The 135519-nt window shown below is 39.8% G+C and overlaps 8 protein-coding genes across 10 annotated transcripts; 3 read left to right on the top strand and 5 right to left on the bottom strand.

The window, feature by feature from the left end:
- The first annotated feature begins 8386 nt into the window (after window positions 1–8386).
- Window positions 8387–15085, top strand: crhbp (corticotropin releasing hormone binding protein). Its single transcript, XM_030065386.1, has 8 exons — window positions 8387–8391; window positions 10033–10212; window positions 10326–10419; window positions 10842–10999; window positions 11733–11940; window positions 12640–12785; window positions 14050–14167; window positions 14290–15085. The coding sequence occupies exons 2-8, from the start codon at window positions 10132–10134 to the stop codon at window positions 14442–14444; spliced, it is 960 nt and encodes a 319-aa protein (XP_029921246.1). The 5' UTR covers window positions 8387–8391; window positions 10033–10131; the 3' UTR covers window positions 14445–15085.
- A 6826-nt stretch (window positions 15086–21911) lies between these two features.
- On the bottom strand, window positions 21912–29864 carry s100z (S100 calcium binding protein Z). Its single transcript, XM_030065451.1, has 5 exons — window positions 29825–29864; window positions 26070–26104; window positions 25738–25870; window positions 24930–25108; window positions 21912–22362 (listed from the first exon to the last, which is right to left on the bottom strand). The coding sequence occupies exons 3-5, from the start codon at window positions 25757–25759 to the stop codon at window positions 22207–22209; spliced, it is 357 nt and encodes a 118-aa protein (XP_029921311.1). The 5' UTR covers window positions 25760–25870; window positions 26070–26104; window positions 29825–29864; the 3' UTR covers window positions 21912–22206.
- A 3164-nt stretch (window positions 29865–33028) lies between these two features.
- On the top strand, window positions 33029–33931 carry ch25hl2 (cholesterol 25-hydroxylase like 2). The gene has a single exon (XM_030065703.1). It carries the CDS (start codon window positions 33032–33034, stop codon window positions 33929–33931), a length of 900 nt encoding a protein of 299 aa, XP_029921563.1. The 5' UTR covers window positions 33029–33031.
- A 4393-nt stretch (window positions 33932–38324) lies between these two features.
- Window positions 38325–40793, bottom strand: LOC115369534 (proteinase-activated receptor 2-like). The gene is made up of 2 exons (XM_030066167.1): window positions 40602–40793; window positions 38325–40242 (listed from the first exon to the last, which is right to left on the bottom strand). Exons 1-2 carry the CDS (start codon window positions 40672–40674, stop codon window positions 39113–39115), a joined length of 1203 nt encoding a protein of 400 aa, XP_029922027.1. The 5' UTR covers window positions 40675–40793; the 3' UTR covers window positions 38325–39112.
- A 2472-nt stretch (window positions 40794–43265) lies between these two features.
- On the bottom strand, window positions 43266–45498 carry f2rl1.1 (coagulation factor II (thrombin) receptor-like 1, tandem duplicate 1). Its single transcript, XM_030064599.1, has 2 exons — window positions 45371–45498; window positions 43266–44914 (listed from the first exon to the last, which is right to left on the bottom strand). The coding sequence occupies exons 1-2, from the start codon at window positions 45441–45443 to the stop codon at window positions 43854–43856; spliced, it is 1134 nt and encodes a 377-aa protein (XP_029920459.1). The 5' UTR covers window positions 45444–45498; the 3' UTR covers window positions 43266–43853.
- Window positions 45499–47967: 2469 nt separating this feature from the next.
- Window positions 47968–51587, bottom strand: LOC115369474 (proteinase-activated receptor 1-like). The gene is made up of 2 exons (XM_030066091.1): window positions 51298–51587; window positions 47968–50230 (listed from the first exon to the last, which is right to left on the bottom strand). Exons 1-2 carry the CDS (start codon window positions 51362–51364, stop codon window positions 48963–48965), a joined length of 1335 nt encoding a protein of 444 aa, XP_029921951.1. The 5' UTR covers window positions 51365–51587; the 3' UTR covers window positions 47968–48962.
- A 10843-nt stretch (window positions 51588–62430) lies between these two features.
- LOC115368515 (proteinase-activated receptor 3) lies at window positions 62431–66820 on the top strand. Of its 2 annotated transcripts, none has more exons than XM_030064636.1 (2): window positions 62431–62567; window positions 64742–66820. In XM_030064636.1, the coding sequence occupies exons 1-2, from the start codon at window positions 62501–62503 to the stop codon at window positions 65821–65823; spliced, it is 1149 nt and encodes a 382-aa protein (XP_029920496.1). In that variant the 5' UTR covers window positions 62431–62500; the 3' UTR covers window positions 65824–66820. The 2 variants fall into 2 exon arrangements, with proteins under 2 accessions (XP_029920496.1, XP_029920495.1); XM_030064635.1 differs by having other exon boundaries at window positions 64739–66820.
- Window positions 66821–70489: 3669 nt separating this feature from the next.
- Window positions 70490–100398, bottom strand: LOC115369009 (synaptic vesicle glycoprotein 2C). Of its 2 annotated transcripts, XM_030065502.1 has the most exons (12): window positions 99792–100398; window positions 88986–89166; window positions 85139–85290; window positions 80352–80485; window positions 78342–78431; window positions 78146–78256; window positions 77928–78016; window positions 75868–76032; window positions 74740–74873; window positions 71900–72103; window positions 71541–71700; window positions 70490–70673 (listed from the first exon to the last, which is right to left on the bottom strand). In XM_030065502.1, the coding sequence occupies exons 1-12, from the start codon at window positions 100396–100398 to the stop codon at window positions 70490–70492; spliced, it is 2211 nt and encodes a 736-aa protein (XP_029921362.1). The 2 variants fall into 2 exon arrangements, with proteins under 2 accessions (XP_029921362.1, XP_029921363.1); XM_030065503.1 differs by lacking the exon at window positions 71900–72103.
- Window positions 100399–135519: the final 35121 nt, after the last annotated feature.

Below are 135519 nucleotides of genomic sequence, written 5' to 3'. Positions count from 1 at the left end.
AAGTCATTTTGAAAAGATGAAGGTTGGCCCAGCACTGAAAGTATTCAGTTGAGCAACAAGTGCTGGGCTGAAATACATGGTGCAGCAAGAAAACTGCCCTCTGTCCTACATGACCACAGCATGGTTCCTGGAGCAAATTGATAAATGGTTTGATCTCATGTCATCTCGGCATCCAGTTACAGCCTTGAGCAGGCTCAAGATTGAGGAATACCAGAAGGCCAACACCTTCCTCCAAGAAATTGGCCATTTGTTCCATGGCATGAAGATTGGTACAAAGGGATGGTGGAAGCCTGTTCAGTCAGGAGTGATAATGGCAACAACATCAATTCTGGCCATACAGGAGGAGATGCTGGTGAGAGGACACAGGTTTGTATTAACATCAAGATTCACACAAGACTGCCTTGAAAATACATTCAGCTGAGTGAGATCAAAAAATCCTGTGCCAACTCCAGTGGAAACATCAGGCATCTCCAGAACACCTGAAAATGTTTCAGGACAAAGCCAGCATCATTGCCCCTCCACCTACATAAACCCAGCCACCCTCAGCAATCCCCCACTGGTCACCACCCAACCAACAACACCAATCATCTGTCTACCTACCAGCACCCAACCCACATCACCCCTCCCTCTCCATTCACAACCCAGCCAGCCTGATGGTCCACCTACACACCCAACAACCACTGCTCCTCCACCTCCCACAATACTGCCACGCTAAAAAATCCTCCATCAACCTGCATGCAAAAAAACTATCACTGCTCCACCAACTACCAGCCCCTGCTACAACACTGCTCCTCCCCAGCCAACATCACTCTTCAGTTCTCCTGATGTGCAGCATGCAGCATCAATGCAGTATGATTATTTAATTAATAATAAAATACATATTCATGACAGTTATATACACTAATACACTCCAGTTCAACAGCTCTGCCACAAATTTCATTGTAAAACATATATTTGGCATTTATTATACCTGATCTACCTTACTATGTTTTCAGACTCACTGTGGTCCACTCCATACTCCTGGCCTGCAGCATCACTGATGCTCCACAACAAAGTGCTCCTTCTGTAAGTTTCAAAATATATTCAAGATAATTTCACCTGTTAGGGACATTTGTTTAGTATGATTGATAGAAAAACTTTGCTTTCATTCTTGTGAAGTGTCATCACTGCTTCTTGACCACACAGCACCTAGTGTAGGTAACTGCTATCATCTGCACTATTCCACAAAATAGCTCAGTAATTATGTAAAATGAACTGTGCTATTATTGGCCTGTATAGTGTTAAATGTGTGCAACACGGTGGTAATAAGACACATTATGACACACACACACACACACACACACACACACAATGTGGTAATGTTGAATGCACAAATCAATAAAATAAGGAGGAAGAGACATCATTTAATCCTCTGTGGTTGTATTTAAAGTTTTTGAACATACACTGTTGTCACTGGTGTAAGTTCTGGGGTGACTACAGCAGCTCAGGTTCCTCCAAAATGAATCTCATCAATAATCCTTGTGTATTCCCTTGGAATATCAAAGGATCTTCCCTCTCAAGGCAGCATGGAACTGTACTTACATGTGAGCTAATGATGCTCTCCAAAATTCCTACCTTTATTATGGTTGTTTCATAGTTTATCAGTACCTCTCTGTACATTCCATATGGCATTATGGCAGGAAACAATTTGAGTATACTATCAACATGCACCTCGATATGCACCTTGCTGCCTTTATAACCAAAACCCTGAGCGGGCCAGCAGAGGGCATGACGAGTATGGGAGTTAATGTTCGCTCAGCCTTAGCTCTGGGCAGTTTTTAGATTCTGCCAACAGTTTTCCTTTTCTGTATCGTGATCAGACAGTCAGTGTTGACTGAAAAGAGGGGAAAATCTAACAAAACTAGGAATGGGTGAGAAAACACAGTACAGTGACTCACACATTTTCTTGTGTGAAGCAACAGTGGCCTCCTACTGGGTTCACATTAGAGTCATGTAGTGATGAGATGCAGCGAATTTAAAGGGAGAGGAAGCTGTCTCTTTTGCACTATATGGGAAGAGTGTCACTCATTGCACAGCTATGGGTCCAAAAGATCACTCTTTTTGTATGATGCAACCATGAAAATCCAAAGGAAACCGGCATATTGAATTCAGATTTAAATGAATTAATAAAACGGAGAAACAGGAGATAAGAAAGAAAATTTGCCTCTGTTCTGACATGGCAATCTCAGCACCAGTTCTTTGTGTTGCATTTATTAGATAAATGCACAAAACATGTAAAGGGTACTGTTGCAAACAGTAGAGAGAGATGCTGAATCTGCTCTCATCCTTTTTACCAGGAAGCTGGATTTCCAGTCTATTCTGCACAACTTGCAAGAATGTGTAGCTTACCCTGTTATGACATAAGCAGGCTTTTGTTTCCCTAAATCTGAATTATGCATGGCTGAATCCGTCTCACACACACTAACACATACACACGCCCCCACACACAGGCAGCACACATAATGAAGGGTGGCTTTGGTTATAGTTTCATTCTTGTGCAGGAAGGAGGCTTTCACACTTGTGTGTGTGTGTGTCTGAGGTTGTCATACACCTTTTACTTATGTCCCAAAGGGAGCCATTAATTATATTAAAATGTGTACAGGGTGGCAGAAAGGATAAAAAGAAAGGATAAAAAAGGCAGAGGGAACGAGGTGATGCAGTGCAAATAGAGAAGATGTATAGTTGAAGGTGTGAAAGGAATCGGCAACACCATGGCATGTGGATGGCATAGGACAGCTTGTCCTGATGAATGTCCTACAGTGTCAAGATAGTAGATAACATCCTATGCTTCTCTTATTTATCCGAGTGTCTTGTGTGCTGAAGTGGAATACATGTCTGCTTTTCATAGAGAAAGGAGATATACATCAGTGATGTTGCAGAGGCTGCCTAGGGCCACAAAATATGGGGAGCAGTTTGTGATAGTTGTATGCTTTAGGGTTGGTGCATGATAAGCCAATTGTATGGCAAACAGTTAAGGATAATATGACTTGTTTGAGGTCATTTGACCTCACAGTGTGAGGTCATTACTTTATTCCATTTAACCCCTACAGCTTTAGTAAACTAAGAAGGGATTCACGGCCCTTAAAATAATTATTTTATGTGGTAGGTGAAATTATTAATTACCATAATAATGGTTTGTTTCATTTTTCTTTATTTTTTTCCTCTAAATAGCACTAGACAAAGCTACCCATTGTTTTCCACTGGTTGTTTTAAAGCCAGGAAACTGTGTTTATGGTCACCACCATGTTATTATTTATTATTTATTTTTGAGCCAGAGTTGCCAGAAGGAGGCAAAGACTATAGTAAAGGAGGAAAGGGTGATGCCTACAGTTTAAATACCAGTCCAGACTATTGTAAAAGTAGACTCCCCCAAAAAACTGGACAGCAGAATCCTTTGAGGGTTTTTTAGTACAGTCAGTAGCAGAGCGGGTCATATTTGCCATAAGGCTGCAAAACCAACATACAGTATGAGTACAAATGAGTCTCAAAAGACAACACTGCTTATTATCACAGTAATTACACAACAGAAGTATATTCACTATTAGCCATGCCATAAGTAAATTAGCAATCACTGCACAACCTGAAGCATTTCTTTCATATCCTCATTTCTGTCATATCCTTTTAATGGCTAAATCCTTTTAATTATTTAAAAAATGCGCAAAGGTTGCACATTCAAATATGTAACATTAGCTACTGAGTTTGGCTGTGGTCCCATTGCTTAGAGGTAGACAGGTTTTGCGTTGTTCTGGACCCAGCCACTAGATGGCAGTAGAGGAACTATCTCTGCTGCCACGTCCACATTGGCTTCAAAACCCATCTTAGCTCTGCTCCAGATCATTAGCTACAGTGACTGGCCTGTTCTGTTTTCTACACTACTGCTCTGTAAGAGACAATATAAAATGACATTGATGAATTGTTTGCACTTTAGTGACTAACCTTAATAAACTTCCTCATCAAAGAAAAGATACTTATTTGAGTCATGGAAGACTTCTCCCCATACTGGCAATCATCTCCATTTTCAAAGTTTTGTTTAAAAAGCAAATTTTAATGTGACACACATGACCACTTTGCTTGACTTTGCTCATTAGGGATCAATTATGACTGATTCTTTACAGTCTTCACAGCAACCAAACATCGCAAATTGGCTTGAAAACTAAAGCACTTCTCTGGCGCCAAAAATTATACCAACTGGATCAGATGGTGGTGCTACAGCAACAGACAGGTTTGTGTCCATAAGTCCTGAACAGAAAATGCTAGCAACAGAATTATTATTATTATTATTATTATTATTATTATTTTTTTTTTTTTTTTTTTTTTTTTTTTTTTTACTGGATTCCACATACATCTAGCCATACGGACCAGGCTGACAGTGAGCCTGGGAAGCTTTCCTGCTATTTCACATTTTGCATTTTGTCCAAAATAGTCTTTGCATCTTCTCCTACAAATTTGGCTAAATCAACACCAAATCTGGCACACTAACCAATCAAACGTCCCCAAAACATTTGTCTGAAATCCATAGAATATTATGTGATTTTTTTTCCCTCACAATTTTAATTGTGTTTATTATAAGTTTAAGCTGCTCAGCTAACATGCCAGAATTACATTTGGCCAGTAGGGGATGCTGTAGTAACCCATAATAGACATAGACAGTTGTTTCATGCGTTGCACAGTCACTGTGTGCAACAAATATTCGATTCCAGTTTGAAATATTTCTTAATAGCATAGTGATTGATTGTGATTGATTATTTATATGTACAGTGATGTTTCAGGTTCTGTTATGTGGAAATATCATGACATTGACTGGGATGTAACCATTACTCAGATGGCTACAGCTGAACTTAGGTGTTTTTTTCCAATAGGAGTTCTGTACATTTCAACCATGATTGGACTTGTATTCCCCTGCAAAGTGCTTTCATGAGCAATTAATCCAGTGTGCTGCTGAATCGCCAGAGAGCTGTGTCGATGTGTGTGAGCTTCACTGGAGACAGCTACAGCTGCTGGCTTGTCACTCTACCACAACACACAGCATGATCAAAGAAAACAGTGAAACCGTAAAGAAAGACTAACGAGATCCCACCAACAGGTGATTCCAGCCTAACAATATGCCTGATCCTCTAACACAGTGTTCCCCAACCCAGTCCTCAAGGGCCGCCTGTCCTGCAGGTTTTTGTTTCAGCTCTGCTCTTTCACACCTGATCCATTTAAGGGCTTCATGCTGATTGGTTGAAGCAGATCTACCTGAACAGGGCGTGCAGGAAGATGCGTGAGCCTTATTTGGGTCAGGTGTGCAAGAGCTGAAACCAAAACCTGCAGGACAGGCAAATTTATCTTCATTATAACAACCTCAGGAGCCCAGCAGGCCCTGAACTGCTTTGAATTCAGTGTGGTGTGCTGTTAGTAGATATGAAGACGCCTTACAGAGACAACACCAATATTTTGTTTGATTGAGAGGCACAATTCTTCCCAAGCATTCAAACTCTGGCATACAGATATTACATAAGAAAGCTGTACACCCCTGTTTAATGTATGCACATATATGAAAAATAAGACATTGAAAAATTAAAATTTGGACATACCTAAATTTATGTAGTGGTTCAAGACATTTTTCAAATCTAGTAATCCACAAGTGGAACTGGTGTGGAACATTTGTAAAGGTACAACTTTAAATAAATTCATATGTGTAAGCAGTCTTTCCCCATGTTTCCCATGCAGTCCAATTTATATGTGAAAACTGTCAGCAGTATGCATAAGTCCCTGCACTTGTTTATATTCTGTTTTATTGATCTATGATTTTATATATTTTTTTGTTGCCTATTGATTAATATGTATTCTAATTTTACACTGCTAAATTCTGCTATTTTCATTTGCACACTCATTTTCCCCACATGGTACAATAAAGTCACACATGTCTAATACAGATTATGCAACAAATTCCTAGCGTTATAGATATTTAGCAAAGTAGAGCTGACACAATTCTGATTTTATTGTCAACAACCACCATATGGTCTTTTAATAATATTTCATCTAATTCCTTCTGGTGGCAGCAGGGTATGCAGGGTCACTTCAGTTTTTGTGCATATACAGTATAAACTCTACTGCATAAATGTGTCTGAGCAAAAACACAAACACACACAAAAAAAAAAACAATGGCATAATCAGCTAAATTTTTCACAGTCTACGACTCAGTATAAAAATGTAAAAGCTTTATTGTCCAAACATCTATAAAAAAAAAAAAAAAATGACACAAATTCCCAAAGACAACAGAGAAACCCATTGCATGCAAATATAAATTCTGAACATGCTGCCTCTCAGGATCTTGTGCCAAAGCCTGTGACTGAGATGCTGTGACTTGACTGTGAGATTGCCTTGTGTCTGCTCCCCCTGACACTGACGAACAGCCCTCACATTCAGGAGAAATAACATGTTAATGAAATGAAAACTTATCTCTTTCGTAAATATCCAGTCCCCCAACTGTTTCCCCGTTCTTAGCCAGGAGAATATTGCATTTTTTATCACACAGTCAACTGTCAAAACTTAGCGATAATCTAATGCCATCACAACTGATACTCAGATGAATACAGAGTGTGCGAGGGCTGGTTTGTTTGAATCACACTGAGCTCACCTGTAGGCTCCGTTAACACCTCTGATAAAATGTGAACTTCAAAACCAGGGTGATAAATATGCCCCAGAGGCCTGAAAAGACATATTTTCCTTCCAGGAGGTTTGGATGGAGGAGAGGAGCTTACTATTTCCTACTTTTGCCTGTGAATACCACTTTTAAATCAGAATTTAGAGTCAATTCAGTTGCACATATACGATTGATAAAACAAGAGAAAGTGACGGGCCAAAAAGAAACACAAACTGTGCAGGTGACACTATGTAACCCTAATGGGTGTTATAAAAATTAAACACTAATAAGATTTTGGTTCATTTTGAAACTGAAGTGTACAGCAGCAATAACCCATATTTATTTGAATCTGTGGAACACGCCAGAATCTCAAATGTAGCGTATTCATTTTGTCTGCTTATTTCCTATCAGCATGTTGGTGCTACTTTGTCACTGACAACATCTATTCATCTGTCAGAAAGATCCATGCACTATAATACGGTCCTAATAATTTTGTATAATTTATTCAGAGCCTGTGTGTGTGTGTGTGTGTGTGTGTGTGTGTGTGTGTGTGTGTGTGTGTGGATGCTGTATTGCTGACTTTGAGACGGTCCAGCCTCGTTGAGAGAAGGGCAGACAGGGAATGTCTTGCAGCACATGTTGGAACACTGTTATTCTGGAGAGAGGACAAGGCAAACAGACACCATCCATATGAAATTTTACAAAAGTAAGAATGCTCCAGGCACCTAACCTTTCACTGTGGGAGACATGAGTCAGGAATAATGCCATCAGGTGGAGGGTAGGCACAGGTCATGATGGGAGTCCTCCTGCTGCCTTAGTTGATTTCTCGGTATTGTCTGTTGCCTTGCATTTTTCCAAGTATTTGACTTGAAAATGTGATTTTAATGCCATACCAACATTCATTCAACATCATTTTATTTTTAGATAAAGTAGACTCACACTAATACAAAATGGAATAAATCTGTACTGCACTACCGTCTGAAGCTTATGGCATTATTCTAGGATTGACAAACACCGGTAAAAATCAGAGTCTTCAAACTTTCTTCATATCAGTATTTCATCAACGGAATAAACACATAGTATAAGGTGGGTGTTTCAACCAAAAATTTAGTTTTGAAAATCGAAAATCTTGAAAATTGAAATCTGGAGTTCCGGTGTGTGGGTTTACTTTGCTTCACCCAGCATCTGCCCTGATGTTTATGGACCAACTAAAAAAAAACGTTCAAAATCACTGGTACAGTCCTTTATAAAGTGTCCACCATACTGTTCAGATTCAAGATTCTCAGAATTAGAATTGCACTCAGAGATTAGATCCTAGATTCAATCGTAGATTGAATTAGGATCTAATTCTGAGTGCAAGTGTCAGGTTTCATTCTTCCAATGCTGCTTTTATCAAAATAATTTTTCTTGATTTTTAGGCATGTTGGACCAGAGTAGAGGTCCTGCATTACAATGAAGAACCTCGCTGTAGATTATAATATCAAACTGTTATTTTGACATTGTCTTAGTATTTTTACTTTTTAGCACTGGGGTATGTGGCTTATCATGAAAAGACAAAAAAAAAAAAAAAAAAAAAAAAACGACGTTTTGAACTGCTCTCCTCTATCTGTGAGGAGTACACCAAAGACCAGTTTCTGTTGTTTGATTGATGTGACCTTTTTATCAGCCTGAGGCACCTGAGGAGCTCAGGGGCTAAGCCCAGACACATGCCAGACGTGTGCTATGTGTCCTTGACTGCCAATAAACTTTAGAAATCAAACTTTTAAAGAGTAACTAAACCCCAGGGTTTTGGCTGTGCCTTTTTCTTGAGGCATTCAAAAAATGCTTCAAGAAAAAAAGTGAAAAAAGTGTCAACATGGTCAGGGAAGGGAGGGAGCCTAAGACATGCTCAGTCATTCCCCCCTGCCCCCTCCTGCAGCCATCGCCACCCCACACATCTACACTGATACACTTTGGTCTATGGTTGGTGACGAAAGCTACCACCATACACGTCACCTGCCACCAGATCAGCCAGTACCAAAATAGCCGGGTTTCAACAACTACAAAATGTGGAATTCAGATACTTTCCACTAAAATGTCAGTATTTGGATCTGAATCCATCAGTAACAACACTGAATATCCATAAACCCATTTTATTCTGTTGACTCGGTTGCTGGACTATCTCTCAAAAACTAGATAGTGTTTGTTTGGTGTGTCACCAGGTTTGGCTGGGGTATTGTCATCTCCCCAGGCAAACCAGGCTAAAGGGGTGAATACTGCAAGGATTGACATGATCACATCAAACAAGGCCTGTGTCAAAGCACCCTAACTCTTTGTGCAAAATGAATGCTGTATGTCTACCAATTACCCTGTAGTCTCCAGTGGAGTACAGCACATACGGGACGGCTCCTCTGCTGTGTATACTGATGCAAAAGGGAGGATGAGATAGGCTAATATGCTGGGAGACAGAGGGGCTGGCTGCATTCAAATTGAAATAATAAAACAACAGCTACATTACAGCACTCTTTATTGTTGACTGAGGGAGGGGAAGCGGTTAAATTATTGCTCTCCCTCTGGTATTAACATTAAACTGCAGATGGTCTATTCACCTGGTCTGCATTTAAAGCAGTGGAATGCCACAGTAGTCACAACAAATGCAGTCACAATGTGATTACTTTGGAAACATATGTTAGTCCCTCTGTGGGGTGAGCTCTGTCAATTATTTTTAGAAACCCTATGAAACAAAAATATATGGCAATATAAGGGCAAATATAGTGCAATTATATACATTTCCATTTAAAGGAAAGTAGGGCTTATATTTTTCAGAATACTGCAATATATGCACGGACCATGCATGGCTATATATTGATACATATCAAAAATATATATTGCAATTAAGACAAAAACTACTCTACATTTTTTCATGTAATAGTTTAATTGAATCACTCATTCCATTCATTTCTCTTTCATGAGTTAACAAGAGTTTAGATTAAACTGAGCTTATATTCATGAACAGGGATATGTTCGTTCATATATGGAAAATTCTGAAAATGCACAGTTTTACTTGGTTGTAAAATCTCTCTCATATTGGTGTAACAATGCAACAGAACATCAAAGTGTAGGCCTACAAACATAATGTACAGGAGTTTTCCAGCACCTGGGTCAAATTACGCATTATGCATGCAGGTTATAGTTTATGACATGATGTGTGTTTGCCTTTCTCTGTCCCTGTCTCTCTGCTCCTCTTCAACTTGATTGTGACAAGCGGCTTGTCCTCCCCTGCTCTCGTCACAGCCACGCAATTGGTTGGGAGAGGCGGGGGGTGGGGGGTACGATGCCTGACGGCGACCATATCAATTGGTCCTTAGAGGAATTCTTGTTAATAGAGCCAACTGGTGTTGTCCTGTCAAAGCAGCGCTGCTCGGAAATCAGCCTCACACACTTTTCCTTCGCTCAGGTGCGACAGGCAGACAGAGAGGCGCGGTATGGAGCGCACTTTCCGCCAGCAGCTCTTCTTTCTTGTGTTGTGTCTGTCTGTGCTCAAGGGAGACTCCAGGTACATCGAGGTAAGCCTCAGGACATACATTTCTGTTAATTGTACTTTTTTTTAACTTAACAGATTGTGCACAGAGAAAAGGTCAAGCATGTGTCAAACTTTGTGAAACTATCTTCTACACAGGACAACGAGATTAGCAGAGAAGACTTGTATTCATTCCTCAACTCGGAGCTCAAGAGAGGATTACCAGAGGAATTAATTTATCACCGACCACTACGTAAGATGTAAAATCAATGCTTATTGGATATCATTCTTCCCCCAAAATTGAAAAAAAAATCTCATGTTCGCATGGGTGATTCCCAGAAATTTGAGCTTTGATAGGTTGTGTGTGTGTGTGTTTGTGTGCACGCGCGCGCGCGCGTGTGTGTGTGAGAGAGAGAGAGAGAGAGAGAGAGAGAGAGAGAGTGAGAAAGCAAAAGAGACAGAGCGAGTATGTGCGTCTGTGTGTGTGTGAAATGGATAAAATTAAGGCTGGTTGATGCTTGGTTCAAAGAGGATGATGGGAGGAGACTTAATAATTAATCCTTAATGACACTTTTAACCAAATCCTCAGCCATTTTTAAACAACTGTTTTTGAGTAGAATATGCTGGACTTGTTGGACTGCTCCCTCACTCTCACTCTTCCTTTCCATCTCTCAGGCTGCCTGGACATGATTGCTGTGGAGGGTCAGTTCACCTTTACAGCAGAGCGGCCTCAACTCAACTGTGCTGCTTTCTTCATAGCCGAGCCTGATGAAGTGATCAGTGTGGATTTTGGCAGTGTTGACATAGACTGCCAGGGAGGGGACTTCATCAAGGTAACCCGCCCTCTCCCCAAAACCCTGACATCATGTGTCCTACCAAACAGCCGCCAAGCAGAGTCTAGCATCTGAATTTGGACTCTAATCTTACCTGGTATCTGCTCTGGTAGCTCATATACCAAAGTCAGATTCAAAACATTGCTTTGCTAATGTCATCATCATGTCAGACACATGGTATGTTGTCAGTAATGTTTCCCTCAATAATCCCCATTTAATCCCATCCTCAAGTGCTGATTAAAGTAAACTGCTATTTAGTTGTATTTGGCTAATTAATTCTATGCACATTAAGTAGGTAATGTCAAGAGTGGTAAAGTGGGAGTTTATCAGGTTTTGTATGGTGCAGCCTGTGTTTGTTATCTTGCAGCCTATCATTGGGGTCAGTTCACTTGCTTGACTAAGCTCAGAAACACTTCCTGATTAGGCAAAAAGCTCCTTTAGAATAGCAAGGCTATTGTCTATGTAACCTGCTTACTGTAGGTAACCTGTCCTTGATGCACTTATCGATGATGTAATGTCCTACAGGTTTGCTCTGTAAGTGCCTCAGTGGCTCTTTCACAGATCATTCATTTAAAAAATCCTCTCAGTAATTAAAAAGTAATTCTACATGAAATTAATTTGATAGTATGATTCATTTTGGAGACCACAATAGATATAGTTGCAGACAGCATTTCTTAGAAACCCATGCAAATCAGTGTTTGAGTGAATCACCCTGCCACTGTGTCCCGTGAAGGTGTTTGATGGCTGGGTGATGAAAGGAGAGAAGTTCCCCAGCTCTCAGGATCACCCTCTGCCTGTGTATGAGCGCTATGTGGACTACTGCAGCTCAGGATCATTAAGAGCCGTACGCTCCTCCCAGAACGTGGCCATGGTCTTCTTCCGCATTCACAACGCCGGCAGTAGTTTCACTCTTACTATGAAGAAACTCATCAACCCCTTCCGTAAGTCGATTGTCACAGCCATTTAAAAAATACCTGAGCTTTCGCCCTGGTCTATGCATCTGTTTCTATACCGTTTGATATTGACTGATTTGATTTGTACATTGATTAATATATATGCTGCTTTGGGGATAAAGGATAATACATGCTTTCTAGTTTTGTGTTCTTGTCGACGTTGCATGCACTATATAGACTTATGTCTATGGGAAAGATTTTAAAAATTAAATCTTGTATCAGTGGGCTGCACTGGACCTACATTCTGCTGTTTTCTCTGCTATACCTATCCAACGAGTATCAGTCTGCATAATTACCTTCACTTATGCTTACATGATACCAGATTTGAATTCTATTGTCAGCTATTAATTTGTTTTAGTCATGTTTGTGATTGCAATGTTAACAGTCACGTATTTGGTTTCACAAGCCTGTTAAAATGAACTTAAACCAAATGACAACTTGAAGAATCGAGAGTTGGTAAATAAACATATACCAGCTTTTTTAAGCTGGTATATGTTCAAAAGGCAGAGCTGCTTGACATAAATACATTTGACATCTTTGTTTGCCAGCTCATGTGCTTTGACACTCATTTGTGCATGGTACATGTGTGTCTGTAGTTGTTTGTGTGTGTGCGTTAAAGCTACTTGGATTTGGGAATCCAACAGGGAAAACAGGAAAACTCTTCTATAACATATCTTCTCTCTTTAGCTTGTAATATCATCTCCCAGACACCAGAGGGCAGTTTCACAATGGTGATCCCCCAGCAACACAGGAACTGCAGCTTCTCTATAATATACCCTGTGGAGATCCAGATATCAGAGTTCAGCCTGGGACACCGCAGCAGCTTTCCCAAGGTGAGCACAAACATCACTCAGTGTGAAATGCAGAGCACAAAGATTGCTCATCATTAACCTGCTTGTGGACCCTGAGTCTCTGGGTCCTTTTGCTTCTTCTCCTCCCTGTGGAAACATTTTAACCTTTTTGTTAAGAGGGTTGATACCAAATTTTAGATTGGCCTAGAGGGCCTTAGAATGCAATCCTAATAAATAATTTAAAAGGGTTATTGTCCCCAGAAATGACCACACATGACTTCTACTTCATGTAAAGCAGAGTATCCTCCTGCATTAGTGGGTGTAAATCGAAATTTCAACCAATAAAACCTTTACAGTTTTTTAAACATCTTCTCTTGTCCATCTGTCCATTCAAATAAAATTGTGTCTTGTCTGAAATCCTATTGGTTTGCACTTGCAAATGATCCTTCCCTCGATTATGTCCCATCCAAACATCCTGTTTCAACAGGAATTACGTCAATCAGGAGTCCATTTCATGGGGTCATTAAAGGAATCACCTTTCTTCCAGACTTTGGATAGAGTTGTGTCAAAGCAAATCCTGAAAAATACTAGTTTTGAAAAATCTCAGGTTACAAAAAGTTTCCTGATGAATGCAGATTCAAGTTGGATGTCTATCATTGTAATTGATAAACTCAAGAATGAGGTTGGTATATCTGAGCCTGTCCAACTGAATGGTTTCAATCTCTGTTCTTTACTACAATATTTAAATTTTGTTAATTATGTCTGGTGTGCCTCAGGGCCCGTTCTTTGTGCCAGTTCTGTTCTAATCATTTGTGTGTTTGGTACTCCTTGATTATATTATTTGTCTGCACAGCAACTTCTTTCACTGTTATGCTGACAATACTCAGCTATATCTCAGTTAAACCACACTATCCGGAAATTACTTCACTTCAGATGGAACTCAATTCCAGTGTCTTTGATCAGCATGCTCAACAGGAGGTTCAACCAACTGACAATCCAGAAATAACTGCGACTTACACAATCAGTGTCAACTATAACATGTTGATTGGCGCATGTCTATGTTTTTATTAATTGCTTTATCTGCTTTTATTCTCGTACTGTGTGAATTTTGCAAGTTTATGGGTGCTTCACAAAGACATTGCTACTTGTTGTATTGTTAATCAACCTACTGGTATCACTAATTTATATGGAGCAATTATTGTAAATAGTAAGCTGCATGCAGACCCACTGTCCAAATATTGTGTGCTGTGAGTGATACTAGATATTTTTTGTATGTGATGATAAACTCGCCTATTTATCTCCACAGAGGACTATGCCTGGTTGCACAGGATCAGGAGATTTTGTGGAGGTGCTGGGAGGAAATGGCCTTGATACATCCAAAATGCTCCCTGTTGCAGACTTCTGCTACTCCTTCACTGGCCCTTGTGAGTACGCAGATCTCTTCCTTCTTTCCACATGATAGAAATTTTGGTTGAGCTAAAGTCCAGTTCTACTTAAAGAATGCTAACCAATGCCAAATGTCTGTACCCTCTCCCCGAACCTGCAGCCAATATGAAGATAGGCTGTGATAACACGGTGGTGAGGATGATATCCAGTGGGAAGTTTGTCAACCGAGTGTCTTTCAGCTACCAGTCACTGGACCCACAGGAACTTCAGAGGCTCAAACAGAACAGTGTGGAAGATTTCTGTTTTAATGACTGATCCCAACAGGATCATAATTTGCCAAATGTATCATTTGACTGCAAAGAGAAAAGCTTAAATGGTTTTTATTTTATTAAAAAATACAGGTATATCTTGCACCAAAATGTTTAGCTGTCAAGTTAGTCCCTGTATTAAAAAGCTTAGACAGTTTATTTATCAGATAAAATATCTAAGTCCAAAGACATAAACAGATAGCCATGCCACTAGAAATGTTTCACTCAAAAATTCACTCTGAGCTTTTAATTAAGAAATTAATGGATTAATTTATTCATTTTACTTGAACCTTCTTTAATTTATTATATTGTGGCAAGCTTGATGAAGTGCTGTTGTTTACTTTACTGTTTCGTGTCCAGTAGAGTTTGTGTATTAATTAAGATAAGATTCAAGAAATTGTCATACAAATGAGGTTTATGGTAAAAAAATTCTTTAAAGGGGATGGTGCTAAAATGAATGTTACCCTCTATTTATTTTGTTAAATGATACATATGGATCTGCTGCATCATTTCCTGCCACATGTTACATAGAAAGCAATAGGCAAAGTATTCGGTATACTACATCAAAGCATTAATTGCATCAATGCATATTTATTTGTATAAAATGTTTTTTTGTAATAAAATTGAACTGCATGACAAAGCACTCAATTGCGGATTTGTTCTCTTTTACATTTTGTCATGTTTCACAGATTATGTGACCCCAGATATACCTGTGGAGAAACTTACACCACAAAGATGTATAACACAAAATAGCCACTGACAATCACATACACTTAGATCATTTTAAATTAAGGGAAAAAAACAACATAAAGTGTCTTAATAAGGTGTTGGGGCTCCATGAGCTGCCAGAACAGCTTCAGTGCTCTTTAATATAGAAGTCTCTGAAAGTCCAACAGACTCCTCCAAAAGATACTGCACATAGAGAGGGATATCTACACGTAATAGCAGGGCTGCAGTGCATAAAGTCATCATTACAAAGACAAATGCACATTTGAGAGCTGAGTGGCTCTGGTCTACAGAGATGTGGAACAAAGTGGGCAAGTCCACCAGGAGAACGCTGCAGGCCTGAATGCTGGACCCCTGCAGTGAGCGAGCCCGCTGCCTCTGTTACACTGTGGGGGACATTTTCCACTGGTCCTCTTAGAGGGAAGCCTCACTGCAAATCAACACAAAGTTTTTCTGAGTGATCACTTTCATGCTGTGACGTAACATTTCTATCCTGACTGGGACTGGTCTCCTCCAGGATGACAACACCTCCATCCACAGGACAGGAGGGCTCACTGAATGGTTTAATGAGGATGAAAATGATGTAAATCATTTGCTATGGGCATCTCAGTCACCAGGTCTCAACACAGCTGAACACCAATGGGAGAATTTGGACTGACATGTTAGACCGTGCTTCCACCTCCATCAACAAAACATCTAATGAGGGAATATCCTTTGGAAGAATGGAGCTCCATCCCTACAGTAGAGTTTCAGATCTATAACCAGGAGCACCGAAGCTGTTCTGATGGCTTGTGGTGGTCAAGCACCTTACTAAGCCACTGATGCTTTTTCCTTTAATTTGTCATTAATTTAACGGGGTAAACTTGATTTAGAGGTAAACTACCTTTAGGGTTAAGTTAAGGTTAAGGTTAGGGTTAGGCAAGTAGTGGTTTGAGGTTGAGGTTAGGATGAGTCTGCAGGAAATGAATGGAAGTCAGTGTAATGTCTGAAGTGATAGAAACATGACCGTGTGTGTGTGTGTGTGTGTGTAAAGGGGAAAATCATAACTGAGAGAGAGAGAGAGAGAGAGAGAGAGAGAGAGAGAGAGAGAGAGAGAGAGAGAGAGAGAGAGAGAGAGAGAGAGACACCAATTGGCAGTATCTCTGAAAATTATGGTTTAAATGATACTGTCCAGCCTGTGGTCCAGTGATATAAGATCTGCAGGTGTATTATCACTGTCAGACACCTGTTCATGAAGTATCTGATAAAGACCTAGGTTTTTCCAAGAAGGAAGGGTTGTGTGCTTGTAAATGTGTGTGTGCATTCGTGTTCATCACTGTACCCTGGTTCCTGTAGTCCTCCATTGGTTTTTCACTCATTCAAGATAGCATGGCACAGGTGAAGGAGGGGGTTGATGATAAAGGGTAACTGTCCATCTAAATGGACAGTTAGATATTCAGTTAGATATTTTTTCAGCGTCACTGAAGCTGAAAACATCTCTGAGAAAAAAGTTGTGTATATTGTGAAACAGTTTCAGAAGTGTTGCTTTAGAGGGCTTGACAGGTTGATGATGGTTTTATTGAGCCAGACTGAGGCGTAGGCCATTACCCTGCAGATTAGGAACTCAATCAAGCCTGACATTTATATCTGGCCTTTCTGGAAAGAAAATGATCAATAATCTGTCAATCACTCAGCAGGGGATTAGGGCAGACAAGTTCTATCACATACACACAGTATTTTAAAGTTTAGTCTTACTAAAAAAAAAAAAAAAAATACACATCCTCATATTCGTGATGTGCATATTAATTGTCAGTAGGATAGAGTGGAGGGGAAAATGTTAGCTGCATTTCACTAACTGAAAAGGTGGAGGACCATTATCTACACATTTTAGAATGGAAATTGTAATATGCCTGCCAGGAATATGCAAGACTTCTGCACACTGTTTTCATCTCACTGACATCTTTAATAAATCTTCATGACGATCTTACAAACAGATATGTCAAATTATTTAAATATCCACTCTGGTAGTGCTGTTCAGATATCACTAATTAAGTCAAGTACTCTGTAATTTTCTTATGGCAATCACCTTGAACACAAATGTATTGGCAGATTATTTCCATGATTATTTTCCATAGATTAATTCCATGATTTTAATGTGATATCTGACATTTTTATTGGTTTAACTCTAACTAGAATAATTCATTACTACAGTGAGAGGTAAGCATAATAGACATAACAGAATAATCTCTCAGTATATACTGTCATTGGGTTAGTCTGCATGTTATTTGTAAAACTCATTGAGATTTGCATGTATTAGAAGACCAAGTTCAGGAGGAAAAAGAGTGCAGCACTGTACTGACGTTAAAATCTACAAAACTCCACCATGACTTTTCCGTTGACTGACCCTCATCAGACAAACAGAAATAGAAGAGTAAGGACCTTTTGTAAAGAATAAGAGTCCAGCGGGAGGGCTTAAGCATTAGGTTGTGGCATTAGGTGTCATTAAGATAAACATCAGCCACAAAGACTTTATGAAGAAAAGGTGCAATATATGATATGATCACTGATTAACTGGTTGGTTTTCGAAGGTCAAGGTCAAAATGTTTTCAGTTGAGATCTCTGGATTTGAGTCATTTAATTATCATGAATCTACATCTGGCCAGTAAATCTTTCACTTAAAAACTGCATATGTGTTGTGGTATTATTTATCAGGAGCTTAGAAATTGTTTTACACACTGATTTGTCCTTTGTATGAATGGAAAATCTTGCTAGTGAGTCATGTCTGCTCCCTTCCTTTGCCTCCTCAACCCCATCACCCCAGAGAGAGAGTATATCCCCTTCTCCTTGACGCGTTAGCCCGCCCTCCTACTCTCATCCTCACTCCTCTTTCTTCACTGCAGCACACAAATCATCATGAAAGTCACAGAGTATGGTATGAATCACAGGGAGGGTGGTATAAGTAATGCAAAGCCCATCCAAACCTGTTTGTTCCAGTGTGAAAGACAGATTAGGCTGGGCTTTGCCAAACAGCACTACGCAACGGAGAGCAGGGCTGCACAGTGGCATTTTTCACCAGTGTCTTGTCGTCATCCCCGAGAGGATGACCAAACTGCTTTCTTGGGTAAATCAAGCTGCTCTGGAACATCTGTCCCTTCACGTGTAGCATGTAATAGGATCATCGTCCATCTGTTACTGTACAGAGCTAAAGGTGTTCCTGTATATATTGCCACAAGCAGGAAAGGGTGTGCTGTCTGAATTTGTGTATCTGCTATGATTAGCAGGTGTGATCATAAGTTTGAATGACAGCACTGTTCAGAAGGGATGCTTTTTTGAAAGTAACATTCATTCATTAGCAACCATTTATTGCATCCCTTTTAAATAATGTTTACCATAAATCTCCTAAAGTAAAGTAAAACAAGAGTACTTCACTGTACACATGCTGTACATGTACAAGTTAGAGTAAATTCACACCTAAAATGTAAGGTCGCCGACTTTGAAAAAAAAATATGGCTTTCAAAATTTGGCGTTCATCAGTGCTTGGCATTTCTTTCTTTCTTTTCTTTTTTTTTTGCTGTCTGCATCTATGATTTTCATAGCTTCCTATAGGATGTTGTGCTATCTATCTGGCACTGTGCGTTGTTATAGGCTGGGAGTGACACACCCACTGCCCAAAGGTTAACACCAAGAAGAGTCCCAAACTCAGCAAACCAAGAAAATCCAGGCAGAGGGCAGGGTCTCTGCAGATTCACACACTAACACACACTTCTAGTGGCTCATAAGTAATGATTGAGAATGATTATTTTTGGATGAGTCTATACATTTTATTTTAGGAAAGTTATACTCATTCTGTCTTAATGAACTCTTGATGGGATACACTGCGACAGTGTAACCCCCACGGTTTGACTGTTTTGTAGCTTTGCCACCTGTCATGTGGACGCAGTGTAAGAGTCAACAGGTGAGGTGTAGCGCATGGGAGTCTGTGGCCTAGTGTCACTGCAGTGTAAAAAAGCTGACTCATAATAACCCAGGTAATTGTCATGTCATGTCTCTCTGTCTCTCTCCCTGTTGAAAACCCTCAAAAGTCATGGAGCGATGTTGGTAGTGCCTGTAGTAAATTTAGTGTTAAATTTTTGGTATCATTGTCTTACCTTTTTATGTGAACCATAGCAGACACACTCATACACCCATTTGTGCTGGAGTATGAGCTATAGCCCATAAAATTGATTTCTTAAAGTGGATACACACACACTCACGCGCAGGTCACTCCTAATGAGGAGTTATGACAGAGACAGTGACGCACAAGGTGACGAAAGGAGAGTGGACAGCATGTGGGAGATAAGGCCTCGGGCCACATTTTAAAGACATTCTTTGCAGGTAGCTGGCTCCATTTGGATGAGTGCCACCTGACGTGAGGAGATGTCCTGTGTGCAAATTAAGACTTTAGTGTGCCAAAATTAAACACACAGAAATGTTACTTCTTGTTTGTAAAAATGTACATTACAGCCTCCCTTGCATTTCTCTTCACTTTGTCCTTCCTATTTTCCCTCCTCTGTATCATTCTCTCTACTTACTCTGTATTGTTTTTCATTTTCTGATACAGTTTGTGTCTCTGCTCACTTAATCATTTAATTATTTGCAGAATTCATAACCTTTCCCACAATCTCTCCTTTCTCCTCTCTTCTCTCTGTATCCTCCTACACTGTTTCTCTCATCCATTTCATCCCATTCGCCTTCTCTCCATCTATCAGGTGTCAAAGAAGTGCACCAACCTCATTTTTTCCAGTTTGTCACATTTGCCTGTTTTTTTCTGTCTTCCTCATCTTCAGAGGTTCCCCATCGACTCCGGAGAGTCTGATGCCTTGTTTTGCCGTCCAGCTCTCATCCATCACCCCAGCCCACTGTAACTTGGTGTGTACGTGCGTGTACATTTCATGCACGAGAATCTTTGGATAATGCAACATTTTTTACGCAACCAAAATGTCTTAAAAATCCACTTCTAAATTTTTTATGTGGTGGTATTACAATTATGTCCTACAGAGATATATGCCTGTGCTATTTCTGTAATTTCATAACACTCAGAGGGCAAGATAGTAATTCATAGGAAACTGTATCAGGGAGAATCACAACAGACAATTCAATGTTTAAGTTGTCAGCTAGAAAAAGTGTCCTCTGCAAAAATCTACCAAGGGCAATGTTTAGTCAAAGAAGATAAGGAGAGTATTGTTCAAATATTTTGAATAGTGTGTATATGATGATGGTAGGGGGGGCTGACAAATGTAGGGATAAAAAGTTAATATCTGCATTTAAAATCTATAAAATGCTTCTAAATTGATTGATTGATTGCAACCTTTTCAAAACTGGGAAAAAGGCATAATTATTGCATTGCATCTTCCCACAGGAGAGATGATGATTGCTCAGTTATGGCCAATCACACACAAATTGCATTGTGGCAGCGGCAGTGAGGATATGTGCAGGCACCATCTGCGAAGGATTCACGTAAAGCATCACATTTTACAAAGAATTTTTTTTCCCCCTGTAATTTTCCACGTCACAGCTGATAGTATATTTGGCAATCATTTTACGGTTCCCAGTCTGGCATTCTGAATAGAGGACATAGAGAGTAAACTGTAAGAAAATACAGTCGACGGTTCTGTCCTCTCAAGGTGAAAATATCACCATTTCTGCTGGAGGGGAAGACATGTGTCATTGTGATTGGCAGGTGTTGCTGGACCCAGGTGGTCTGTGCGCATTGGGATCACCATGCGTCATCAAGAAATGATACACACTCAGCTCCCAAAAGCACAACCTCTCTTCTTGAGAGAGATCCAGAATGAGTGGAATGAAATGAATGAAAACTAGAAGAGAAAATACATGAAACTACACAAGTAACAGACTTGCAAGCCTGTTGTATCTCTCACACACACACACACAATCACACATACACACACACACACACGCGTGCGTACTGCGTACGCACACATGCACACCAATATGTGGGCTAAAACAAATCCAACACCTGTGTTACATTTACTCAAGGTCTTAAGTTGTTTTATTTATTTTTCTAAATACATCATCATAGTCCCAGACAATGCTGGAAGTCATATTCTGGTGATCACACTTTTAAAATCATTTGTGAAAAACAAACAGACATAAAAACCAACAACAACAACAACAACAACAAAAATTTACCAAATTTTCTGGTATAACATACAACATATAATAACTTTTAACATATCCACACATTATGAAAATGTTACAGACATTATACTAAAATCACTGAAACAGGATCAATTTCACTTGCCTATGGATTTTTCTACTACTCTGAGACAATTGTGCTAACATAAGGAAAAAGAAGTGTGTCCTTAGGGAACAGAGACAATCTGGCAGCAGGACTGACAAGGGACCAACATGTTTCCCACTAATAGCATCAATGGCATGTGACCCTGACTAAAAGCGGCAAATATAACATGTTTCACTTTTGACATTTGAAATGTACCAGAAGGGACAGTCGCACCAAGGACATCTCACAAAAATGACATATGGTGACAGATGTTTTTTTTTTTTTTTTTTTAAACATGACATTGTATAACATTGAAAAATCTTCTCTTTTTTTGGTGGGGAAATACCACTCCATTTCAGCAATGTTGCTCCTGAGCCATCAGACAATTTGGACAGAAATAGTGAACATATTCAAAAACGAATGCAAGTGATTTGATTTGACTTCATTATGGAGCTCGGCTTCATACACAATGAAAAACATGTATGACAACACCCCACTTTTTTCTGGGACATCAGTCTAATATAAATATCTCCACTGTGAAGATCATGTGTGGGCTGGATATTCATGAGGCATCACATCATATCATAATCTTTATTCTGCAGTTGCTACCATTAGGGGAGAGTGTCCGTGTTCATAAATACTAAATAGGCTAATGTACACCATGGGAAAAGCAAACACAAATTCTTAAATTGTTGGGAATTCCCCCACTAATAATGAGTTTTTATTGAATGGCATTTTTAGCTTTTAAAAAGATAAGTCATTAACTCAGCGGAGGCTTTCTAGTCTACTTGTTCTTCCTCTGCTGCTCTTGGAAGAAATCATTACAGGCAACAGTCAGCGCAGCTACCAGCACCACAAACTCATTGAAATCCACCTCGTTGTCTTTGTTTGAGTCCAGGTCATTCATGATTTTCTCCACCAGCATCGGGTCCTTCTGAGACTGAATGAAAAATTGGAAAAGAGAGGAAAATCAATCCAACAAGCAAAATCAGCTTGTGAGACAAAATGCAGAAGTTTGAATTACTCATCTGTGTAATTGTTAAGTTGACTTGCCCAGTGCAATTTTATTGACCGTTTATCGCTCTGCTTGAGCAATTACAAGTACTTGAAAAACCTATTAGACACAAGTCAGCATACAGAAATGTCAGTCTGTCCTAGGATGAGGAACATCTGGGGAGACACCACACGCCTGTCATTTGATTGTTATTGAAGCTTAATATTGACTCCTGCACCGCCTAAGGCGCAGTCAAAACCTGCCATCCAGTGTCCACTGGAGACCCGAGTGACGCTGCTGTTGAGCCATGAGCCACAGTTGATAACATAATCCCTTTATTGCATCTCTCATTGCTCCAGGTTTGAGAAACAAGACATCTTTTTCCCTTTCAAGCCCTCTCACCTCCAAGGCAATAATGATATTTGCGTTGTGGCAACAGAGCAAACTGAGACACGATGACATAGAGGGCAACTTCTGAAGTCTGTGACTGATATTTGAACATGAAGTCACAAAACTATCCTAAGTTTGGCCATAATTCACTTCAACAGAGTAACAGTCAAGCCAACCACCGGAACAAATGATTATCTCAAGCGAAATGATAATCTAATCCAGATAAGTTCAGTGTTAATGTATATAACTTGTCATTGAAAAAAAAAAAAATACATGAGAACATGTCATTAGCGATTCCTTTCCCTGAACACCAGCTTTATATTTTTATCCAGTACATGTAACCACATCTCAAGGAACTGTCAGAATGAAAACTGATCAAATACAACTAAACAAGTGAATCATGACTGTTCAAATAAAATAAAATAAAATAAAATAATAAAAAATACTGTTCATAGCCCCACCATTTTTTTAAAATTATTTTTTAAAAACATTTTTTTTTTTTATATATTTTGAATATGTCAGCCTTTTCCAGTATAGCCCTACTTCACATTTAAACATTTAAACATACTGACACCCAGGAGCTGCCCACTGTAAACCAAGGTTATTATAGTAAACTAAAACGAAAAAATAAGACACAACTACTACTACTACTACTACTGCTGCTAATAATAAGAAGAAGAATAAGAATAAGAATAAGAATGATAATAATGCTGTAAAACTAAAACAGAAATAAAATGCCATGGTCCTGTTTGTAAATACTTTGAGTTAAATGGTCTGAAGGCAGATTACTGCATTAAAACCAAACACACCTAAACTAAAGCCAAACAAGACCAACAAATATTAAAAATGAGATTAAAAGTAAAATGTAACGACAAATCTGGACTGCTCGCAGCCGCTGAGCAGCTACAGTGGAGCAGGTGGAGGCTAATTGCTGCACACAGAGACATCTCAACACTTGTTGTTAAAGGAGGCGAGAGCATTACTCAGTACCTGTCCTCACCTGTCTGGGGATTCAAACTGGCGACCGTCCAGTCATGCTTCTCTAACCTTTACACCGCTGCCATCTCCACTTGGGATGATTTCCCAAACAAAACACCATACATGCCAAAATGAGTTTGAAACTGTTAGGAAGTGATTTAAAAATACCTAAGTTTTACGTTAGGGGAAACTGATACTGAGTGATACTCTCACTGGGAACAGCCACTTCTCAGAGGTGACCATTGCCCATGGGGATGTGATGACATCACAAGGGTGTCTATATTTGGAGGCGATATGGGCCAGTGATGATGATGTGCGATCACCTGAGGCTTCCATCCACATGAGGGAGGACAAGTGAAAGGGAAAAAAAATGAAGGCATCAGAGGCTTATCTTTTAGGCTTCGCTTGATGTCTAGGTCTAAATCATTTGAACACACAGACCTATCTAAACATGCTGCTATCGCAACGACACAGAGGCCAGTGGCTGTTTGAAATAGCTTCATCCATCTCTTTTTCTCCACCCTACACTATATATTCCCAGACTGTTGTGATGTGAGAGCGACCAGCAGTTACACAGGGCTGCACTCAATGAGAAAGCAGTTTCCTACAGCGGGATCAAAAGCAGTCTTGACCGTTTAACTCGTTTGAAAACATGGTTGTCTAATTTGATTTTGAAATGAGGCAATAGCAAGACATCACCCTCGGCACTGAAGCCCTTAACAAGCAAATCAGTGTAATCACTGTTGCACATGATAGATCAACTGTGGAGACAATTTGAGATGAAAAGGTCACACTCCAGTACGACCAAAGCATTCCTCGTAATCAGCATGTAATGATGGTCACATGTCTGTTTCTAGTCAAGCCAACAGATTCATGCCACGTTTAACCACCCAGGATATATTCTTATCACAGCTGTTTAGCTTAGTTCACTTATAACAGCTCCAGAAGCTGAAGACTGAAAAACACAATTGTGACACAACTGGGAGGCAAAGGAGAGAAGCCAGTATTGACTTCTGAGTCTAACAAAAACCTCATTTGGCAAGATCACCAAAGCATCAAGGTACTCCACCAACAGTTGCTCTCTATGCCTTAAATTTTAGCGCAATTATAATGAGCAAAAAAAGCTGTAGAAGTGTCTGCTTTACCGTAAGGAAGTCGGTGAGCTCACTGTTGAGGAGTTGCTTTAACTCGCCCTTGTTGAGTTTGTATTTGTCTCCATCATGCCCAGAGTAGTTGTAGAAAACTGTTATCAGTGCATCCATGGCACCCTCGAGCTGGCTGGGCATGCTGACTGAAGGATGGAAAAAATCTGTCTCACAGGGATCTGAAAAAGTGTTGCATAATTTAGAGTGAGAAGGACACAAAAATAAATAAATCACATTTGATAAAATGTGGCTGAATGACAGGATTTAAGTAACACATTTGCACATGTTTGTGGAGCAAATCATATTTTCAGCTGTAGGTATTTATTCTGTTCAGCTCTAATTGGCTACTCTGTGGCTAAATCAATTAAATGATACAACTGAAATAATGCACTCACAATTTCAAAAATATTTAAACCACAAGTTACAAATGATAACAATTCATCTACCATGAACCATGAGACAGAAAATACTACTGATGCAGTTTTTACATTGATGCTTCGTCTTCAATCAATTTGCACGCTCCTTATGTTTCATAATTGACTATATTACCAATCTGTAACAACACAATTATCTGCCTATAATCCTTAGAGCAAACAGCCACAATGGAAGAGGTGTCTTACCTGGTTAGAGTCCGGTACAAATGAGATCAGAGACACTGCAGCACAGCTTGTTTATTAGGAAATAAGAAGTTAAGAGGGCCATCTCCTATCTTTGTAGCGATAATTAATTCCACAGGTGAGACGCCCATGGTAACAGTCTTCCTTTCCAGATTTTAATCAATGCTGCTGTGTGAAAAACAAACATGTACCTGTGTAACCCTGGAGCCCCATGTGTATTCATCAGATTCAAACTCCAAGCCATGCATGTGCCCCCGTCACACAGCATCACTCACGTCCCAGATGTGGTTTCACCTTGCTGCAATGCTTTATCCTGAAACGTGCCTAAATGCAGGAGAACACTGCATAATGTCATGTCAAAGGAAGACGATGCAACGAATCTTTGTATTAAAATGCAGCAGGCGCATTCTGTTCATCTGTTCCATAATAAACAAATAATAAACCATTTTCAGATGCTTCCATTGTTGTGCATGGGCCAAGAAAACTCTATATATTACTGATTACATTATTCTGTATCACTTACATGTTCCCAGAAACTTCACATGAGGGACTGTGTTTCTGCAATTAAAATGGACATAGAACACTTAGTTTTTTTTTTTGTTTTTTTTTTTTGGAAATTATGGCACCCACTTAATTAATCATTTTCACCCAGCAAATACTACTTTTTCATATTTCACATTAAATAAGTGGGCACTGCAAAGATGTCTTAATCAATACAATAGAGATTTTAGTAATCAACCTTATAGGCCAAAAGCCATGATCAATTTTAAGAAGCAACATTCTGACTATGATATTTGCAATGTACATGTCTCTCATTAATAAAACCTTCCCTAAATAAAACACTAAATGATTTTATATACAAAAGCCAATGTACAGCTATGCTACAACAACAACGTTCCCGCTTATTTAATTATAATCATCCTGAAATTGCGTGCTCAAGCTTCTGCCCTCATGCCTTTATCAGCACAAATAACCGTCAGTGATTGTTGAGATGTTCAATATTTCAGGCTGTTGTTAGGGGAAATTAGCACTGACATTACAATAAAAGACAATTAACAGAAGTGACGACAGCAGAGGCCTATTACGAGAAACATCCATAGTGCACTTGATGAGGAGGGACTGTGATCTCTCTGCTATCTTTGTTCAAAAGTGTAAACGAAACATTGCATTGACTTGCAAAACACATCCTGCCTTTTAACTCATACATGGCTAACCCAAGGTGATTCAACATGGGCTGAGGGCAAACACTGCCGGTGCTGACAGCGTGGCTGTCTTCACCTATCCTCAGCACTCCAACCAGCAACTCTGTCTGGATCTACACCTCCTCGAGCAGACCTGCTTGTCTACACCAATGACAGCTGTGTTTTCTGACTATGCTGAAATGATCCTAAAAAAGAAGCTCAGAGGTATGGAAATTAAAGCAAACATCACTGACACCGCAATTAAAATGACAACAATATTCTGCAACTTCAGAACTGGTTGACCTTCCTTGGTCTATCTAACTCCTTCATTGACTAAAACTGCATTAATTGCATTTAACAAAACCAAAGTAAGTAAATCAATTTAACGGCTACAGCAAGGCACTTGGGACAGACATTACACATTGACTGGTATACATATGAAAATACAACTGACAACCATAAGACACATGGGAATGAATGAAAAAATGCAGAGATACAGCTGATTAATTAAGTAATTAATAATTAATCATTCAATAATTAATGGTATGTGCAGGAAAGGGACGTTAGAGTGCCGTGTCCTGCTCTTCAAGGGAATAGCCTAAGCACAAGACAGCACAGTTGTTCTATTTCTTTAACATTAACATCTCTTCACACACATATCTCAGTGCAAACACACACACACACACACACACACACAAAACATCAAAGGGGCTTTCATTGTATGAGACAATAGCACCTAAATGATGCCCTAGCAACAGCTAATCCAATCCACTTTCCTTACCTCTCAATAATAAACATTAATTTGACACCCGATATTGATAACTGTGAATGTGTTAAAAAAAAAAAAAAAATGCCACTCCTGCCTTTGCATGATATGAAAATAAACTGCAGTGTTCATTCCGAATTGGGTACCTTCCTATCATACCAGTTATTCAAATTAAAATCCAAATAAAATAGATATGATTTTAGATATTGCACAAAATCAATGACTGCAAACTGTGCAACTGCATGCGTTTGCTTATTGATGCAAACATATTCTTTGTTGTGTTTGTTTCTCCTTGTGCAATTTTTCATGTGTCATGTCGTACAATTTTTAGGGTTTATCGTCACCATGAATTTCATTGCTGCAGTCATTTGTCATTTTGATCCCACCAGTCCTAGTCTTCTCGTTTTATTTCTCCAGTGGATTTGAGTCATAAGTGACAGGGGAGCATGATATTTTATTTAGCTCTCGGCCCCTAAAGACAACACCTGAGGGAAGGTGATTATCAGGTGTGTCTGCAACTTTTCCTTTGCCGCCACTGAGAAAATAATTTTCCATTTATTAAGGTGATGAAATAGTTTCCTTCACAGCTGCTGATACCAAATGTTGTGTAAGAAGGAGACCCGTCAGTAACTCCCCCTCAAACCCGAACATACACACACACGCGCATCGCACGTCAAACCCCAGGTGAGATGGTTTAAAATGACTGCATTACCACAGAATCCACAACCCAGTGAAATAAAGATATATTTCAGGGTTCAACATTTTCAGTAACCTCTGTCAGGTTTCTGGATCATCAGGGAAACTGAATTCACATTTGCAGGGTTCAGCATCCAAAGATACGATTACATCTGTGTTGTATTGTGTCCATTGTATCCAGTATTGAGAAAAGGAAAAAAAGAAATTGCCACTCAGAAAATTATTTATATTATAATAGTATCTCATTAATATCTAATTAAATCAAACAAGTAAAAAACAGAATTTCACCAGTGATGAAAAACTGCTTGCTTGTGATGATTATAGTTAGTGCCTTTATCTCCATGATACATGTCTACCCTCTAGAGGTTGAAACACAGTAGTGAATCCTCTCAGGCAGAAATAGGGTTAAAGACTGGCTTTAGAAATGCTTTGAAATGCAGTTATTGCTACTATTAATTTGTTAGAATGGGCACAAGTAGCCTGAAGCAAAAGGCAATTCTCTATTGTAATTTCCTTTGTATTTTAGTTCTGACAATCTATTTCTGCGTGTTAGGTGTGCAAGCTTTTGTTAAATTGGGTTGAGAAGGCAGGATACACCGCTACTGTCTCCAACCAAAAACTTCTTGCCATATTAGCTGTTTTACATCTCAATCTGTGTATTTTTTTTCCACTGGATATGTTACTCAAACTGAACCTACACATTGTTATCATCTTATTTGATGACACTGAACTTCAACTTCATCACTGAAATTTTACGTTTTTGCAAACCAAGAATACCATGAAACATCACGTTTTCAAGTTTTGTGATGTGGTGTAAAGTGAGCGGGTGTGGTGGTCGGTGGCACAAGCAACACGACTTTGCTTCTGCAGACTGAGGATCAAAAGTTTTCTTTGTTTGTTTTTTGGTTTTTTGCTCGCAGCATTAGCTATATTAGCCAGTAATTAATTGAACAACACATTTTGTCCGAATACCTTAACACTTGCAGTGTGAATCTGGCGTAACAGATTCAGTTTGACTCTAGAATCACTACATGATTATTCATTTAAGAACTATTTATTTTTTGGGCCGTTTCAGCAGAACTTTTTCACAGCAGCCATTCTGACATGAAATAGCAGGTAAACACAGGTGTTGCTAATGACATTCATTAAGGTTCTGCTCCATTGAGGTCAGAGCCAGAGTCCTGCTGGTGTGCGTGTTGGCTCACTGGAAAGACACTTAAACAGAACAGAACCTTAATTAATGTCACCACCTGTGTTTACTCTGCAGATGCCTGTCAGAGCGGCGGCTGTGAAAAAGGTCCATGTGATTCAAGTTTTTAAACCACAATTTGAATTGATCATTCTCTTCAGTACTTTCGGCTAAAACTATATAGCCATTAAATAAGCAAGGAATATTGCAAGACTACTTTGTTCTTTTGAAATGAGAAAACAATAGTACAATAGTATTACTTGAACAATTATTTTAAGGGGAAATCTCATTCACAAAAAGTTGCAGCTGATAGTATTCTAGTTTTGTGCTCCTGTAGGATTTTTATTTTCAGCAGAAAATATAATTCTATTTAACAGAAGCTATTTGGTTTGCGGATCTATCTGTTCAACACCCCAAACACTTCAACAACAGGACAGATATTGCACCTCTTAATGGTCAGAATGGTCCACTTATCCGAGATCGGCCCAGGACCTGGAATAGGACCACACCAAGTTGAAGCTGTCTACCAGAGCGCTGTCGCACCGATCAGGATAGGACCTAACTGCTGTGTGCGGTGTTACACCTGAATATTCTTAATCTGAATGAACTGGCTGCCTCCGCCCCAGGTTCTTATGCCACATTGAAGGTATTTGCTGTTGAAATGCATTGCAGACCTCAAGTCAAAGGAACTGAACAGGAAAAAAACTACTCACTCCCTCCACCTAGTCTCTTCACATTAAGCTTCATCCTCATCCTGAATGTCCCCCCTTTTGAGATCATGTGGGGAGTGTCAAAAATCTAGGCTCAGTTTTCAAAGACAGACTGATGGAAGATTGCATGTCAAGCTTTGCTCTAGCAAACATTTAAGCAAAGTCCACAAACAGGCCAGCTGGCTCAGGCCCACATCATTCAGATAAGCAATCAAACAGATGAGTTCTGCAGGAATTGCAATAAAAATCTGCTGTTTCTAGGACTTTTTCAAGTATCTTATTTTGACTCCCTGCCTCAGCGAGTTGGTCCATCACTGAGAAGCAAAACAATGTTCAGCAAGCAGCCCATCAGCTCTGAAGAGCGTCTGGCAAAATGTCTGCCAGTAAATCTGTGAAAATGTTGCATGTTTATATGTAATATTGCATCATATTGCATGCATTACTCTCAACTGGAAAATAAACATATGGCTGATATAGGGTACATTATATACACACCAAGCATTTACAATACTCCTCTGCTTATTATTTTTTGTTATTGTTTGTTATTGATTTATTTGATTTCATTCTTTTTATTTCTTCTTTTTTTCCCTTTTTTGAACACCAGAAGAAAAAACTGTATGTTGTATTGTTGTATGTTGTCTGCAGGCACTTTGTCTTAGCTCTTCCCCATCCAAGGAAATTCTGACCATTTTTTTTTAACTGTTAGTTACTCTGGTTGTTTTATCAGACCTGCATCTGTTTAACCTTCCTAGTTGGATCCATATACAGATCTGTTTACAGATAGATTCATTATTTTACATAGTGGTAAGAGAATTAGAGAAGCAAGCGCTTTTAAACTTCCTTTAAGTTTTTTGTTTTAAAACTTCATTTCAGGTGTGTTGACTCCAGGGTTTCATGCAGTTACAGTCTAATTATAATCTGAGCCACAGAGACATGCTCAGACCTGTGTAAGTGGCATCATTCCGGAGATTATAACATCTCTCACCCTCTATTCCTTGTAACTCACATTTACAAAATATGTTTTGAACGTGATCAATTTATGAAAATGGTATATAAAACTAAAAAGGTCAAATGTGGCATATTGTTTGAATAGCTAAATGATTCAATTTCATCCAATAAAAGTTTACGTGTTGGTGTGCGCACTGGTTATTAAATCTTATGAAACTTATCGTCAGAGAGGATACTGACTGCTGTTTTAGCCATAGCTGTCATTTCATTTATTCAATTCTGAGGGGTGAAATAGGAACCCCTCGCTGTCGCCATCTCCTGCCCACAACCCACTTGAATGCCCTGTGGGCTGACTTGTGCAATAGTTTTTTCTTTATTTTTATTATGTTATACATCGCACTTTAGATTAATACTGACGACATCAAAACTATGAGGGAACGCATATGGGATTATGTAGAAAACAAAAATGTGTTAAACAAACCAGAATATGTTTTAATAATAAAAATGAAGAAAAACCATTGAATGAAAAGGTGTGTCCAAAATTTTAAATAGTACTGTAAATCATGAATCAAAAAAGTCTAATGTAACAGCTCTACTTCTCTGAAGATAGTCAAGGATCTTTTATTTAGGCATCCTCACATCAAATAAAACCTTTTGATTTCTAAGAGCTGAAGGCACGTGTGATATGTGTGAGACACATTGAAAGCCATATTCATTGCAGCATTCTAAGGGACAAACAGGGGGCAGCAGAAAACAGCTGATTTCAATATTTTGGACGTGCTTCCTCAAAACAAGATCAGGCACCTGTGCAGTCAGCCTCTCCCCATGTATGTGATAAATTTACATGTGGTTTGATTCAGCCAGTTCTGAATCAAAACCTAAGCTCGCAACTGAGCTCTGACTCTTTCTATCAAAAGCTTAAACCCTCCAATGTGACAAATGTCTAATAAAATAACTAAAACTTTTATGTATATATTACTTTCATTTGTTACAGAGATTAATTTCTGGTGCCTCGGAGAAAGCCATGCCTACATGGTGTTTATTCTGATGGTATTTACAAAAAGGGATTAATATTTAAAGTGACTCAGTGACTAACAGCATATGATAACCCATAAAAAAAACCCTCCCTTGTGAGTAGAATTATTAAAATCACACCATAGAAACAAGAGCTGCGATGGCTGCTCTGCTTTTTCAGTTTTCAACAATGAAACATTGTCATGCTTATGCAAACAAACTGAGCAATAAGCCAACTACAACCCAGAGCTTTTGAATCCATGTCTCCCCTAACAGTTTTTCTATGATTGATTACTCTTTTGGGCCCCTGGTGTGTCTGTGTGTGTGTGTGTGTGTGTGTGTGTGTGTGTGTGTGTGTGTGTGTGTGTGTGAGAGAGAGAGAGAGAGAGAGAGAGGGACGGAGGGAGGGAGAGAGAGAGAGAGAGAGAGAGAGAGAGAGAGAGAGAGAGAGAAATTAGAATAATTAAACAAATCTGATGCATCTAAAGTTAGCCTTAATATCTCTAATCATCATTTTGGGGTTAATAATGGAATAAACACACACACACACTCACATACACACACACATGCACACACAAATGCATGCACACACACACACGCACACACAAACACACTACCCCTTTATGTTTTTGTGATAAAGTCAAATTCACAAGTAACGGAAGCTCTCTCTCCATGATTTGGGTCAAAAATGAGAGCTGTTGTGGTGCAGCTCCTGACTCCTGGCTGCCGTCCTTGTGCCCATGAAAAAGGCCCTTTACAGAGCGCCTTCTTTTAAAACACGGAGGGTGGGGGTGGAGGTGGGGCTTCAACATACATAAGAGGCTAAGACGAACTGCCAGTCCAATTTGGCACGCCATCACCAGACAATTTGCTTTTGCTCAACGTATACGAGCTAGCCAAAGGGATCTTGCCATTCATTTAGCTTGTTAGACAGTAATCTTGGTCCAACCTTCCTTGGAAAGAGATTCTGCATCATCAGAAATGAGCTCAGGCAGGTTACTCAGCACCGAGGCTTTATCCTGGATGTCGGATGTGGGCAACATGACTGTAAGTCTGTCTGAGGGCTTGGTCCTGCAGCCTGCCTGGGACTACCTCCACCAGAACCACCACGACCTCCTGAGGAGCCCTCTCTTCCCCGTGGTCCTCTCCGTCTGCACCTACTTCTTCCTGGTGGCGGTTTACACCGTGCTGGACCTGCTGGCTCCCACCTGGCCCTGCATCAACCGCTACAAGCTGCATCCGGACAGACCCGTCACCTGGTCGAACATCTGGACTACCTTGGGGGTCACCGTGTACAACCACCTGCTTTACATCTTTCCTGCTGCGGTAGCCCAGTGGCTGTGGAGGCCTCCCACCCCGCTGCCCCGTGAAGCACCCTCTCTCTGGGGCTTCTTCCTGGGCATCCTGGGCTGCACGGTGGTCTTTGACTTCCAGTATTACCTGTGGCACCTGTTGCACCACCGGGTTCCCTGGTTGTACCGGACCTTCCACGCCGTGCACCACCAGTACAACCAACCCTTCAGCCTGGTCACCCAGTACCTGTCTGGCTGGGAGCTTTTCAGTGTGGGATTCTGGGCCACAGTGGACCCCATTCTGCTTCAGTGCCACTGCCTCACTACATGGGGCTTCATGGTCTTCAACATCTATGTTTCCACTGAAGACCACTGTGGCTATGACTTCCCATGGTCCATGCATCATCTGGTTCCCTTTGGACTATGGGGTGGTGCGCCCAAGCACGACGCGCACCATCAGCGTCCTGGTACCAACTTTGCCCCGTTCTTCTCTCACTGGGACTGGCTAGGGGGCACACACATTGTGCCAACTCCCTCAAGCCACGCTGCCACTGCAGAGCCAGAGGATATGAAAGGGAGGAAAGACTAAAAGCACCGGAATTTGCCACTGCCTTTCCCACATACTACCCCTTTCTACCTCTCCTCCGTCCAGTGCCCAGCTGATCTCTCTGCTCTCATTTCTACAGAACACTTTTCTGTCCCATGTCTTCTTCTCTTGCCCTCTCTGTCTGTTTTTGATGTGATTATACTGACCTTCCCAATTTTGATGTTTTCTTTTGCTTCTTAATAGAGCACGCCTATGCTTCACACTTAAGTGGTTGATTATCAGTCTAACCTTTTTTGGTAGTGTCTGGTAAGTCATGAATAATTATATTTCAGGTCTCCTTCACATACAATGATAGTATAGATTCTGCTTTTCTATTTACTTCCTCAGTTTGATGTGGGTTTATTTGGTCTCGATGGCAATCTCAGGTCAGGTCGCTGTATTTGTGAAGGATACTGTCTATGCTATTTAAACACAAACAAAAACAAAAACCACAAAAAAAGAAACAAAAAAGAAAAAGAAAAAAAGGAGAGGAAGCAATTCCACCTACTTGTTTAAGGAATACCAATTCCTACAATAAGTCAATTTGAGTATTTTAAATATTCTAGGTCATTAAAACCATCAATGAGCATTTGTTTGTCTGTCAACCTGATCACACGCACGTACGCATACATTGTGTCTCTCGCTCTCCCTCTAGCACCCTCTCTCTTTTTCTCACACACATGAATGGCAGTCTTTTAGCTGCATCCTAGTATGATGCGTGGAGGCAATACTAATTTATCATCCTCTCTTTCAAACAAAATGCTCCTATTGGCAGAGGTCTCAAACTCACAAAACAGAATACTTTTGTTTGGACATAGCCTACAACAGCAGTGAACATATACATTTATAACTTCCTCTCCTTGGCATATCTGAGCTCTCTTACCAGCAGTTTTAAGCAAACTTTCCAGTCAATCATCAGGTGGCCTTTTTGAGTCAGTATAATGTGCCATGGGAATGAGATTCCCATGACTGTGTTACAATATTCAGTGAGTCAATACTTGACCTTTGTTTGCAGAGACTCTTGAGTTGCTCACCTACACATAAGTGCTTACACTTCAACATATTAACCAGCAGAGGTCGCTATAAATATAATAGTTTTTGATCCAAGCTTGAATCAGAAAACAGAACAACTCCATCTCAACTAAAAGCAAATGAAGAACAGTCTCTGATAAGGTTGTTTCTGTGGCTTAGCTGCACCTGTCGTGTTGACCGAAACCACAGAGTATTTTTTATCATGACATTTCCAGCATGACAGAAACACAGCCACTTCTCCTTTACTGCACGAGCAGTTCAATGAAATTACAGAGGAAATGTAGTGTATTGCAGAATTGGACCGTGTTCACAGATGTTGTTTAACTCTTATTGGAAAGGCAGCTCTCTGTGGCTCACCTTCCTTTGTTATTACTCACTAGGAAACGATACTGACAGAACTGGTTTGGCATGTTATTGCTTGGAGAGGAAGCTGACTGTTGAAACAAGCCAACACTGTTCAGAGTCCTGGTGCATACCTGTCTCTTTATACGTTATATGTGCATTGCAGAATAGGAGTCTTCAGCATAAATAAAATAAAGTTGAATCACAACTCTGATAGTGTCATCAATCTATTCTGTGTACGTATTATCACCCTTTTAGTTTGAGTCTCATTACTGACATATGATTAAGCACTAGTTATAACATGAGATACACCTTATGTGGCTCTTGTTTAGTTTTCCCACCTATTATTTTTTTCATTAATTCATACGTGTACATACGTTTATCCTGTGGTTATTATAACCTCTAGGAATGTCACACACATAGACATTGCTGAAACTGTGAAATATTTCCAGGACCATAACAAACACTTTCCATAAAAGGAAACCCTCTTGACTATGTAGGCTAGCTTAGGGCATCTGTATCATTTGTGAATTTCCACGTCATTATGTGGACAGTGATACCATAAAAGGGTAATTTTATGAAATGGTGACATGGTGAACAGTGCTACTGCTATAGAAAAGTAATATGTTTCACAGACATGTCACAGCATTATTTTTCTCCTGTAGTACTCAACCTTTTTTCACTGCTGTGCATGTACCACAAAATTAAGCTTTACCTGCAGTAGCGAAACTGAGGATCACGATCGTCTGGTGCCACAGCCCTGAGCCAAACGTACGAAATGCAAATGAATTTCATTCGTTATGACTGCCTGTGACACAAGATACTTGCCGATTTATAGTCTGGCCAAAGTGCCTGAGAACTTGTAACTGTCTGACCTTCATGGTAATACGATAGCTCAGGGACGTACTATGTTGTCATACTCTGAAGTAAAGGAAATCCACACTGTGAAGGTTTCCTACACTCCCCTTCATAACACAAGTTCACAGTTACCTTGAATGCATCATGAGAAAACAGCTGAAACAAGCAGGCAAACCTGACCGGATTTTCTGTTTCTTCATATCCTCTGTCAAATCTTATCCACACTTTCCAGGCATGTGCATGAAAATGACAACGTGCCATGATAACATTTGGACAAAGCACAACAACAGGAACGATGAAATATTTATTAAACTATGTGATACATTAACCCTCCTGTTACTGTAAAATTTACTAACTTTTTTTTTATCAGTTGGGATCAGTTTGACCAAAACAATAAATAAAACAATAAAACACCTGGAAATTATTTTAATAAAAATTGTTACGCAAGTTCATATGTCAGGTATTTTATATGTCGTGTTGACTGTCTAAATAGCTGTCTAAATGACCTTATCCACTCACCCTCCCTTATATATCAAAGTTCTTGTGGGAATCATGTTTTGCTCCCCCAAATGTCTTATGAATTGTCAGTGCTTTTTGCACCACTAGATTGTTGCACTAAAGCAGAAGGAAGTTTTTTGATGATTATAAATGGCATGTGATAGATCCTCAGTGTCACGCAAAACAACAACACATAGCTAAAACAGCCTGGGGTCACCTGTAACACACACCTATAGGTGCCAAATGTTTCCAGGACATTTAAAACAGATCATCAGAGGTGTTAAATGTTGAAGTGGGTCAAATTGAGCCAAAATTAATTTAGTTGTGACACAGTTCTTCTAAGACTGACATCCAAAGTGTTGGTAGTTTCTCCATTCTTCGCATAACAACCCTGCCTTCCACGGCTCATATAGTCAAGATCATGATGATGACTGTGTGTTTATTCGTATATGCTTGCATGTACTTGTCCTGTACAGGTTTGTGTGTCACTGTGCTCATCTTGATATGAACATGCTCCCCTCACCACATGGGCTTCTGATCCGTGTTGTGAGACTAAACTCACCAGAGGGGCTGAAAACAAGGCCTGGGAGTGGTTCTAATGTGTGAAAAGAAGGTATATACTGCTCACAGGGCGCTGACAATAGGTTAGATGAGACTCCACAACAATCATTCACTTCTCAAAGAGCCTCGAGCACTGCCTCAACCAGTCATTTAGCAGGAAACTATCACCACAAACATCTGTGTGTGTGTGTGTGTATAGACAGGGGAGTGGGGTGATGGTTGGGGTGGGGGAGGTAATGCTGATCCCTTTACCTACTCCTTATCTTGAGATAAAAGCCCACATCCATTCATTCTAGTTCACAATGCCCCCTAATCTATATTTATTGTCTTTTAGAAAACAGGCTAGGTTTTGTAGAAAAAAGGTCTTCGGGTAAGTCTTCATTTTCATTTGAAAACACAGATTTGGTTTTAACTAAGCTACAAACTGAATGTTGGCTCCAAATTCAGGAATGGGGCTGCATTCACAACTATCAAAACAGACTGAGAATCTCAGCTTAAAAAAAAAAAAAAAAAAAAAATGTCTGACTCAGCCATGTGTTGAAAGTGGGTTTGGTTGGAATTGTCATTGTCCTCCTAGGTTATTTTTACATAATGGTAAACCTGTGGCCTGACACTGAAACTGCGGGGGCAAGAACCAAAACGCAACAACAGTAATCCAGGAATAGCCCGTTTACATGCCTCTGTGTGACTCTAACTCGATTCTATCTGTGAGGATCAGCATGTCACTGGGAACACCAACATGCCCCATCATGCATTTAAACATTCTTGAAGCTCAACCACCATAACCCCCTTTCTGGGACAAGAAATCAGTACGGAGGTTTTCGCCAGGAAATGATGTGAAGAATACTACAACCCCTCACCCATTTACACTTGTTTTGATACTAAAAGCTCTGATCTTGAAGCTTTCTTGCACTCAAAATCACCAGCACACATTCCATGAATTCCTAACAACTTGTATTTCCACAAGACATAACAAACAGCCCATGACGGTGAATCTCGTCTCAGTCTTCAGCGACGTGATGAAATTGAGAGATGACTCACCCCCCAACACTGGCATCTTGATTAGGTTGCGCAAGAGTAAAAAAGTCTCAAAGAATCTACAAGCTGTTGTTTTATCATTTATTTACGACATAGTGTAACAAACAAACATATTTTGACGACACTCAAAAGTTGCACAAAATTAAATCGACACAATGGCACATGAGGTTTAAAAAGATTAAATAAAATTGTAGCTTACATGCTACACTTGTAAATGGGCAAGGAAAACAGGGAAGAAAGAAAAGGAAGTTTTTTTTTTTTGTTTTTATGCCAATTTGGCCAAGGCCACATTGTTGCATTACGTTTTGTTTTGCTGTCAGAACACCCTGCAACTTCCTTCCACTGAATACACAAATTAATTTGCCCATTTCAATAAAGTTATGTTTTTGGCTTTCACTAGTCTTTGGTTATTTAAAAAAAATGCCACACACGACGATAGATACCATAACTGCGCAGCTGTGGGTCTTCACGGACCTAAAACTTTTTTTTTTGTTCATATAAAAATCAATTATAACGTATCCTTGTCTTTCACATTTCAACTTTATACAACTGTTGATGACATTAAAAAAAAAAAAAATACACATTTCAAAGATTGTCTTGTTGTCACCCCAGCTCAGTCATTTTCAACGTTAAATATTCTAAAAATATTGTCCGAGCACACATTTTGCTTCTTGCAGAGCTGGGATGATGGCTCGTCTTAGGTGGTTATCTGATGCTTTGCAGATACCAAAGCATTATAATTATGCTGTCATTGTTTATTCCTTCCCGGTGCTGCAGAGGTGTGCACAACATGACATTTGCAGTGCACCAGAGCACAAGCACAGGCACTTTGAGTCTTTTCTCTTCTCCCCTTGACTAGCACGTGCTGCTCTCTGTATTCCCTGTGTCTGACATGTAGGACTTGCTCTTCTTGGAGTACTTCATGGAGCTGAACGAGACCCTCATCCTTTCCACAGTCCGGCTGCTCCTGCACAGCAGAGTATTCTTCACATGGTTTCTAAAGTCCTCTGACACAAAGTAGTAGATGAAGGGGTCCAGGCAGCTGTTAAGGCTGGCCAGGCACAACGTGGTGATATAGAAGGCATAGTAATTATTGTGCCTCCCGTACCGGAGCAGGGAGTAGTGCACCACCAGCATTATATTGCTGGGGATGAAACACACCAGAAATGTCACCAGCACAGTCACGATCAACACTATAGCTTTCTGCCGGTTCTTTGCTGCTGTGCTGTCCACCATGCTGTTCCCAAGGGTGCGCAGTAAAAGGATGTAGGCCACAACAATCACTATACACGGGACAAGGAACACAAACACAGCGGTGAGGATGAAGTAGTAGTAGAGCAGCTGGACATCGGTGAATACATCTTCATGAACATCCTGGGCAGGAGCAAGCAGATTTTTTTCTTTGACCGTTTGGTTGACAGCGTTGACATCATGGCAGGTGATAATGTTGAGGTCTTTGATGGTAGCAGTGTGGTTATAGAGATACAGAGGGGTAGCGGTGAGCCAGATGAAAGCCCAGATGGATACGGAGATAATAACAGCCACTTTGTTGTTCTTCCTCTGCTGGGATAGAGGGTGGGCCACAACCCAGTACCTCTGCACACTGAGGCAGGTGATGAAGAGGACGGAGCAATACATGTTCCCGTAGAAGAAGCTCACCAGGACTTTGCACAGCCCCTCTCCATAGATCCAGTTGTTGCCATTAAAATGGTATGCAATCTTGAGAGGGGTCCAGATGACAAACAGCAGGTCAGACAGAGCCAGGTTGGCCATGTAGATGGATGCGGGGTGCTTTTTCTTGGTCCTGAAGAGGAACACCCAGATCGCCATGGCGTTGGTGGGCAGCCCCAGGACAAATACAATGATGTAGATGACTGGGAGGAAGACTGTGGTCAAACTGCTCTTCAGTGCATCAGCCGTGGCCTTGTCCACAACAACCTTATCTGAATCAGGGTCCTTATATCCAATAAACCCACGTCCTTTCCCTTGAACAAACAAAAACAATTTATTATAGCATTTCTACAATCCAACCAAATAATTAGTTCAAAGTAACCAGTAAGGTAAAGTTCGGTGTTTAAAGAGATTGCATGATGTCTCATTTACAAGGCTATCAAATTTCACCCTTTATTCCTGGTTTGTCGGCATTGTAGTGTTGCCCAACCGCGTCTCAGGCGCTGAAATATTTATCTTAACTCAGCAAAATATCAGCTTTAATCCACCAAACATTTAACATTCTGACTTATGCCCCGAAATGCTGATAATTTCTGATTATCCTGTCACCTAGGTGCATTTAACCTCAATATCTCTATTTAAACAATAAGATCAGCCGCACTTCCGACCTTACCTGGAATGGCATTTGAGGTATTAATCCAGTAGAGTATCAGCAGAAGCAATCCCTGTAATCGTGTTAAGGCCATGACTATTAACTTTGTGAACTCAAGTCACTGATTGACTAAGGTTTCGACTGGGCTTTTTCTTTATATGTTGGACAAATTCGTCCTTAGTGAAGACACACCCTGAAACTACCTGTCTGCGTGTTACGTCAAACCTGTCACGCCTTCCGCTGTACAAGGAGAATGATGTGTTCATGGCACATGGGAAGAGAAAAAAATCACAGCAGTACGTAAAGTCACGTAAGCTAATGTTACAGGTCTCCAAGGCTATATCAAAAGGCAGCTAAAGCCATTAAACGGTTAATTTGACAAAATGCGCTCAGTTTTTTGACAGGTCGTTTTTTTTTTTTTAAGCATGCGAGCTGAGAGTAGTTTTCAATCTGGATTTACTTATGTTTAATGGTCACCATTACCCAGGATTTCCGTAGTATTATTATCTCCTCCTCATCAGATAACTCAGTGGCCACTTTATTATTATTAGCTCTAACTGCACAGTCTAATGCAACCCAATACAACTGTTCTGCCATAAAGTTTACTTTTATGATGTCTGTATCGCTCAGGTTTTCTTTTGGCATTGAGCTCATAGTTCGCGGTGCTGTTGTTCTGGACTGCATTTTATTGAGAGGTGTTTCTACTATTCTGTCCTCCTCGTGAATATAAATAGGGAGGACAAAAACATAATTTACACATTCTCTACAGTGTCAGCCAAAACTAGACATTATAAACTTTCTTAAAAGTTGGAGTTTATGGCAGAGCTGTTGCATAAGAGTGTGTGCACATATCGGAGCTTTCAGGAAAATATCAGGTTTCCAGTTGGAAGTACGAGCCGGATATTCAGCGCTAAAACAGACGCTGGTGTTTACGGTACCTGAACGCAGCACAAAAGGGTCGCGTCTCGATGGTAACCCTAGATTTGCAAAATACTCGCGGGATTTTACACCATTACCCTGACCTTAACCCTAACGCGAGAATTTTGCTAAACTAGGGTTACCATGTTGACACGACCGCATAAAATCTCGTCTCTCGAGTAAAGGCTATTAATAAATATGTTTCTACAGGAATTTTTAGCGTGTGTATGCGTGTGTATTGCACTCTGCAACTATAAAATGAAAGAAAAGCACACGAATAGGCTGTAAAGTAGACTGGATGTGAAATTCGTAAAGAGACACAGTCAGACCAATAAATAAATATTGAACCATCACCATATTACAAGTTAAGCAAAACACTGTACACTCGAGGGCAAATTTGGGAAAGGGAATGGATTGGACTAGTTGTTATGAGTAAACATGAGAAAAAGTGCTGTATATGTTAAAAAAAAAAAAATCAAATTCTAATCTAAATATATATTATTTAGGGTGTAGTCTATGTATGGTCTATGTATGCTAAAATCTAAAAAAAAAAAAAAAATATTCAGACCGGAGGAAAATGGGACAAAATATAATTGTACAGCATACGTAACAATGTGTGAGGGCTAAGGAAGCAGATATGTGAATTGATCAAGTGCAGTATACATAAACATAATGCACATGACACACAATTGTTTAAAAAAGAATCACTTCATATAATTATACTAATACTACTTAAAATACTAATCAAAAGTTTTCCAAACCAGAGCTGGCTGTTGTCTTGAGGCCCTGAACAGGATTGTGTTTAGGGCCCCAAAACACTCCAACCATAACCATCAAATTATTCCCACTGTTGACAATAATGTTTCAACTATGTGGCCCTTCTTCAGTTTGTAGCCTTAAACAATGGCATGCAGTGTTTACAACAGCTCTCCTCCAGTCACACAGTGCTTTGCCAAGGAGAAAAAAAAATGAAGGCAGATATAATCCTCCACAAAAGGAGTAGAGGCAATGTAGGAAAAATATGGCGAGGCAAGTGCTGTACAGGATGTTAAACACAATTAAGACGAGGTCAATACATAAAAGTAAGTCTATAAAAATGAATTTTTAACCACCATAAGCTCTTTGGACCCTGGTGGCACAGCCTGATTGTGATCTTGTGTTTAAGCACGGGGTCTCAGGTTGTGATACAGAGCTTGGTGCCAGATTTACCCATGCTTTGATGTGATAGGCAAAACCTTAAAATAATTTGAGTGTAAAAATTAAAGTGATGTAATCTTATCTTTCTGTTGCAGAGGGAGCTTTTCCAGCTGTTAGTGAAAGTTGAAAACAAGACCGAGGCGACAATGCAGAATTGCAGCATTTTGGGCAACAATACAGAAAAAGCATGGGTGACTGTGCCGTATCCACAAAGTATCACTTGATAAACAGAAGTTGAACATTTGATAAATTATCCTGTGTAAAAGTTTTGATGAACACACACACACACACACACACACACACACACGCCATGCATCTCCTCAGGGCTCAGTGATTCCTCTTCCTTCCTAAGAGTGAATCTTCTTATCGTTACATCACGGTATTTGTTATTCTTGGATTGAGGAAGCGACATTTCTGAAATCACACTGGCTGGGTCCAAGGTACAAGTACATGGTAAGGAATGCCTATACTAAAAATAAAGAATTTACCCTTTCCCATTAACAGGATAAAGGCAAAGACAAAGCATCAAATGTCAATAAGAATTCAGTATAAGGAACAACCCAACAAAGTTTTGGACATATACTTTTATTGAAAAGTTAAAATAAAATCAAAAGGAGTGCCAAAAATATATATGCACAAAATATATACATAGCAAAATAATTAAATATATGGCTTATGTGACTAAAAAAAAATCAGTGCATGTTTTGCTTCATGAACACTGTGTACTGTCTCTACTTTTGGGACCGTCATGAAGTCTTATGGCACGTCATTGGCTCCAACAACAAAACAAAACAAACTAAAAAAAAACAAAAATGTAAAAACAAAAATAAAATTCCTTAGATCTAAATTCAAACAAGCTAAAAGACTTGGACACACTTCAAGTGAGCTGTGCCAGCAATATCAGTCACTAAAATCAATTAAAAGTTATCTGAAGCAGAAGATTGCATCAAACGTAATGTAAAAAACACCCACTTTAATCACTCAATTCCCGTATTTATATCTTGAATAAAAAGCTTGATATATATTTACACCCCAAAAAGGAGGTTATTGCCACACACAGACTAACCCTGAGATGGAGGAACTCCAAGTATAATAAATAAGTACTTGAGTAAGGGGTCAAACAATTTCACCTCTCAAATCCAACAGTGCACCAGCCTGCTAGCAGCTACTGCTCTGTGTATTCCCTGAGTCAGACGTATAGGTGCTGCTCTTCTTCGAGTACTTCAGAGCGCTGAAGGACACCCTCATCCTCTGCACTGTCCTCTCGCTCCTGCAGATCAGCGTGTTCTTCACATGCTCCCTGAACTCCTCCGAGATGAAGTAGTAGACAAACGGGTCCACGCAGCTGTTGAGACTGGCCAAGCACAGCGTGGTGATGTAGAAGCCGTACCAGTTGTTCTCCGCTCCATGCAACAGGAGGATGTAGTGCGCCACCAACATGATGTTACTGGGCGTGAAGCACAGCAAAAACATGACCAGGACGGTGATGATCAAAACTATGGCCTTGCGTCGCTTTTTGGCAATAGTGTCGTCCACCATGGAGTTCCGCAGAGATTTGAGCATGAGGACGTAAGACACAATGCATACGATGGTGGGCAAGACGAATCCCAGCATGGCCATGGTCAGGAAATAGCCAGCTGCTATTTTCTTTTGGCTGGGCTTTGTCACATCATGGCAGGTGACGATGTTGAGGTTTCTTACCTTCACTGTTTGGTCGTACAAGTAGAGAGGCGTCGTGATAAGCCAGACCACTGCCCAGATCGCAACAGACACACCGATGGCTACCCATTTGTCCCGTCTCTGCCTGGACAACGGATAAACTACGCCCCAGTAACGCTGAACACTTATGCAGGCAATAAAGGCGACTGAGCAGTACATGTTGCCATAAAAAAAAGCAACCAGGACTTCACACAGCCCCTCTCCGTAGATCCAGTTGTTGCCGTTGAGGTGGTAGGCGATCTTGAGGGGGGTCCAGATGACAAACAGCAGGTCAGACAGAGCCAGGTTGACCATGAAGATGGATGCCGGATGCTTTGTCTTGGTCCTGAAGAGGAACACCCAGATCGCCATGGCGTTGGTGGGCAGCCCCACGATAAACACGATGATATAGATTATGGGGAGAAAGACGGTCGTGAGGCGACTTTCCAAGATCATCTTGGATGTCGGGCTGAGCCACACCTGCCCATCCTGTGTCTCTGTGCCACTGAGTCCTCTTTCATCTTTGTGGTGGGACAGAAGTATGAAAAGCAGAAATATGTTAGTTTTCCTGTCAGTGACTCACTGTGATTTGCTAGAATGTGAAAGTTAAGAGTGAGTACAGTCAGCACCTATTATTCCTTTGACCTGTGTCCACTCTGACTTGTTTGCTGTAGCTTAGCCTATATGTTTAAATGTGGACTTGATTTATTGGCTGCATGAAGGCTGATCCATTATCTATGAAGCCTATTGTTTTTTGTTTTTTGTTTTTGTTTTTTAAATAAGAATGAATTCTGCCAGATTTTATTTAGAACCACAATCAGGGTCAAAGGCAATAAAAACAAATGTACAACTTATGAATCATCGAATAGGTCTATTGTGCGACCTTATGTATTAAGTACAACTCAAGTAAGGATAATATATTCTTTGTCCAAAACACACGATCAGCAGTGGAAAGAGCAGACAGGAGCAAGCCTTACCTTTCTGACACAGACACGTCTTTAAGCAAGACACAAGCAGCAACAGGCAGGTCCAGCGTACCATCCAGATCATACTAGAGCTCCGAGTTTCAAAAAATGGAGTTGACGCAACGGGTGTGGTTGCAACTACTACCCGTCTCTCCCGGACAGGTGGTTTTGATACCTGCGTGATGTCACTGGTGTCGGTGCTGCGCATGTGCGAGTGTCAGAAGAGCTAGAACACAAGCGAGATGTCTCACTCGTGAACTGCATTCGTCGCCAAGTCTGGAAAACAAAACAAAACAAAACAACAACGCCGTGCTGAATGGACGAAGAACTACAGGCTAAAACCGAAACCCGTGGCCAGTGACCCTGACCGCGTTTTGAATGAAATACTAAAATAATAAATTCATTCTTTCATTACTGAGATTAATTAACCTAACAATGAGTGACATCCGACATATTTATACGCAATGCACAAAATGCGTATACTTTTTTTTTTTTTTTACATCTAGGATTAATGCACATATTTCTACATAATACACATCCTTTTTTTTTTTTTTTTTTTTTTTTTCAAATTTCTAAAGCACGTATTTTTCTATTTCTTATTCCTTTTGTCTATTTCTTTTAATTTCACTTTTTCTTATATTCTTTTCTTGATAATTTGAGCAGCTGCCACTGACCCAGTTTGCACTCTGAGATCAGTAAAGTATTTCTGATTATGATTCTGGTCTGGAGCCAAGGAATCATAATACATTAAATACAGATGTATATATGTTTCTCTCTTTTCATGTTGATTGGTATGTTTTGTGTGGCCTGCTATTGTTCATGCGCAATGTCTGGATGACCTGCTGCTGGAACACAAGAATTTCCCAAGTTGGAATCAAAAAAGTAAATTTATCTGTCTATCCTAATAATTATGTCAACCGGAACCTGGGGGAAATATTTCTGCAACATCCCTTACCATCAAATTTCTCTGTCATCACAACATCTTATAGCAAGAGTCAGATTGACTATTGCATTTTATTTTCTAATTTGATCATATGTGGTGGTCAGGAACAAAAATAATCACATGGCAAGATAGCCTTGTCTTTTTGGCTCCCTGTGATGTCATGTGACCATGAAAAAGAATGAAATTCTTCAAGTAAGAGGAGGAAGAGACTTTGATTTTATTACAACAGCATAAAAAACCTGGCTCTATCATGGAGACTTTTTTTTTTTTTTTTTTTTTTTTTTACTGCTGATGGCTTATGTGGCCCAACATGGCTGCTGGATGAATCCCAGTGAGTGGGAAATAAAATTCGGGGGGCTCCACTTCTTTGGGTTCAATTCAGTCAGAGAAGTCAATCAGTGTTTTCAAATCAGACGTGGCTTTGTCGTGCCACCATCAGGCTGGAGAGTTGAGTCGGTGCAGTGAGGGTGAGGAGCTCGTGCTGCTTGAGGAGTCCTGTAGGACGTTCTCCTCCTCCTTCTCCTGCTGCTGCTGTCTGAGCCAGGCCACATCGTTCTCCAGTGGGACAATGGTCTGCTCCATCTCAGGGTTTTTTACTGAGCAGAGACACCCAGCTGTGGAGAGAAGGCACACAGAAATCCTCAGTCTGTTTCAAATTCCTTACAGAGCAGACACACCAAGCTGTTCATATATAAATATATCATATATATAGTCTTTGCTGCAACAACAATATCTTATTCTTTGCTGCTACAATGACCCACTTTTCCCAGTTTTAAGCTCAACTTATCTTACATTATCTTTCATTTCAGTCCTTGCCATCATGTTGGACAACCTTCACATAAAAATAACTTGTGTAAAAGCTGCATCCAGTGTTGGGTTGTAAAGTTACCTTAGTGTGATACGAGTCCACATGGCGGGGTAATGTCTTCATTAGTTGTTATGTGATCCCCTGGACTGATAATCCAAAATACCATAACTGTTTGTCTCCATTTGTTTTCATAGCAGATTAGTTTTCAGCCTTCAGTGCATGCCAGTTTAACAAATTGGCATCCTGTGCTTCTGGGTATACAGATATATTGTGTGCATCCACTTGCACAGGTTGTGTTTAGTTGCTGTTTAAACATAAATGTTATACTCAAAATTAAATATTTAGAAAGAATAATGTGGTTTAAAAGCTCATGTTACATGCCCGTGAAAGACATCTGAATGCCTTCAGATTCTTTCGCAAGCATTTAGCCCTTTGAAACCTGAGTAAATTCACTTTGATTTCTGCCAGAAACATGGGGAAAAGGTGGTTGAGACAATCAGCAAGAAGTTACAAAGAAAAAAAAAATACAAAAAACAGAAAATCAGAAAATTAGCACAAAAAATCCAGACTACTATGTATACTTATTGTAAATATATATTCAAAATTATACTACAAGAAAATTTCATAAAAGTACCACAAAACTGCCCATCATATTGTTGAAAAAAAATAAATAAATAAAGTGACTTGATTTGATATTTTGGAGGTAATTTATGATTTTTGTTGGTTTGTTTTTGTACTTTTGTGTGGTAATTTCATTGGAAGTTGTCTTGCTATCTAAATTTTATGGTGACTTTCTTGTAATTTAATTATAAATATGTTTAAATATGTTGTAAATAAGTGAATTTGCTCAGGCTTCAAAGGAGTATACACGCACAACAAAAGTGACACAACATTAAGATTTATTTTTATGTATATATATATAAAATGATCTTCCTCATGCAGTCCTCCTCACTTTTGAAATAATGACTTCCAGTTACTGTTTTTGTGTGAATGGTGATGTAGCACCACCTACTGGAGGAAGAAAAACCTTGGCTACTGACAAGTTTGTCTCATTACTTATGCTTCTGAGGCCATGCAAACAGTTTCCACCAGCAGGGATCAGCATGAACCAGATTATGCAACAACTGACTTTTATCACATATTGGGTTTACTTTCACTGTGACCATTCAAACACATGCTTCATTCACACATACATACATAAGTCAGAAAAAGTGCTAAATGTTGTACAAGAATATGCAAGAATATGTACAAAGTACAAGGTAAATACTGTTTGACAGCTTTACACAGGCTAAGCTCAGGTGCATGAGAATATGCATTTCAGTAACAAACTGATGAAAATAATACATGACAAATGTGATATAACTGCAGATAAGAAGTTCTCTTCTATTAATTGTAATACATATGGAATAATTCAAAACTCATGTGCATATGTAGTACAGCGATGACAGGGTATTCTTTGGTGCAAGAATTCTGAGTTTCTAAGAACCAGCCAGTTTTAATCTACCCTAAAATAACTCCTTCCTCATATGCTTTTACTAATACTGTCTGCTCACTTCTACACACTATTTGTCAGTGAATATCTACTGGAATGAAAGCTCTCATGACTCATCATTGCAAAATTCAGCTATAAACCTTTTTTTTCTGTCATCATGACTTTCCTTCATTATAGCATTCAAAGAAAAACACATTATAATGAGTACTAAAATAGCTTGCTGTTATGCTCCAGTATATTTTTGTTCATTTTCTATTACATGTCATGGACTTCATATTAAACCAGTTCTTCTGTTTCACAGCACAGTGAAATGTGATCACAGCTTGACTTTGATCCATTCCTCCTCAACATGGCAGTCCTTTCACACCAGTAGTTTCTTGTATTGGCTGTTCAGGCTTGCTTGGAAGGAGTCGGTTTTGGAGACTGGAGGGGTTTTCTTGGAATTTTTCTTAAAGCTGGATGTAAGAATTGTTCTTGTGCTTGTCCTGGATGAATCAGATGATGCACTGGTGTTCTTTCCAAATTCCAATTTCTTCTGACATCTCAGCACGCCCGACAGCTGTCTCTGGCATTGAGACGATCCAAAGTAGTAGATCAGGGGATCCAGGCAACAGCTGACACTGCCCAAACACAAAAACACCAAATAGGCTACATAGGTGCCATCGCTGGAACCTGTTTCGTTTGTGCTAATCTGCAGGTAGTGTACCAGCAGCAGACAGTTGGTGGGGGTGAAACACAACACAAACAGCACCAGCACTGTCAGTGCCATTACCATTGCCCTTGCCTTTCTGCGTGAATGTCCTGTAATCCCGTGTGGGACCCTGCTCAGTGACCAGATCACCCGAGTGTAGGACACCGCTGTGATGAGCAGAGGCAGGAAAAAGAGGAAGCAGCAGATGGTTGAGAAGTAAATTTTGTAGAACCCCTGTAGGTCATCCACATACTGGACATCATGGCAGGTGTTGATGCCCAGGCCCTTTAAATAAAACGTCTGCTCAAAGATGACCAGGGGCACCGAGCCAGCCACAGCTAGAATCCACATGGCCACACAGGCTATGACTGCGTTCCGTGGCCTCCTCCATGACAGAGAGTCTATCGGGTAGACTACAGCCAGCTGTCGGTCCACACTGATGCAAGCTATGAGGAGAACGGAGCAATACATGTTGCAGTAGAAGGCCGCTGTGACCACACGACACATCACCGGTCCAAATGTCCAGTCATTGCCGTTGAAGTGGTAGTAGATTTTGAAGGGAAGCAGCAGCGCAAAGAGCAAGTCAGCACAGGCTAGATTGAGCATATAGATCACCGCAGGCTTCATGGGCCGGATGTGTCGGGTGAAGGTTACCACAGCGATAGCATTGAGAGGAACACTGATGAGGCAGACGAGGGTGTAGAAGGAGGGCATGAAGATGGTGGACAGAGGGCTTGTGAGGAACAGTTGGGCCTCATCTGTGATTGGGTCCCTCACGCTGCTGTTCTTATGCCCGGCTGTTTGGTTTAAAAGTCTATGGCCACTTCCAGAATCATTAATAAAGGAAATATAACCATCCTGGTCAAACTGTGACAGATCTAGAAGTTCAACTGATCCAAAGTGTCTATTTGCTCCAAAAGTCCTCCCAAGTGAATTGTCTGGGGAGAGAGAGCAAATGCAAAATGAGCCAAAAGACCTGAGATATAGAAAGGCAATACCACTTAATATTTATCCCATGAATCATCCTGTTACCTTCAAATTTAATAGTTTTTTTTTTTTTAATCAAATGGGGTCAATTTGACCCCAGTTATTTAAACTTCCAGAAAATAATGATAATAAAATTGTTACTCGCATTTATGTGTCAGATACTTTATGTGTCTTGTTGACTATCTGAACATCTCTTTAAATAAAACGTACCCCTCACCTTTCTGCATCAAAGTTCATGTAAGAACCATGTTTTGACCTCCTAAATGTCACACTAACTATCACAGATTCAGGACATTGAAAACATACCATCATTTTAATTTAATGTTTACATTCTTGTCCTCATTAAACTAGGAAAAGTCATTAAATATGAAGCAAAAAATGATGTTAATCCTACACTAAGAAACATTAAGCAATGAATGTTAATAGGGGGTTAAGAGAGGGGCTGTATATTTAGATAGATAGATAGATAGATAGATAGATAGATAGATAGATAGATAGATAGGTAACATTTTACAATAAGAATACACCAATTAACGTTACTTAACGTTAGTTAATGCTGTAATGGTTAATTAACTGTTAGTTAATGATTATTATGGCATTTACTAATGTTAATAATATCTACAATAACCCTTAAATAACATATAAATTAATACCTTAGCATGAACAGCATTAGTAAATGATTCCTAGACACATTAGATTATGGTTAGTTAACTGTTACTTAATGTTTATTAAGGCATTAACTAACGTGTAATGTGTTACCGATATATAGATATAGATATATATATATATATATATATATATATATAGAGAGAGAGAGAGAGAGAGAGAGAGAGAGAGAGAGAGAGAGAATATATTTCTTTTCTCATCTTAGTCTGTAAAGGGGTCATGAGTTAGTGATAATGTACTTGAGAGTTACGAACCAGCCCACCAAGACATGAATTAAGCCCATAAAACGTCTAAAAATCGTTCAGTATTGATCACACACTAACTTGGACTAGACCAATGTAACCATTCTTACTCTTATCCTTTGCAGCCGAGGCAGCGTGCGCAGACACCAGCAACAGCAGGAGAGTTTTGGGCAGCATCGCGGCAAAAAGTTATAAACGCTCTCTGATAAACTCCAAAAAGAAAGTCGTTTTTTTGTTTGATTTGGTTTTGTTGGTGTGTTTTCTTCCTCTTCTCTCTCGTGCCACAGCTTCGTCTAATGTCCTGTAGCACGAACTTTTCTCTAACAAAAGTCCGGTGGGTGCGGAACGCCCCCCTCTCTGTGTCCCGGGTCCTCCAGCCCCCTCTGACTCAGAGCTGAGCGGCGAGTGCCAAACTCCTGATGTAATCCCTCCTATCAAACAACATCCACATCCTCTGCCGTTTCTTTGGGGCTGGGTCACACAATGAGCGACAGGAGGATGTTTATTATGAGCGCATTGAGAAGAGTTTTTGTGAGCCGGTCATTTGCCACAGCCAGCATGATAATATTGATTCAGAGTGTATCCGATTATTCATTGCACTATCATGTAACAACATGGTAACCCAGCCTCAGTAAAGAGGCTTATGGTTCATTTTAAGATAATTCGACAAATAACTACTAAAGCCCAATCGAAGGCTCTCACCAGACCTTCCACTGTTTGTTTCCCCCACAATAACTATAATAAACACATGCAAAATATAGGCTAAAACAAAGCAACATATAGCCACATGTTCACTGCTAACTTCAATCCAAATAAAATCCCTATTGGGATTACAGTGGGGGTGTGGAATTCACTTCTTAGTTCATCAAATGTTACTGTATTTTTTCCTCCTGTGTTGACTACAGTATTGTTCTGATATTCCTGTAAAGACTCAGGCCTTAACACTATGTTTGTGCTGTATCCCATACCCTGACAAATGGTTTTAGTTATTTAGGTTATGCTCAAGTAAAAAACAGTCTTGATCAATATGCTATTTGTGTCTACATATGTTTCAAGACTTTTATTTATTCATTTATGTACAATGATTGTGACACACATTTTAAATTGATGAGAAAATAACAAAATGAGCAAATGATCACAGTCTAAAATTGAGAAAAATCATGGTTTCCATTCAATGGAAAACAAAAAGTGAATGAAATCCAAGAGTGAATTATTTTAGTACAAGACATTTTATTTTTACCAAACAATGAGTAATACAAGTAGTATAATATCACCACTCTGGTCTACGAGCAAATTCAATTATTTCTCTGATTTTACTTTTTTTTTTTTTCTGGGAAAAAAAAAAAGAAAAAAAAAAACGACCTTGCCATTCCTAATTTCATGAAAGTTTAATCTTATTTAAATTTGCCTTCCTGCATAATATGTCTGGCATTGAAAACAGAAATTAAAGAGTGCATTTGTAGTCTTAACACATTCTGTATTATTAGAACTGGCCAAATGCTATGAAGTAATACAATTAAATTTTAGAGACCCAGAAAACGCAGCGCCCTCACTGATCAGTACGGCCGAGGGGACTTAAAGCTTGTAGGTCATCTACATGACAAAATATTTTGCTGGTGTCTGTCCCATGAACGGGAAAGATGTTTGTTGTTCATTGACCAACATTGGATGAAATCATCACCAGTGTATTTTTAGTGCTGACAGAGCGTGCATAGTGTAAAATAAACATGACATTATTTTACAAGGAGCAGCATGGCCCTAGAGATGTTTAACTGCTTCCTGTTTGCAGGATAGACAGATTTATCAGAACATACCAGATGGACAGTGAGGTTTTTTTTTTTTTTTTTTGAGAAAGCTACAGCTCACATTTGGCTGACGTAAAGCGATGGCCTCTGAATAATTTACAGTACAGATGCAATTATGCTTATACTTGTTGTTTCACAGGTAGCACCCTCTGTTCCATCTCTTTATTAGGCTTCCTAAAATGGGCAAGGCCGCTCTCACAGCAACAGACAGACACTGATTAGACATACTTAGTTTGTTTAGACATCAAAACGTCTTTGATTTCTTCTCTTTTTATTAGGTTATCAATGTGGGAAAGTAACCGTCCCCCTGCTTTTTCTGTTTTGTATTGTTTCCTCTGTGCCTTTCAATGTCTTTGTTTCCTTCCTTATGTAACCCAGCCATTCACTCTCTACCAGCTTCTCTTTCCTGGAGACCACGTGATACTGAATTATTCTCTACTGACCACACAGCTCTGTTGGCTTCATAAGCTGTAAAAATCACACTTATGTATGGGATCAAACTCAGACCATCTGAACTTATGGAAGTAATTATCCTGTGTTGGCCCAGTGTCTGCAACTGGGAGATTTACTGAAATGAGGCAATAATGTTTTGAAAAAAAAAAAAAAAAAGTTTGGGACAGAGACAGATGGAAGACGTGTTTTGGGGGTGAGAGGGTGGGGGGGGTGGCTGACTCATCCATCCTGAGTGTGTTTTTGTAAGAACCCAACGACACACTTTTTCTGAACTCACAGATTGCTGGACTGTGTCTGTTTCCTCACAAACAAACTCATCACTACATTTCAAATATGAACATTTACGATCATAGACCTTCTGTGATCTGAGATAGTCCTCACTGTACTCCACAGTTTATTCATTTTGGTCTCATAGGGGGTGCAGCTGGACATCATGTCCATCCTGTTGAGGTTGTGCTGCTGCATCAGCCTGCTGGGCTTGGTGTTCCTAAACTAACAGCTCATTCCTGCTCCAGGGAGCAGACAGGATACGGCTGTTGACAGTTTAGATACCGAGTGAAGTTTCTGGCTCGGCTCCAGGGCTGTGTTTCACACAGACCATGTTTACATTTAACCTCAATCACCCCGTTTTTCTGCAGCCATTTTTAGCATGTATTAATCTTGTCAAGGCTTCTTCTAGTCAGAGAAAATGGTAAAGTCTACAATAGGCTCACTCTGTTGAACTCCACCAGTGGGTGTGTGTTTGTAGACAACTGGGCAGTCCGCTGAAACAGGCAGGGTCTGTTAAAAAGTAGCTCTCACAAACATAGGAATGCACTTTGTTTGGAGCCTCTCTTCTGCTCGCCAACCTGAACCCTTTTTTCAGTCAGTTGTGAAATCGACTGTCTTTCCTAAAAATGGCTAAAAGGAAGCATAAATTCTACAGAAATAAACCAAAACTGCCCTTTAACTCCCTGCATGAGTGTCTGCATGCACTTAAAAAATAAGGACATGAGGAATGTGTGTAATCAGTTACTGAGAGAGGAACTTCATGCATTTTAGTTTAGTTTAGCAGACGTGGGAATGTACAGGCCAGCAGAGTCTTGTATTAAACAGGAACGTCTGATTTTGAATGTGAACTTTGCAGGATGACGCAATCATAACCAAAATGTACATGTTTAGATAAATGATACATGTTTAGTCTAGCTTCTGAATGCAACGCATCTGGTAAACATCTTCTATCTAACCCTTTTGCCATATATGGATATTGAAGGAAGTGACAGCTTCAGTAATGTTGCTGCATGTGAGGCAGGCCTGTGTTTTTGCTACTCTTTTTCCCTCCAGCTCTGGCCGATGGATACAGCTGTTTTAATTTTTACCAGTGCAAAGACTTTCTTGATAGATAGGGATAGATAGATACTTTATTCTTCCCGAGGGAAATTCACATCTTCCAGCAGTATCCACAAATTCAAAATTCAAAATTCTAAATAAAAGACATCAGAAAAAGAGTGTTGAGTTGGAATATTTCCCCACAGGTGTTTCCATCATTGTATTCTGCCTTTTGCTGACTGTGTAAGTCCAGAAAATGACAAAGACAAGAAAGACAGAACCAGAAAAGACACCAATATAAATTGCTGGAGCAATACCATATTACATACAAATACTTCTTCTTCACTTCTTCACATGTTTATATATCTGCACGTTTAGATAAACACCCGCACACACATGCACATACATGTAAAAGCAATACGTCATTTTCACAGCAGCCATTTTGATATGAAACAGTCAAGTCACGTTAAGTCAGTCTTATTTATAATTTCATATTTTAAAAAAAGTGCTGAACAATTGAGGCCAATGGATTAACAATACAAATATACATGACTAAAGGAATAATATATACAAGGCAGGACTAAAAAAGGAAAACACAAAAATGAATAAAATGATCAAATCATCAGATGGTCAACAAATAAAGAGAAACTGAATGAAACCAACAACATACCAAAACTCAGTAAGATGACAGAAAGTTGCAGGCTGAACTAAAGGCAAGAGAAAACAGGTGGGTGTTCAAATTTGAAATGCCATTTCAAAATTGGAAATGGCAGGACAGGACTTTATGTGGGACGGGAGATTATGCCAGAGCCTGGAAGCAGGACAGAAAAGGCCCGGTCACTTTTGGTTTTGGGGCACGAGTTGGGGAAAGAAAAGGTGCCCAAATTCTGAGAAAACTTTTTGTTTTGATCTAGACAAACAAAAAAACATATCTGCTCTTGAATAAGTGATACTGTTTCATTTTAGACATTCTTGAAATAAAGGTAGAGTGACTGATTTCCAGTTTGTAACTCTTGTTACAAACTGATTACTCTTGGTTACTCTTGTCTGTAGCAATCATTGCCAATCATTCATTTTTAGGGATTTGGCAGTACACAACACTGCCAACTCAAATGCTTAATGCTTAAGCTCTTAAGCTCTTAACACTTCAAACATTAATGATCATTCTTACTGATCAAATGCTTCATTGACTTCTAGTTAAGGAAAGCCCTTTGAAACTGACATGTGCTTTCATTTTTCTGTCTCTTGTTACCATGATTTGTCTTCCTGTTTTTCTTTAAAGCATTTGATGACAAATATGTTCTGAAAAAATGCTTCATAAATAAAACTGACATTAGTAAACTTCAGAAATCCAGACATAGTTTCGGCCCAACCCATTGCTTAATATTATCCGTATGTTTTCCAGTTACCTCAACTACACCCAGTGTTGCTCTTACTACATTTTAAAGGGTCCTACTAAGGCACAGGATGGGTGACAAGGACCCTGTCTTACAGCTCTGTCACAAACTGCCTCTTTTGAATATACAAAATAAATGAAAACAGGTATCTTTACAGAAAACTGGGACGCACTTCTCTCACAAATCAGGGAAACCAAGACTAAGATAAAGTCTGATTTGACCATGTAGTACATTACCAGCATAATGAAACTGAGATCCACTTTGTCATCATCTTCACCTCCAAACCACATGGCCCTGACTCCACTGATTTCACTATGGTAGTCAAAAGCGAAACATCTGCTCACAGCTGATAGAAATTACCTGCATCACCTACAAAAAAGGGGCCTATAAATTGTACTCTGTATTTTTTTCTCAACTCCTTTGAGTTTTTCTGTGTAATACTGTATATGAATTACAGTATTTCAGTTTTTGCCATCAATAAAGTTACAGTTTTTTATCGATTGCTTACACGCTAAGAATGTATGCTTAAACCAATGTGACAAAACTTTAACTCATTGTAACTAAACACAGCGTGGCCATACCTTAGACACATGTGGTGCTTTGAAATGTGTTTGCAATTCTGCAAAACACTTACTCCTGAACACTAGAGACTATTTCATACAGAAGACACCTTGCTCAAAAATGAAATCATGTGGTTACCATTGGGAAAACACTTAAGTTCAAAATATAAAACACATTGGGTAATTAGAAAACCTGAGACACAAACCTGAAAGCACTTACTTAGAAAACTGAACACCAATCAGTCAGGGCCTAAGCACTACAAATAGGCCCCTGGTTAGCCATTTTGAGTATTTTTCCAAGTGTGGAGGCGGTGAGAGAAAGAGGCAGAGGAAGACAAAGGGGACGTGAACGTGGGCGTGGGCGTGGACGTGGACGAGGTGCACCAGGCAATATGTGAAGGTTATTATTTCAGATGAAATTAGAGCAACTTTGATTGACCATGTGATAAACCATGGCTTGACAATGAAGGAGGCAGGGCAGAGAGTCTTTCCACAAGTCAATCGCTTCACCGTGGCAACAATCATCAGGAAATTCAAACTTGAGAAGAGGTATGTACTGATGTGAACTCTACTCCAGACTGTGACTACAGTATTTACAGGACTGTGTTGTACTGTCTTACATGTACTGTACATCATCACTATCATATTACTGTGCCATACCACATACTGTCTTGTAGGTTGAACAATGCTCCTCTTGTAACAAAAATAATCAGTCCTGTAAAGCACACAGTAAGCTACCATTACTGTAGTACAGTAAGATGATACAGCACAGTACTGTGTACAGTATGACTGTACATATACAGTAAAAATACAAAATGTAACAATGTTGTTGTTGCATTTTTCTACAGAATGGCTAGAAGACCTTCTGGAGGTGGAAGGCAGCATCTGTTCACCCAGAAGCAGGAACGGGCCATTTTGGATATAGTGCTTGCAAACAATGCAATTCATCTCCGGGAGCTTCAGCAGCAAATACTCTTAGACAGAGGGGTATGTATGTCAGCATCACCACTCTCAGATGCGTCCTAGTCAAGCACAATGTCACAATTGAAACAAATTTACAGGGTACCATTTGAAAGGAACAGTATCAGAGTGAAAGCACCTGGAAATGAATATGCTCAGGTAAGAGATACAGTCATTTACTGTACAATACTGTATTACTTTACTGTATTAGTGGGCTATAGTGATCCAGTAATGGCCATATGTTTACATGACATAAGAAAGTTACCCAGGTACCTTTGTGTGTGTGTATGTGTGTGCTCTGCCCTGTTCAGCCATGTGTTTGACCCAACCCACCCTCTGCATTGACATAGACAAATCTACAAATTTAGACCTCTTGTAGTAGGTTTGGTAGTTAGAGATTCATGGAAATGGATGGAGCTGTACACCCTCATGAATTTATTTACATCAATGAGGCTGGATTTAACTTGAGTAAAAAAAGACGACGGGGGTGTGACATCATTGGACAAAGGGCAATTGTCCATGTCCCAGGGCAGTGTGGGGGCAATATAACGCTATGTGCTGCCATAAGCCTTCGCGGGTGCTGCACCATCATGCAAAGCTTGGGCTCTACAACACCCAAGAAATACTCACATTTCTGGATGCACTTCACAATATAGTCATACAGAATAGACCAGAGCAGCCCAGGTTTGTTGTAATCTGGGATAATGTCAGTTTTCACCAGGCTGCTCTGGTCCGTGAGTGGTTCACAAACCATAACCAGTTTATAGTGCAGTACCTGCCCCCATATTCCCCATTCTTAAACCCCATAGAGGATTTTTTTTTTTTTTTTCAGCTTGGAGGTGGCACGTCAATGACCGCCAACCCCATGCCCCTATGCCTCTCCTGCGAGCAATGGAAGAGGCATGCGGAGACATCTACGTAGCATCCATCCATGCCTGCCACAGGAATACATCGTATGCGATGTGGGCGAGATTTTGACAAGATGACAAGAGATTGTGCAGATGACAAGATCCGCAGCTCCCCCAGCCCCCAGCATAACAGAATTTTCTGCTACTTACTGTGCAGTTTGATTTTGTTGTATTGTTTTATGTTTGCTGTACTATACTGTAAAGTACAGTATACTGTATACAGTTTTGAGTTGACACCTTATTTATTTATTTTAATTTTTTGGTTATTTTGGAAACAGTTGTTACTGTGAAAAAGATGCTTGATTTCTATTCTGAGCTTTGCAGAATTCTTTTTGAAGAAATAAATGAAAAACAGTGAAAAATGCAGTGTTTTGTGTTAAGTATGTTATTGTGCTGCTGATGATCTGAAAGTGTGTTCATATGATGGAAATGTGTAACCATTTGTCATCAGAGTTACATTTTGTCAAAGGATTTTTAAGTTTTGATGACAATGCTTCAGTTTACCATAAATGTGAATGTAGGATGTTTTTAAACTGAAATGCCCAATTACCCAAAATGGTTGAAAGGAGTTGATGTAACTGGTGCAGAGACCATTAAAGAACATACTGGAATGGTACAGAAAAGCATCCAAATTGGCCAATTACGGGAGCTATTATCCTTTATCTGTGAGGACCGGCAATGACCCTGACAAACTTCCGCAGGCCAGGCGGTCGGTGCTCGCCAACCTCGTGACTGGCCGACATTTGTACCAACTGTAAGTGTGTAGCGTACTGTGTGTGTATCTGGGGCTGTAAGGTCCTGAAGGGACATAAAAACTACGAGATCAATAGGAAGAAAGATGAAAATTCATGTGAGATCATGAAATACATACAACACTGCCCTCTCGTGGGGAAAACTGGCAGTGCTTTCTTGCATTTTCAATCATAGTTCAATGGTAGCCTCAATCATTGTTTCCCCACATCCCTTCTTTCTCTGACAAAACGGTCATCAGGATCAAGGATTCATCATAGCAAGAACTGGATTAGGCGACTATGGAACAGAAAGGTTTGGTCATACCTGTCGAAGTCGAACCCCTACATCTGTAATATATCTTCATGCTTGTGCTGATATTCACTAATTATTAAATATGAGCCCTCATTTCATTCTGGAGCACAAATGTGTTCCATCAGACCAAAATTATTATTCAGTGCTTCAAAAAAGGGAAGATAGAAAGGAATCCAGCAGCTTAAATGATATAGGAATACAAAACATAATAAGAAAAAAAAAAGCCAATGGATAATAGTGCAAATAGTATTGAATAATGAATAAAAATAATAAATTGGTAATGTAAAGCATCATCAGGTAAAAGTTTGTGGCTCCGCTGCTCTGCTTTCAGACAGTTGAACAGAATCAAAGTCGACAGAGGCTACATGTTTGTCATACATAGTTCCTTGTTTCTAGAAAACTGTCTAGAAATATAGATCTGATATAGTTGTGTCTGCGTGCTTTACAGATAATGTTTCACCTGGGTGTGCACATGTAGTGGCTTCACATGGCCGGCAACAGAAATGTAAATAATATTTTGTAATAGTATCTTTTCTTTCTCTCTTTCTTTCTGTAAGGAGTGTACTTTCACATGTTTATGAAAACTGGCATTTTATTTGTAAGTAGTTAATTATACTAGTTAATTATAATATTTTGTTTTATAGTATTTCTTTTTTTTTTTTTTTTTGTAAAATTCTTTCAATGATTGTTTAAATCTGAACAAACTTCTTGTGCTTGGCACTTTTCCACAGACTGTGATGACTCCCCGACCATTTGTGAATATTGCGTCAATGACTTTTTTACTACGTAAAGACGTAAGAACATGTTTACATCGTTAGTGTTTGTGACGACTGAGCTGCATTAACTGAGTATGGATATAGAGAGTAGTTAATGGTTGTTTTCAGTGTCTGCCAGGGACGTCACAGGTGAGCAATGTGTGTGCATGAAAACCCACGCACAGGGCTGTGTGTTGGATCTGCGTCCACAGCGGTTTGAGAGCGGGTGCGTCTGCCCCCACAAGGCTCATGCACACAGGAGGTAAACAAGACAGTGTGTCAAAGGTCAGACCTGTGATGAACTGCACATTATAAAGTGGCCATCAGCATGTGCAGACGGGTATTCTTTAATAACAGGGGCGTGCATGATATCTATACAATATGAAATAACATTTACAATACTGTAGAGAAGTGTTTTTTTTTCCTGTTGTGATACTGAAATGAAACCAGACAAAGTTTCCTGTAAACTAAAGCAGAAGTGGCCAGCCATCTATATTATCACCACATGCATCTTTAACGTACCCACAACATAAAAAAATCCCTGCTCTACTTTAAGAATATGATTCACTCAGGTCACGTATGACTCATCCTAAATAAGCTGTGGCTAGAAAATCACAAGAGGATTTTGTTCAGCCTGTGTGCTTATGTTTTCTGTGTGTGGTGTTTTGACAGCTGAAAGATGGGGGCACTACTGCAGGTTTCACAGTGTGAGAGCAAACCAAAATAAGACAGAAAAACATCAGAGGCAGTCAAAAGTGAGGAGGGTTCAATGTTCAAGAGAAGGACTTTTATTTTTGAGATACATATAAATCAACATGTTAGCGTCACTTTTATTGTGTGTACATAGAAGCCCTTTGAAACCCAGGAGCTTTTTTTTGAAAAGTTTTATTTCACCATCTGAACAAAATTTACTTTACTTCTTTTTGTTTTTCATGTTTTGGGGATTTTTTACTATAAATCTGTGGTAATTACATTCTACTTTAATTTGAAATACACTTTAGATTACAATAATTATAAACAGTGTTTTGCTAGTTTTGGTAATTTTTTTTTGTCATTTTCATTTTATCTCCTTTCTCCTTTTTCTCCTAATTAATTTTAGTAACTATTAAAAAAAAAAAAAAAACAATTCCTTGCTGATTTTTGGGTCACTTCTCATTAATTTATTCCATGTTGTTGAAAGAAATTAAGTCAATTTCCTCTGGTTATATAGTTTGTGACAGCCTAAAAGAAAAAAAAAGATGCAATAGGGATGAACAAAGCAATAGGGGGTTGACTTTTCAGTGACTGGACTAACTACAACAATTTACAGAATAAAGGGACACAGGGGACAGGAAGGTCCAGAAGTAATGGGAACATACCCGCCACAATAAATGAATAAATATGTAAGCAAATAATGAATCCATACATAATACAAGAACAAACAAAACTGAAAGGAGAACTCTAAACAAGCTGGTCAAGTTCAGACAAGCTTATCTACTGCAGACAGACATTTCCTTGCTTTTTAAGCAGCTCTCTTGCGTGTGTGTTGCATCACCCCATATTTCTGTGGGTGTCACATTTCTGGGAAAGAAAGATGAAATGGAGCCACAGAAATAAAGAGAGCCTTACATTTGAGTATGAATACGACACATTATTCATCTTTTTGACAGTGTTGCATGAGCAAATTCTGGTATCACATAACAAACAAACAAACAAACAAACAAAAAAAAAAACAGGTGAACAGTGCAGCCAGTAGGTTTATTGAAATACAGCAGTGTTACTATCATCTGTGCATCCCATAAAACAGAAAGTAGAGCGTGGGGTGATGACTAACTTACAGTGTGAGGGGTTGAAAGTTCACTTGCTTGCAGTGTGCATGTTGAAACACCAACATAAGGCAAGAGCACATTCTTTTTGAACGGATGTCGCCTCTCTGTTTCTGTCAAGGGTGTTTTGAAGATTCAGCCAACTGCCACCGAGGGGAGGCGTGTGCAACTCTCATCATTTTTTTTCCAGCCCATGTACATCCGTGAAGTAGGACGGGGCAGAAGTGACGATGAGCAGTGAGGAAATGTGAAGCTGTCTTTACAGTACCACACAGACGTGCCTGTTAGTGTTGGGTGTTGCTGGACAATTACAGAAATATGGGAAAACCACTTCTTTTCTTCCTGCTCTTATTCCTCTTTGTAGATGGTATACTACAAGAAAAAGGTGAGTGATCATTTGTTTCCAAAGTTATGTTTCACAATAATGTGACATGTTATATGGTAAAATTGTTTCTATCACAAGTTGTCCATTTTTTTTTTATTAACTTCTTATTCAAAAACCATGTTGAATGTTGCTGTGTCCTCCAAATTGGATGGAAACTGTGACATTTTGTGAAAGTTCTTTGCTCAATCAGTTGAATTTAATGAGATTTTGGAGGAGATATAGTGATATATAAACTGAACATTGCCTGTTTCTACCCATTTGGACGTTAAATGAGACAGCGTCACTAATTCACAATAACACAAAGGAATTTTTCTTCACCAAGCCACTTCTTTGTTGGCCAGCTGGTTCCAATAAAGCTGCCAACATCATGGACGGAGGATAATATCTGAGTAATCAGTGCAGTAGTAGTATTGCTGAATGGTTTATATATATATATATATATATATATATATATATATATATATATATATATATATATATATATATATACATAAATACATATATATATAACTTATTACAAGGGCCTTGTAATAAGTCTTAGTTTTATAACTAGATAATAAGACTCTTACAAGTCCTTTGTAAGAGTGGTATTAACATTAATAAGTGTTAAGACTATAAATATGCTAATAGTATCATTATAAATGTGTTGATTGTTACATTCTAAGACATTTATGAGCCCTCATTAAAAAAACAACTTGTTTACACTTTATAGACTACTTATGGATGTTAATAAAAGCCTTATATGGTTCCTCTGATTATTTACAATAGCATCGCAAACAAATGTTTAATTAACTATGATGTCTTTGTAAAACCTTTGTTAAGCTTTTTGTTGTTGCTTCATTAAGATTGAAATAATGTTATTCTTCATTTATCAGCTGTTAACTATGCACTTATTAACAGGTAACTGAGCTTTTTTTTTCGCAGCTACTGTGTCTAAAGTGAGAACAATGCTTATGAGGGTTAATAAATCCTTTATTATGCACCTATTAACAGTTAACTGTGCTTTACCTTGATCACAGACAGTGATCGTCCCAGATGTGGGAGCTGCAAAAAAACTGTTAATCAGCGCATAATAAAATATTATTAACCTCAAAAACTAGTGCATAGTTAACTGCTTATAAATGAATAACCTTAATAAAGAAAAAAAAGTTTATACAAGTTTAACAATGAATTACAGGTAAATCAGTTAAATACATTTAATACATTTTGTTTCTAATGCTATTATAAAGAATTACAGGAAACTTGAGGGCTTTTATTAACGTTCATAAGCAGTTTATTAACTGTTAACAAAGCTCTTATAAGTGCTTATAAATTTCTTATGACCAAACAATGAACATTTTTATGATGCTATTAATACACTCATAGTCTAGTAACACTTATTAACGTTAGTAAGCATCTTATAAATGAATTATAATGGCCTTATTACTTCTTAACTAACACTTAACCCCTTAATCCTCCTATTATGTTTGGGGTCAATTTGACCCCAGCCAATATTTAATGTCTCTAAATAAATGATTAACATCATTTTTTGCTTCATATTTATATATGAATTTATATTCATATATAAATATATTTATATTTAATGAGTGTTCCTAATGTAATGGGTACTACCGGGTAAACATGAAATTCACATGATTATATATTTTCAATGTCCTGTACACACTTTGTAACGCATCGGTTATAAATAACAAAAATCTGTACTTAGAAATAATATAAAGCCATTAAAACACCAAAAATTCATATTTCTTTCCAATTTTAGGTCAATTTTTTTATGGTGATTTTATTAGATTTTATGGTGATTTGCATTTTTTTCCATAGTCGCATAATAGGAATACTGGATGTATAAGTGGGGGTGGGGTGCGGTGGGTGGGTGGGTGGTCGGGGGGGGGTTATGTTTTATTTAAAGGGCTATTTAGGTAGTCAACAAAGAAACATAAAGTATCTGACACATAAACTTTGGTAACAATTTTAGTTATAATAATTTTGTGGAGGTTTAAACTGCTGGGGTCAAACTGACCCCAAACACAAAAGATGTTTGTAAATTTGAACATAACAGGAGGGTTAATACAAGGACCTTAATAAAACTTTACCCTTTTTAACAAAATTGATTTCAATACAATGTGCTGTAATATAGTCTAATATAAATATTGTGTTTTCTTCTGTTTTGGAAGCAGTGAAACGGAGAAGACAAATCAAGAGGAACAACACAGAAAAGGCAGTACCAAGAACATTTAAAGGGGATCTAGTGCTCACTCAGACCAAGTTTATTTCTGCCCTAAACGGGACACAAGCCCCCTACTCGTCTGTTCCCAGTCCTCATACGCCTCCAGCGCTGCGGTTACTAAGCAACAGCACAGCAGGGTACCTCAGCGGCCCACTGAGCACACGGGTCATCCCCGCTATTTATATTCTGGCTGTTGCAGTTGGGATCCCGGCCAATGTTGCTATTTTGTGCGCACTGGCCACGAAAATCAGGAAGGTGTCCTCTGCCGTCCTCTACTGCAGCCTGGCTCTATCTGACCTGCTCCTCCTCGTCTCCCTCATCTTCAAGGCTCACTACCATCTCCATGGTAACCACTGGGGGCTTGGAGAGATTGCCTGTCGAGTGGTCACGGCTTGTTTCTATGGCAACCTCTACTGTTCAGCCCAGACGCTGGCCTGCATCAGTGTCAAGCGCTACCTGGCTGTAGTGCACCCATTTCTGTACAAAAGGCTCCCGAAGAGGATGTTCTCTGCCTGGACCAGCCTGGTTGTGTGGCTGGTGTTTGGGGCTGCCATCATCCCCGAGTTACTGGTCCAGCAGAGCTACCAGATCCCCCAGCTGGGCATCACCACCTGCCATGACGTCTTGCCTCTGGACTACAGCTCACACATCCCCCTGCTCTACTACAACCTGACCCTGACCATCCTGGGCCTCCTGCTGCCCCTGGTTGTGACGTCTGTGTGTTACATCCGAATCGTCCACGAGCTCAGCCGTTCACACCACGACTGGGCTATGTACATCAAGGTCAGCTCGCTGGTGTTTACAATTTTCCTGCTGTGCTTCACTCCCGCCGGAGTCCTGAACTTCCTTCATTATGCACGTCTGTTTGTGGACGGGGAGGAGAGTTTCTACGCGCACTTTAACATGGCGGTGTGTTTGTGCTGCTTCCATTCCTGCCTAGACCCCTTCCTCTTCTTCCTCATGTCGAAGTCTGCGGGCTCCAGACCTTACTTCATGACTTTCAAGGGCAAGACCCTCAGCATATCCACCTGAGACACATTTACATGCTATCAAGGTCTGAGGTTTTCCCCGTGGTTTGAAACCAAAGAGCAGAGACAGGACTGCTACATGTGGCAAACAAGCAATGGATTCTGGGTTGTTTGAACTGAGTTGGATTTCTCTGCAGATTGAATGAATTCATTGTGTATGTGTGTGTGTGTGTGTGTGTGTGTGTGTGTGACAGAGAGGGGTGGGGAGAGAATGGGAAAAGGAGTACATTTAACAGGATTACAGTAGGATTACAAGAAAATGGCTGAAAGGGAAAAAAACTGTGAGACAAGAGACAAAGTCAGTTTTACACATCTCATAATGCCGGTTAATAGTTTTACAGATGATTATGTTCAAATTACTCCCTGTGTCATTTTCCATTTGCATCCTGTAGCGGACAAAATGATCCACAAAATAACTTCATAAGATGACATTTCTGAATCTTATTGTTGACAGCACTGGTACCAAAACCGTCATGAACCAAAAAATGTAATATACAGTATTTGCCAATCAAATATAAATGGACTGCGTCAAAGCTATTTTGAGTTCTCTGTTTACTTGTTTATTTGCTTTATAATGTAAAGATTACTGTAGATTATTGTGAAAAAGAAAAGAAGAAGAAGCTTGAGGAATGGCTATTTGCTACATTTACAATCATCTCATTATTATCAGACTATTCCTGATAGTTAAATAATTAAATAAATAATATTAAACAAAGGAAATTGCCGGGTAAGCTGGCCTCATCGCACATTTCCACAATATTCATTATTGTACAGTTATATAAGATGTTCTTCATTTCCTAACTGAACAACTAACATCATTCTGCTATTTTTGTGTCTCTGTGTTGGCATTTCCTGTGACGTCTGTGACAGGATGAGGCTCCCTCACGAAACTTGTACCACAAACAAAGGAAACCTGTCTTAGATTGCTTAAGCGAGAATACACCATTCATATTCACACAAGTGCAGACTTGTTCTTATCAGTGTTGAAACAATTGTAATAATCTGTGGCTGGTTAGTAGCATTTGTTAAGACTTTGTTAATAATATAATAAAAGCTGTATGAATACAAAAGTACTGGCCTGTGTTTGAGGAAATCAAGCCCTGTATTGGAGAGAATTTGCCCTGCTGATGTATTGAATGTGTCCCAGCTCCAGGGCCGATTCTATCTGACCTCTGACCTCTGACCTCTATGTAGTGGCAACAAAAAAAAAAAAAGTTTTTCACCGCACGGATAATGAAACACAACATGTACAACATCTGATAGTCCTCCTCTCTTACTGCTCATGATATCTGTGACTTTAGGGCTGATGTTCATTTTCACTTCTTTTCCACAGTAAGACCTGCGTAGCTGCTCAGGAGGGCATATTAACATTAGTAGTTTGTGTTTTGACCGTTAACGTAGATTTTCTCACATCCAGGGGTCACTCTCATAACCAAGATTGAGGAAAATATAGACAATCTTTGGGACTTCTCTCTATCTCTTATCATGACTTCAGCAACAAGTCATAATAAAACTACTAGGCATCCAAACAAGCTCTGAATGACTCATTATAATTCATACCGGATGTCAACCACAGCCTCAATAGTGCCATCTGCTGGTGTAGCTGGATGCATGCAGACTCTGAAACAAACTGAACAAAACACCATAGCTGTTCAAATGAAACTCTTTATTCAGTATGTAGATGCCAAAGAAATCCACCTGTACATTGCACTGTTACATTGCATTCTGTTGAACCGTTCCTCATCAAAACCATATCAAGTACAGTTAATTTTTTTTTTTTTTACACACATACCTCCACATATTGATTAACAGCAGAGGTTTTCAAATCTGAAAGTCAACAACAACAGTGACTTTCATGCCTGCTCCCAAAGGAGCTGATAGAGACCTGGGACACCAGGTGAGAGGAGTCCAGTTTGTCAATGAGGGTGAGGGTCCACCACGGGACTGGAGACCCCCTAAAACCAGATTTGACGACCCCTGCTTAATAACATTGCTTAGTACCTACAGTCACCTCACCACTAGCATGCCCTTTCACAATGATCCAGAGGTCAACTCAAGATAATGAACACCTGCCCACAACAGACCAGACAACACAGAGAGCACAAGAATGATACATTCACCTTTGACCCAGAAGCACGTCTGTTTCCCCCCACAGAGGAACAGCGAAGACACGAAAACAGAAGAAGCACACACAACAGAGGGACTTCAGTAACAAACATGCAAGATTTCTACTTCACACAGGGATGTGTCGTGAGTTTGCTCAGCACACAGGATTGTTTTGAGAGGCGAGTGATGCACACATGCGGACACTGAAACTGACAAACCATCAGAAACCTCACGCACACTCCTCGATAAACTGGATTCACATCTTATGACAGTCACATGTTCAGTCACACACTTTTTATAAAGCAATATCCTGCAATGTAACATTTAGGGTCATATTAAACAGGGCGTCTTCAGGTATCAGAGATTTAATGCTTTTCGAGATAAATTTTAACCAAATGTAAGACTCATTACTGGAAAAATCACAGTTTTGTTATTCAAATGGACTTTGCAGGTAAATGTAAAGATAAGTACTGTATAATTGGTCTTCTGCCAAGGTCAGTTTAAGGTAGGAATATGGTTAATTATTGGCTACATAATTCTAACAGATTCTTTTGGCTTAGACAGCAGCTGCTGGAATAAATGTAACCCAGATTTTTCTTGGATTTCTCTCTACAGATGCTAAAGTGAATAATCTGTGCCTGTGTGCATGTAAATGCAGTGTATGAGAGGAAATATACTGTGGGTTAAGTGTAGCAAGTCAATACAGCTTTAAGTTTTGCAGTAGGTTTAGACTTTTGCAATAGCAGAAATGTTGACTTTCATACAGAGGAGCTTGATTTACTTTGATGACAAGAATGTTAAGTTTTTTATGACCTGCAGACACCCTGTTGCATGTTGGAGGGCAAATTTGCAAAATGTTTTGGCACAGAATAAACTCCTACAGCTGATTAGGAAACAGTCAAGCTCATGTAACCAAATTACCAATCGTGAATTTAATGCATTTTCCACAATGGAGCATTGACACAGCAATAGTGTCCTTGGTCAAAGTTGTTAAGCATGGCTTTTAATTTCACTCCGTCATGCAATACACGTGGTTCAAAGACAGTGAAGGCCCTAAACTCCATGATGTGGAAAAACTGATTTAAAAAAAAAAAACAAGAAAACTTTGCTTGCTGTGTGCAGTTTCATTGGTTCACGAGACGATGCGATCAGTCAGCTACCATATCTCACAAGGGCTTGTCTAGACACATGGAGATATACACATGCACACACACACACACACACACACACACACACACACACACACAAGCATAAACTGCACAATCAAGAGACAAGGAAAAAAAAAAAACAATAAACAGGGCAAAGCTTCCAGTCTGTTTTGAAGGAGAGACAGGTTCAGTGGAGAAGAGGCACGACATTTGAAAAAGGCCTTTAAGTTTTGGAGGGAGCGCTATGAGAGCAGCAGCAAGGCAGAGGGAGATAAACAGAGCAAGAGGACAAGAAGGGGGCGCGAGACACGGAGAAAATGAGGGTGAGAGACAGAACGGGAGACAGCATAGAAGAATAAAGAGAGGAGCTGATTTTTTTTTTTTTTTTTAGCAGCAGCAGCAGAGGTGTCATAGAGTATAAATTCCTCTTGACAGATCAGATCGCAACAGAGAGCAAAAGCCCTTCATGGTGAGCTTAGTGCCACAAGACGAAGCACAGACACAAGAGAGAGAAAGCATTCAGACAAAAGGTTTCCAATCTCAAAAGTCTCTTACTGTAAAAAGCAGAAAATGTAAACTTCTTTTTACTTTAGAAATGTAGCTGCTGAACTCGTCTGTTTTGACGCTACAACTATAGAATTATTACTATTTCTATTTTTTTTTTTCTATGGCCTTGTCATTCTTGCAATTGGAGCAGCTGCAAAAGGATTGAACAACCATTTGTGGAATAATGCTCATCAGTGTAGAAACAAACTTCCCTGTCTGAGATACAGAAACCCCTTTGCTTTCTGGCTTAGGAGAAAAGCACAGAGGTGACCTAATAAATAATATCCAGGAATTAATGAACAAATAAATATACAAATAAATAAATATACACTCTAAAAATACACAAAAATTTAATGAGCTGTCCTGGAATTGAGTTGGAAGTCCAAACCTTGTGCAGCCTTGACACGTGTTCATGGGTTGCATGTGAGGAACAGCCCGTGGTAGGTCCTGAGCTATTGATATACAGAGTTGCACCCCCACAACTTAATCTGGTTTGTCTCTTAGCAGAAACCTTTTATCACATCTGTTGCAAGGATGCCAAGATTATGCCTAACATCATGGCAACTAGCCACTGATATCCGTGGTACCTTAATATTCCAAATATCTTTAAATCTGTATATCTATGGCTCTGTGTGAAAATAAACTGCATCTCATAATCCTATTTCACCTGGTATTTACTCAGATATAACAGAATAATCATTCTCTCGTATTTAATTTTGTCAACATGGTCAACATTATTGAACAGCTGAAACAGAAAATGATGAAAGCGGTGCTTGCTTGAATGATATTCAAGTAAAATATACTTTCACAAATGAGTTATTATTGACTAAACTGAGCAAGTACCAGGTGAACAGCATACATAGCGAGGTTTCACATGAGAACGTTGGCACGTGTGTCTGGCAGCCGCAGCCCCACCAGCCCCCCGCCGACCAGTACAGATGACGCCAGCAGGATGGGGATAGCCTTGGTGATGCCCACCAAAGAGCCAAAGATCAGGTTGCCCAGCACCGCGGCCAGCTTGCACATGGCATTGCAGAAACCGAAGCCCGTGCCCCTGAAAGACAAAGGCAAAAACACGTTTTTCTAAAACTGCACTGGAGAACTGGGAAAAAGAATGCACTGCAAGACAATTTACAATTATGTTTTACCACTAGTTTTTTGGTATCACAATACAGTAAGGGTACATTAATTAAGATTAGTTAATGCGGCATTAAGCAGTAATTACAGTTAATGAACAGTTAGCAGTTGTGTCTGGTGAAGGGTACATGTTTTTGCATAGATTCCTTCATTAGGGGTCTCTCATTTAAATATTTTGAACTTTTTGCACACAAAAGAAAAATGCTTTAGTTATTGTTTTCCATGTATTTACTTCATGAGCTTTTGTTGACAATAGAAATAGAGCCGTTTATATAATAGAAATATATTTGTAAATAATTTAGATTTTGTTGTATTTGATTTGCTTAGGATAATAAGCAGTTCCATAGTTTCATTCCAGTATGCTTAATTAGGATGAGTCATGATTGCAGTCAGCTCTGGCTTCTGATTTGTTAAAATATATCACATGTGCTATGTGCTCATTAGGTAGTTTCGTTGAAGCTATGGAGTATTGAGTGCAGACTAGTCATTGACTCTGTTTGCTATGTTTATTGTGCTTTTTTGCACTATTTTGCAAATAAAGTTTTCAGTAAACTGGTGAAATGAAGAACATGGACTACGGAGTTTTATTGAAGCATGCTTAGACTCTACAGCTTTCGTGAACATTTTCAAGAAACAGACAGAGCCACACTACGAATGGGTTGGTAAAGCATGTAGCAAGGATGGACAAATTCGTGAAGCAGAGAGTGTAACAATGCTACCAAACTGTAACGCATTAGAAAGCAATTCAGTTATGCAATGCTACAAATGAGCTCCACTAGTTCACCTCCTGTCTGTTGGGTAGAGCTCGGCGGTGACGACGTCCAGGGAGTTCCAGGCAGAGATGCTGAGGCCGTTGTAGAGACACAGCATGAAGATCATCATGGACTCACTGGTGCCAAACCAAAGGAAGAAGCAGCTGATGCCCGACAGCACCATGGAGCCTCCTGCAGGACACAGCACAACACATCACCCGTGGTCCCTCACATCTACACACAAGTCTGCTCTGATGTCAGCCTCTACAACATTCACGTCAGCAGAGGTCACTGCAAACACAAAGGCCCGCGTCAGAGGACACCGAGACATTTTGCAAAAAAACAAAAGGCTACCATTCATTGCAAAACGTCAGAGGGTATTAAATCATACCTAACATGCTAAGCCGCCCTATTTTGTCCATGAGAAGGGCAGACACGATGTTTCCAGGCAACACGGCCAGCGTTCCCAGGAAGTTGACAAAGTACACCCAGTAGGCGCTGTAGTCATCATCAAACGTCATCTGACAGCCTGTCTTGTTGTGGTAGAAGGAGCTGTTGATCACCCTTGTATTCAGTAGCTTGGAGTCATCAATATCTATAAATATGAGAGACGAGCAGTCAGGGAGCACTCTTTCAATTACTGCTTTATGTCATAAATATTAGGATCAGCCTTTGCATATTTGCATTTTCATATTTATTCACAAATATAACCCTTAAGACTGAATATTAAGAATATTATAACATTCCTGATTATTTATTCACTTCAGCAATCTAACCAGCTGACCATCTAATTTAGCAAAACTCCATTTAAGTCACAATGTTCAATGTTTGCTAAATTTTAAAATATTTGTAGGGAGTAGCCTCTCTTCAGTAGTCATCAATTCAAACAGAAAAACTAATTTCTGCACTTACAGTCTCACTAAGATATTTGAGCGATTTGATTAATGTGTAGAATGCTGTTTTTATGGCTTTCATTTTTTTCCTATGTAAATAAGAGCGCCTACGTGCAGATCTGTACATTTTAGATGTTTTAAATGTCTCAGGCCTCTCTCCCCAAATGGAAATTTAAATTAATGCATTTCAGCAGATGCAGCAATGAGCAAACACTCTGCCCTCACCTCTGCTCTCACGGCTCTCGCTCTCTCCCTCCCTCATCCTGCCTCTCCTCTCCTCTCTCTTTGTTCTCTGCTCTCTAGAGACACATTGCTGGGGGCAAAAGAGACTTCATTTCCCAGAGGGCATTACCAGCAGTCTGCCATGCCCTTACTGTTTTCATGTTCAGCTGTTTCCTAAGTGCTGGAGGGAACTATTTTTCTAACCCACGGTCCCACAAGGTCTGATTCAGCTAAAGTTCCCCTGGAACATTTAAACCCCATTTCTGCTTTTTCTTGCATTCAGTCTGTTTTTTTTTTTTCCACGCAGCTCCAAAATGATTGGATTGCATTTTTATAGCATAGCAATTTTGCTAAAATTTGACATATGAGGCACTGATGCAAATGTGTTGGTCTCTTTGTCTTGAAGCATAAATGGAAAGTCGAATCGAATTAATGTTGACACCTGACCACTAAGAGATGGACCCGTTTGATGGAAAAGCGTGATCCGTACAGTGCCACCCCTTTCTCAGACAGAGCAGGACAATCCTAAATCGGTATAATACACAATATGCCATGAACATTTCATCAGTAAATGATCTGGAGACTCAATTTAGGAAATCCTGCTGCTTTGCTGCATCAAATCAAAATGACCTTTCCCTCCAGGTGCCCTATCAAATCAAACAAGAGTATGTTTCCTCCCCGGTCTATCAGGTTTAGCATGCTGTCTTAATTTTCATGCCTGTAACATCACATCAGATGCAATCAAAAGTATCACCCTAGGAGACTTTGTATGGCTACTAGTCATTGCCACTGTTTGTATTATGCAGCCTTTGTGGCTGCGTTTCTTTGTCAACCACAGTGAACTGGGAACACACAGGCAATCTGTGTAGGGGCACAAAGGTTAAGCAGTAATTTAGTGGCGTAAAGCAAAGCGATAAATGTTCAGTCTCACTCTTTATTCTCTAACCCAGGAGCTTTGACAACAGACCCAAAATGAACTGTCAGAAAGAAAGGGAGAAAGAGAGAGAGTTATGTCTAAAGTATAATGGGATTTTCTGGGTGGAGGGATGGAAGGAAACACAGGGAGCTCTGTGCAGGAGGAAATGGTCTGAATGTATCCTGTTTGTCAGAAACTGGGATTCCTCAACTGAGTTTGACTTCATAGTGACACACTCAAGTACGTTCAAGATTGATCTGCAGTGTAAGTAAAAGGTTCAAGTTTTTTTTTTTTTTACCAAATTTAAAAATTCTTGAATTGATGTCTCTGTCAGACTCAACCACCAGCAAAACTGTATCAATAACACTCAATAAATGATAAATTGATAAATGATGAATTGTTAACAAATACCTGAGAGATGACTATACGGGTGATACTGATGAGTTACTATAGAACAGACTGGGACATCCTATTTTAATGAATCAGTAGGTAATGATTGCTTCATGAATATCTGTGAATCATCATAACGAACACTTTCCTCATGAGTCGTCCCTGATGAACCAGCAGCTTAGCGGCAAAAAAACTAGTAAGGGCTCATTCATTACTAGGTATTTAAAGATTAGTTACTGTTTTTGTGCACCCCCAAGTAAAGTGGTACGTAATACTGAGTAGTTACTAAAGCTAACAACCGGATCAGCTGTTCTTCCTGGATGGCTGGAAGACTGTCAGCGACAGATTAAGCAAGCAAAAGATGAGGAAGAACAGGTAGACTAAAACCAGATGATTTGTTCTAGTTTAGTGAAATGTCAACTCATTTTGATGACTTCTCATTTGGTGTGTTTCGTAATTACTTTTTGCGACTGCAGCATTTCTGTGCCTTCTTGCAATAGCACACACTGCAGAGGAGCCATAATGTTTTGTAATGAAAAGTTTGCAAATAATGAAAAACACAATGTATATTTTGTTGCACACCGCCAAGCAGAGAAGAAACTATTAATTCAGCTAATGACAAAGAAGCCAAAACAGAACGCACATCATTAAAAGATTAATGTAAATCTACTAATGCTACCTGTTTAGTTTCCTGAGACACACCTGCAGTGTTTTGGTAGTTTTTGTGCATTTTGAGTATGACATTATCTGATTTGTACAAGGAGTTTTGAAAAAATGAGCTCAGTGTCAGTTTTGAGGGTGTACACTGACCCGTGTTGTAAAAGTAGGAGTCCACAAAGGTACAGTTGTTGAAGAAAGATCCTACTGAGGAGACGTCTTCAAAATAACAATTGTGGAAAGAGGAGTCAATAAAGGTGACCGACTTGAACTTCATGCTGATAAACCTGGCAGAGAGAGAGAGAAGTGTTGGGAGAGGCAAGGAAACAAGTGAAGGAGAGATCAAAAGGAACAACCAATAAGGCAGGATTCAAAAAGGGAACCGCACTTCAAAAACATATTTCTTGCGACAAATAACAACAAAGGGGCCGCATGTGTCTTATCGCTGAATGTGCTGAGTCACCACTGGCAGCAATAATGCAAATGCACACCTAACAATGTCTCATCTTGCATTCTGCTGTATCGTAGCCAAAGGGTTTCTGAAACAAAAACACTCGCAGTGCAGCAGCATGTTAGCATGTGTGATGTGACAGAGCTCGCCTGGACCTTATTGATCCTTATGAGCGCTGCTGTTGTTGTTGTACACTGCATTGTGATATTGGCTTTGATTTAATCTCTTAATAAATGTGTGTTGTGGTCTCCAGTGGGGACGGGAAAGAATAAAAAACAGCATATTGATGTGTCTGTACACTCCTGCCTTTGTGCAAGTGAGAATCATAACCAGGAGGAGAAACATAGGTGTGTGTGTGTGTGTGTGTGTGTGTGTGTGTGTGAGTGTGTGTTTGTGTCTGTGAAAGAGAGAGGGAGACAGAGAGAATGAGAGATAAGCCTTTTAATTTCCTGGTGGTGGTGGAGATAAAGGAAGCAGGATTAATATTACCGGCAGTGGTGTGCTGTTTGCAGGAATGACGAATAGTACTATCCCACAACGGGACAGGAGGCTGTGATCACCCCACTCGCAGGTTTGGATCAAAATTCACTATATCACAGCTGCTTTAAATTGTTTCTCATATTTTCATATATTTCTTAATACTGAATACTGCCACTTCCCAGCATCCCTGTGTCTGCTGCTTTGTACATCAAGCAGGGAAAGAAAAGTAGGACTATATATATCACTTGTCAGAGCATACACAAGAGCATATGATCCAGTGATGCTGTCATAGCCAATGGCAAATATTCAAATCCACATGGGTGAGTTGATAGTTTGTGTTTTGTGATTACCTGTCATTCAGGAAGACTCCATTTTTGTGGATCTGGTTCTCCAGGGTGAAGTTGAAGGTAAAGTCTTCGATGCGTTCGTTGTTGTGAATCTTCACTCTGGAGGCGTACTCGTCCGCCTGCAGGTGCTTGATGACATCGGGGAACCACACAGACAGCCCATAGTACCTGGATGCAGCAACAGCTTCACATGGTCATTGACCTAGGCCACGTTCATAGAAGCCTACGTTTAGAAGTGATGGCACTAAACACTAACCACCCTTTGCATTCATGAATTTGAGTGAATTTGAGTTACACCGTCATAACAAAGTCTGTGAAGGCTTATCGTAGCACTACTAAATATTGACTTGACTGTGTGGCTGCATTTTACATCGACTTTGTCAGCCCCAGTAATAGAGTCTGCAAAGTAGCTTAGTAAAGCACAATTGAACTGCGAGGTTATAAAGTTACCTGGAAGTTATATGAGTCCACATGGTGGTGAAAAATCCTTAATAACTCTCTTAGCACATAAATGAATGCAAACAAAGCAGATCATGCCAATAAAAAAAAAAAAAAAAAATGAGTCCCAGACCCCTTTTTTGAAGAAATTAAAGCAGCCCCTCGCTTGTTGTTTCTTATATGAATTAGAGAGTACATGGGCAGGAAACGTCTGCATAGTAAACAGGAAGAAATGACCTGATAGTACTTTCACAAATAATCACAATTACACACAATAAAAAAAAAAAAAAAAAAAAAAAACAAAAACGATGCCCCCCAAAAAGTGTACCAGGACTTGTTTTTTACATTGGCATAATCCATTTAGTTTGTCTTCGTTTGTGCATTAAAAGTGCTATTTTGGGAGCTGTTTGGCTTCACTGTGGAGGTGAATGGAGAGTAAGAAATACAATGTTGTGCAGTCTAGGGGAGCACAGAGCAACTAATGAAGATATTTCACCACCATGTGGACTCGTATAACACCTGGGTAACTATACAAGCCAACACTCTTCCAAAGCTCAATCTTGCTTTAACAGACTTTCATTGTGGCTTGTGTGTGTGTTCCTATGTGTGTCCATGTGTGTATTAAAACAAAAGATCACATAGGTGAGAGAAATTATGCACATAGTGTCTTTCTTTTAGTTCGAGCTTGGCAAAAAGTTATAGCTGACTAACCCACTGATCTGGATCTAATCACACCAATGTTTTATTACTTCCAAAGCAGCAAAGGGTAACATTTAGCCAGCCTTTGCTGCTGGATGTTGACACAATGCAGACGTCCTGACTGTAGGCCTGCTGGCTCTCTGAGCTGCTGTTACTATACATTTACATCCTTTCATCTTACAGCTACAAGCTACACTCATGTCCTGCTTCTAATCAAACCATCTAAGCAGGCTGGTGTACACACATCTAAATAAATATATAAATAAAAATGTGCAAAAAAAGAGACAGTCCCTGACTGCAGTTACTGAATAATACTACTTCTGACAAAAAGAAAAGGCATCAAAGACAAAACAAATAAGACAAGAGAAGACGAGACAAAAAAAAAAAAAAACGAAAGACTTGACAAGACTAAAATACAAGAAAAGATGAGATTTAATTCGAGACAAAAAATGTGAACAAAAAGGAAACACGAAAAAAAACGGAACAGTGTATATTTTAATCTGGTTCACTGTTGTATAACATAGTGTGCCTTTCTTCTCATCTGCAGAGTTTCTTTGTATTTTCTTTAGGGTTGAAAAAGTCAGGCATATAATTCAATCAAGCAACCACCAGAAAATGTATCAGTGGTAAATAGCTGCTTCAGTTGTGTAGGTTCTCTACCGTCACTTTCCTATCAGCATACATTAGGTGGGTGTGAATGAGAGACCATCTGCCTTTTGTGTTAAGCAATTCACTGAAACTTGGTGATTAAGCAAATAGAAAGTAGTGGTGACTCAGCTAAGTATCACTGACGTGAATGTAGCATCATGATGGGAGTATAATATAAAGCGGTATAGAGGTGAAATGAGGGAATATTATGGTGTAAGAACAGAAGATGATCAGGGGAGTAATTTATCCGAGAAGAATGTGTGCCGAAAGACTCCTACCCAAACGAGAGAGTAAACCAGACAGCAGCCAGTTTCATTGTGTTGTCTTTCACTGGATAGTTGAAGCATCTCATAAAAGTCAACCAGATCTATGAAAAGAGAAAAATATATATATTTTTGCATGATGAAAATCCGAAGCAGCAAAGATGGCTTAGATGACACTGTAACTAGCAAGCTGGGTGCAGGATAAAACAATCCAAAGACAACAAAGGACATACTCCTCTGAGCTCGGCCTTGATCCTGAACAGGACCTTGGCTGCAGGGTTGGCTGACTCATTCTGCATCTCCACCAGCTCGTCCAGCTGCTTGGGGATTTTTATCCTGTTCACCTGCAGGGGGACACACTGATCTGTCACCTGCTGATCACACTGCAGCAACAGGAGGGATCAAAGCGTACTGGCAGTGTGTACTCACAGTGAAGACCCTCTCAGGCTCTCCGCGGGCGCGCATGTTGGTGTCATGGATCTGTTTGAGCACCATCCAGGCCTCGTCATGTTTACCCATCTGCTCAGGGAGACCATGAAAAGTACAATATGTAATAATTTGCTTGTTTAAATGTGCAAATGACCATTACACAGCAATGAGGGTTCACAAGTGCTGTTGATCAAAACCAGTCAATCCATTTTTACCGCTGCTGAGATATCACACACGTAGCCAGGCTGACGTCGGCTGCATCAGGCAGTGCTAGTCTGTAGCCTCTATTGTTAGCAGGCGACACACACATATTTCAAGCTGTTGAATACTTGGTCACTGTGGAATAACACAGCAAACTAATCGCATCCATGGAACTGATGATCCATGTTTACATTTGTTGTTCAGGTTAACAACATTTGCTGTGTGTAGCTAAGTTAGGCAAGACACTGCTATGACTTTTGCTTGCACTCTCAACCTCCATGACCTCTATGACTTGTTGCATGTACAGCATGTAGCCTAAAATATATCTTTGCCTAGTGTCCTATGGCTGTTGCCTGGCAGCCCTGGCAGATATCAGCCGGCATTCGTAAACATCAGATTTTCACTGGGTGGGCTTTTAATGGGCGGCAGTTCTCGTAAATAAGTCCCAACAACCAGTAAAACAGTTTCTAACGTTAATATTTAATTAGGTAAAATGTCCAACTTACAGCAAGCCAGCTGCGGTTGCAGGACAGAGATGTGTTGATCTTGGTAGTAACCCTTTGTGAAAAGTCATTGGTTTGCTTGAGGGACTAACCCTAACTCTATGGAGTTGCTCCATAGTTAGAAAGTTAAAACTGTGATTCGAACACTGCAAATTCATTTGGGACATGTTATGCCCCATATTTTTAAGTTCAGCGCAGTCAGTTTTCCAACTTCTCTTTCTCTCTCTGTCTTCTGGGTTTGATTCTGGGTTTGTTAGTGTCATTAACGTACAACATTAGTCAGATGTCAGTGTGCTACCAGTGCTTTACTCATATTAACTAGAGCAAGGAAGGCAAAAGTTACGGGTACTGTGGGTACAAACTGTTTCAAAAACTGTTTATTTAACATAAGTGGTGATAATTGTCTTAAAAACTGGACAGACACATCAAGGAGACATTCAGTCATCACATCTGGGATTTATAGCCTTTTTTGAATTAAATATTAACTTTAAGCAACTCTAACTTTATATGCTAACATAAGTTGTGTTGTGGTATAAAAATACAGCTTCTAACTCAATTACAAACTTAATAGCATTTCATTTATTGTGATAAATGTGCCAGCCTGGCTGCAATAATGGTCCATATTCCCATCCTTCCCGGAGATTCTTCCCTTATTTGAACTCTCTCTGTTGTGCTCCCCTGATTACTCATTACTCAGGTTAATCTTCCGTACTTCACATCAGTTCTCAGTGGTGTTTAACAGATATTCATTTTACAGTCATTGCATCAGTTATTTGGGCGGCTGAGCTGTGCATCACATCAGCCTCTCTGAATGCACGGCGCATCTCTTCCATGTTCCTTTTTGTGTTCAAACTTAAAGTGCAGTTACAAAAACGCATGAGGAAAAAACAGGTGGTTCAGTAACAATCATTCTGGATGCTAACTGAGGCAAAGGACAAAATTTAAAAAGCAAAACAAGTGGTGAGATGAATTTTAGTGGAAACAGACTCACTGTTTTACTCACTGTTTGCATTTTTGTTCATCTCATTAAGGGGGTTTGAGTAAAGTCTAAAATATATTCTGCACTGAAGTTGGAAATCTTTGATATCCAGACGTAAATAAAGTTAGTATAGACATAAAAGCACTTAGGGGACATATTGGTAATCCAAAGTAGTGACCTCTGTGTGTGTGTGTGTGTGTGTGTTAAAAACAATTCTGAGGAAAACTCTGATGCCTACCCAATAAATGTATACATACGCACACACACACAGACACACACACACACACACACACACACACACACACACACGCACACACACATTCTTACCTCTAGGTAGAAGCGAGGGCTCTCAGGCATAAAAGTAAGGGCTACCACTGCAGAGACACACGGTAGAGCGCACACCACCACAAACACTCTCCAGCTGTGGAACTGGTAGGCTGAACCCATGCTGAAACTCCAGCCTGCATAAACAGGCACACACACACAGACACACAGACACACACACATACAGAGGTACAACAAACAGTTTATGGGGCGAACTGGGAATCAAGCCTGGCATCTGTTCTCTTAAAAGATAGATAGGTTCAGTAGAAAATATATATATAAAAAAAATATATTCTGGGTTATTTTACAAGTGATTGCATGCACATGTGAACAGGTGCTGGGTTGAAAACAGCTATAACAGAGCCTGCACAGCCTAGGTTTTGTGCTTTATATTTTCTCTTATGACAAAGTATTATACCCACAGTGTGCGTATTTCTTACATGAAGGCAGCTGAGTAGTAAAATATAAATGACTTTTCTGTTTTATGTTGTAGGAGCTCTCCAAGACTACAACTAGGGCTGGGTTATATGGACAAAATATCATCATTTCACAGTCGTATCATATGACTGTGTTGCAGCCTTTAAGGACAAGGACAAGATAACACTCATGCCAATCATGATATGACGATATCCGAAATCCCAGATGATATCTGGTCTCATATCACAATATGGGTATAATATTGATATAGTGCACAACCCTAAACACAGCCCAAGACGGTGTAAGACAAACGTAATAACATTTATTTGTGTTGTAAAGAGCAATTTCTCTCTCTCCCCCACACACATACAGATGCATCGTAAATACATGAGTATTACAGCAGTAATGCTGTCTTCCCAGAGGCTAATGCAATTACTTAACCTGTGGGTCAACAAGACATCCCAGGAGTCCGTACACTGCACACTCTATGATATCATATATCAGAGATAATGCAGAGAGTGTCTCCCACATGTTTTTTAAATAATTACAACCGAGAGGATATGTGACGGAGTGTTTCATGTGTTCCCAGTCCACCCAGTCTGATACAGCTGAGTCTGTATGGCAATCAGCGTCAGGGGACTATGCTATAGATTGGAGGCAGCAGTCTGTGTGTGAGAGAGTGTGTGTGTGTGGTGTGTGGTGTGTGTGTGTGTGTGTATGTGTATGTGTGGCCCATGGGGCTGCTTCAGTCTGTACCAGTACAAACCTCATTAGGGGGATTACAGCTATAATGGACTGGAGGGGATGGCTGACTGATTCAGACACTCAGCAAGATTTATGTGCATACTCTACAGTAAGTGAGCAACGCAAAGACCTGCATACACAGCACACACACACACACACACACACACACACACACACACACACACACACACACACACACAAATAAGCTCATACAGTGTCCTTGATCATCATTCATTGCAAGTGACAGGAATTCTAAAACACAGATGCACATACACACACGCAGGCACGCACACACACACACACACACACACACACACACACACACACACACACACATGCTCTCCACCTCACATCTCAAGCATTCTGCATACTTCACAAGTATAGCTGGTTTTTTCAAGGCAAGTTTGTTATTTTATGTACAGTTGTTAATCGAATAATAAAAACATAACATTCAAAATTTCTAATTGTGCAATTGTTGAATCCCGTACTTCAGTTACAGTAAAACAATGTAACATAGTCCAATATTTTAGACACACACAGGAGTCATCTAGCCTTGGATTTTTTTTTTTTTTAGTCAATGAGAGGAGCACTGCGGCGGAACCTATTACACACACACACACCACTGCATCTTGGAGAAAAAAAATGTGTTAAAACACCAGCGCCAAATCAATTGACCTCAATTATGAGCGTAGGCTAGCACTCGCAGCCTCAGTCAGACAAAACAAGTTTGTGAAGAGAGACAGAGAGCTTTGTGATGGCAACTGCTGTCTTTTGTACTTCGGAGGCATTTCTGTCACATTATACAGTAACATTCACTGACTGCTGACCATCTGCACCCGCATGCATGAGACCAAAACAAACCCAACACATGAATGCCACATGGTACAACACAACAATATGGCTTTGCATGTTAGAATTTACATCTTTGGTCCTCATGCCACTCTTAATTTATGATCCGATCTGCACGTGCTTGGGGCAGCGTTGAAATTAGGACGAATGATGGATTCGTGCATTGAGCTTCCACAAAGTGGATTTTAACAACAAAATCAAATTTATGAGTATCTGTTTTTTTATTGAACGTTATGTATGTGCTGAATGTATTCCGAGAGAAAGCCAGCTCATCAGATCCTGTCTCTGACCAGCCATAGTGTGTGGTGAAGATTTCCTCCAACATTTTGAATGGGTTGTAATGGACTGATAGATACCTTTATTTAACAAGGGAAAAGCCTTTTGAGAGCAAAGGTCTCTTTTGCTATGGGACCTTGAATATGTAACCTAAGGAATAACCAACGATGAGGCGTGTCTGCTACACCATATAAAAATAATAATGTAGTTAATGGATTTTCCCTTTTTATTTCACATATTGCATAGTGATCTACATACCAATGTGACAGTATTAAAAGTGAATAAATGACAATAAAACGTTTTTCGAGGGCAGGGTGCCAACTAACTAAATTCAACTAAGAAAAACAGGCAGCTAGCTAGGAGAGGCATTCACTCGCTATGGATTATTTTGCTCCACTTTTTCATGTCTGAAGTGTTTGGAGTTGCAAATTAATGGCAGTAACATTGTTGTGGCACAGGATGTCGCCACTGAACTGACTTCTCTCTGTGTATGGAGCTAGTTTACGAATCCACAACACACACACAGCGTCGTGTCTAGATGGTAACCCTAGATTTGCAGGACTGGTCATTTTGGCTTATTGGATAGGTAATGGGTTATGCTTCGGGTTAGTGTTAAGTTAAGGTTAGGATTAGGCATAAGTTGGTTATGGCTAAGGGAGGGAATTAGGTAAAGGCTGTAGAGAATGAATGTAGCTCAATTAGAAATTCCACTTTTTCACATTTTGGGTGGTCATTTTGGTTGATTGGTTAAGGTTAGGATCAGGATTAGGTTAGGTTAGGTTATAATAACAAGGTACACAATGACAAACAACATGTAAAAATATCCTGCAAGAGTTTTGTAAATCAAGGTTTACCATCTAAACACGACCCAGAGTAGCAAGGCTTTCTTTCATTTGGAATCAATGTGTATGGTGATGAGAAATAATGGACCGCGGACTGCTTTCATGAACCAATCAGAATCAAGTATTCAGCTTAGCTGTGAGATAAAACAATATAAACAGTATAAAACACAGTTTAAAAAAAATAATAAAAACAGGACAAGAAAATTATAAAAATAGATCAAATTTAGGGCAGGAACAGGATAGTAGTAATGAAGTTAAAAATGACATGGACACTGTTTCTGCTTGTTATTATTTCTTATCAACATGCCCCTGACAAATGCCACACACTCATGACACATCACTAAATCTCTCCTCTCTCACCATTTGTGTCTTATCACACCAGCACTGCCCACTGCACTTACTGGGCTGTGATCATGATGACGGCTTTTGTTTCTGTACCTTTCTGTTTCTTTTTCTTTCCTTCATTTCCCTTCCTGTCTCATGTTCCTCTTCTTTGTCTCTCATATACTACTCCACACCTGAGCCAGCCCCCCTTCTCATATTCTTTCTCTGTGTCATCTTACCCTCCGCATCTCTTTACCCGTCTATTTTATTCCCTCACCTTTCGATTATCCCTGACACAGCCCACATAAATCATATGCAATCCTTTATCTCTCCTTCTCCCTTGTCCTCCTAATCGCTTTCTCTGCTCTTCTATCCCCATCCACACTCCTTCGTGCTAGATTGATTTCGTTTCACTCATTTTGCTCCTATCCTTTGACACTCACCTCCTCCCCTCTCTTGTTGCTCTTGGTTTCCTTTTGTCCTCCAACTCTCTGTCATTATAGCTTATAAGATCTGTTAAACCAGCCTGCTCTCTCAGTGTCTATATATAATGTTTCTGGCAGATTACATGTTGAGAACACAAATTAAGTGAAGATTATGTTTCTTCGGCACAAATCAGCTTAAAGAAAACATGACACTTTCACTCATGTTAAGGTTAGCTAATGGTTTAGCTCGAGTTAAGTTTGTTTAGAGCCCTTCATCACTGCTACAGTCTCAAAGGAAGATCCACAGAAAAATGACACACCCCGACCTGAACCCTAATAGCTGGCAAGAAAAGACACAGTTCTAAAAGCCTAAATGGGGCAAAATGGAAGAGGAAGGATCACAGAGTGCCAAGTAGGCAATTATTAGTGTAAATCAAGTCAATCAAGTTAAAAGCAGAATAAGATACATATTACAAAAAGAAAAAAAAGTAATTGAGTTAAGGGTGAGGTAAGGTTTTCATAATGGTTCAGTGAGCAAAACTTTTGCAGAGAAATTATAGCTTCTTGGTGTGAACCCGGGTGACTGGAATTGAAGAAAAATGTGTATGTCCATCTGCTACAACATTACTTTCTACTGTGGGTTTTCAGAGTCAAACTACCACCTATATTTGCCTCCATGTAATCCTTTGGTGGTGGATAAATGTACTTATTTCTCTCACTTTTCACCTATTTTCACTTTGGCACATCACATTCATTACACAGAATTGAGCAAGAAGAGCTCCTGTATTCACAGACTACTGATCTGAGCAGATTAGTTACTAAAGCATGGAGGGTGTGGTGCACGTGCTGACGGTGGCAGTGTAGTATGATCATGATTTATGCGTCATGACAGAGGGACAGAGCTGTCACTCACCGTAGTGTGGAATGATGGCCCAGGCCATGGCCGAGGCGTAGATTCCTCCTATCATCCAGAACATACAGAGCCAGCTCAGGTGCTCTCCTCTCTTCTCCCGGGCCAACACCTCCGCAAAGTAGGAGAACACAATTGGTACAGCTCCACCAATCCTAAAAAAAAAAAAAAAAAAAAAAAAAAAAGACGTACCTCTATTGGTTATATCTGCTACAGTAGACAGCTTGAATGGATATCATAACCGGAATTTGGTCTTTTTTTTTTTTTTTTAGGTCAAATACAGGTTTGTCATGATGGACATAAAAGATGCTATAAAACAGGCCTGAGGCAGTAAAAGAGGAATTTATTTGCAAAGGCAGATCAATGCTATTTCTTAAAATAAAATAAAATAAAATAAAAATTCAGAATTCAGAATCTGAAATTTTGTTGCAAAAGCTAATATACCTGGATTAGTCTAGTATAATTTTTGATTGATATTATGTGGGGGAAAAAAAGACTATTAGTAGAAATTAGTACAATTTCTAAGCTGTTTTTGCAAATGAACTCTTCAAATACAGATGTGTGAAAATAGTTCAATAGTTTTTTTTCTGTGGAGAAAAAAAAAGATCTGTCTACTTTTTTAATAGTTCCTTTACATGATGTATCATTCACGTTGCACTGTGACATTAGTAAAGAGTACACTGACATTTGCAGACTGCTATTTTTTCCCTCCAAAGTCTGAAACACATTTTCTTAAGTTGAGCAGGCCAGCGGGGAGCAGACACCCAAGAAGCTGAATGACCTGTTTCATCCATTCTTGCTTTTATTTGCTCAAAGACTATCTTCCATGAGTCATTTATGTGTGTCCACTTACTATTTTTTTCCGCTTGACCTGCGGATAACTGCAGTGTTTCTGGCTTCTTGGTCCCAGAAAATGAGGCTTCAGAGGAAAATCCCTACTTTCAAAATCCAGTCATTTTGATTACATTTACAACAGTTTCAGCCGTGATATTTTAGCTGCAAGAGGCTGCTTTCTTGAGACAAAATCAAATTAACAGACAAGACACTGTTATAAGACCAAAATGGTGGGTGACTTTGCTATTCGAATGTAATATTATTACTGAGTAGTGTTAATTAGTAGCATGAGTAGTAATGTTTATTAAGTAACCAGATCTGAATAATTTGTTCAATTGATTCTTGATTTCTGAAACTGAAAAATCCAGGCAGCACATGGACCATGTTCCCTATTTCAATATTTCTGCATAGCAGTTGAACTGTGGCTCCATTTGGTACTAAATTATTCTAAAATGTTAAGCATTACTTATCTGTGGGTGTAAAGAGGTAAGCTTGGGCCAAAGAGCAGAGAGGACGTTCAATAGTCTTTATGTTGAATCAGGCGACAGAAATAGCACTTCTGAGTTAACAAATGAGACCGAACAAAAACTAACTGCCCCAAAACAGCAAGACAGATAAACCACTAGACAAGGCTTGAAATCTAACAAACTACAAGTTGAAATTGTTGCAGCTACAGTGTATTCAGCTGGAACCTTCCCAAGACTCAACAGTCTGCAATTCCCCGGTCTAGCAGATCTGCACTGGTGCCTCAGCGCCCTGGAGAGCATTTTGTGGACGCAGCAGAAGATTGTCCTCTGACCTGGGCCATAACAGGGGGAAATGATGAAAACATATAAAAACAAACAAATATGGGTCAGTGCAGCTTTTGTTTTTTTTTTTTGTTTGTTTTTTTCCCCTCTCTCTCTCATTTACTTCAAATATGTATTCGTAACTGCCTCAGAGTAACTTCGTGCCAGATGACACTTTTGTATAATTTAGAGTAAAACTGTATCTCATATTGAATGAAATTTCTGAAATGTTCACATAACTTGGTATCTGGTAAAATTACGCTGCTTTCCTACATCCTGGTGAAGTAGTCTGAAGGCACTGTAGACGCTGTTTTTGAACTTTGCTATGTGGCACTGTTACAACCGACCTCACGGAGTCCTTTGACAGATCATTACATGGTGTTCACATCAACTCTTCTTGCAAGAGTGGAGCGCTAACACTATGGTGGAGAACACGTCTATCTCCCCTTTAGTTTGTTATTAAGGAAATACATAAAGGATATAACCCCGATGAATTTAGGAACCGCTAAATGAAGTAACAGCCAGATTTAACAGGAATATGACAACTCTGAAGACTGACTTTGTCTCCAAGCCACCAAGGCTGCAAATACATTGATAGTTTTCTTCTTGACCTATTATATCTTTGGTCAAATGGTGATTGGTGATTATCAGTGTATACCATCTTAATGCAGAAGTAGTAAAGTGAAGTATGTGTATGTATAGTTTCTCCCACAATGCACACTGCAGCTGATGTCACCTCCAGTCTGAATTCCAGATTGAGCATGCATCATCAGGTAAATGATATAATGAACAAGTATTTATGATGATTTTCACCTACAGGTGCAGAATCCAAAATTGTTTGCTGTCCAAAACTATTTTCCAGAATAGATTTATTGACATCAGATGTTGGTCTGGTTTGAAAAATAGAGAATCAATCATGGTATAAAGTCTGCCAAGCATATAGAAAAATACTTATTTTCTTCTTTGCCATATTGACCATGTGAGGCAGAAATTAAGCTACTAATATAGTGGCTGTTTTTAATTAAGACCAAAATGGTGGGTGACTTTGCTATTCAATGAGTTGAGGACGAGTTGTTGTGTGTTGAAGTTAAAATGACAAAAGGCGTGAATTCAATATAGAGTACAAATCAGTTTATAGCTTTACTGGTAGACAAAAGGAATTTTTTGATGATTACCTTTAAAGAGATTAGGAGTGTGCTCTGTGCAACAGGCAGGACTTGTGGGATGTAATGGTTGTGACAGTGGACTGTACAGACTTCATGACTCATGATACACGTGCATGTGTGTGCCCAACCACACACACGCACACAATTACAATTACAGGCCAGGCTCTAAATCCATTTTCATATTGCTGCTTTGTTTTGACAGCTCTCTGAATAGAAGCAATGTTTTTTGAAACAGTCATATGATATATGAACACCCTGGGGCGAAAACGGCCTGTCTCGATTTAAATTACATTTGATCTTATTAATCTGAGGCTCGCCATAGACCCTGGGTCAGACTATGAATAGCTACATCAGCCACAGTCAATATTGCATTGAACAGTGGCCCATTTAAACTTTTAAGTTAGTGAAAATAGTGCACTAGCTTATATTTATGTTTTGTTTATTACTCCACCAGAGCTACATTTGTCCCAGTAGCTCACAGTGAGCTCTGATTTTTATTAAAGGTATATGGAGGTGTCCTGGTGCCTCAGTATACCAGAGATAATCTCTACAAGATATGAAGAGTGGTTAATAGGATTGTGCACACCATTTCCATTTAAGTTTATACTTTTGTCTTCATTATAAATATTGGGCTACATAACAAAGACAGCAATAGCCAAATTACTTGTAAATATTTGAGATCAAATGATTATTTTAGAGCCCCATTGATTGCCACGACAGACATCAGTGTATGGTATTGCGTGTGTGCTGCAGTGAATGTTTGCTTGCCAGCTTGCTCAATAGCCACCAAAACTACTTTGTTATGGTTAGGAAAGGGTCGTGGTTAAGGTTAGGAAACGTAGGTCAATGCTTGTTAATATTAGGTAGCACTTACACTTGACATGGAAATCAAACAGATATTCCAGGTGAAATTCCTATTGATCTTATACAGTGTGTTGTCAGGCTGAAGAGAAGAGAAGAGAAGAGAAGAGAAGAGAAGAGAAGAGAAGAGAAGAGAAGAGAAGAGAAGAGAAGAGAAGAGAAGAGAAGAGAAGAGAAGAGAAGAGAAGAGAATATACCTACCCAAAGCCAGACACCATGCGGCAGAGGAGGAACATGCTGTAGCCTTGGACGAAGGAGGACAGGAAGGCGAAGAAGCCATTGAAAGACATGGCGATCAGCAGGCACTGTTTACGGCCCACCTTGTCTGATAGACCCCCCCAGAAAAAGGCTCCAAACATCATCCCCAGATACACGATGCTACCTGGAGACAGGAAAAAAAGAGAGAGAGAGAGAGAGAGAGAGAGAGAGAGAGAGAGAGAGAGAGAGAGAGAGAGAAAGAGAAATGTTGTGACATGATCAGCCATCTGGACTCATAATGCCAGTTTGTAAGTGAAAATGCTGACTGGATAAGATACAGAGTTCTTGTAGCAGAAGAAAAAGCAACATGAATATACTATCTCTCTCATTAGGGTTTTATCTGCAAGTTTGTATTTTCTACTTAGAGCTGACTATATTTCCAGTTTACTTTGGGATTTTATAAGTTCATTACAGTATTTTTCACAATCTGTTGTTTGTCTGGTGTAGTAATTTGGTTTGACCAGATACACTGAGGGCCATCTTGGTGTTTTGACATCTTTTCTGAAGTGAGCTCCAGAATCAGCAAGCATAAAGGATTCCTTTTCTTGTTTGTTTCCAGGCATTTAAGGGCTTTATAGTGATAAGACTGGGAATTGCTGTTTTTTAAATGGTCATAAAATTTAATGGTTCTTTTTTTGTGATTACGAGGGGTACTGACCTAATTCTGTCCTGCATGCAGAATGTGGTGCATTTCTGTTTACTCTGAGTCTTGATTTGGAGATCTCTGCATGCAGGGCCTAATCAGTGTGTTTTTATTTTTGGTCCCCATGCAGGTTTCACTGCTGTGGGTTTGATGATTGATTATAAAATTTTGAGCCAAGTTTGAATTTATTTGCTATATTGTATTTTTCTTTTGACGGCACATAACACCATTTCAGTGCATTCTCAGCCTTTTTAAGATTGACTGTTGACATAGGTCTCCTCTAAAATGATAGAGAAGCAGTGCTTGCAATGCCAACCTAGCCATAGGTCCATGTGTTTAGAGGATACTGACACTTTATCAATGATATACATCTGCATGTCTGCACAACTGTACATTTAACTCCTACCTTACCAAGACCCTATGGGACATGTCTGATATCCTAATTCGATTAAAACATTTCAGATAAGAAATCAACTGTCTGGGAAATCTAGTGCATGGACACTACAGCAGCTCTATGCTTGTTTAAACCCAGTGCAGAACTGCTTTTTTTTTTTTTTTAATTATTAAAACAGATTCATACATTTGTCAAGTCTTTTTTTTTTTTTTTTTTTTGTAATTCACATATTTGTCCACTTGAGGGATCTGTGCACCACACAGTGCATAATTCAAATTATTAGAATCAGCTAATAACATATCTATAGATAGGGATCAATTAGAAATTCAGAAGGTTCTGGCCGGCTAGGTAAACATATTTTGAGTACGTTTGTCAAGTCTCCTCCTGAGCCTTGGAATAGGCTTCATTTCAAGGCATGTGTCTAACACATGCACACGTCAGACATTTCAAAGGAGATCATTTGTGGTACCAAAATAAAGCTAATGTAGTGTGAGTGTAGTGCATATGAATGGATTAAGCAAAAGCAAGACCAAGAATTTACACTGACTTTCAGCGGAGAGACAGATGTGATGTAGTCATTAAATGTACAGGTGAAGAGTCTTGCACACATGGACATGCACACACAGCTGCGAAATATCAGCACTGCTTTTAAGTGGTTCTTTCTAAGTGCATCAGTGGAGTAACACAGCTCAGACTCAAATCGGGTCTGTTATTTCCCAGCTATTGACAGAACACTGAGAGGTCACACATGGCAGGGTTGGGATCGATTGGATTGAGCTTGGCTTGAGGCACTACAGACCAGCCAAATAGGGACCATGAGGCCACAGCACTTTAGAACAACTCCAGTGTGTTTTGACTGTACTGAAGATATAGTATTCCATTTCCTAATTGCGGTGACCAAAGTCAATAAGTCTAGGCTAAGATTAGCTGCGCAATCCATGGCAAGCAGTATCTGACAACCAATATTTAACCTCTTGGCACTGCTTTGTATGCCTAAATTCAAGTCAAGATTAGACCACCTGTACTGCAATTAGATTGTTTCATCTGCATCCTCATGTACATCCCTTATAAACTTTACATATTAAACCACTGAGTGATGTTTTCGCGTCCTCTTTACCTATTGACTGGTGTGTAATGTAGTAATTTGATATGTTTTTTGTAAACCCTGTCTCTAAATCAAATGTACTTTGCAGGATAGTAAAGATCGGAATTTAATTACGGTGAATTCAGACTTGCAGAATGACTCTGTCTTCCTTAAATTATGTTTCTTAAAGTGACTTCAAGCAACAGCAGTAGTTGACCTCGCAGCCCTGCTTTTACAATCCAAGCAGTCTTTTCTTACAGCCACTTGTCTGCAGGGAAGTCAGGATCATTTCGCTTCCTGTCCCAAGGAAAATGCAGTGGAAAAAAAAGAAAAGAAAGTTGGGGGAATGGTAGGGTGGGCAGTCAGGCTGGTAAATAATCCACTTTACTGTCTATGTTCTAATAAAAATGCTAATGTGTGTAGGGGGAGAGAAGCAATTGTTTGACGAGGCATTTCTAGAAAGAGAGCGTACAGAGGAGAGGAAGCCTTCTCTTTTTTTTCTCCTCTTTCTTTTTTCTCGCCACTGTGTTTGAAGTGATGGGACAGATATGCTGAAAGTAGAGGGTCTTATCAAGCTGCGCAGACATGATGCCGAGAGCCGGTGATTCATTACAGGTGACAACCACTGGATCTAACTATGCACCGCCACTGCAGAGAAGGCTCTCCTATAGGCAGCACCGTATAAAGAGCACATGACTTTAAAAAATATATATATCCAGCAGAACATCAAAAGTACCGCAGGCTCCAAAAACTAGTGTTATCCTTTGAATGGTGTATAGACAAATAATGCATGTGAACATGTGCACTCAAGGAGATGGTATCTGCTAACACCAGCTCATTTATTTTATGGGTCCTGTCATGCTGGGTTTGTATCTGTAATAAAGGGGGAGGGTAATGGTAGTGATGGTAGTGTTTTGAATGGAGGCTGTATGAACGTCACTGAGATTGGATTTGTGATTGCTATGGTTCAAACAGAGGTCAGAGCTCATACCCTCCTCTTTCCTCAAGATTGCAGGCCCTGGCTCATATGATACTCCGCTTTATATATACTGTTGGAAACCCAAAATGGGGCGTCTTTGGGCGTTTGACCTCAGTGACAACCCACTGAACCATTTAGACTCATTATAACCACAGAATAATTAATTCATGCAAATGAACAACCATATGTCGTTCCATTCTGAATTCAGTTGTACCCAATCCAAAAAAAATTAGCAGTGAGTTAAAATAATGACATATCAAGATATGACTCATCTAAAAATTCAAAAGAACATAAGCCTCTTTGTTTAAAAGCTCCAACCAAAGGGCAAACAATCCACATTGTGGTTTGTACACTCAAAACAACACTTGTGTGAAAAGTGTCTTGATGATGGCCAAATGAATCAACATACAGAGCCACTGGGGCCATTTCAGTGGGATTAGAGGTAATCTTATTCTTAAGAAAGAGCTCTTGGCACAGTGTGTGTGTGTGTGTGTGTGTGTGTGTGTGTGTGTGTGTGCTCTTTTCAGTGGTACACTTTGCAGCTCCTCTCTGCATCCATAGGGATTACTGGAGCTAACTCAAAGTTGTCTCTAGTGGTCTCCAGGTATGCTGTTTCTCTCTCACTATTGTAATTAGCTCTTATGCGTAAGTGCAATTCCCTCATGACACCTTTCTGCTCTAGTTTTTCTCCTCGACGTGCGTGTCCTGGCATGGATGAGAGAAGCGCACAAGCTGACAGGCAACAGTCAATGGAATTAACTGACTAATTTCTTCAGCCAGAACATTTAGAACATGTTGTGAGAACTTCAGGATTTCCCCAGATGATGGATTTCCCAGAGGTACGTGTGTGATTGGCAGGTGGGTTACAGCAAAGAAAGACAGCAGAAGAGGAGGGAAAGGGGGAGGGAAGAAAAGTACAGCTCTGGGAACATCGCTGCTTGATCAACGTGCATTCCTCTGGTATTAATTACATCTACACCTGCTGATCTGTTTTTGTAATGGTGGATTACACTCACATGCATGCATGCACAAACACCCAAACACACACACACATATTGGACTGGATAGCTCCATCTAACAACATTCAGCAGTTCAGCTTATTTGTATACTTTTCCTTTTAAAAAACATTTTGTGGAAGTGAGAGGTGCTCACTATTTTAACCCTGTCAGTATTTTAACCCTGTCAGTACTCCTCCCATATAGCCTTACAGTTGCTGAGTGATTGGCACTGGTCAGTTACTATCTTGAACTACCGTATTTCCCCAATTAATCGCCCGGGCAAAATCAACTTGGACCCCAGGCGTTTAAAAGAACCAGGCGGCTATTCGCTGCAGGCCTTTATTTATTTTTACACAGACCTGCACCAGGCCATTATTGTGATGACAGTTACTGTCCAACATATTTATAGTCGGTCGATTTAAGATTACGGTACACCCTTTTTTCTAACGTTAGCTAGCTCTCTTATTTTGACAGAAAACGGAAGTGCCGCACAGCTATTGTGCGGCTAACTGTTCACTTCTGCAAAAATAAGGTGAATAGCTTTATTTTGGGTTTACCTCAATATAATGCAAATAATCGCCCCGGCGGTTATTCGGGTGGGCGTTTAATACGCAAAATGGGTGCAGACCCCAGGCGTTTAAAAGAACCAGGCGCCTATTCGCGGCTGGGCGATTAATTGGGGAAATTCGGTATTTAAATGCTGCCAGCTATCCAGCATTCTACCATTCTAGCAGATGTCGTCAACTTGTCGGACATTATTCTCTGCCCAGATAGTGAGCTGAGCCCCAATTTTCTCATTTGACCCAAAATGTCAGTTGTTGTCCATTTCTTGTTTTGTTTTTTGTTTTTTTCTGCAATAGAAGTGGGGTGATTAGAAATGAGCTGCTGCACTGGCATTTTTACTTATCAGCTGCACCCGTCTCCTTACCCAAAGCTGGTAAGCCCTACCTATGACCCTTGACTCCGCCTCAGGTAATATGTGCCATGGTTAGCCCTGTCTGGCCTATGGGTAATTGGTGGGCCATTAGCACCTGGAAACTGGTCCCGACGTAGTCCCACTGAAGCCCGATCAAAAACAGGATGTAACACTAAAAACACAGCTGGCCTTGGCATGCACAAGCTCACCCGTGTTTGGCGTGATAGTGGAAAAGGAGCCACTGAATTGAGGGACTTTATGTTAAATCGCATACATTCAAAGTTAGAGGACTGATGTTTTTGCTGTGCTGGTAAGTGAGGATCTATTGGTCACCATGTCGCTCGGTTGGTTGGTCAGCAGTTAGGTCCAAAGAGTCGTATCTCCAGATGTATTTAGTGGATTGTCATGAAATGTGGTGATAACATTCATGTTGGCTGCAGCATGAAACTTAGCCATTTCAGGTGACTCCATGACCTTCCTGTGGTGCCACCAGCAGGCCCACCTATACGCTTTTGTTTTTGCCATATTAACTCTTATAAAGACCTTTGTGTAGGGAAAATAGTCCTTGGAGTTAAAGCAAAACTGGCTGCCTATTCACTCAGCATTGTATATCCTAAAGTATTAGCATGGAACACCAGAGCTAGGTAGTTTACTGGGGACACATGGATGATTTTTGTGTCTTAAGGTCTTACTTCTCATCACAATGGGTAAATTAATCAACGAGCCACTCTGCAAAAAACCTGGTGTATTCCTTTAAGGTTTTTGTTTGTTTTATCATCATAAAGAAAAAAAAAAAAGCTTACAAGATATATGCTGCTCCAAGGTCACAAACCCAGCCCTGGTAATTAATATGCCATACTTTATGAAATGCGTAATGACTGATTAGGGCAACTCTGCATTCAATTTTGACCTCCTTGGGCATTTTATGGGTGGATGTACCCTGTGATTGTGCTTTTTTGTGAAATAAAGAAGGAGAGGAATAGGGAGTGGGGGAGTGGCGGTGGATCAGGTGAACCTCGCTGTTTCTGTACATTTTAATTTGCTAACCTCAGGCTCCAGCAGGGCCTATTTATCACCCCATTGTGTTGATTAAAGTAACATGTCAGTGGTGTTTGTGGCCACGCATACGGCATGGAGACACTTGGAGTACACACAATCACACACAATCATACAAAATGCGCAACACGGTTTGATGTCATAAGCAAGTTAAGCAAAGCCCTTCTAGGCGAACCCCCTCCCTCTCTCTCTCTCACACACACACACACATACTCATTGAAGTCTTCACACTGTGCTGCACTTTGAACACATTCACAAGCAAGCACACACACTCTTTACACAAGCCCTGCAACACCAACTGTGTCACAGGCAAGCAACCTCAAACAAATTAAAGATGAATGTGGTGAAGCAAGAAAGAAAGTGGAGACATGGATACGAAGTGCTGACAGAAGTGTGTAGATCTGCTCTCTCTCTCTCTCTCTCTCTCTCTCTCTCTCTCTCTCTCTCTCTCTCTCTCTCTCTCTCTCTCTCTCTCTCTCCCTCCCTCCATCTCTCAGGAGGTACGTGAGTCAGCCTAGCATGGCTAAACTGCAGTGAGGCACAATGCTGCAGCGATGAACTTCAGTCCTATCGTGAGATCGCCTGCATGGCTCTGAGACACAAAGAGAGTGTAAGAGAGGGATTAAAGCGGGGGAGAGGGGGAGGAGGGAGGCAGAGAAGAGAGAACGGAGCAGGTAGAGGAAAAGCTGCAACATCCTCTATCTGGATATCACACCTTTCTTTTTTACTGTTATGAAAATCCTTATGGGAGAGATAAGAGTGCATTTTGAAAAGTTCAAGAATAGCAACTAATACGAATAATAGGTAATATTATACACCAATGAATGAATTAAAAATGATCAAGGAATACAGTAGGAACTAACTAGTTAATTGAAATCAACTATGGCAGCTGATGAAAAGTATTATTGAATGACCAAGTTTTTATTTGATTTTATTTTATATTGCAACTACAGCGTCAGTTATCTTTAATAACAGTGGGAGTCACCACGTCAGCCAACCTCTGGTCAGCCCCAGATGAGGTGACTCACAGTGTTTTCATGCATGTAAATATTCATAAAACTAGGCGACAAGATGACTGTCTCTGCAAATAAAGTTTAAACAATACAATTGTCAGGTGGTAAACTTTTTTTTTTTAAGCCTTGCCAAATTTCAGCGCCTCCCCCCTCACGTCGTACTCCGTCACATCCATTCTTTTTGCCTGCACATTCAGTTCACCTTCCTACAAAATAACATGACTCTGTGGGCAGCGCCAAAGTGAAAAGTAACACAAACTGATGTCAGTTGTCAGACATTTTAGATGATGAAATTTAACAAAAACTGTTTGCTGATGCATGTTGTGCACCTCAAATAGTCCGCAACAAATCATTTTGTGAATCATGCAGGGGTACTAAAGATTTCACAACATATAATAAAAATCCCTCAATTTTCAAATATGATTTTTTGTTTGAAACACCCACCTTATAATTTTCTGCCTCTGTGGCTAACAAAGTCGTCATCATCCATAAACCACAAAACTGATAATTGCCTGTGTAAAGGAAATGTTTCCCTGGGGACTGTTTTCTGGAGGAGGGACTGTACCACCCCGCCTGATTTAAAATAGTCATCAAAACACAACGGAACTGCTGCTTTTAGGAAAACTAAAGTGGATGACTATTTTATAGTGATGGAGTACTGGTGTGAAGAAAGTTTGAAGTCTCTGAAAGTTCATTTTCATATCGTAGTGGAGTGAATGGAAACCAATGGCTGGATAAAAGGGAGGAAAGATGGTATTGGCGTTCTAAAACACGACCGCTTATTTTGGGAAAAGATTAGCTGAAACGTTTACAGGTATGACACTAAACATTCAAAATCCCTGGTATGGTCCATTAAACTCAAATAGGCCAAAATCTTCCCCCTCTCTAGAAAGGAAAGAACATCTCTCAGTTCTCTTTCTCTTTCTTTTTCAGCCAGCTGTCCACTTAAGAGTCTCTTAAGCAATTAGAGTCATTTATGGAGAAACACCAGTCAAGACCCTGGTGCAACAGGGCTATTTCTGCATGTTCATCATATAAACGTCCACAAGGAAACATGTACACACACCCCATTTATTTATAGGATGTGTAATTGAGCCCTGGTGCAGACTCTCTTCCTCCTTTCTCCCTCTGAGAGATGAATCAGAATATGGGTGAAATCCAGGTAAATAATAAACCTCGTCCAAAGTTATAAGATTAGCGGTCTGTTTTTGGTACATGAAAACAAATGATCATATTGTGCAGAGAAAAACTCATTGTGTGGGAATTATAACCGACTAATGCAGTCAGGGACATAATGCTGAGTGTGGATACAGCACAAGTGAGAGGAAGGGCCACTGTGTCTATTTTGGGCATAAGTGACAGTAATAATGAAATCAAGTCACACACAGCACACAATACACCATATAGGCAAACGCACATAATTAGTGAAACACACACACATGTACACACACGCTGCGCTTCTTCCTCGTGTGGGAGAGATCCATCTAGCTTAAAACACCTCCTACTCATGTATCCAAATACCTGGTGCCATGACAACCCACTGATGGCTCCCAGCGCAATGAGATTACAGTTGAAAATGTCACCCACCAGCAAGCTCCATGCTCAACCCTCAAAAATAACAAATGTCATCATCACCAAGCCAGCAGAGAGGTAAAGGTAAATCTATTAGCTTATCAACACCCAAACATTTGCTACCAATCTCCACAACAGCCATACTTTTTTGTTGTTGTTGTTGTTGTTTGTTTGTTTGTTTTTGATCAACCAGTATGTGCAGTATGACTAAACACTACTGGATTCTGTCTGCACATACATGCATCAACCAAAATACCCTCCCATGTCCTGCAAAGTTTACTGTGAACTTCACTTCTACATTCACACAGGTGAACAAATGCCTGAGAAGTAAATGGAAGGAGCTGAATGAAGCTGGTGAAGTTTGATCTAGCTCTGCTATAGTACTATAATTCAGTGGGGTGATGTTCATGTCTCTATCAGGGATGCTTTACTAAAATCAGTGCTTGTCCCGCCTATACGTCAGAACCATTGGTCAGCATTAAAGCAATTGTAGTAGGCTAATCAATTGCGTCATCAGGCATCGCAGCAACAACAACAACTTTTAGATGGGCTTATTGTTCCTCTTTTTATTTATCGAGCTCTTCGCCGCTACTGCTATGTTTGCTTAGTTAAAGACGTAAACAGAGAATGAAAATCTGCAAAGAATCTACCCCCCGGGATGAGAGCAATTCCAGACCTCAGGAAATCGCCAGGGACTTAAAAAATGTGTGCGTGGCAAATCACAAGGGCTGTATCCAGGCAAAGAAAAAGCCCGTAACAAATAGGGATGTCAGCACACATAGCACTTTTTCTCTAACTGCCGTTACCATTCCTAAAAAAGTGCTGGATACAACACTTTTAGAAAACAGCCAAAATTTTTCCAGAAAAAGTGCTATGATGTCAACTACATTTTTTATCAACCACCTTATCACAGAGCTGACATGACACCATCACTGTAAACAGACAAGATGGAGATGGAGCAGAAAATGCCGATAGACATAAGTGTTTTGTCAGTGTGTGAAAAGCATGAGCTGTACTGTATGACGTGTGTTTTGCTGGCAAGAAATGCTGGTTAACTTTAACTGATGATGATACTTAAGCCTTAAGTGACTGCCCGTAAAGCCAGCACTAAACCTAGCACCTTCTTCACCATGTTTAATAATTTTTACAGAAAATGTCAGTCAGCCGAGCCAAGGATACAACGTGCTGGCTACATACTTGTGTTCACTGCCTATGACAGAGCAGCCAAACATCCCATTCATGTGCTAATATGTTAATTACATGTGATATAGGTTACAGTAAAAAAATAAAAATATAATGGTTAAGCAGAATGGTTATGGATACTGTCATCCTATTGAGAGAAGTAAAAGATTGTCTGTACATAAGGTGGCAAACCCTCTCAACAACGTCCCAACCAGAAATTGTCAGACTTTTCTACAATGGGATCTTGATTGTATAATTACACTTTTCCTGGCAATGGCTTTAGATCTGTTAGCAGTTTCAAATACAGGCTGAAAAAAACATCTGATGAAACAAGCTGTTTTAAGTTTTCCCTCAGTGAGTCATTATACAAACTTGCTCTCGCCTTCGCCCTGTTTTTGCCATTGAGCACACACACATACACATACACACATTCACTATCACTATCACTATTTTAATTTATTGTCATCTTGATTTTTTATACATTTTTCTTGATTTATTTTCTCTCTTTTCAGATAACATTAAGCTCCTTTTGGTTTTCACTTGAACTGAACTTAACTGTGAATTGAATTGCTATACAAATTCAAATGTAATGTTAGTGATGCTTATTTACTTTCCAGTTGTGGAGGGATATCAATTCCAAGAGGGAATTTAAACTGTGATAGAGTGGAAAATACATTTAAGACTGTGTATTTGCTATTTGTATATGGGTACAGGTATTGCAGTGAATTCAGTTGACAAGTTGGAAGCATACATAGACTATCACATGGATTTGCTTATTTTATCAGCAGAAAATGAGAGGAATAAAGTGCATCCACTGGAAAGCCAATCAAATAGACTCACTGACTCCACTGGATCAAACCTGGATAGCTAACTGAACATGCATTTCCTCCATCTCTGCACTCTGATCCTTACCAAGCCATCCAGCGCCAGAGTTGGGCACACACATGTCTGTCTCAGCGCTGGGCAGGACAAAGCCAACTACGAACACCTCCACACCATCTGACATGAGCGCCAGTCCGAGTACAAAGAACAGCTGCCACTGGAATCTCCCATGGCCGCACTCCTGCATGATCAGCTCATACTGCTGGGCCAGCTCCTCTTCGTCCGCCTGTCTCTCATTTTCCAGCTCCTTGCGGCCCTTCAGGCTGTCTGAGACAGGCTGGCCCAGAGCCACCTGTCCATGGCTTGGCTTTCCATTGCTGTAGGCAGGCACCCCTTGGTACTCCCCCTCGTAGATCTCATCTTCATCATCATGCCCCTCTGTGGCATCACTGGAAGCCCCCTCGTCATCATTGGCGGCGTTGCCAGTGTAGTGGTTGTCTTGCTGGGTATAATCATTGTGATCGTCCTCCTCTTCATCCTCATTCTGGAAACGGCTGTAGTTGCGATGAGATGAATACTCATCTGAGGCACGGTCGACAGCTCTGCTAACCTTTTTGGCAGCATGCCTCTTGGCCTCTTTAGCAATGTCCTTGGCGCCTTTGACCAAAGAAGTCCTGTTGTTATGTGTTTCATCCATCTTGACACAATGATAATTAACACTGTCTTTTAATTCAACTCTGCTGAGCCTTTATTTCACCAGGTCCAACAGATGTAAACAAATTGTCATTTGTAGTTACAACAGAGGATTACTTGGATGTCAGATAGAGTGAGAAGCTACTATGTTTCTTCCTCTCCAGTCCTCTATTTCCCAAAGGATCAAGACATAAGGCAGTTCATTAGTTCAAACAGTCAATGTTGAAAGACCAGTCAGCCTCCAGGGTTTTATTGATTAAGTAATGATCTCTACACCAGTTGGATGGGTCCGGCCAGCAGGTGATGAAACAGAGACAGGTGACCTCAGGTTGGATGGATCATCAATACTGTCTGAGCTCAATAGGAGAGATTATCTGCCTGTGGAGACAAAAAAAAAAAAAAAAAAAAAAAAAAAGATAAAGACAAGGTTAGATTACACTTAGACTTACAGTTGAGAGCACATTCTACTGTGCTTATTTGGCCACAGTAGAAAATAGACCAAATGAGCCTTTTGACACATTAACATCAAAACTTTCCAGAGAGACAATATAAATTATACTCTCTCAAATGGAGTGACAGCTAAACATGCTCTCATTATGCCAAAGGAGGCCTGGCTTTACAGAGAATGTAAAACAAATTACCATTGTCATTTTTGTCACTGTGTATTTACACATTAAAAGTTTTCTGAAGCTTCATTTCATTATTTGAATGCAAAAGAATTTCATTTTGAGTAGAGCTAACAACCACGTGCAACATCAAAAGCATCCCAACAACATTTGTGTTTATTTCCTAACACCAAATATGTGTTTATGCCCTAAAACAACATAGAAAAAACAAATGCTGGCTGGGTTAAGACACAAAATGCATTCTGATGGACTTAAATTAAAAAAACTTGAGAAATCAGTAGTATTTTATTTTTTATTGATAATTTAAAGTTCTTGAATTGTGATAAATTGACACAACCAGCAAAATGCATCCACCAATTTAATCCAACTGAGAATCCCACTGAAAGGCAGTAAGAATCCAATTTGGCCTTTTATTGTGAATAATTGCTAGTAAGATGCTGGTGAGATATAAAACGTCTTGAGGCGTTTGATGGAGAAAAGTTTCTATAGCTAACAAGCACCTCGCTGGCCAAATTAGACTAAAAATAAGAAAGAAAAATCAAATGAATTGAATGAAGAGCTAAAGAAGACCCAACTAAATTTAAAAAAAAAAAAAAAAAAGGCTCAGTTAAAACAGGGCTCTGTTTCATTGAAATGATCTAGTATTGTGTTGCCCAAGGAACATATAAAGAAGGACAGAACAATATGTCAGAGCGACAGCAGTCCAAATTTGCACTGGTGCCAGACTTTGATGCCACCAACACTGAAATCAATGGCACGAGCAAAGAAATCCCACTGTAAACCACTACAACTCTGCTGTTTGAACTTTGACAGAACAGAAATAGAGCTATATCATAAAACTCACTTCATGCAGACTTGTGTTTTTTATCCAGTGTGCAGATTAGTTGTCCTTGTTACTAGTCTCAAAACATCAGGAGCCTGTCCAACAATTACAGAAAGTCTTGCATGAAGCCCAGCTCCAGCCAGGCAATGCTAATGTTAGCCGTATGCAGGTTTAAAATATACAGTCCCGTATATCAAATGTCAGCTAGTTAGCAATAGATAAATCACTTAGAACTCCAACAGCAGGCTGGGACACTTTCTTGTTAAATAAGACAAACAGCTTCAAAACACAATGACAACTGCACTGAATTTGGGCCCATGTTCTACTCAATGATATGTTGTCCATTCCTTTTTTACATTCCTCAGTGTCCACAGCCAACTACTGGGCTGTCTTCATCCACAGCTGTCTTTCCATACAGATCTCCATCCCCTTTATTAAGTTTGCTGACTGTGTGACAGTGGTGGGCCTAATCATGGACTGTGATGAGTCAGCCTTCGGGGAGAAGGTGAAAGACCTTGACGCGTGGTGTGCAGACACCAGTTTGTCTTTCAGTCAACAAGACAAAAGAGCCAATTGTTGACTTCCCTGCGCTTGTCAGAGGGACCACAGCGGAGAGTCAGCAGTCTCAAGCTCCTTGAAGCCTCCATCACTGAGGCCCTCACGCAGACTTGTAACACCTCTTCACTGCTTCGGAAAAGACAGCAGCAGACTGGAAAAAGTTATGCTGTCCTTCACAACTTGACTTCTCCGGAGAACAGACTCTGTTGTTGCTTTACAGCTTGATACAAGAACTTTATGATCCCTGACGGCGAGGCTTTGGTGATGGGTGATGAAAACAGCTCAATGCATCACGTCTTCACTACCACCTATACGGTGAATTAAAACAAGTGGTGTGTGTGGAGGGCTTGCAGCAGCATCAGCAACCTCACCCATCCCAAGCAGGGACTGTTGGCTCTGTTGCCATTTGACAATTTTCTTTTCTTTTTTTTCTTTTTCTTTTTCTTTTTTTTTTTTTTTTTTGCACTAATATACTTGGAAAGAGTTTTACTACAAAACCCTGAACCAGATGCTTAACAGGGCTCTTCCACACTCAATCTAGTCAACTTTATTGATCATTATCCCCCACTACACCCCACCCCACTGAAACTCATCAGAAAAAAACATTATCAAAAGGAGTCAGCAGATGTTCATGATCACCGCAAGCACCACACTGCTAAGCTTTCAACTGACCAACAGTTTATTGTGTGGTTGCGCTGTATGTGTCTGATTGTGTTTTCTTTGAGGTCATGTGTGTTCAACCCTGCTCTGTGTGTTTCTAGACTTGGAATACATGTCAGCTTGTATGACGGACTCTCCTGAGGGCTTTCTCTGCTGTGACACCGGCATGGCTTCTCAGAAGTCCTGTCAACACATCAGGCCTCAACCGCCTGTCACGGACTGCTGTCAGCGCCCACCCAGCCTGGTCACTGGTATGGGAGTAACACCAGTGAAGGCTTGGGCCCACGCATGTCAGTAACACGCTGAATCCACTTAGCTTTACAGAACAGTTACAGAATGGCATTACTTGTCTCCAAATCACACAGACACAAAATCATTATACGTTCAAAAAGCATGCAAAACAGAATTGCCATTGTTAGCCAAACAACTGGAAAACACTAATTTAACAGATATTGAATCTCCCTTGCTTTATATTTTGGAAATGAACTGAATTTTATGCAGCATAGCACTGTCTAATCTACCAACTCTGCTTTACAATGTATACATCACATTCCCCCATTCACACACATTCACACTCTGATGGCAGATCCTGCTATGCAAATGTTCTGCTCAATGGCTCTTCAGCATGAGGAGCCAGGGATCGGAGCACAACAACCCAGTCGCCAGAATAAAATGCTGCCATTTTCTGCAAACTAGCAAATACATTTAAATGTCAATGTTTCTGAACCAAAAATATGTTGCATGTAAACATTTAGACTTATGGCCAATGTGGTGGAGCCTGCATCAAGATCACTTGACCATTAACATTTGCAAATGTTACAAGTTAGTTACATTTCATTTGCTTTGTTAGTCACCAAAATGACTTGGTTAAGGTTAGGATAATATCATGGTTACGGTTAGGAAACTGATCCTTATCATGGTTAATTTTATGAAACATTTGCTAATAATAGCAAGCTATCTAAAAACAAACATTGCTCTTGCTTGACACAGGACTTTAGGTCCTGAATATAGAAGCACAGTGACTGAGTGCCCATCAACCATGTTGCCTACCTCCAAATGTACTGTTTTTTTGCTTACTTACTTAATATCATATACTTAACTTGAAAACATGACATTTCAATGTATTCTTGGTTTGTAGAAATGTAAAATGCCGACATTTTTTACTGGCGACTGGGTTGAGCAGAAACCCTCCAATTTCATTACAAAGCTGCCCCCCTCATACAACTATTTTATGTCATCTTGTATCCATCCCACAGACTGTTAAAAAAAAAGTTTATACGATCTATCCATGATTAATGGTTAGCCTATGAATAATAGATTGCCTTTAAGGAACCTGGTGATTTTTTTTATATATATATTGTACTTTTGAGTTATAATATCATTGTCCGTGAATGTTTATCATGTTGTCCATGTCTAGGCTATCTTTCTAGTGCAGTCTAGTGGGCTATAAAATCATGTTATCTTTATTATGGATCACAAGAAGAAGATCGGTCACTGGCATCCAAATGGAGATCCAAATAAAAAACATAGACTAGAGAGCAACAAGACCGCAGCTACGAGACACAATAATGAAATGTGAAAAATATTCAGATACACAGCCTGCCATAATCAGCCAGTTTTTAATGTGACTTAGATTATTCAAGGCAGAGAAGTGTGTATGACAGGCACATAACACTGTGGTATCATGACATAGTGCAACCTTAAAGTCATGTGATGTTAAATAAATAAATAAATAAATAAATAAATAAAAGCTGCATCTTTTCTAGGTTAAAAATGCTATTAGTATCTGCTAAGTGTGTGTCCCAGGAGTGGAAAGCATATGCAGAGGCTTTGGGACTGGGTTGAGTGCCCAAATAGACTATGGCAGGTTGATGTATGGTGTTTCTGCTCACCTTTGCTCTTCAGGATGAGATAAAACATCAGGAGGGATCTGTCATGTGAACAGAAGCACTAGGGCTCCACAGCAACCAAAACCAGCCCAGGAGATTTTGGTGCAATGCAGCAATGAAATGAACTAGAAAATGGTGTTCTAACTCACTCTGTCTTTGAGCTTGACCAGATGATGAGACCGAGGGGCCCCTAGGCGTGGATGCTTCTAAGCACCGAGCCAACCAACAAACGCAGCAGACAGTCCCACCCACCTGCGCCTTCAGGACCATAAATCAAACACCTGTAGCTATCAGGATTTACACTGCATTGACACATATTACGTTAGGATGCATGAATGTGCACGTAACATACTGTGGAAGACATGAGCAAGCAGGATTAAAAGATTTTCCCCCCTCAATAAAGTCACTATTTTATTAAAATAGGTGCTGCTGGGTGAATTGGATGTGAATTTAATTTTAATTCCTCACTTGACCTTTCTGAGTTTTATTAGCATGACTGTAAAATGCCTAGAATTATACTGCAAGAGATAACAAAGGATTTCTCTAGCTTTTTCCAATTTTATTCTTACACTGGCTGCATGAATGTTAGAAGCCAGGAGACATTATCTCTGCAAGACATTAATCATAAGATCACCATATCCTATTATTTTCTTCAACCAGTAAAATATTTAAATCCTTGCCGACTGTCAGTATAACTAGCATGTATATTTCATTAACTAGCAGTTTATTGGCCAAGAGGCAACTACAGACCTGAATATTACTTGATCACCTACGCAAAAGCCCTGAGTAATCGTCAGAGTCAGTAATGAACTGCTGTTTCAGCCAAGAACAGAGCATGTACAAGGAGTTTGACGTGGTGTGGCTGGGGCTTTTTATGTATGTGACCTAAGCAATCTCTTAATGTCCTTTCCTCTTTGCAAACTGACCCAAACTCATTTTCAGTGATGCAGCTGAACTGAGCGAGAGTAGGGGAGAGAGTAGGGGTCAGACACCGTGATCAACCTCATGATAAGAGTTTCTACACCAAATGGCCAAGAAGAAAATAGCTACAGTAATCAGCGCCTTCACTCCAACACAGAGGCAGACACAGATGCTTTACAGCCAACTATTTCTGTGTTTAACACTAATTCCTTCACCTTCTACATGCTGATCTGTTGCCCCTTTATGGCTGTCAATCTCTCTTCACTTCTACCTTCTCTTTCTTTCTTGCCTCTACTCTCCATTCCGCTGTCTCTCTCATCCCCATGTGGCAACAGTTTCAAAGTCATCTCCCTGAAGGCAGTGTAAGAAATGAAAGATACCCCTCTTCTGTTGACATTTCATTATTCGCGATAGGCTAGCCATTCTCCCCCTCCATATGCAAATGGTCATTAATGCTGACATTTATGAGTCCATCCATGCACTTTGAGCTATAGAGATAATTCTTTAAAGCCAAACTATGTCCAATCCACATTTTAAGCAACCCACACACTACAGTCACAAACACACTGAAACACACTGATGTAAGGAATGCATATGGCTATGCAATAGGTCATCACACATAAGCCTCAAAAATAAACCTCTTACACCACAAGCTTGCCCTCTTCTCATAAACAGGCGCCTTAATATCTTTAATGCCTCCTTTTGTTTTTATTTATTTATTTATTAATGGCAACTCCTTTAGCTTTGTGGTGTGATGTTGTGATTATGTTTGTTATAACAGCACCCTTATGATGTGATTTAAGCAATCAGCAAAATTTCTGCTTGCTCTGAATCAGCAGTCCACTGGTAAAGAACAAATGATTTCCTCCCAGTCGTGCTGTCATGGCCCGCTGACGCCATTCAACCACCTTCATTAATCACACACACATACACACACACACACTTGCAGGTGTAGACTGAGCAACCCAAGTACGCATGTACATGTAGTTTGCGCAACAAATATATTGGGGGAAAAAAACCCTGCAGAGCACTGGGATTTGCATCCTGTAAAGTATTTTGTAAATCTTAAACCAATCAAAAAGGAAAATACAAAGTGCATTTCACTGGAGGTACATCATGGAATCAATACATAGCACATAAAGTGTCACGTTTAGAAAGATAATATCGTGATCGTGCATGTGACAAGCCGCTTGGCGATGTGTTAGGGTGACTGTCGGTTGTGTCTGCAGAGCCCTACAGGCCTTCTGCGGCGTGCATGGCTGCAGAGACCATTTCGTAATGCACCGTGCACCTTGTGAAAAACATAACTACACACCAGGCACTGCAGATGCGACACAAGCGTGAAATGGGCTTTGACAGAAATGAGGCAGAACCGAATGGAATCGCACGACTTCATTTCAGTTCTATGCCCAAAACCAGAATGGATCTGTTTTAAGGGCTGTCAAGGCAAATGCTAAACTTGTATTACGCATCCTTGAAAGACTGTATTAACTTAACAATGTTCTTATGTTGTTCTTAACTCTTGTAAACTGAGCTCTTTTTTATGAGTCTGATTTTACTACATGGAAAAATGCACAAGAAACAGAAAAATCAGAAGAGCAGAAGTGAAAATTCCCTATAAATGAGCATTTCCTCTCTTTTATCTTGCTTTTTGTTACTCATATTCCCCTCTATTTGGTATCATTTCTGGTCCTTGAGCTCTGTGATAAGGTGTTAAGTACTTTCTCTGCAAGCATATTACATTAATATAAAAGACCGATGCAGCCAGTGCAGCTCACAGAACACCCATGCATAAAAATAAAACTAATTATCAATATTCTCTGGCCATGAAAAAATAGCTTTTCAATCACTTATTCAATTAAAGAATGTGGAGTGCGGCCATGATTTGTCCGTAGTGATAATACCATTCTCAATCAATTAAATGCCAAATGCAGTGTTGGGAGTAACATGGAGAAAGGGTTAAAGTTAGTTTAATAGAGTAATAATACACTACATTTAAAAACACTTAGTCAAATTACAGATTCAAGTAGCATCACATTACAGTAAGTGAATCACAAAAGGAGTGAGAGCTTGTCACCAATTATTGCTGGTTTAGAGACTTAGCTGCAACCTCAAGTTGACTTCTGAGATGAAAAGCTTGATAGGTAATAAAGAATTCTCCAGTGCATTGGCAGAGGGCCTTCTGTAGCCACTGGAAATCTGCTCAGCTTTCCCTAAAAAGAACCAGGCTGACGAGTAAGAGTTTAGAACAAGCGGCCTCTAGAGGCTGTTAACTTTGCTTTTCTGCCTGTGGGTGCACTGGAGTGGAGGTTTGGATTTAAGTAATGAACAGAGAGAACATTATGCAGCATCATGCATTAAAGCACAGAGAACCACTGATGAGCAGCAGAGAAACATATGCATTTGGTCAAAAATATACAACCCTGCTGCAGTATGAACACAATCCAATCCATAATTTGAATTATTTTTCTCTTGCACACACACACACACACACACACACACACACACACACACACACACACACTGAGGCATGACTATTTGCTGTTATGTGATGATGGCCGTGAGGATTCACCAACTGCTCAAGCTTAGCCAGCAGCTGCAGGGATCCCGCTGTGGATACCCAACCCATGGTGTGATGGAACCACTTCACGTGTCTGTGTGTGTCTGTAATCTCATATACTTATATATTTTCATTATTTTTTGTTGTTTTTTTAATATTCATTTAGTTAATGCGTTAAATGTCCATAGTAGATCATTCAGGAGAAGAGTGTGAATTTTATTTTTTGATATTTGTTTTACTGTTTATAAATGGAAAATCAATTATTGGTGTTGTTGAGAACTGGGTACACTGTATTTTATTACTCTAATTTATGCCCACTTTGGTTAAGCTAATGGTTAAGCAATCAAAAAGAAAGTGACATCCTGAGTGAGACCTGTGGTTTCTCACTCACTGTGGTCTGATCAATATGTAGGAAGTTATTTCAAGACCAATTTGCTGAAATCCACACCTGCAGTCATTTTGCAGAAAGCATTTTGCATGCCTTCCAGTAAACATTAGATACAATCTATTTCAGGATGTGTGTGTGTGTGTGTGTGTGTGTGTGTGTGTGTGTGTGTGTGTGCGTGCGTGCGTGCGTGCGTGCGTGCGCGTGTGTGTGTGAATATCTCAGGATTTATCTCTGTATATGAAGTGCATATCTTTCCACCTTGCAAATTCAGTTCTATGAAATAACTGATGAAGAGGATCCAAAATCTCGACCTGCTAAGATTTCTGGTTGGAATTTAAATATAATGTAACGTGTGCAATCTCTTGCAACTGAGATGTTGCAGAAAGCTTGGGGTTACCCTCTGTTCAGAGTAGCCTGATGTGATTAGTCTCTTTTTTCCTCTGCTTCCAGACAAGTAATCAACTGACAGGCCATAACATCCCAAGTTTATGCCCTGATCCAGGAATAGCGACATGTGGTACAGACAAATGCAAGCTGTAGCACAATTAGAAATGGGCTATTGTTCACAAACACTGTTTTATGTCCATAGTTTCTTATCATGTATGAATCAAAAGAAAGCAAGGAAGCAAGGAAAACAATAGAAAATGGTTATATGGGACTGGACAAATGCTGGCTTGTCTACTCTATCAATAAACTAAAGCAAATATTGAGGTATAAGGGCCTAAGGCAAACATTAATAATGACTTTGGTGTAAATGTAAATATAAATGTCCAAACAAAACCATAGCACATTTACCGTGAGAATTGCCTGTAAGCAGACACCTGGGTAGAATTTATAAATGTTTGATTGCATCCAGCATCCAACAAAATACAACAGACAAATTCAAAAGTCAGCTCTCACTTTCCTCCATTTTTTTCTCTCTTCATGCACCATGATTGCACCCTGTACTACTGCTCTTTCAGTCCATGCAGTCGCTCCACAGGCTGAGCTCAGCCCACAGACCACGTACGGGAAAGAACATCCATCACCAGTAGCCCAAGTCTTTTGACGCAAGTCGCGTCCCATAATGAGATTTCAGGCTGTCCTGCTGCTTGGGAATCACTCCTCCCCGTAAACTGGCAGCATATACAGCAGACTCAAGCTGATGGCTATCCACAAGGCATCGAGCATTGACTCCTGGTTAATGGATGGATCTGCTCTCCCCTGCAGCTTACTGCAGCCTGCCTTTATGTGCGCGGAACGCGGGGGACAGACTGGTAGCGTCCGCCGAGCCGGATTTGAGCTGACTGTCCGACTCTCCCACGGTGATTGATCACCTCGGATTTAAAAGCCCCGAAGACCCCCCTCCCAGCCCCCGTCCTGCTGGATACAGTACATCGTAGTTAATTTGTGTGCTGCCTCTCTGCAGGAACCCTCTTTTGTATACCATAAAAAACCTTTGCCCCAAGCATAGGCACAAGTGCTAGAAATATTTACCTTTGTGCAAAAAAATCCAAAGACATCTGTCCATTTTTTGTTCAAAGCATGGCTGTCGGTGATACGATGTTAATGCTCATGCTGGACAACTTGGAAAGTTCACCAACGTACAAACTTTTACTTCAATCATGCGCACAGGATGCTTATTCGTAATTTCATCACCACTTAAAGAACATATTGAAGTATCAGCTGCATAACGCCTACAGCATGTAGGCATCCCACACTTCCATTTGGTTGATAAAATGAAGCAAAAAAAGACGGGATCAAGAGATAATAAGGCGATCTACGCTAGTCTACATCACAGCGATTTGCAGAGGCAGATAGAGTTGAGTTTTGGCTGGATGTTATTTTTTTTTATTACAACTCACCATCTAGAGAGGACGTATTGCATCGCAGCGAGCTAAAGGTGTTTGAAGTGCCTGTTTCCTGATTTTCTTCTCCACACAGCGACAGAGGTAGTCATCGCGCCGAGATTTCTTCTCCTTGTCTTGTTAGATGCAGCGGTTCCTCTGCAGCAGTCCAAGAAAGAGGGGAGAGGCTGGGAGGTGGGAAGCGTGTGTGTGTGTGTGTGTGTGTGTGTGTGTGTGTGTGTGTGTGTGTGTGTGTGTATTGTGTCAGTGAATGAGTGGATGGGGTGGTTGGTGGAGGGTGCGTGCGAGGGAGTGGGAGGGTGGGAGTGGGGTAGGGGGTGTTGGAGCAAAGGGAAATTGAAATCAATAGTAGGCCTACATCCTACGGACAACAGTGTGCGGTTCCGTATAATGGAACAATCTAGCCTGCGATGTGATGCAGGATGGTTGCCAGAATCACAGACTGCAGCGTTTAAAGGCTGAGAATAAGAAGCCACTGAAGAATAACGAGGAGAAGGAGTGCGGTCTGAACTGTGGGTCCCCGGGAGAAGTTTACTGACATTTCAGCACCACGGACAGCTCCTCGACCTGTACTGTCTGAGAGAAGTTCATAAATAGGCAATCACTCCATTTTACAATTTGAGACAGCTTTTGTCATCCTATCCTGCTTTAGTAATCTGCAAAAACAGAAACAACAAAAAAGTCGCAGCAGAAAAGCGTTCAGCGAATTAATCTTGAAAAAGGAAAAAAAAAAATCTTTTGCTGCACTGTCAACCATTCCATGCCTTGTCTTACTTTCAATGCCCGGGAAAATGAATACAATTAACGTAATTTGCAGTGTACAGTTGCCATCTGCATTATTAATGATTTACCATTACAGTATTGCTCAAGCATGTGCATGAGCATGTCTCCATACATGCATTTTTGCAGGCATGCATGTGTATGGTATGTGTGCTTCAAGTTTCTATGCATGTGTGCACCATGTGTCCCTGTGTTTATGGCATTTGGAGGGTGTCAGTGTGTCAGCACCAAATTAATCACAAAAAGTTTGGGGCTAGAATAGCTCCATGGGGACTTCTGGGCAGAAAAAGCAATCCCCAAAAAGCCATCCTATTCTGCATGGCTAGAGAAGGGCCATTATAAACTCCAGTGAATGAGTACTCTTCTCCTCAGCTCTCAGAAACAACCATTATGGCAGAAATCTCAAGGAGTGAGGAAGGAAGCCTGGAAGGACATCCCTTTTACTAATTCAAATAAAAATGCAAATAAATTTGCATTTGTATCCAGCAGCTGCTGTTTAATTTGAGGACTGAAATGAATACAAGCTAAGACATACAGTGTACATGTTAGCACATATGTGAGTGTAGGACTACACATATGCACACATAAACAGGCACATACACAAAAGTACTCCACTGACACTAATTGCTCCAGCTTTGAAATAATAAGGGCTTTGTTCTGGTAAAAGATTGCATCCTAACAAATTTCATCTTTGTCACATGTGGAGCTAGGAGCAGAGCTGAGCCAAATGCAGGAGATGAAGGCATGATTAAGTCTTATTTATTAACAGTGTGCAGAACAATAGCAGCTAGGAACAGAACTTGACAGAACTGAGACACAAAGACAAACTGACAATAGGACTTAAATACACACTGAACCATTGGTTAAACAAGACACACCTGGAGTGGCAGGGCACTGGAATCAGGGGGCAAACACAAGGATAGGGTAACAATGGAGACAATGAGGGCGTGGCAGGGAGCAACACAAGGGCAGAGTTAATGAGACTAATGCTGAACAGGCTGAACAGGTGCAGGGGATAACCGGCAGGGCAGGACTAAGACAAGACAAGAGGAACACAAGAGATACAAACTGACTGGAACAGAATTAAAGAATGGCAGAGTAATAAGGAAACAAGAGCTAAGAACTCCAGAGGAAAAAAGATCAAACAAAAACAGAGTATCATAAACCACACACAAGAAACCAAAACCCCAAAACACAAAAAGTCCATAAACACAGAGTCCATAGACAATAGACGAGTCCATAAAGTTCAACCCAAAAGCCCATAAACACAGAAGCATTTTAATTAACATCTTTCTGTCTCTCCCTTTTCCCCCTCTCTCCCTTGAACTTTCACCCACACTCATGCTTAGAAGCAAATCTATGTATACATATGCAGAAGGGGGATAGGTGAGGGGGTGGATGCAAGACTTGAGGGAATCAGCTAGAGGGGGAAGATGAAGAGATTTCTGTCTGCTTGTTATACAGAATAGAAACTTGGAGCACTTTTATCATGTTACACCAACTGCTGTGTGTGTGTGTGTGTGTGTGTGTGTGTGTGTGTGTGTGTGTGCGTGCGTGCGTGCATGCGTGCGTGCGTGCTCCTGCTTTGCCTATGAGAATTCAATAATAAGCTCAACTCTTTTCAAAGACAAAAAGGTTCATTTTGGATTAGGAGTTTAGTTTAGAGTTAAGATTATAATTATAATTAGAATGAGGTTCTTAGGATGGGGAATGAATGTAGCTGATGAACATGTATAGCAAACTTGTCATCACACAAGCCCATACCAAAAAATACACTGAGTGAAAGCAGTAAGCACTGCTAGTACAGTAAACACGCTGTCCATTCTGACCTCCATAAGCAGTACTGTATTACACATAGGTTATTATGTAAAATCTGCCAGAGTCTGCAGATTTTCATTTCATCCAAGGACTACACCAAATGATTTCACTCATTAACACACTTTCAAACAGAGGGAGAAATAAATGGTGAAATTATCTGGTGGTGTGAATGAAAAACGGTCTACCCTTGACCCTCCATAACGTTTATGCAAACTCCAGAGGACTGTGGTTGAGAGGCAGTATGATTTGTACTGTGCATTTCATACTTCAAAGTGCAATTCAGTGTACTTTACATAAAGAGACAGAAAAAACACCACTCAAAATAAAAGTCATAAGTATGAACACAGATGAGAATAGCTCTTAATTAACAGTAAGATTTTAAGATATGTTTTTAATACATCAGTGGTCAAGTCTGATGGAAGACTGCTCCACTATCTGAAAAAAGAGCAAAAAGAAGAATCACTGCATGTTTTAGTGTTAATCTCACCATCTCTTTACCTAAATAGAAGAGTAATGGTAGATCTGAGGTTTGTAATTACTGCATAGTTGATGAAAAGATGATTAGTGTACTCTAGAGAGTCCATAACAGATCACTTTCTCTGTTAACTGGATCACCTGATACCTTGATCTCAGTTTGTTATTATGCTTGAGGAAGTTATACCCCATCTAGGTATGAGTGTGATTAATACAGCTAACCAAATGAGCCAAGGTTATCTGTCTGAATAGAGATGTATAATTGTGTATCATCTGCATAACATGGAAATTAATATTAAACTTGTGGGTAATGGGGTCATATGGACACAGGTACAAATGTACAAACTGAATAGTATTAGAGCGAGTCAAGGCACACCTCCACAGAGCAGCGACTGGGAGATTTCAATTAACTTAGCTTTATTTTGTCCTGTCTCTGACGCAAAAGACTATCAAAATCAGTCTCTTATTGTTTGTATGTAATTTGTGCCAATAAATACAGCAGCTTCATGCACAAGTAGATGTTCACTGAGAAAAAATGTCCAAAGTTCTTCCCCTGGGAGACAACATGTTAGCACTGTATTTGACTGGATATTTCTTACAATGGAGTCATCAATCATCAACAATAAGCAAGGCTGAGAATGTGGAGAGGCGCTCCTGACTGAGGAGGACGTGGGAGGGGCCCACCTGTTGGCTGGCTCAGTAGAAGGCAGTTCTGCTACATCTGTGGATGAAGTCATCCCTTTGGACGTAGCCACAGCTGGTGGAAAATAGTGACATGGAGCCAGACTGAATGCAGGTCCTTTGTGTCACAACCACACCAGTTGGGTGAATCCCGTAAGAGGAGGCACTTTAAAGTTAATTAAAAGTAAAAAAAAAAAAAAAAAAAAAAAAAAAGTTGCATGAGAACAGTCCAGCAAAATATAATCAATCTAAACGCTGAAACAAAAGTCCAATAAAACAATACAGAAATTAAATTGATACAATCCCACAGCACATTGGGCCTAGAAAAACCATAAAACAGCTGTCAGTGTTAGCAGGCGAGCGAGAGTGATGAAATGACTAGCAATTATAATTAAGGTAAGGCATTCACTAAAGTATCAAAAATGAAAAGGATATAAATACAGTTCATCTCAAAGATCAGGTAACAACACAATAAGCAATAAAATACCTACAATTGTTCTGTGTGTCAGCAGCAAAAAGAGGCAACATACTGTGTCAGAGGAAGTTACTCTGCAGTCAGCAAACCGGTAATGGGAAGCAATGGCAAGTGTATTTAGACAAAACACTCAGTAACTGTTTCAACAATTTAGTTGCATGGAAGATATGGAGATTAACTGATTTCTAATTATATGCCCTGGTGGGTAAATAATGCCATGCTAATAGGCATAAAAAACAAAGGAGGTTGTTAGCAAGGTCTATTTTATAATGCATGCAGCTTTGTTTTCACTATAATTACACACTCCACTCATCTTCCAGCTTATACATGTACACACACACCTGTGAAAAATGTATCCTGATCTATCTTGAACACAAAGTCTATCTGGTGTATTATCTATGTGCTTCCTCAAGATATTAAAGATCAGTCATATTTGGAGAGGTATACTGTAAATTGAGTACACCTGTTTATTCAGAACAACGCACAGTGAATTGATCCATGGCTACCTTTTTCACTTTAACAGGTCTCTCAAAAAGCTAAATAAAGGGCTGAAATATTGGTGCACTGTCACCACTGTGTTAAGTAACAAGACAAACAGCCCTCTGGAATAGGCTGGAAGGTTAAAGCACGGTTAATTACATCTCTTAACACACAGGGGTGAAGGGTTGCAGAGGAGGAGGCAACAAAAGAAGGAGAGGTGGGGGAGGAGTTTGAGGAGTCAAGAGGCTTCCTGAAAAGGTTATTGAAAACCCTGGATTGTTGTAATCTTGATCATCAGGATCATCACCATCAGGACCACCATGACCATCATCCTTAACATCAACATTACGTTCTTATCGTTCTTCTCGAAGAATTTCTGTTTCTTTATGGTTTTTCAACCGTCTAGCTGTGAAAGCAATCTTCTCTTCCCTCGCTGTGAAAATCAGTCTTCACAGACTGGAGGCTGTGTCTTGATGTCTCTCTGGCAGCTTAAATATGGTTCTTTGCAACACCTAAGTAAGCTTATTTCTATGTCTGTGAACAAGCAGAACCATAGATTATGTGACACGGGTGAAACATATTCTTTGCACAATACATCAAGGGTAATCCCCGCCCCACTGCCACAATACAGTGACAATGAGAAAATGAGGAATCAATAAGTGATGTGCTGCCCGCCTATCCAGATGCTGCTCTATTTATTGTTTCAGCCAGAAATGTAAACATTACTCAGCTCACAACCACAATAGGAAAACACAAAGCTGTACAACTAATCCAAGTTCAAGTAACATTGCACTGAAAAGAAAGTAATCTCAACACAGAGATCGTGACTGACACATTTTGAAAAACAATGCTATACATTTTTAACGTTACCACAACAAACTATGGGCAACAACAGTGTTATTTATTTATAATTAACTCATCTGGTACAAAGAAATAATGCAATAACACAGCACGCACAATTGTCACAGGCAAAACAGCATATGCAGCCAAAGGAAAAAACAAATAAATACATCTGCCTTTAGTATGCCACTGCCTTCATTCTTGTTTTATCTTTGCTTTCCAAAATTATCAAGGACCATGTTTTATCATAATTTCTAATACAATACAATATAATAGAATATTATATTGTGAGGCCAGTATCATGCATCAAACCAAATTCTAAGCTGAGCATTATATTACACCCTCCCAAAAAAGACCCTAACATATTGCTTCCCTGTGGGTTTCTTTGTGAATTTTGTTCACTTCTGGGCCTGGCGTCTTTTCCAGTTAATAAAGACACCTGTTTGTGCTTGCCTGGGCACATATGTAACAAAGGGTTTAAATGAAATTAATTCAAATTAACATACATATGAACCTGATCCCTGCAGGGAGCTTGGTGATCTTTAGCCAGGGACATTTGTCTGGTTTGCCTTGTAATCCATGTTTGGGTAGAGCAGTACTGTACAATAACAACTGAGGCAGTGAAAATGCTATTTTTGATATCTATTTATTTCTTCTAACCTGGAAAGTTCCATGACAATGCCCTCACCCCTTGATCTTTTATGTCGTCACATTTCCAAACCCCAAGGAGAACAGATACTTTTGTCTACAAACTGGCTGCAAATGCCAAAATGTCAAGTCGTTTTACTCCATAAAGGGAAAAAAAAATGACGCAAGCACTGATCCCCAGGCAAGAGGTAAAGACTGAATGATTAAAAAGGTAACAGGAGCATCTCTGACTTCTTTGATTGTATAACACTTTCAGCCTCCCAACCATTGTGCTTTTTTTATGACCTGCTTCTTTTGGTGACTTGTTTCTTTGTATGTGAACACATTTGTACATTCTTATGCTTTGCTGTTTCTCTGGCTTTATATAATTGCAGGAGTACACATAAATGCTTGTATTAATTTCATTACACTCTTATCATTTCATCCTTTTATAATATTTTACCATTAGATGAATATTCTCTTCCCTACAGGAACCTTGTGATTACCGGTACAATTGCAGTATATATATAAATATAGTCTCACAGCAGTGCATTTTCTGAGCAGTGAAAGGACCATCTTTACTATACGACATGAGCTTGATGACGTTGGAAAATGCTCCAGGGCTGTAACCTCCATCTCTTTCTTTAGAGTCACAGGAGCAAATGGAAGACGGGGGATGAGAGAAGGGAGAAAAGTAAGGGGAAAAAAGGAGAAATTGCATCACCACTTGTTCTTTATGATCTCCAAGAACCACAGGAGGCTCTTAGCTTAATGTATAACCTCCAGTAACAAAACAACTATGACAGTCTGTGTGCGTGTGTGTGTGTGTGTGTGTGTGTGTGTGTGTGTGTGTGTGTATGTGTGGGTGTGGGTGTGGGTGTGGGTGTGCATGTGCATGTGTGTGTGTGTGTATATGTGTGAGAGAGGGAGAAAGAGAGAGTCTTGTGTGTTCTTGTTTTTATGAGTTTGCTTGTGTACTACATCTCAAGCACTAAGCTCTGAAAGATGAGGTCTGCGTGCGCGTGGGTGTTTAGCTGGTGTCAGATGCAGGCGTGATTGAGTATTTTCATGTGAAACTTTATGCAATGCTGCAAGAGTGGGTGGCAGTAGTTGGTGCACATCACTCATGGCAGTTTATTCCCTTGACCTATGGACAAATATGGGTTTTGAGTGGAGCTATATAAAAAATAAATAGCATACAAGCGGTAATTCATACGACTTTGGGAGTTTGCAGTGCAATATCTTTACACATTGTTGAACAGCAAGGAAAGAAAGAAATGATGGTGTGTAACAGCACAGTTCAGGTTCATACCCATAGAGTGGTATTTGCTACTGCAGCTCCTTTGTTTCTGTATCACGACGCAACGGCTTCACCTACAAGCAGGTTTAACAAACATACAACACTGAGGCTGAATACAGTGCTGTAGAAACAAAGAAGTTCCACCACTTAGCAGCAAGAGGGCTGGAAAAGACTGTTCATAATGAATCGCTGCTCAAAATGTTGTTTGCTGGGCTAGATCCTTTTCATTCATTTTGGGGAAGAACATTTTGGTTAAAGCACTATTTCTCATGACAGGAAATGAGCTGTCAGACTTGGAGGATCTATTACACTTGTATGGGGTAGCAAATACTATATGGGTAAGATCCTAGACTATTATTTTAAGAGCAACTATGGCAACTATGGACATGCACCACTATTTCTCAATGAGATTTTTCTTGACAGGATCAAAGACGTGAAATATTTAAATTGAGTGCCATTACAACAGTTTTTACAACCAACTAACCCCAACCTAACGCCATGCACTTTACTTGTTTGAGATTTATTCATTCTGAGAAGGATATGAGATAAAGCATGGAGAAATGAAATGCTTATGTTGTGATGTCAATGCCACAGCTAGTAAGAGAGAGCCATGAGAAAGGGAGTTAAGAGAGAGGAGACAGTGGTTGGGATGAGAGGCCTTGGACACCGGTGGTTCCAGAAAACAAGAAACAACATCTGTGATGCCACGAGGATCCATGGGGTCCCTCATGTAAATTTAAAAAAGGAGACCTTTATTGATGTCAGATTGAGGGAGAAAGGTGCACACTTGTGTGATACAATACATTATTTATTATCACTGAGCTTATGCCAGTAAAAAACATAAAAGTGCTATCCTAAGACCTCACAATTAGCATCACAGCCACCGACACCAGCTGTCATTTGATATTTATTCTGTGGAAAACTGTTTGAGGCAATGGCCACTTGAAGTGTATGTTTTACAGATGATATGTGATGTTATGTGACAATCCAAGCCCAAAGCTGATGCTCAGTCCTTTCAGAGAAGGATCACAGAAGGTGATGAACATGAGCTGCAAAATTCTAATATTTACTCTAGCCTGCATTTGTCATAAGATGAATGGAAAAGATACAAGAGTCGAACCTGTTAGATAGTGAGCTGAATCACTCTAGATACTGAGGGTAAATGTGGAAACTACACAAATGCATTCTCTCTCGCATGCACATAGACACACACACACACACACACACACACACACACACACACACACACACACACACACACACACACACACACACACACACACCGGAGAAGGAAGTGTAGGAGGTTGGCTTGGTGTCCCATACTGCACTCCATAATTTGTCATCTTCCATTAGGATGGAGAATAATAGATGGATAGTGACAGTGATGTTAATTGCTTTTCCCCCTCCCTGTCAGCCAGAGGTTGGTTGAAGAGAGAGGAGAGACGGGGAGAAAAAGAGAGTAAAGCAGGGATGAGAAACAGAATCCAGTGTTTCTTCAGCTACAGAGAAAGACAACAGAGAGAGACACAGGCACACTCCTCATCTGGCTCTCTGAGTCATACTTAGTCTTCTCACCAAGTGTTACTTTCACAGCCACGCAGGAATCGCAGCACACTGTTGTATGCCTTCTTTTTCTTTCTCTTGCTTCTATATCTGCTCCCTTTTCATCAGCTATTTTTCAACTACCTTAAATAGTTGTTTTTTTTCTTTCCCCACATTGGATTTTTGCCCAGACTCCTTTCCCCTCGCTGCCCGTCCATTTGTACATGGTCATCTGATGAATCTTACATTACTGAGTGCCTGTGTCTCTAATTTCATTGTCTTATTACGGCTCCTCTGCATGGCTCCTTTGCATTTGGCATCCAGGGTCAGAGCATATAGTCCCTGTCCCTCCCTCCAAGACGCATCACATTACAAACTCTTTCACACTTCTTACCTGTAGCAGAAAAGACATGGTGAAAAAAGTCTTGGTCATTTTAATTTTTGAAAAAGAAGGGATTTGAGACCTTGTCAAGACATTCAAAGTCAGGTTAACCCACTCTGCAACTGTGTTACTCCATCATGGCATTATTAATGTTGAAGAATTTTGCAAGTGTTATTATGACTACCTATACAGTATACTATCTGATTGCATTTTAAGGAAAGTTGCTTTGGAGGAACAGCAATTCTATCAGCCAAGTTGCCAGGGGAAAAAATGTTGTCATTTTACGTTTCTGCACACCAAGGATACATAGAAATGTCATATTTTCAAGTTTTGCGATGTAGTATAAAGAGAGCAACAAATGTCTTATGAGGCATAGGTAGGTGAGGTAGCAGATGGCACAATCAACAGGACTTTCTTCTGCAGACTGGGGTTCAAATCCTGTGTCAAGAAAAGCTGTGCTTGTTTTCAGCTAGCTAACATTAGTGCATGTTAGCAAATGATAACCATTTGTAATGATAACCATGACCTTTTCCTAAGCATAACCATAATCATTTCCTAAGCTTAATCAATTTTTGGTGCTTAAATGGTTTAAATGTTTATATCCAACATATTTTAGATTCAGAAAGATTGACATTTCAATGTATTTGTTGGTTTGTAGAAATGTAAATGTCAATATTTTACTCTGGTGACTGGGTTTGTTTGGTTGCAGCCACATGACTATAAACTAGCTCATTGAATATCTGCTTGATTTGAATAATGATTCATGAAAACTAACCTAAGTAAATGTGAGCAAACCATGTGTGGCTTTATACAGCACTGAAACACCTCTGTTTGCCTGTGGTATCATTTCCACAGGAGACAGCAAAGCTGCGTTGTAAAATAAAAAAAATAAAAAAATAAACGTACACTTTAATAAGAAGTGTTCCAAAAGCTCTACAGCCTTTTTTTTTTTTTAACTGTCATGGAAGTAGTGATGACTGCAGCAGCTTCTCAGTGGCTCTTTCTATCGTACTGACAGAAGTGTTATGAATAAAACTGGAGAACCCTTCAGGATGGGGGTATTCCTCCTCCATGACAACAGGGAGTTATTAGATGGGGTATATGAAGACAGACCGTCACATAGCATACACTTACAGAAATATTGGATACAACTGGATTATTGGATTCTATAAACTACTGGATACTTTCAGCTCTCATATTTTTAGATCTTATACTATGCCTCCTCTAGCATTCAACTTAATACTGTTACTGTATCAATAATAATTGTGTAGCATTTTCAGCAACTGAATAGAAAGTGTGTCTTTGTTCTATTCAGGAAACCTAGCTTGGCCATAAACACTGCACACCACAGACTGAAATATGGACCACAGTGTGACAGCAGCTCTATGAAGTATTGACCGACGCTCGTAGGCACTCGCACTTGATTTACTGACTAACGGAGACAGAAGATGGTACAAATGGATGGAGGTTGCGAGGTAAAGACAAGAAACAGCTTTCGGATAAGGAGGTAAACAAAGTGGGGGTAGACAACGGAGCAATAACACTGAACCTGTACAAAGCGATTTCAGAACCTATTAACAATCCTGAAACAAACCTGTCCTTTACGGAGACATTTGCACGCCTAATTATATAAACCAATACCAAGTCACCAAGTCTGTTTTTCACACTTTTCTCCCCTCTGCGCTCAAACCCTCCCCCTTCACCCCCTCACTTCTTCAGCTTCATTTAGACCATCTCTGAAACTGCACATTCTGCAAATAAACATTTTCAAATTTCATATCAGTTGCATGACTACCTCTGTCGCTGCAACCAGCACTGCAGCCACCAAAAAAGTTAATTCAAAGCAACTCATCTTGTAGTTGAAGGTCTGCAGCTTCCCCACATTTTGAACTAGGAAAGCAGAGACAAAATAATCCAACAAGAGCAATGTGAGACCGAAATGTATCCCTTATTTCTATCCCAAAACATATATTTTTGTCTTAACTTTCAGTTTTGTACAACCAAGCTGCTGTGAATCCAGAAGCAGGACTGGCTGTGTTTGGAGATCCTAACGCCCTCTACTGGTCAGAAATAGCTTAGTGCAGCTTTAAGCTTGTTCACCATGGATGTAAAGTAATGGATTGGTTAAGGAGAGGCCCTTAACCAATCCATTACTTTAATTTTACTGTCTGATCTGCATTACAATGTACCAAAACTAAGGATGAATGGCATTTATTTTCCTGACATGATGTTGCTTAAACATATATTCTTATCATCTTTGTGAAAATCCACTCTATTGCATTAAAGAGGGAACTTATAGATAGCAACAGCTAATAGCTTGCCCACACAGATTCATGGTCCATCTGATTTCATCAGGTGGGGGACAATTACAGGCTCTGTCAGATTTTTGTTTGTAATGAAAGTTATGAAATATTCATCAACTCTGAATATTAATTCATACAACGGTGGCATTTTTAAAAAAAAATAATTTTAATGGGTTAGATAGAACATAGATTTTGCCAGCTGGTATGTAATAGACTGGCAATGATTAGGGAGAGTTGTCTGAACATTTCCCTCACAAGTGTAATATTGACAGAACAATGCATTTGTATGGTTTATCCAGATCTTTGAAGTAAGGGTTGTTTGATGATTTGATATGTCCAAAATCAATGCTCAATCAGTGCTCACAAATTGTAAATAGACAGATAGATACCAAGACAGAGAGATAATCTAGGATAGGAGATGGGTGAAAGACAAATGAAAGGGTATGATTCTGGGCTGGGGACTCCCTTTCATGCTCGAGGCCATCATTATTCACATGGTAGTGATCAGGGCTGATTTGCATAACACAAAGGATTTTTCTTTTGAAGAAAGAGCGGGGTTATAGGACAGAGGAGAAGCGAGGGTTGATAGATAAAACAACACTTAGAAAATGAACCAATCTGTGCAATTCTGCCTCGTGATGACTGCAAGGCAGACTTTCCCTCCCACTGCACTCACGACTCACAGTAGTGACAATGAGCCATCGTATGACTCACAGCTCCTCCCTGGAGAGGGGAATCCTAGCGTGGTGAATACACCATATCCTTGTCTCAGCACTTTCATCTGGATTGAGTTGACAGGTTATGGCCATAAAGACATCGCGGGCCCTGTTCACACGTGGAATTAACATGCATCTTGGGTGAACCCATCACAAGTGGCAGCTCTGGTACGTCAGTTCACACCTGGCTTAAAACGTTTCTCCACATGCCTCTCGAGTGACCACTTGTGATCAGATCTCATTTCCCTGCTCCATGTGCACATAAACATGTACATCATTTCAAGCCTGTTGCTTTGAACCAGCATCTGCTGGAAATTGAAAGAGGAACAAGAGAGCGTGTTTCATGTGTACTTATTCCATGAGAATCCATTTTGTCTATTGTTATTGCTTTTGCCAAATAGGACTATCTGCAGATGCACCCCCTGAGATAAGTGGATTAGAAATGCTTAACAAAATAGTGTTTAGTTAGGTTTTCACCACAAAATTACTTAGTTAGGGTTAGAAAAAGGTCATGGCCTATCCATGACTCGAACCACAGCCTTGCAGACTTATTAGTACAGTTTTGAATGTTTACTGGCTTTCTAATTAGCTTTTTGGGCTGTTCTTGCAGTACTTCCAGCTGTTAAAATGTGTCATCCACATACTAATCCCTAAAGTTATCTCAGGCTCTGTGTCGTGTTGGAAAGTGGGTGTGTCCTGTTGTATGCAGTTAGACCCCCTCACTTCTTGTTGTTTCATATTTTTATATGACACCATTGGTGCTTAAATGAGCATGTGCTTCCACTTTTGCAGAGGATGTCAGTTGAGTATGCAGTTCTTCTGTGTGACACTGGACACATTTTTTTACACACGGCTAAAAGTGGCCACAATGCAGCTTGAACCACCTCCAAATGTGGTCAGAGTGATCGGATCTCAGTGCATCTTGGGTGCATTCACACCTGTACTTAGAGCTGTCCACTGGTGTTTGGATCATGCAAGACGCATTTTAACACCATGTGTGAACGAGGTGTTTGTCTCAATTAGCTCCCTCACAAGCAGCCATCATTTTCTGCAAGGGAAGCAGAGGACACTGCTTACTGCTTGTCCTATTAGTTTGCACACCATCTTTTGTCACATCCATCAGGGCTCTTTTTAACTGCTGCATAGATACTGTTCTTCCAGACCCATCGCTCACTTAATATAATTGATGAGACCCTCTTATTTTTTTATTTTTTTTATCCCCTCAGATAAACAAACAAACACTTACATTCAATTATTGCAAAGTGTGGGAGGAAAGACACCAATAGTGGAATCCTTTTCAGCCCTGTTTCCACCAGGAAACCAACCACATCCATTAGGTGCAGGAGAGGATCATCATTACTGTGCATGAAGAGGGCTCAGCTAAACACACTCACGACCTCCCTCTTCCTGTCTGATTCACTATACATTCATAAAAGCCATTATAGTCGCTGCTGAGCCCACTGCGGTGTAATCATTCTCCAAAGTAAACTCTGCACCTCAGGGTGGACTAAAATGAAGCCTTGCAACATGCAGAAAAACAAAATGGCTAAATTAACACAGACCCAGCCATAAACAAACAATTCAGCTTAGTGGGCCATTATCCAATTAATTATTCCACATTTCAACCCACACATCTTAAATACAGGATAACTGCATACATGCTGTGTTTACAGGTTTTTTTTTCTCATATTTTCATGAGGAAGAAAAAAGACATTTGAATAGCATTCAGAGCAATGTTAAACCTCTAATGTTTATATGTAATGGCATCAGGAAGGAAGATATCACACAGTCATGCTTTACAAAAAGGAAAGGAGCAGACTGAGTAGGTCAGTTTGGCGTGTTTATTAACAAGTCTGATCTGATTTCCATTTGTTTACAATTGCTTTTGTGATAGTAATGTGTTGACACTGTGGCACAGAAGATGGAACCAGAGATAGTTTGTACAGATATTCCACCTACAAGAGTCTGTGAAGCCTCCCGGGGGGCGAAATAGAGCACTAAAACTGGCCCCAAATTTAAATGAGTAAAATGAACGATGGTCAGTGGGACTTTTCCCAGAAAATCGGCTCTCTAATTTTTTTCCAAGTAGTGGTGAAAATGACTAGACACTGGGTAAGAAGATACACAATTCTATGTGCTTAGCTGAGTGAAATTTAGAGCCATTTAGAGGGGAAAAAATTGTTTTTTACCTTCTGGGGGCAAAGTGGTCAACACGACAGTCTCAGTGCTAGTGGAAATCTTTTGAACCATATATTTAGAAACATAGGTTTCACGTCAGCTAATAATAAATAAACTAATAAAAGTGATAGTGCAGCGCTGCTCCTGATGGCCAAAATACTCTACTGCACTCTTTTGTTTTTTTCTGTCTCAGAGCAGTCAATGGCCTTGGCTGGGCTTTCCTTCTCTGTAGGTTTTGGTGAAAGCGTTAGGCCTTATTTTGTTGTGTCACGTACTCTAGGTTATTAAAGGCTGATAACAGAAAGCCTATTCTTGTTTTCTGTTCTGTGGAAGCCTTGGAACAAGTGGAAAGACACTCAAGGAGAGCTGTGTGTGAGAGTGTGTGTGACCTTGTTGATGTTGTATTGCGGATGGCAAGCACTTGATATTCACCTGCTCTGCCAAAAAAAAAAAAAAAAAAAAAAAAAAACATTTATAGGCCCAAGCAGGTTGCCTTGGGTCTTCTTTATTGTTGTTGTTTGTCTAATATTGTCATCAGAGTGGCTCAGATGTTAGGAAACCTGGATGAAGAGATTAACACTCTCTGGTGTCCCTGGACCACAGCACCTTGCGGTTACAAGTTCATGCTCTATTGAAATTTTCTACCAAATTAATATCTGAGGTCTCATGGTGACTCCCATTGCCATTTTCCCCTTCCCTATTTTCCTGTCCTTTCTTTTTTGCAAAAACTTAGATATTGTATGTAGTAACACTGCATTTGACACAACCACTAAACTATACACATGCATAACATTTTTTTAATGATGAGCACATGCAGATGGTGGAAGGAAAAAAATATGGTCAGCCATTCCAGAGCCAACAGACCTTCAACACCACCCATAATTTTGTTTTCTGTTTTGAAAGTATTTTGTGAAATATAGTTAGCTTACTGAAAAGACCAAACAGTTTTTTCCCCAATTGATTTATGCTTAATTTCTTTTTTTTTTTTTTCTGGTGCCCCCTGGTGGCTGAGAATGTCCGGTGCCTCTGCCTGGTTCCCCTTGCCACTTGCCCAAGAGGCTATATGGATAATCTGATTTTGGGTTTGGGAGTATTGTAAATTTTGAATTGAATTGTGAATGTACAATTGTTGTATTGCTCAGCTTTTTTATATTGCCAATAAAAATGCCCCTTACAAGAACTTGACAACTGAAAAATCAAACTAACCCTTGGTTCGCTGTAGAAAGCTGAACTTTTCCTGGTCCACTTTTGCAAATGCATACACATGCATCTGTTTTTTGAAGAATCATGCAATCACTTGAAAATAATCCTAACACCCCACCACCACCCCTGAAATTAGTACTGAAAATGGATCAATTACAGACACAATAGATATCTGTGAACCTTTTAATCAGCACTTTTTCTCCTCTGGCCACATATTGGATAAGCAGACATTTCATTTCAATATCTTGAGGAAGATCAAACATAGATTATAATAATAATGATACCTGTCCCTTAAGCTTTAAATCCATAGGATACAGGCTTCTTGCAAAGACAGTTATCCTGAAGCTACAAAGCCACATCACACCCGGTGGCAAGACTTAGGACCATCCTGGCAACAATCTGGTGCAATGCTGTGAAAGTATCGGCTTCTGCCCTGAGTGTTTTTTTTATCTTGGTCCTCTAGGTAATTTAATTAGGACTGTAACTGCAGAGGCTTATCTGCAGACTGAAGGCATGAAGTTCAGCCGGTATGGCATATTTTATCTAACCATTAGTCCACTGAGACATGTATGTGCACACAGATATACACATGTAGAGAAGCATACACACACACACACACACACACACACACACACACACACACATTAGATAAAGAAAAGCTACATTCCAGCTTTTACATTTGCAGCATCTCTGCCTATTTATTTCTCTGTGACTTTGGGTCAGACAGCATCATAGGTCTGATGGAGTCCTTGGACTGAGGAGCAAGCTACTAATACTACAAAAAGAGTTTATTTTTTTATATTCAGGTGTAAAAAAAAATATATATATAACTAATTTTATAGCACACACAAATTCTACAGTAAATGTTACTTCTATGCACCAGAGCAAACTGTAGTGGGCCACTATGTGCCAAGAAAAATGCAATTTCAAAAGCCACTGAGGGTGAGCAGGGGTGTAAGAAAAAATTAAAACAATATTGTACAGTGTTGCTAATTTCAAAAGTAAAACTGTTGCACAGCAAAGCATAGATCTTTAAAGTGAAAATGTAGTCATCAGACACCACACTAAACACACTCAAAGCATAAAACATACTAGTCAATGGCATGTAGATGTGTGTCAGTTATATGTGAGTGACTAAGAAATGATTAATTTATTTCTGTTTAGTGGTCTAGTTTGATGCCAGACTCATTTATACGCAGATAAAGTTTTGAAATGTGAGGTTTTTAATATTACAAGATGTTTGACTGGGAAGGGATGAGGAGCTGATTATTCAGTTCTGAGCTATGGTTAAGTTGGTCTGATAAATATCAACTATGTCTCTTTAGATATATGGATTAGCAGCATATTACAGTAGTTACAATGTGAGGTAAAGCCTCAAGGCCTCATTGCTTGGTCTTGATAGTAAAAAGGTCGCTGGAATTTTAGAGATTATTGTTAATGGCAAATATTTGGTAACTTTAGAATTTGGTTGCTCATCTTACTGTTGTTTCAACACCTCAAAAAGAACTGTAGAGGTGTACACATACTGTATGTCAAGGCCTTGGGTATGAAACTGGCAAACCACTACAGTAGGCTCAGTGGAAAAGCAGCTTTTAGAAAGAATAAATAGAACGGGAGGGATGAATAGGAGACATTTCAAAAGCTGAATGAATAATTGATGGTCAGGATTATAAAGGTAAGACAGAAGTCATACATTATGCACAAGCATCAATGAGTTTTCCTTTTTGTTTAAGTATGTATCTTGGGGTGATAATGCTTATGGGTGTGTAACTGGGGTATTTGTTCAGTGGTTGGATTTATTGGAATCTGAATCTGAATCTATTTTTGTGTGTACATGTATTGTATTGTTTTGTTCAGAAATATTGACACTGCCCCCCAGAATTAGTGCACAGGCAGTCTGAGATAAATAGAATTTATCTGACCTGCTAAACAGACGGAGAAAGAAAGATGCATTCTAGATGTTAATAGGTGTGAAAGTATGATGAAAACACAAAAGCTATGATTGGTGATTGCAAAAATCAAAACACTGAAACTGTTTAGTGCTGCTATGCTGAGGAGAAACTTGAACAAACTGTGAAACTTAAAAGAAAGAGAGAAAGAAAGCAGACAGAGCAAGAGAGATAGAAAGAGAGCAATTTATGGACAGTGCAGCAGTGTAGCCTGCTGGCTGTTCATTCATGCTACTGTGCCATCACATGTAGTAACAGGTTTTACCAACCCTTTAAGGCGATTTTCATCACTGCTTTGCCTTGTCTCTAGCAAATAGTCTTTTAGACTCATATGAAACTTCTTGGTTGACAAACAAGTCAAGTGTGCTAGACTTGGTTGAACTGGTTTGGAATTGGTATAAAATAAACTGAAATGATGAAAAAAAGGCTAAAGTAAATGTTGTGCAAAGCTAGTGAAAAATAATCAAGTTAAGGAAAGGGAGGGAAAAGTCCGGATTTGTACAAGTCACCCCCTGATTTACAATCTCTGCTCCGCTGCATTGATCTCTACCCACCTCCTGCTACAAGCTGTGATTCGCTTCTTTTTAACCAGTATGGGTATGTTAGTCTCGTCTGCCTGACTCATTGATCCTTTATCTGACTGAGCTTTTTGCAAGTTAGACTCTAGTCTATGGCTCTGAAATATCAGCAGTCCGCCTGTGTTGAGTATTGATAAATCCATGGCGCTGTCCATGGTGCTGAAGTAGCAGATGGATTTGTAATTTTGCATTTTTCTCTCAGTCTCACCGGTCTGTCAGTGTTGTCTTGGCTCTACAATGTTCTCTAAACTATATACTATACAAGCATAGCATAGAATACACAATTCTATGCTATGCTTGTAGCCAATATACTCAATACTCAGCCAATAATAAAAACGAACAAATCATCAACCGTATTTAACCATGACATGCTTGCCCAGTTCCACCACATTGGCTATACATCTAAAGGTTGATATGTAACATTTTTTTTTTTTTCACAAATGTTGAAATTTTAACATATTTATTGGGTTGCAGAAACATTAACTAGCAACATTTTATTCTGGTGACCAGGTTGTTTCCATAGAAATCAAATGGTTTTTCTATTGAATTTCTATGATGGTTTCATTTGCTTTTGCTTTGATTGCCAGTAGTCACAAAGCATTAAGAGCCCTCTTGATTTGCCTGAGCTTGTCAGTGTTACACTAGCATCCTCAGCCTCTTCTTTAACCCTCCCGGTGTGGTTGATTGCTGCGTATGAGGGGAGCCATTCTCACTCATGCGGATGACGACTGTAATTCAGCTAGAAAGAGAAATTGCTGAGTTGGCACAGCCTGCCTGTCTTGGGAAGGTCACAGCATTCCAGTGTCACTGACAAATGAGCTGTATTCCAGGCCGCTGCTCGCTTACGTTCTGCTCCGCTGTGTTTAAAACGGATGGAGAGGGGAGAGAAGGACACACGCGAGCACAGGCATACAGGGAAAAATATACTTTCTCATTCTTTCTAATATGTTCCTCCACCCTCGCCTCCTCCACGCCCTTCTTCTTTGCTCAGATATACAGTGCACAGACTGACAAGCATGGATATTTCTATTTTTCTGCCCTGATAAGTGTGGGAACTTTACACTTTGCTTTGCCTCAATAGACCAAACCAAGAAAATAAACCAATAAACGTAAACTTGAACTACTCTTGAGAGTTACATATTTAGGCTCAAAGTGCCATTGTGTTAATAAAAGACATCTTTCTCCAATTGTAACCTATATGCTTATACATTTTTCAGTACAACAATAATGAACAGTAAAAAAAAAAAAAAAAAAAAAAAAAACAGTGTATTGCCAAAAACCTATTTCATAATTATCAGACAACAGACAAAATGGACTGGACTTAATGTGTTTCTCTGTCACGGCAGACATCTCCTGTCATGAGCATGGTTTCATTTTCACTTTTCAGACTCAATCCCCTTTTCTCCTTTATCTTCTGTACTGCCTCACCTGCCTGTCAGTTCAGCAGCTATGTTTAGGTCTGAGCCAGGCATCAAAATCAAAACAGAGCTTCTCCAAACCTACAGGAAGTGTTTTTTCCCCCTAGGATGGCAAAGGTATGTATTAATTGCCAAAACCTAAAATTTAAAAAATGACTCCCCAACCTTGGGGGAAAAAAAATGCTTACAGGAAGCTTTCTTCTTTCTCAGATACTCAGCATTTAAAAGCACATAAAGAACCCATGTTCACCCAGGCACATGGAGGAGGTGTTAATATACAATGATGATGGAATCCCACTTCCAATAATAAAAATAATGATAATAAAATGTATTTGTATAGCACTTTTCACAGATATAAGTCACCAAGTGCTTTACAATGACATCATACAATTACTGAGAGAAAAATACAAATACAAAATAATCAATATGAAGAACAATGTGTAAAGTACATATGAAAATACACTTGCAAAGCCAGTGCATAGAGAATGAACATGAACGCCTGTCTAAATAGGTGTCTTTAACTTCCTTTTAAAAGAGCCCACAGAATCAGCAGACTGTAGGGGTGCCGGGAGCCACGGCCTTGAACGCTCGATCACCCTGAGTCTTCATGCAGGTGTGTGGGACAGACAACAGATTTGATGGGTTAGACCTAAGAGTACAAGCTGGCGAATAAGGGAGAGGTAGTTCATACAGATTTGCTGGGGCCTGTCCTTGTGGTGCTCTGTAAGTGAGCGTGACAATTTTAAAATGAATGCTGGACCCAACAGGGAACAAATGCAGAGCTCTAAGTAAAGGGTAATGTGAGATCATTTATTTGACCTTTTCTTGCGGCAGCATTTTGGACTGCCTGCAGGTGGTCAAGAGCAGCCATACTAAATGCTGAGAAAAGAGAGGTGCAGTAGTCAGTGTGAGATGAGAGCATGTGTGAGCATTCCCAAATCAGGGGCTGAAACTCTTGTTCTCAGTTTACTTATGTTTCTTAAATGAAAGAATCAGCATCTGGGCAGCTGCTTTACATGGGTGTCAAATGATGTGGATTGGTCAAAAATTACGCATTAATTATGCAGATTAGGGCAGACAGCAGAGGAAAGAGACCTAAAAGGGAGAGGCCATGGCCTGTCACATGGACCAGGATGCCCCCTTATGTCCAACCTCCACAGTAAACCAAAACACAAAGAAATTTCTTTGTTTTTTTCAGACTCTGATATGAGGCCAAGAGTAGCAAGTTATTATTTGTAAATGTTAAATTGATGACTTTTTTTTTTTTTTTTTTTGTCTTAATTTGTATTATGCCTGCACCTTCTTTGCTGTGATGGCTCTAACCCTCTCTGTCCTGTTGGTCCTTCCCTCCAGTAGGAGGCAGCACCGAGCTGTGGAGCCCACTGCAGGCTCTCAGGCTGCTGACTCTGTCCCGTGGCCTGAGGAACCTGCTGCTACTGCTACATGCCCCTTTTCCACCAGAAAGACGGCCACATCCACGACTACAACCTCACCCTCCAGCTGCTCAGCACAATGGCTCAGGGTGACTGAGATCTGCTGTAGTAGCTCAGGCAAATCACTGCAAAAAATTATTTGATCAGTGTGTATCTGTCTGTGTGTTTGCATGTATATGTGTGCGCATGTGCATGTGTGATGATGACTTTACTCCCAACAGCAATCTTAAGATATAAAACTATACCTAATAAAACAATCCATGAAAATCCAATAAGTACAGCAGCTCATCACTCTTATTAATAGACCTGTCTAGTTATCTGGACTGCCAATGAACATGAATACTTAATATGATTTCAAAAATTATCCTTGTGCCCAACAGCAGATACAACTGTTCTCAGTGTGTAGTTCTTATATAAATACATCATGAGGAACATGCTGATGGCTGTGACTGCTTCTCCTTCCCCTGTTTGTTTCACAAACATCTGAATGGCTATTTAAGGCCAGTGAATCTGCACAAAATGAACAGGCTAGTTGCCTGAGTTACTGGTTTTGTGTACACACAGTAAATCCCCGTGTTAGAACAAACCCTAGGTTCAGTTTACATAGGCTATGGGGGTAATTTTACACCACTGAGTCAGAAAACTACTAGAAAACTATGGCATTAAAATGCAGTGAAACTTTGTGTACATTAAATTACTGTAAATGTGTGACTAATAAACATTTAGTGAATGAGGACATACAGCAAATTCAGAATATAAAAGAATAAGCAATCTCTGCATGTGTTATGACATAAATGTGAGATTTTGTCTCAAAATGAACAAATGTACAAGACCACAAAACCCAGAGCACCTTCGATACTCATATACCAACTTATACTTAACAAGACACATATTTTTTTATCATTTCATATTCTTGTGGACTTCCCCAACATGTTAAATAAGTCAAAAAAGATGAAACTGGGGAAATGCTTGCTTCACAAGGAAGAATGACAATGAGTTATTGTAATAACTGAGCCAACTGGTGTTTATGCTTTATTTTCATGTGCCTTGAGTTTGAAAACACATCAGCAGGCATAAATGTGAACCAGAAACAGAATACAGAGGCAGCTGTACATCAGCTAACAAAAAAAAAAAAAAAAAAAAAAAAAAAAAAAAGAGTGTCTCCGTTCAGTCTGCTGGTTCATAAACAAATGCCAACTGTAGGGTGAACCAGCATGCACTCTTGTAATGCCTTGCTGGGTCTGAGAGTTCTGAGAATTTAAAGCAAGCACTCTAGAGCAATATATATAAATATTTGTTTTTGCAATTTCTGGCAGACATCAGTACAGAGAAAGGAGAAACAGTAATCTGTGACAAACTGATCATCCTTCTGACATTTCTAAACCAAAGAGTGCAGGCTGTGATATCTTAATGAACTGGAACAACTGCATTTGTGTGATAAATATGCCATCTGCAGGCATATTTCCATTTGAGCAACTCATGTGGGTCGCCTTAAGGAGACCTACAGACTACTGCTTGCTTGTGTCTGAAGACGGTAGGCAGTTAGCCGTCTTAGAGTCGTAGTGACACTAAGATTGTCTGTCTTCCCCCTCCAAGTTTATAAGATCTCACTATGTGCGGTTTTGGAGGGTCTGAGAGAAAAATCAGAAGATCAATGTGTATGTATGTATGCATGTATATGTGTGTTTATGTACTGTAGGTCTGTATGCATTATTTAGTTCACAAAATGTGAAATAAATAATATAGTAAGACTCCATGAGTGCAGCCCTTTCTGCAAAGCAATTTTTACTGGTTGAAATTTCACACCTATCACCACTGGGCAGACAGTTTTTCAGGATGTGGAATTAACGGGATTTTTATGTAAAAGCACAAACAAAAAGTTTAAGATATAATTTTACATTTCATTGTCACTTTAATGAAGAGTTATGTTTTGCTGTAAGCGTGAAGTGTTTTGACACTGATAACGGCCTCTTGGATTTGGGTAAAATGTTGACTGCAGTGTTGGGGGGGGGCACAAATATTCAAAATGTAATGTGCCAGGGGAAGAGTAATATCCATAAAAGAAGTGCTTCCTCATTTGTTAGTTGGTTAAGGTTAGGGTTGGGTTAGGGTTGGCCAATCAGAGGCAGAGTAGGAGTGAGTCTTCCACTGCAACAGTACAAATTTGAAAACTCACTGAGAGAAATTTGTCACAGCTCATGTTGCTGCGGATCCCTTTGAGGACCCTGTGACAGAATAGAGGGAGAGCGAGAGAGAGAGATACAATTGGTTATTTGCTTTATTGGAAGTGCTTATGAGTTAAAACTGACCTGAGAAGGAAATAGGAATGAGTCATGGCATTGTTTTGGTGGGTCCCAAACTGGCAAGAGTAACAGACTGACCAGTCCATAAAAAGACATATTTCTTAGGGGTTCAGGGCTGTAATTATTGAGAAGTCTGATAGGTAACTCACACTAAGACATTTTACTGAAATAGAGTCACTTTTTGAAGTTTTTCAATGTAGGTGAAACATTACTTTGTCAGCAGTTATGTGAACATTTGACTACTCAGAGAAAACAGAACAAATATATTTATTCAGCTGTAAGAATATCAGCAATGGTGTATAACAGCATGTGTTCTTTGGATTTGAACGTTTTTGGAGTTGCCTGTCCAGCCCAACATACGTCATTTAGCTGTAACTGTAACTGTAAGTGTAATTTGTGACCGTGTGTGTGCTCAGTTCATTTCATATTCAAAAGTGCTTCCTATCCTGTTGCTGAGGAAGAAATTGGGGTCGCAGTGAGCAAATATTTGTCTTTCGTCTAGACAACAGAACAGTGAGGAAATAATCGCCTAGGCAGCATCCATAATGCATGAGTCCTCACAAATGTATCTGAGTGGACAGACTTTGAAATATTTAGGTTCTTGCCCTGAAGACATTCAAAGTCTACCTCCATATCTCACTACACTCTCGTTTCACTGTGCTCCTGAGACATCAAAGATACATTGTGCATATATATACCTGTGGTTCATGTGCCATATTGGGGACCAACGCTATGGTGACTCTAGGTGGTTGATGGCTTCTGAATTCATAGCATGAAAAGTAGAACTGCGATTGCCTTGCGCTGAAATTTTTGATTGAGATAGATATAGACATACATATGTGCATTTTTGATCGGCACCATGGGAATGAACATAGAAATAAAAAGCTAAATTAGTTTCTGCTGGGAAAACCTGTGGCGGACATGGTGGAGCCACCTTTGTGAAGACATAAACAGACATAAACATAAAAAGTCTAAGTCAGAACCCTTGGTCCTGAGCTTTATCAGAAGATACTGAACAGTTTTTGTACATTTGTACAATGTATTTATGCATATGACTGCCACTTCTTTCTTATTCTTTCCAGTTTTTTGAGGATATTGTAAAAGATTTCCCATTGGCATTGTATTGGTATTGGTATTATATCACAGTAGGTCCCTGAGATGGTGCCAACACACCTTGTGAAACCCATACCTACTGTGTGTGTGTGTGTGTGTGTGTGTGTGTGTGTGTGCGCAGATTTGCATCTGTGCTTATTTTTCTTTTTCAATGAATATCATGTCTTTTCAAACATACTTAATCCACATACAGTATAAACTTCCATGATAGTTGCAACATTGATGAATTTCATAACTTCAGCACTTTTTAAAAATACATC

This window comes from Myripristis murdjan, chromosome 12 (genome assembly GCF_902150065.1).
Source record: "Myripristis murdjan chromosome 12, fMyrMur1.1, whole genome shotgun sequence".
In the NCBI taxonomy this organism is placed as follows: Eukaryota; Metazoa; Chordata; class Actinopteri; order Holocentriformes; family Holocentridae; genus Myripristis; species Myripristis murdjan.
The sequence above is the reverse complement of the archived record's forward strand: the minus strand, read 5'-3'. Positions and strand labels throughout refer to the sequence as shown.

Bases quoted from the DNA above. Each gene is read 5' to 3' on its own strand.
- crhbp (XM_030065386.1), top strand. From the start codon at position 10,132: ATGGAGCGCACTTTCCGCCAGCAGCTCTTCTTTCTTGTGTTGTGTCTG. The intron at 11,941-12,639 runs GTAAGTCGATTG...TTCTCTCTTTAG, and splicing joins GAAACTCATCAACCCCTTCC to CTTGTAATATCATCTCCCAG. The intron at 14,168-14,289 runs GTGAGTACGCAG...CCGAACCTGCAG, and splicing joins CTACTCCTTCACTGGCCCTT to CCAATATGAAGATAGGCTGT.
- s100z (XM_030065451.1), bottom strand. From the start codon at position 25,759: ATGGGGCTCCAGGGTTACACAG. The intron at 25,109-25,737 runs GTACATGTTTGT...ACACTTTTTCAG, and splicing joins GGGGCTCCAGGGTTACACAG to ATCCCTGTGAGACAGATTTT. The intron at 22,363-24,929 runs GTAAAGCAGACA...TTTTTCATTCAG, and splicing joins AGCTCACCGACTTCCTTACG to TCTCAGAAGGACCCGATGCT.
- ch25hl2 (XM_030065703.1), top strand. From the start codon at position 33,032: ATGAGCTCAGGCAGGTTACTCAGCACCGAGGCTTTATCCTGGATGTCG.
- LOC115369534 (XM_030066167.1), bottom strand. From the start codon at position 40,674: ATGGCCTTAACACGATTACAGGGATTGCTTCTGCTGATACTCTACTGG. The intron at 40,243-40,601 runs GTAAGGTCGGAA...TGTTTGTTCAAG, and splicing joins TACCTCAAATGCCATTCCAG to GGAAAGGACGTGGGTTTATT.
- f2rl1.1 (XM_030064599.1), bottom strand. From the start codon at position 45,443: ATGATCTGGATGGTACGCTGGACCTGCCTGTTGCTGCTTGTGTCTTGC. The intron at 44,915-45,370 runs GTAAGGCTTGCT...CCCACCACAAAG, and splicing joins GACGTGTCTGTGTCAGAAAG to ATGAAAGAGGACTCAGTGGC.
- LOC115369474 (XM_030066091.1), bottom strand. From the start codon at position 51,364: ATGCTGCCCAAAACTCTCCTGCTGTTGCTGGTGTCTGCGCACGCTGCC. The intron at 50,231-51,297 runs GTAAGAATGGTT...CTCTCTCCCCAG, and splicing joins CTCGGCTGCAAAGGATAAGA to ACAATTCACTTGGGAGGACT.
- LOC115368515 (XM_030064635.1), top strand. From the start codon at position 62,501: ATGGGAAAACCACTTCTTTTCTTCCTGCTCTTATTCCTCTTTGTAGAT. The intron at 62,568-64,738 runs GTGAGTGATCAT...CTGTTTTGGAAG, and splicing joins TGGTATACTACAAGAAAAAG to CAGTGAAACGGAGAAGACAA.
- LOC115369009 (XM_030065502.1), bottom strand. From the start codon at position 100,398: ATGGATGAAACACATAACAACAGGACTTCTTTGGTCAAAGGCGCCAAG. The intron at 89,167-99,791 runs GTAAGGATCAGA...TCCTGTCTCCAG, and splicing joins CTCTGGCGCTGGATGGCTTG to GTAGCATCGTGTATCTGGGG. The intron at 71,701-71,899 runs GTATGATTTAAT...TGTGTCCTGCAG, and splicing joins AGGGCGGCTTAGCATGTTAG to GAGGCTCCATGGTGCTGTCG.